Below are 144,179 nucleotides of genomic sequence, written 5' to 3' on the forward strand. Positions count from 1 at the left end.
TGCAGCACATTTTAAAAAAGGAAAAAGGTGGTTGATACTGATTCTTTGCACATGCCTCAGCCACTGGTCCAGGGCTGGGTGGTGATGAATGAAGTCGGTGTGTTTGTAAGCTGGTGGTGTTGTCAGCAGAAGCAGAGGGCTTCTTTAACAGGGAGCCATCATGAGTAGTGCTGCTGTGCACTAGGGAGATGAGGAGTCCCATTCTAGATTCTCAGTTGTGGCCTAATGGTGACAGCTGATGGGTTTGAAAGGACATGCTGAAAATGACAAGCATCTTTTTAACTGATTTGATGTCACCTCCATTTTACCTCTCACCTTGCTTCTCTGTGGAGGGGGAATTCCCCCTTCCTACCTGTAAGCCATCCACTTTATAGTCACCATCACTCTCACCTAGACTGAGGATTGCCAGTGTCTTTAGCATCAAGGTGAGGACCTTAGAGTTCAGGTGGCCTCCTTCTCTATGGCTGAGTTATGGTGGCCCTGAGGAGGTGGTGCTGGAGGACTGAGATATGTTTGGTTGAAGAGTTAGGAGCCCAAATTCACCTGCAGCAGGAAGGTTAATCTCCATAGTTTCCAAATAAAGAGCCAAGCCATTTAGTAGAAGAAAAGGCACAAACAAACATGTGTCCCTAAGAACTTTTAACACACAATAGGAAGTATCAATATTACTTTAATGAAAAAAGAAATCATATTTTGAATAATAACTTTTTTTCATGGCATTTTATGATCTCAAACAGATTTTAAGTTCAGTGTATAAATTAGTCTGATGATTATTTTGGTGACAATTGTATTTTGAATTCTATTTCCCAATAAATTCTATAATTGGAATCTTCAAGTAAAATTTGTTTATATTTGTTTATATTCTAATAAAAGAAAAAAAAACAAGGTAATTTAAGTCTTAATATTAAAATTTTTTAAACATTCAGAAGTCCATTAAAAACTATGCTATTGCAGAGTTAAAATGTGATCATTTCTAAAATAGTCTATATTTTACATAGAAGGGAGTAAAGGAATGATATGGGGAGGCAGGCAGTGGGGGGCCAAATAGGTCTCACCTTTATTATACTTGTCTCTCAGATGGAACCCCAGTGAGGTGGTAGGTTAGAAGAACCAATGAAATACACACTTACTGGGAAGCTTCCCTGCCTGATACTCAAAAGGGTACTTGTGAATTAGGAGGGGAACTGCACTGATTCTCAATATCACTGCAACTGTGATGCTGACTGGAATGAATGGTGATTTCCACATGCTTTCTCTGTGCAAATTGCAATGTTTTATTGCTTAAACTATGTGCCTTATGCAGATATTAGACAAGATAGTACAATAAGAAGAATAAAGAATTCTCCAAGTTAAAGAATGAGCTTTTTTTGTATATGTTGTCGTTTATCTGAGGCCTAAAATATCAAGATGGTTATTTCAATTTACCTATGAACAATTATGTCTATTTTATTTTTCTACTAAACAAAATCAAATACCAGATTAATGTTCTACATTCAGTGGAAATGAAATGTCAGCCTTCTTAAAGTTAAACTGAGTGTCCATGGCTGATCTTGAGTTGTTTTTTAACCCCGCAAATCCTTAAGTGACCACATGAGGGAAACTAGAAAAGTCCTTGGGTCCATAAAAGGGACATATAGAATTCAATATTCTCCCTACAGTTGTAGATTTCAAAAGACTACAAACCCAATGAAAAGGTGTATAAGGACAAATCTTCCAGTTAGTACATGAGATAGAAAAAAATTAAGTCTGAAACCTCATGTCTATAGATGTGCCCTTACATAGATTTTTTAATTCAAATTAGCAATACATAAATGGTCTTAGAATTAAATTACCATGGCCACAGGTTGGTAGCACCAAAAGCTTGTCATAGAATTACAAGATATTCTTACTGAAGGTCTGCCCTCCTCCTTAGCGCAGCATCACAGGGTTCTCACAGATAAAATGCCTCCAAGTATAAGCTCACACTCCAGTATTACAAAACACAAAAGAAAGTGGGAGGGTAGAGAAACCACAAAGGGGAGATTGGAAACTTATTCTGGTAGCAGGAATTTTTCTGTGCTCCTTCCTAGTTTCTCATTTTAGGCTTAATACTCCATCAGTTCTCCTATCTTTCCTGCACCTGGTTTGTTTGTGGGAATTGCTAACAGCTGGCTTGTTGTATCCTCAGTACTTGTTGGCAAGCCTGGTTTTGCCTAAATGGGTCTTCATATCACTAGGACTTGTGCTGATAGACTGAATGCAAAGTTGAACACCTGTCTGGATAACACTACTTTGCAGCACATGATGGTCCTTGATCACCATCAGATGCCAGATGTGACCAGTGGTACTGAGATGCTGTTAAATTGTTACCTGACAGGGGTCTGAAGAGGTCCCTCAGAAGAAGGGGACCTCAACCCAACCCTGATAGGTTCTTTGTTTATACCAGAGAAAAGAATTTCAGGATGTGTCAGAAAGAGTCATAAACAGAAATTATTTATTTGGGAAAGCAAGGAATACACACTTCTGCAGCAGTCCGGCTGGGCACAAATCACGAGCCACTCAAGCAGGAACAAACTTTATTTCCAAACTCCACCAGCGCACTCCCTGGGAACTCTCCCGAACGCCACCCACACCACCTCCTCCAGGAACACACCACACACCAACTGGAACTCCCACCACTGGAACTTCACCAACCAACGTGAACTCTTCAGGAATCCCCACGAGAGCTCAACGGGAACTCCAGGGGAACTCAAAAGTCATCATCTTAATGGCTCGCTGGCATCATCTCTCAACCACTACTTCTGGCAAAAATGCCATGCGTCATCCCAACTCAGCTGTGGCCCTCAACACACTTCCAGGAACAGAGAATGTGGGCCATCTCAGGAATGGACATGCTTTTGGATCTTTTTTCACAGGAGACTTTGTAAACAGTAAATGTGAGAAGTAGGTGGGAGTGGTCCAGCCTGGTGAGCTCAAGGTTCTTAATCATGCAGAACAGGGTGCTTCACTATGATCTAGTTGTCATGATCTTTAAATTGACAATATTTAGTCATAGATAATGTTTAGAACATATTCATATCATAGGTCTCTACATTTTTTTCTCTTGGCTTTATTTAGTCTAAAGAAAATATATTGTGTAACCTAGCAGTGCACATAGGCAGTAGTTATCTGGACATAAAATACTCCAAGATGATAGGAACTTTAAACAAATTTATGTCCAGAGGAAAACAAACTTGGGGAGTTAAGATGATGATGTTCATGGAGCTTCTCATTTAAAGTTACAGTTTAACTCGCTTCCCTGTTCTTTTCCTTTCTACCTACGCTTCTTTCTTTTATCCTATTTCAGAACCACCTCTAACGGCTAAACCTTGAATTGTTGGCCTTTGGTTCATTTGGTTCAAGGAGTAGTCTGTGAAAGAATGTATTACTGTCTTTTTCCTCCTGACTTGTTCCTCTTTGTTGTTCTCAATTTATATACTCATGCTCTGCTGTCTTGGCACATACAGTGATGTTGTTATTGTAGGCATAACAAAAATGTAAAACCTAAGATCCATCTAACATTTTTGGGAGGACAGTACTAGAGATTGAACCCAGGCATGCTTTACTGCCAAACCATAGCCCCCTCGTCCTTTTTATTTTTTTATTTCTTATTAAAGTCTTGTGAAGTTGCTTTCAGTCTCTTAAGTTGCCGAGACTGGCCTGGAACTTGTGATCCTCCTCAGCTTTCTGGCTCGCTAGGGTTATAGGCATGTACCACTATGTCTGGATCATCTAACTAATTTGACATTGTGAAATTGTAAAGTCTGTCCTGAAATCAAGCACATCCTTTGTGCCAATTGTAGATGAAATGGGGCTTATTATAAAACTAAAATAAATTTGTCCTAAACCTGTCACTGTACTTGGGTAATAAAGTTTGTCCCAAAATGACCTCTGTACATGGTGTACTATAACAGACAAATAAACTATGACTCTACATAATGGCAGGAATTCGCTTGTAACCAAGCAACTAAGTCTCTGCCAATCACAGCAATGCAGCTTAGACAATCATGTGATATGGACTAATCTGACCATGTGCATATGGTTAGAAATGCTGACTGCAGCCAATCAGATGATTTCTGTTATGGCACTTTTTTTTTTTCTGGTGGTGAGTGTGATCTGCAGAGGTGGTAGCGTTAATCGTCTTGGGTCCCAAGTACAACCTTGTGCTAGAACCGTTTTTTCTTTTTTTTTTGTCTTTCTTTAGGCAAGCTTTGCCAAATTAAGTTTTCTCAGTTTTTCTTCAAACAATTCCCATCTAGGAACCAGCTGTGAGAACCAGCCTGTGTTCCTTCTGGCATTTGGGAGAACTCAAACACTATTTTCTGACCATCTTTGAGCCATCTGGGAGTAGAGAGCTATAGTACCTAGAAACAAGAAGAGGCTGCCTTTGGAATAACTGCTTTCCCACCACAGGGTCCAAAGTTAGACCACAGCTTGAGAGCCCTGGGGTGGGGAAAGAGAGGGTGACAGCAAGGGTACTACTTGATGAGGTGATCCAGGTGGGAAACTGTGAGGACCAGCCAGAGGAATTACAAGAGCGAGGCCCAGGAAACCCCAGGGAATGCCCATGAAGGAATCCCCTCTGAACGCATGTCTAGTTCAGATAGAATCCTTGTGGGCACAGGGAAGAGCAGCACCCATCAAGTGATATTTTCTTGCTCTTTTACTCCAGGGTAGATGCTGGACTTGATGTGGTCAGAGATAAGATCACTAGGCCTGTCTGTCAAAAGAGGTAGATGTACCAAATGCGAAGGGAGAAGTTATCTGTGGTTTGCTGGACTGGCTCTGCAGGATTCCAGTAAGTCTGGCTGTTCCTGAGAAAGAAACTGTGTTTCAATGCAGTGTCCTGTTTTGACTATGAACCTGGGACTGGCAGAAATTACTGCAACCAGACCTCATTCTGCCCGGAGAGAACTAGTGAATTTTTCCTTATCTGAACATAAGCAGTTAAGCCATGGGGTCCCTAGATTTCACCCAAGGGCTGGAGTAGGTGTGCCTATGCAGTGTGGAGAGAACAAAGTCAGTTTTGAAGAACTCTGTGAGTGCAGCTTGTTCACAGTCAAAATAGCAGTAACTGGGATTACAGAAAACAGTCCTTTAACACCAAAGTAAATTAGTAGAAACATGGTAAATATCATGTTCAAAAAACAATTTGAAATATTACTTGAAAGAATATTCCTTTTTTCTCAGAAATGTAAATCTCTAGTGTGTATTAAACTTTAGCTTTTGTGCTAGAAAGTGAATTGCTTAATTCTGGAAACAATATATCACAATTGTGTGTACTTTATTTAACAAGTGTTGGCAATCATACAGTAAAAATAAAAACAATTATAATATAAAAGTTATCCAGTTAAGTTGGTAATACTAGTAAAATAAAAATTAAAACTGATAATATCAAAATCATCTAGTAGGAATTATGCATTTTAATATTTTAACTTGTTTCCTCTTCATTACAATATTATTAACATTCATTCTCATTTTAGGAAGTGATGTTTGGAGACACTGAGTGACTTGCCTAAGTCATAGACCTAGAATGTGGAAAGTTTCACTCCAGGGACCACAGCATACAAAAGGAACTTGTGCACCTTATGAAGTTTTTCTTGATGTTGGAGATAGGTATGTAAAGTGTTCCTAGCAACAGATTATGGCAGGAATATAGAAGGGTGGTGGGATCGGCTTGCTTGCAAAGTTTCAGTAGGATTCCTGAGCCGAGAGATGTCTGTCTGGTCAAATGGTTGTTGGCATCAAATGGTAGAGATTGTGACAACATGAGGGAGCAGATGGCAGCAATTTCCAGTACTGGACAAAGGCGGGAAGGAAGACCTGTAGACATAATGAGAGTGAATGAGGGTGAGAAAAGCAAATGCACAAAAATGATCAGACTGCAGGGCTGTGCCAGCCATGTTCCCTAGAGAGAGCTTAGCATTTTCTAATCCCTATTCACTGTGGGTGGCACAACATTATTTTATAGATTTCTGGACGTTAGATTCACCTGTGTGGTTTGCGTAACTGTGGTTCCACAGGAGTGAGAAGCATGGGCCATGTGTTTATGGGGAGATGGAGGTTCTGATCAGGATACCCCAGCCCAGGGAGGGGCGCCCTAGCAGACCTCTGAGTAGTCACCTGTTTGGAATATACAGCAATCCATATTGGCCCTGGAAATAATTACAATTGATTGTGTTACAAGAATGGTTATGAATGTGACCAACCTTAGAGAACACGGGGGAAGCCACTGGAACTGTGTGGAGTTGGATGTGTCATACTGTTTACATGGTGTGAAGGACAGAAAGTATAGCTGTGTCTGGGAAAACTTGGAGGAACTTCTTCCTGTGTGAGTTATTTATAAGTAAAAGTGCTTGACATTGTCAACAGCATTGTAGTCTATGAGGGGAATTTTTCCAAGAGATAACAATGTAGAATGCCTCCCTGGACAGGGCTGATGGCAAGAGAAGGGCCAGAAGCTTGTCCCCTCCTGCGTCTGACTGGTCCTTTGACTTTACTGTCTGGGGCACTTGTCCCCTCAGGAGCCTTGTTGTACCTTTTCAAATCTCTCCCACCCAGAATTTGCCACTTGGGTCCATGAGGACCCAGAAGTGCTTGGCCCAGGACCATTTTTGCTTTCACTCTGGAAAGGAGAGTGAAAGGCTCAGAAGAGGCCTGTGGTGATTGTACCCACACCCTGAGGGCTGCTCAGTTCCAGGTACAAGGAGTATCTTGATAGGCATGGAAATAGAACTCATGCCATGTTTTCTGGCTCAGTGGTGCCTCCTGGAGAAGGACTGCCCACCAGGGAATAAATGAGACCCATGGAGCAGTGCCCATTGCTCACTATATGTAGGGCACATCATGGAGCACTATGGAGAAATGGATCCTCATCTCTCTGCTTTGGCAATTTTCTGCTTTCCCAAGTGGACAGGCTGTGAGAAGAGGAAATCTGGACTGGAATCGGAGCGAGGCCCAGAAGGGACCAGTCCTGACCTGTCCCCCTACCCAGGAAACTCCCAAATTTTGAACAGGTCACTTTCCCTTGTGGGAACATATCCTGTCTGATTGCCTTTCCCCCTGGAAATCTATGGGACAAACAAGGACTAGAGCCAGGAGACTTGTTCTTGTGACCCCAGGCTGGCTCCTTGGCCCTTTTAAGTCCCGACTTCTTCCAGGTAACATAACTAGAGCTTATATGTATGTGTAAAGGTCACTAGGCTTCAAGTCATAACCTGAGTGCCCTGGTCTTGGCTTTTCTACCAATTGTCAACTCATCTTTTCTGGAATTCAAGAGACAGTGTTGTACAGGCTTATTAATATACCCTTCAGAAATCTATCATCTCTGCTTGAAGGATTTGCTTCCTTTTGCATTTGTGTCAGAGTTAAAGGGGCTTCTCCAGGCCTGTAGTCTGGGAACCAGGGCAGAGAGAGGCCTAGGGTGGAATGGGGTGAACAACTTAGTCTCTGCTGTCCCCTTCCTCTAAGCTGGTGGTTGGTACTGGGAGGGCATGGGCTTCTTGTCTGTGGCACCACGTCAGATGACCCCATGCCACTCTACCTTCTTCCTTGGCTAAAACATGTAATATTTTTCTCAAACATTTCACTCTGAACTCATCATGCCAAACCACTGGAGAGTTACTGCACAAATAGTTCTGTCCAGAAGGGGACACAGGGCTGTTGACCCCTTCCCTATGACTCAACATGGCATAGACAGAAGCCACTACCTCTAATGAGGAAAAAAAAGTGAATTAGAAAGCAGTAGACATATGAATAGGAAGAAGCCATTAGCACACAAAGAATGTACATGAGACAAAATAGTCATTCTCTGTATGGATTGATTTTTTTTTTTTTCCCCCAGAAAGAAAACTTTTCTTTCTTACCATGTAAACTAAAAAAACATGGTATGTTTGATCAGATAAAACCTTTTTGAAGACAGCATGTTGGTAATGATGGAGGTGACCTGAGATGCCTGCCCTCTTGGCCTAAGCTGGCAGGGACTAGCTGGTGGTACAGGCTCCCTGAGCAGCAAGGCCTGATTGCTCTCCTCCTCTCTGATACATCTGTTATTATTAGGAAGGCTGTGGCCCTTGAGGCTGGCATGGTTACTACAGGCCATATGACTCATCATTCTCTTGATTTGTGTAGGAGGGAACCGTCTGGTGACAAGATTGCCTACCACAAGGGTCTGGGGTTCCGCTTCATGTCAGTTTAACTCTGGTGAACCACCTCCATGCTGATGCCCCATCTTGTCCATCAGGATCCACTGAATAACTGTCATGATGTTCTGGGCTTCGGCCATCTCATTATCCATTCACAGTCTGCTTGTGACTGATCCCTGGATCTGGGCAGTGGCAAGGAATCTTCCTGCCCTCTACCTTTTTTATTAGAGTGTAGTGACTGCAGAAAGTGAGTCTTCCTTTTCTCAATATAGCCTTCTAAAGGGTCTAACGTTTCTCTGGCAGGGAGGGGAGGGACTTCCCTCTTAGGAGGCTCCTCCTTCTCCACCTCTGTCTTCTTGGGACTGGGACTGTTCTTTGATTTCCAGCATTGCCATACCAGAACAGGGATCTCCTGAGGCCACAACTCCACTCTCCTCCCATGGCTCATACCTGCCCTCTATCAAGCCTGGACTGGGCTTGAGGCTGTCCCTTGCATATCTTGTGATAATCTTGCTGTGCTGGGTTCTGCCTGAGAGACTTTAAGTGTAAGGCTGAGAAGGCAGGGGGTCCTCCTGTGTAGCTGGAGGGACCACTGAGGGCTCATGGCCTCAGTGGGATTCCTGTCCTGGACTTGTGCATCTCTGCAGGTGAGGGACCTGGGAGGGGACTCTGCAGGGTGGGAACTGACAATTTTTAAATCACCTTCTCTCCTGGACCTTTCCAAGGAAGTCCTTCTGGGAAACTGGTAACCTTGGCAATAGAGTTGGACCTGGAGTCACAGGGGACCAAGAGAAAGTCTGATTGTGTAAGAGGCAAGGGTGGTCTCTCACCATGTCATGAGTCATGGGATCAAGGGCCTGGAGGTGTGGACTCAACCTGTGTCTCACTCAAGACCTCATAATATTTGTTTCTAGCATCAAGAGAGTTCCCTGATCAAGGAAGGAAAGATTCTGGGAGATGTTCATCTGAGATTGGTGATCCTTGGAGTATGCTAGATTGCTGAGGTTTTTTCCTTCTTTTTTGTGGGTGTTGGACTTTGGGGAAGCATACTTGGCATCAAGACAGGATCCACACACATTTGTGGGGATTATGCCCTCATTGATCTACATCAACTTTCTGCTCAGATGATCTTGCAGGCTTTTTTCCAGAAGTTTCTTGTCACTTCTTAAGTCTCACTTCCCTGGCCTCATCAAGTCACTTCCTGAATCCTCCTTTTCATTTTCCAGAACTTTTACTGAGGTGCCTCTTGAATTCCAGGATAGATCTTCCGGGTCCCTCTCTAGGTCTTGCTCTGGGCCCTTGAGGAATCTTTCAGAGCACCTGGACCTCACCTTCTGCACACCTTTGCTGCTTTCACAAACAAGTTCTGAGGGCCGGGCAGCCAAGAAGGGGCCATGCTTATTTTTGGCCTGGCACCCAGAACTCTTCCTTGGGAATTTGCCCTGAGGCTGTGTCAAGTCCTGGGATGCTTGAAATCTGCAGGGAGGGCCATGCTGGTGTGCATCTGTGATGAACCTCCCTAGACTGTGTTGCTCTGGTCACTCTTGGAGCTTGGTGCTGTTAGAATCCCTAGGAAGGATGGAGGCAGACTTGAGGGTTAGGGAGGGGTGATTGCCCTGGCGATGACTGAGAGCTGATTGGCTGTTGGCTCCCTGAGATTTTTGGTGCAAAGGGAGTAAAACCTTCCTCTGTTTCTGTTGATTCTGCAAGTGCCATTCCACATGGTGATTTTCAGTTGGACTGAGAGGCCATACCTCCTCCTGGGATGTAGAGCAAATTGTTTTCTGTGTCCTTTTTTGAGGTTGAGAAGAAGGTGGTTGGTTTGGGAGAGAAGATGTGAGGTAGGTGTGGTTCTGGACCTGACACACAGGTGGGGGCAGTGTTTGGGTTAAAAATTGAGAGTGCGCTACATTGTTGGGCAAGGGCTGGTTCTGGGAAAGCTGTGGAGATTCTTCAGCCTAAGATTGAACTGGGGAAGAATCAGAGACTTTTGTTAATTGTAACAGCTTTAAATTGTGCAGAGGAAGACCTCTCAGAAACCCAGGCAGTATCCACCAGGAACTCACTGTGCAGAGAGGGCAGGCCCCAGAACAGCTGGCTACATTGATGCTCTAAAGAATCCACCAAGGCCTTGTGGTAAGATAACTGCTGAGAACCAGGAAGCTGTCCTGGTTTTCCTTTTGTGTTCCAGAAGGGGCTTGCAGTGGTGTCTCTCTTGCCCCCCAGTGACTTCAGCATTTGTCCTAGAGAATCCAGGTAGTGGTCTGGGGTCCTTGGTTTGAAAGAGGATCCATTCTTAGTGTTTTCCTTTCACATTTTTGGTTCTGCTCTTTTTGGTGATTAACATCTCCAACAGTTTCTGGACACCAGGGTTGATGAAAGAGAAGCCCCTAACCTCTACTTGCTGGTGTATAGGGTCTCCCTAGAGTGTGGGGTTTGGTATATTTTATAAAATATATGATAATTTGTTTTGAACTATAGTCCCATCATTATGCTATAAAGTACTCAAACTTATTATTTTGTCTATTTGGGTATGCATTGACAAATTATGTTTTTTTTTTTTTGTACCAGAAATTGAACCCAGCCCCCTTAACCACTGAGCCACATCCCCAGCCCTTTTCATTTTTTATTGTTTGTTTGTTTTATTTTGAGGCAGGTTCTCACTGAGATGCTTAGGACTTCCCTAAGTTGCTAAGGCAGGCTTTGGACTTGCAATTCTCCTGTCTCAGCCTCCCAAGCTGCTGGGTTTAAAGATGAGTGCCGCTGTACCTTGTGACAATTAACTTTTTTTTTTAATATAAGAATAGTCAGAAGAAAAAATGCCAAGAGTTTAAGATTTTAAGCCTATTTCTATAATTACGCCACTTAATTTTGATACATTGCTTGATATTTTACAAAATGTGGGGTTCACTGTGGAACTTTGGGACATGCAGTTTGCTTGATCAGGGCCAGATTTTAAGATGTGAACTTGGCATGCAATTTTAAAGGACTTGTGTGAGAGCTACCTCTTACTTTTAGCATTTCCTTTTAGGAAAATATTATAGTTTGCATCTGGAATGTCCCCCAAAGACTCTAGTGATAGATGCTTGGTCCCCAGTTGGTGGCACTATTAGGAGGTAATGGAGTCTTCAGGAAGTTGAGCCCCACTGGAAGTGGGTCATTTGGGGTGTGCCTCTGAAGATTTATTTTTGTCCCTGGTACTTCTCTCTTTCTCTCTCTCTGTTTTCTGACCATGAGGTAAACAGCTTTATTCTGCCATACCTTCTGGCCTTAATGTTCTCCCTCACCAGAGGCCCGGAACCAATGGAGCCCTGTGACTGTGGATGAAAACCTCTGAAGTCAGTAGCCCAAATCTTATCCTTGTCTGTTTTTCTCAGGTATTTTGTCACAGTAACAGAAAGCTGAATAATTCAGAAAAGTAAGTATTTGACATTTTGGATTATTGGATGAGCTGTGAGTGCAGAAATGTGAATTTCTGGATACATCATAAAATTGATTTAAGCAACCACTATGTAATTTTTATGTGCCATACCTCGTTTAGGGAAAAAGGTAGAGACTGCAATGATATTAATTCTTGAAATACTTTTAAAAGACATTATTTCCCTGAATTTTTAATGACTTTGTTTTTCCTATTTTTCCTGATGCTCATAAAAACAAATCTAATTGCTCATTAAATCTTAGGGTAGATGTTGCCAGATAAAGATATAGGAACTGAAGCTTATATGAAAATGGGATGGTATAAAAGAGACCAAAAACAAAAAAGCAAACTAGTTTGGCACAAAGTTCACATATCCAGACTAGATCTAATAATTTTACATCCTTTAAGACCCCCAAACATTGCTAAGCAGAGGGTAAACACAGCAACAGCATTATCCCAAAGTAGTGTGCTGTCATTATACACTATGAGGTAGTGTTGTACTTTGGATATATTAGAGTTGGGATCTGCAATGTCTTACAAAGGCCCATGAGGTAAAGGCTTGGTTCCCAGGGTGGTGCTCTTTGAACCTGCTGTAACACCTGTTAGATATTAGAGCTAGTGGGAAGTCTTCAGGTTATCAGGGGATTTTAAGACCCAATTCTCTGCCTCTCTCTCTTTTCTTCCTGGCTTTGAGACTAGTAGTTTTGCTTGGCCATGCCCTCCTTCTGCAATATGTTGTCCAATACCAGAAACAAACAAAAAAAAAAAAATTGGTCTGATCAATCATGAATTCCAAAACTGTGAGCCAGAATACACCTTTTTCTCTTTATTGTTTAGTTATGTCAGGTATTTACTATAGTGGTGGGAATTTGACTAATACTCTCCGGCACCAATGCTCTTAATGAACTAAAAAAGCTTTGTAGTCTAGATATAATACCAGGTACATAATTCAGCAAAAGGGGCTCTCAAAGTGTGGGAGCTGGGACTGCACTTCCAATTCTGAATGTGTCAAGAGTGATACCCATGCCCATGACCCTCTATTTTCCCCATTCTCCGTCATCTTCTCTAATAACTCTCCCTGCTACTTACATATCTTTTTTCATCCCTAGACTTCACATATGAGGGAAATTGTGGAATACTTGTCTTTCTGTGTCTGGATTATTTTACTTAATATTATGATCTCCATTCCATTTATTTTTCTACGAGAGACATGATTTTATTGTTCTTTATGGCTGGATAATACTCCACTCTGTGTGTGTGTGTGTGTGTGTGTGTGTGTGTGTATGTGTGTGTGTCTGTGTGTATGTGTGTGTATCACATTTTCTTTATTCATTTGTCCATTGACAGACACACCTAGTCTGATTCCAAAACTTTGTGCTGCACTTTACAAGAAACAATAAACTATACGGTAGTATGCTGACTTTAATCCTTTCAAAAAATGCCACAGCTGTATCATAAGTAGTATTATATTTAGTATCCTGAGAACCTTTATCCAGATTTCCAGAGAGCTGTACTAATTTCAGTTCTCACTAGTAGTGTGTGAGTGTTCCATTTCCCCCCATATCTTCACCAGCATTCATTTCTTCTTTTGCATTCTTGATGATTGCCATCTGATTGGGTGAGATGGAATCTCAATGTAGTGTTGAATTGCATTCCCCCGATGGTTAAATATGCTGAATTTTTTTTTTCATATAATTATTGTCCATTTGTGCTTCTTTTGAGAAGTGTCTGTTTAGTTAATTTGCCCATTTATTGATTGGGCTGTTTGATTTTCTTGTGTTAAATTTTTTGCATTCTATATATATTCTGGATATCCATTCCCCAACCCCAGCAGTGGGCAGAGCCTAAGAAGATCAGTGCTGGGAGTCCTACACACTGCTTTCTTGGATCCTGATACTGAACAGCTGGAGGTACCAGGGGCAGGTAACCTAGATGATTGCCCTGAACCATGAGGCCAAAAGGAAAGGGAGGGCCCCCCGCAGGTCTTCTTCTAGCAGGACCCGTGGTTGCAGCTCTAGGAGATGGCAGATGGAGAAGTCTCCAGCGTGGTCCAGTCGGCCCAGGAGAAGGTGGTGGGAAAGACACTTCAGTTCAGGGCACAGTGCCCTGAGTGGTGGGCTCAGTACATCAGCTGTATGACATACAGCTCTCCCTGGTTCATCTACAGCTGGAGCTACACATGAAAGAAGAAAAAGAAGACATCCAGATTAGGTAGTCCTGCATCCATGTGCCAGAAGTGACAATTAAGATCCAGCCCAAAGCACCAGGGGAGGGCCAGGTGGGTGAGACAAATGCAGTATCTGCAACCCTCAAGGATATTTTGAACCACTTTGTGGGTTCCGCCTTTCTGTCGTGGTTCTGAGCACCAAGCCCACAGACATAAAGTAAGCTCAGATTTACAGCACACTTCATCTACTGCTCAAGAATCCTGTCCTCCTAAACCTCATGAACTAAAACCACAGATGAAGAACATCTGCACCTCGCTGCTAAATGATCCTGGTATTTGGGCAGCGTTAACCTTGTGTGCATTGCCCAGCTGAATGATCCTGTTGAGAGGTTTACCAGCACCCTAGCCAAGAATACTACTCACCTCATTTGGGAGGAAGAGTTCACCTTTGAGCAGAACATAAAGTCCAAGGATTCACACCTGCAGATTAGAGAGGACTGGCAGTACTAAGAAGGTCTGTTGGCCCTGATCACTGTGCTCTCAACCTGTTCTAGAAGCAGCCATCCAGGCTGTAGATCTTCTTTCTGATCAGTGGGCCCATGCTCAGCAGATCAACACTGGGCTCTGTCACTGCAGAGTTTTCTTACATTGAACCCAATAAACTGAAATCCTGGCAAATCCCTTCCCCTGTTGCTGCTGCCAAGATAGGAAAGGATTGCATAGTGATGCCGCATGGGATTGTGGTCACTACTGTCACTACAGTGAAGATGAAGCCTTACTATGATGTGGGGAGGGTATCCCGGCTGAGCTCTGAGTCTCCCCTGAAGACACCCATCAAGGTGAAAGTCATCAAGAAGGACATCTTCATCCAGACCATCTTATGCCATGGTGCACTTGTCAGGAAGATGTTCTCTTCTTCAGATATGGAACTGCTGGCATTGAATGGCTTTGGTCAGGTCACTGAAGTTGCCACTCCGCAACTCATTGACTCTTCAAAGCTGAAACTCAAGTCATCATGGAAGAATAACACTATCATCATTTCAACGATCTCCAAGACCTCATTCTCTCAGGTCCACAACACTGCCCCGATGTAGGACTATGCATCCTCTGTAGACAGAATCCACCAGGATGCACATCTGGCCCCCCATATGCAGCTGTGGCCTCTGTTCACTGGTGGAAGACAAGCCAATCCATTCCCAGCTGCCCTTGAGCCCCAGGAGAAGGTACTGAACCCCTAGGACTTGGAGAAGAATCCCCTGGCAGCAACATGTGGTGACCCATTACCACTTGATTGATGGGACGAGCTGTCTGAGAGCTCCCTGAGCATCTCAGAGCTATGCACTACCAAGAATCCTAAAGGAGGAATTTAAAGGTGGGATGCCAGGCTGTTTTTCCTCCAGTGGCACCAGCAGAAATATCCCGGCATGAGCCAGTCACACAGTGACCTCATGTTCCTATAGCAACATGAGGGCACCTGGAAGAAGGGGGCGACCCTCACTTAGCTGCTGAACAAGAAGCTACTTACTGTCCAGGCACTAGGACGAGAGCACCATGAATGCAATGAATAGGGCCCCTGTGGAGCCCTGCCTGCCTCCTTCCCTGCAGCTGGAGTACAGGCACCTAAGACAGCACCCTCACCAGGACAGAGCAGACATTCTGGCCGCTACCATATGCCCACTCCTCCAACATGGTTTTCCCCAACAATCTAGTTTTTGAAAGGGAAAGAACAATCTAAGTCTCCAGCTGGAGGCTTCCTCCAAAGAGAACTGACAAAGCCCAGTTTGCCACCAGAATCTCAGTGGAACCTGCAGCTCCCACCTAAGCATTGAGGTAACAGTTAGGAGAAGAGTTCCTTGCAAGAGAAATACCATGCTCAGCAGTGCCTGGGAGGGAAGCTGGGGATTCAATTTTACCCACCCAGCTCTCTAGCAGCACATGTTTGGGGCCCATGCCTGGACCGTGTCATGGGGAAGTGTGTCCCTCTGGGCTGTCACTATGAACAGAGTGGATGCTAACCTCTCCCTAATTTATTTCTTAGGAGTAAAAAGTACACCTGGCCCTGAGGACAGACCGGATTTTTTTTTTTTTAATTTAACTTTATTTATTTGTTTTTTGTTTGTTTGTATGTGGTGCTGAGGATTGAACCCAGGGCCTCACCTGCCTTAGGCAAGTGATCTACTACTGAGCCATAACCCCAGCCCCAACAGGCAGGAATTTTGATAAAGAAATTACGATAGCAGTTGAAATGCTTTGTCAAATATAGGAAGGCATTTGCCTTTGCCCTTAGCCATAGAACTTGAACAGTTATGCAAACACTAAGTATGTCCTTTGCATATTATACTGAACATTTTCCCATGGTTACTTTGAGCCTACTTTCCAGTGGATATAACATAAATGCTGATATGGTTCTTAAGTCTTCCTCTGCCATGTCTGCAGCTCAGAATGCCAGTGGAACAGCTTATGTGCAGATTTCCTTTCTGTCTGCTGCACTTACTAGACTAGAGTGGGAACCTGACCCAGAAAGTTGTGAGCAATAAGTGATAGGGCATAGAACATGGTAACACCCCCCACCCCCACTACACACACACACTATTTTGCCAAATATTCCCTACAGCCCAAACCAAGTACTTGTAGAACACTAGAAGAAATTATTTTGCATCTCAGGTGCCCATTTTAGGAATGGGAATTTAATAACAAATGGTTCAAACATGGGAAAATCTTTTTATGGGCTCTTCAGATTTCTGCTGTGAATAGTGCTCCTGGCCACATTTTGGAGTGTCCTTGTTTTTGGTTTCCAGTAGGAAAAATGGTAAGCGTGGCACACACTTTCAAAACCCTGTGTACCTAGCAAACTGCTTCCCTCATCAGTATGCCTATACCTTGGGTCATTCAGTTTTCATGTTGCTCTGCTCCTCTTGAATGTATAATGCCAGCAGACATGCTTGTTGAAGGGTGATTGTCACTGGAGTGACATATTTTGACCCTTTAATGAGACTGGTGTTCTTTTAGTAAGATTGGAAAGTCTGGTGTGACCCTGACCTCTGGCAGATGGGCAAGTGGGTGTGCGCCTTCCATTAACCCTTCAACATGTATTTCAGGGGAATAGAGCCATCAAGGAGCAAGGCCCTTTGTGAGAGCCAAAACTGAAGCACTTTTTTTTTTTTTCCTGGTTTTGAGGAAGACATTCAAAAACTACATTGGGATTTCCACTTTCAAATGCACATTTTAAAATTCCTAGGTGTTTCAGAAATTATCAAGTGACTTTTTTTTTGTTTGTTTTTTAAAATTTAGCTTTATTTATTTGTTTGTTGCTTGTTTGTATGTAGTGCTGGGGACTTTTTAACCTTACTTTGTTTTTAAAGATTGCATTTGAATGTTAACCTATTGTAAATTTCCAAATGTATCAATAGCAAATTAGTTCTCCCACCAAAAGAGAGAGAGAGAGAGAGAGAGAGAGAGAGAGAGAGAGAGAGAGAGAGAGAGAGAAAAGAACAAAGAACATATAGCAAAAATACTGTACTGATACAGAATTCCTTGTGCTGATTTTCACTGAATTTTAGGGAAAGTTATTACCAAAAGCCAGTTGATAACATCTCTATACTTAATATTAATAGTAGCAGTAATCAGAATGTATGACCTTCATGGAATAGAAATTTACAAAGAATTCATTTGACTTTGACTCAATCATTCAAGTGGTGGTTTACTATGTTAGAAATGTTTCCAGTCAATGTCAGAGTGCTCTGGAGTGACTGATTCCACCTGTACTCGTAGGCTTGTGTTCCATGGCTCAAACCAGTGTGGCTGTGTGGATTATTACAATATTGAAATACTTCCATACTAGTTGGTGAAGAGTCCTGAATGGGCCCCCTGCTGCCAGCCTGTCCCTGCATCTCATCTGATACTAACTACACTCCCTGTTCTCCTGTCAGCTGAAGCCCTCTGGGTCAACTCCAGCCCTATGGACAGGGAGTACATTCTTATTGGCTGTAGTCTGTGATATTTTCGTGGTTAAGTTTTTAAATATCATCTAGTGTACCTGCTCTTATTTAAATTTTTGACATTTCGGAGTTCATCATAGAGTTTTGTGTTAATTTGGATTTTGGAAAATTGTTCATTTGTTATCTTGACTACTACTTTTTGGCATCCCTTAGAGGTTTTCCACCCCATCTTCATTTTCTTCAATCTGAAATTGACCCATCTGTATCCATTCTGGCATTCAGCTTTCAATTTGTTAGAGCTTTTATGTCATCAAAAGCATTAAAATAATGAGAATGGTTCCAGGTGCTGTTGGACACAGTAACAGACTCACATGAGGGCCCTGTCTTCCAGGGACATGGGGCCGAGGTTGCCATTGAGGAAGGCAGAGTCCACCTTCTCTTCCTCTCTGCAAAAAGGGGTGTGTAGTACTCAGCTTGGGTTGCCATAACAAAGTGCAGTGACAGAGTCGCTTGAACAATAGAAGTTTATTTTCTCACAGTTCTGGAGGTTGTAAGGCTGAGATCCAGATGTCATTAGGATATTTTCTTCTGAGAATTCTCTCCCTGGATTGTGCATACCATCTTCTTCCTATGTCCTCACATGGTCCCCCTTCTTGTGTTTCTTTGTCCTAATCTCCCCTTTCCTTGTGTATGTGTGTGTGTGTGTGTGTACATATATGTACATAAACATATACATATATATGCATATATAATCACATATTAATTACATAAATTAATGGGCTTCACTGTGTCATTTCCATACATGCATGTATCATGAATTGATCTTCTTTTACCCTTGCTCACCCTTTCTTCTCCCTGATACCTATGGTCCTTGTTTCTGGATATCTTTTCTTGGTTTTTTTAGTTTCCACATATGAGAGAAAACATGCAATATTTTCCTTACTGTGGCTAAATTATTTCATTTAGCAAGAAGTGTTTTCTTGCAAATGGCAGGATCCATTTTTTTCTTTGAATAATATTCCATCATTATTTTTACTCTATTTGCTTTATTCATGCATCTGTTGACGGGCACCTCAACTGAGTCCACATCTTACCTATTGTCAATAGTGTCACAATAGACATGGTCATTCAGGTGTCTTTTTTATTTGCTGATTTCATTTCCTTTGAATGAATACAAAGCAGTGGCATACCTGGGTCATATGGTAGTTCTATTTTAATTTTCTGAGATCCATCCCTACTGTTTGACATCCATAGATGTCATACTTATTTACATTCTTACCAACATTCTGTTTACTTCACATCCTCACCGGTGATATTAATATAAAATAACCATTCCAACTGGAATAACCATCTTACTCACCTTGGTAAGACATAATCTCCTTATAGGTTTGATTTGCATCTATGATGGCTAAAGATGTTGAGCATTTTCACATATATTTATTGGCAATTTGCATTTCTTCTTTTGAGAAGTGTATTTAGGTCATTGGTCCATTTTTATTATATGACTTGCTTTTTGGTGTTGTGTTTTTCCTGTATTCATCCTATATCAGACAGATAGCTGGCAAAGACTGTCTCCAATTCTCTTTTGTTTCCTCTTCACTCTGCTGATTGTATTATCTATGCAGAAGTTTTTTTTTTTTTAATTTGATACAGTTAAATTCATTCTCATTCTGATTTTCTGAGCCGTTGGAGTCTTCACTTGGAAATCATTGCTTTTGCCATGATCTTGAAGTGTTTCCTCTATGTTCTCTTTAGTAGTTTCAAAGGATCCTGACATACATTCAGGTCTTTAATCCTGAGATGAGTTTTGTACAAAGTGAGAGGTAGGGATCTAATTTCAGTATTCTACATGGGAACATCCAGTTTTCCCAGCACCATTTGTTGAAGAAGGCTGTTCTTTCTCCAATATTTTGGCATATTTTTTGATAATTGGTTGCAGTTTATATTTATTTCTGGGTTCACTGTTCTGTTCCAGTGGTGTACATGCCTCTTTATATGCCACTAGTATACTGTTTTTGTTACTATGGCTCTCCGATACAATTTGAAATAAGGTATTGTGGTGCTTCTAGCATTGCTCTTTTTTGCTCAAAATTGCTTCATTCTGAATATTTTTTACTTACATATGAATTTTAGAATTATTTTTTTCTAGTTCATTGGAAAATGTCATTGGTATTTTTAGGGGGATTGCAGTGGATTGTATATGTCTTTGGGTAGTATGGCCATTTTAACAATATGAATTCTCTGGATTCATGAACATAGTAGGTGTTTCCAACTTCTAATATGTTCTTCAATATCTCTCTTCAGTATTTTGTAATTTGCATGGTAGAAGCCTTTCACATTCTTAGTTAGATTTATTTTTAGGTGTTTCTTCTTCTTTTTCTTCTTCTCCTCCTTCCCCCTTTTCCCTTCCTCCTTCCCCTCCTCCTTCTTCATTGCTGTAATAAGATTAATAAGATTACTTTCCTGATTATTTTCTCAGAGAACTCATTATTGGTATGTACAAAAGCTACTGATTTTTGCATACTGATATTGAATCCTAATTAAATGAATTTGTTTATCAGTTCTAAAAGTCTTTTTTGGCTTTTTTTTCAATTATCTTGTTACACAAACAGATCATTAGTAAATGAGGATAATTTGACTTCCTGCTTTAATGTTTACTTTCTCTTGCCTAATTTCTTTGGCTAAAATGTCTGGTACTATGTTGAATAAGGTTAGTGAGAGTGAGATCATCTTGTTCCTGATCTTATAGGGAGTGTTTTCAGCTTTTCTCAGTTTAGTATGATGTGTAGCCTTCACTGTGTTGAGACATGATCCTGCTATATGTAGTTTCTTCAGGGTTTTCATCATAAGGAGAATGCTGAATTTTATCAAAGGATTTTTGGCATCAATTGAGATAATCATGTGATTTTTATCCTTGATTTTATTTATTTGCTTTATTACATTTATTGATTTGTGTTTGCTGGACCATTCTTTCATCCTTGGAATGAAAGAAACTTGATCATGTCATGTTATCTTTTTAATCTGTTATTAAATCTAAAAGTGTTTATTAAAGATTTTCATATCTGTGTTTCTCATAGATATTGGCATATCTTTCAGTTTATCTCTAACCACATTTGGTTTTAAAGATTGGGTGCTCCAAGATTTATTGCTTATGCATTTATAATAGTTATATCTTTATGATGAATTATGCCTTCATCAATATATAGTACCTACTTTCCTGATTTTGTTTTAAAGTTTGTTTAAGATTTCCTTTTCTGTTGTGTCCTTTATAGGTTTTCTTAGCAGGGTAATACTGGCTTCGTAGAATGAGTTTGGAAGCTTCCTTTCCCTGTTTTATGAATTAGTTTGAGCAGCATTCGTGTTAGTACTTTTAAAAATTAGGTAAAATTCAGCAATGATTCCATCTGGTCCTAGGATCGTTATTTCTTTTTTCCTTTTTTTAATATTTATTTTTTAGTTGTCATTTGAACTCAAGACCTTCATTTTATTTATTTATTCTTATATAGTGCTGAGAATTGATTCCAGCGACTCACATATGCTAGGCAAGCGCTCTACCATTGAGCCACAACCCCAGATCTCTTTTTTCCTTTTAATCAGAAAAATTTTATTACCGCTTCATTCTCATTACTTGTCATCAATCTAGTTAGGTATTTTATATCCTCTTTGTTGAATTTGGTAATTTATATGTGTACAGAAATGTATATTTTTCCATTTCTTCTGGATTTTCTAGTTTATTTGGCATAGAGTTTTTCAAAATTTTCCTTAATGATCCTTTGAATTTCACTATTATTAAGAATCCTTTTTATGTCTAATTTTACTTCTTTGAGCCTTCTCTTTCTCTTTAACAGTTTAAGGGATTGTCAATATGATTTTTTCAAAGAACCAACTCTTTGTTTTATTGAGGCTTTGTATTATTCTTTTAGCCTTTAATTCATTCATTTCTTCTGTGATCTTTACTATTTCTTTCCTTCCATGGAGTTTGGATTTGGATTTTGTTTTTATAAGAAAATGTTATTGATTTTAGTTCTATTTTTCTGACTTAGGCACCCATTGCTATAAATTTGCACTGCTTTTCCTGTTCTGGTATGTTGTGGTTCCATTTCATTTGATTCAAGGAGTTTAAAAAATTTTCCGATTTTTTTCTATAATCTGCTATTCATTTAATAGTGTTGTTCAATCTACATGTGATTGTGTAATTTCTGCAGTTATTTCTAGTTTCTTTTCATTGTGATCAAATAAAATACAAGAAATTATTTTATTGAAAAACTTCGGTAGGAGTTGCTCCATGGTATAATATATAGTCTACTTTGGAAAACATTTTTTGTGCTGAAGAAAATAATGTGTATTTTGTAACTGTTGGATGGAATAATTTGAAGATTTTGTTAAGTCCTTTAGATCTAAAGTATATTGTAAATCTGAGGTTTCTTTTTTATTTTTTTAAATAGTTGTACACAATACTTTTATTTTGTTTATTTTTATGTGGTGCTGAGGATTGAACCCAGGGCCTCAAACATGCTAGGCAAGTGCTTTACCACTGAGACACAACTCCAGCCCCTTATGTTTCTTTTTTTTGATTTTTTTTTCGGGGGTGTCTGGAAGATGTATTTACTGTGACCTATCTTTCCATTTATCTCTAATCATGTTTGTTTTTTAAAAATTGGTTGCTTCAAGACTTATTGCTTATACATCTATAATAATTATATCTTTGGATTAATTATTCCCTTGGTCAATATATAGTGACCTCCTTTTCTGTTCTGTTTTTATTTTAAAGTCAGTTTTATCAGTTATAAAAGTAGCTACTCCTTTTTGCTTTTGGATTCCCTTTACTTGTAATCATTTTTCATTCTTTCATTAGCACTGTGCACATGAGGTAAATTTCTTGTAGGCAGCATATTGTTAGGTCTTATTTTTTAATCCATTTAGCCAATCTGCATCTTTTATATGGGAAATTTAAAACATTTACATTCAGGGTGATTATCAAAAGGTATGTACTTATTCCTGTAATTTTGCTCCTTTTTTCTTCTGGTAGTTTTGAATGTACCATTTTTTTTTCTTCCGGTCTTATTCATTTTAGGAGTTTACCATATTGATGATATATGATTCTTTACTATTTCTCATTTGCATGTCTACTCTTCTAGTGAGATTCACTTTTTCACATTTGCTGATAATTTTATCTTCCTTCCTCTTCGGAGTATAGTACTCCCTTTTGTATTAGTTTAGCTTTTTATCACTGTGACACAATATCTGAAAAAAACTCTTAAAGGAAGAAAGATTTATTTTACCTCATGGTTACAGAGGTTTCATTCTGGGGTTGGCCAGCTCCATTCCTTTGTGCCTAAGGTGAGGCTGAACATGATGGCAGATGGGTTTGACAGAGGAAAGTTGCTCATCACCTGGCAGTTGGGAAGCAGAGAAAGGGATAGGAAGGGGCTAGTGACAAGATATGTTCCCCAAGGGCCTGCCCCCAAGGACCCACTCCCTTCAACTAGACCCTACTTCTCACAGTTTCCACTGCCTCACCCCAGTAATCCATTCATATTATGAAGCCATCAGTGGATTAATCCACTCAGGACGTCAGAGTCCTCATGATTCAATCATTTCCTAAAAAGCCCCACCTCTGAATACTACTGCGTTGGGATCAAGCAATCAGAGTATGAGCCTTTTGGAAACATTCTGGATCCAAACCATAACAAGTATCTTCAGTGGTGCTGGGTGGTCATTCATTCCCTTAATTTATTCTTATGTAAAGTCTTTCTTTATCTCTCTTGTTTTCTTGAAGACTAACACTGCTGGGTATAGCTGTCATTTTTGACACTCTACTTCTTTATCCAGAGTACTTTCTTTTTTAAAAAAATCACCAGTCAGAATGGTTTATAGTCAATCATGAAGATCTCATTTTACCTTAATTACTTCTTTAAAGGCCCAATTGCCAAATAAAGTCACATTCTGAAGTATTGGTGGTTGAGACCACGTATGAGTTTGGGGGCACATAACTCAACCATAATAGGTAGGTGTGGAGAGTTTGGTTGTTTCTAGTGAGCATCAGGGACCTCAGGCCACCACAGTGTTTATAGCAGCAGGACTCACGGGGCCTGTGGATGAGGGTGGGTGGCATGGCTGGAGAAGCTCTGCCTTTGTTTCCCTAGCAAGTTACAATAAGTGACTTTATACATCAGTCAGTTAGTAAACAGCCCAAGAAAAACCAGTGTCTCTGAGACTTGTCAAGTGGTTGATTGCTTAATAAAAATGAACGATATCATATGCATGGTTAGTAGTCATATATAGACTATAAATCCAAAATCCAAAGTGATTGTGCAGAATAATTATGAATTATGAATCCATGTGACATAACCTAGAAAACAAAACTAGTGTGATGTCACTCCTTGAAGGTAAAATACTGACTTAATTCATCCATAAGGCCAATCTGATGTTTATAGTGATGTTGTGAGAGAAATCAACACTTTAAATATGTGATCAGCTTCGAGACACAGCTAGAAGCTTAAACACACATTGATTCCCATCTTGCTATATTAGGCCACTCCCACCAGCATCAGTCATCCCAAAAGGATGTGATGAAGGCTCAGTGTGTCTTGTCAACACTGTTGAATAAAATGGGGTCATTTTGCATTTTCCCACCTCTTGGCCAAGACAGAATCCAAGGTCATTGAGAGTCCAGGTCTCTGGGGAATGAGAACAGCAAGAATGATGTGATAGGTTTGATGTAAGTAAAATGTGTCCAATTAAAAGTGCTGTCCTCAATTCTGAGATTAATCCACTTAGGATGTCAGAGACCTCATGATTCAATTTTGCATTAAAATTTACTTTTAAGAAATCAAAGTCATAAAATTAGTTTGCAGTTTTTAACTTTCTGTTTTATTTTAAATATTTTTACTTCTTTACTTGGCCAAAGCAAAACAAAAAATTACATCACACCTTGATTTGGGAATTTCAAGTGTTTCTTTTTTTAATTTAGAGGCTCCATAAATGTATAAAGTTGAAGATTGTTCCTGTAAAGCAGCAACTCCTGGGCCCCAGGGCAGCTCCAGGAGCCATGCAGTACAGATACCTTGGGTGGGGAAGAAACTGTTGAAACCTGTGTGTGCATATCAAGCAGAAGGGGCATCCTTGTCTTCTTCATTGTTAGTGAGCAGGTGGTAGGGTGCCTCCCTGATCCTTGACAGTCCAGGTCCCTGTGGATCCTGGGTTCTGCAGTGAAGAGGAGTAACCTCTATGCAGAAGGTCTGAAGAGGGATGTCTAATTATTCCCTCTAAGCAGAGGGTGATGACCCCAGCTGTAGGTGCCCCTCTACAGAACTTGCTGATGACATTGTCTAGTTATATTTGAACAACCCAGAATGGCCTTGTGGCTTAAGAACTTCCCTGCCAAGAACCTAAAGACTATGAAGGGAACAAGCAAGATCCTGATAAAGTCGTGTTCCTTGAAGGAGAACTTTGTCTGCCAGTTGACTAGTAAAGCCAATGGTAAACTAACTACAGCTGCAAGAAATGAGGAACCTGCCCTGAAGGTCATAGCAAAGCCATTAAGAACAGAGGCTTTTATTTGAATTAAATATCAGCAGTCCCTTTTGTATAATGTGCTGTGGTTTATATAATATATACTGTTAACTTTTTGTATCTGCAGTCCTTGTCCATGGATTCAACTAACCTCAAATTAAAAATATTGACAAAGAATAATTTATCTGTATTGAATACATATAGACTTTCCCTCTTGCTGTTATTCCTAAACAATACTGTATAATAACCCTTTCCTGGGGCCCAGAGTCCATGGGAGATGTGAGGTAGCAGGGCACAAGGCCTGCTAGGGCATCTGAAGTTCCACACACTGGAAACACTCCTTCTGTGTACTGGGATGGTGGCACTGGGGCTGGGGAGCATCCTGATTTGGGTTTTCCTGAGGCAGTGACTGAGACTAAATTCTGACTTGTTTGGAGCTACCTTCTCTCTCAGGTGGGATGCTCAAGGTGCACTGGAATATATCTGGAGAGGGGGCCTAACTTCCACATCTAAACTGATTCACCGATAGTGAGCCTGGGGCTGAGGTGATAATGATGGCTCACAGGTATCACTAACCAGACACAGTGACCACCATTTTGCATGATTTAAATAAACTGCCATGTCTTAGCATTCAGGTGTGAATATAAGAGGCTTGCCCTGAATCACATAGTGGTGTGTGGGTGGGGGGTGTTGGGGGGAGGTGCTCAAACCTGCTAGCATGGCTGCTTCTCCAGACTCATTATGGGTTTATGGACCCTCTGGGAATGTGGCCAGAACTCCTGATCCTACAAATGTGCTCATGAGGCCCTTGGCAGGGACTAGTGTTTCCCTACTGATTCTAAATGCAGAAAACAGTTAATCCCCTTTGCTCACCCAGGGAGTAGCTCCTGGGGCAGGTGGTTGTTAGTTGTCCTCTACCTTCCATGGGATAATCCACAGTTACCTGTGGTAAGGACAAACCTTCTATTTGTGGGGAGCACATATACTCTAAAGCTGAGAGATGCCTGATTTTCTACTTAGCAAAGCATGGGAAGTCTCCTCGTGAACAATATTAATTTACAGAAAGAAGTAGACATTTCAGGAGCACCCTTTCATCAGCTTGTTGTTAATACCTTAGCTTGAAAAGCCCCTCATGCAAAGGAAAACTGCAGGGACTCACTCCTGCCCTTGGGAAATGTGGAGTGTGTCATACACACCCAGGGAAGTGCCAGCATTGTGCAGATGTCCTTGGGTGCATCTGATGACAGCAGATGGAAGGGAGAAACTGCTGTTTCACTGGGCTGTGGGGTTGAACTATCCTTTCTTGTAAAGGAAAAAAACATTTTTCAGTAAACTTGAAATCTATGGCACCAATAAAAGAGGAGGAAGTGTGCCTGGCAGATGATCTTTTTAACTAAGAAACATGTCTTACATCTGCATAATTATGTTTATGAGAATTGTTTTTAGAGAACTTGAGCAAACAGTGCATTATGGGAAGGAAATTCTAAGAAAATCATCTTCATTGCACATATAAGGTTAGTAGTGGGTTACTAATATTATTTCAGGAAATATTTTGGAAAAATAGTAAATTGGAATCAAGGGTTGAATCCCATTGGTATTATTAAGTAAAAATAAAGTGCGATAAAATATATTTAGATTATTTACATTTTCCCATTATCATTTTATTCATGAATACTAGTTAGGTTAACAAGATAAAGATATCAGAATATTCACTTTGCTCACATGCATGGTCACCACAGCAACTCAGCAAGTTATAGAAATTTAATATTATTTTGATTAATGATCATAACAGATTCATTTAGGTTCCTTATTAGCGGTTGCCAGATAGAAAACCGTGTATTTGTAAAATTTTTAAGTTTCCTAATTAAACGTTCTATTTGTTCAGCTTTTTATTTTCCATTCATGTTATTTCTTGACTCATTTTCCAAGTCTCATAACCATTGTTATAATCCCATGGAAATTACTTTTCTTCATAGTGGAGATGACACTGAGAAGTGCTGGTGGGTGGTGGGTCCGTCAGCAAAGCCGGGCTCTGCCATTACCCTAACATCAGATGGCTTTCATTGACAAATCAGGTGCCCAGTCCCTTAAGCTCCCCAGACCTCTCCACCCACTCTCTGTCGTTACTCACTAGAGTAAAGCAGGATCCCACAAGTTCAGCCACCTCTGCACAGTGGCCCCTCCAAATCTAGTGAGGACATCACCCTCCTGCCTCCCAAGTCCAGCACCAGGTCAGGCCGACAGGAGTTTTCTGGGCTGCTGTCAGTTTTCTGGGAAGTGACCACTTAGAGTGTCTCTAACTGCTTTCTAAGACAAATCCAGGTCATCTCTGGCCCTAAGTTCCCACTTCCTATGGATTTCATTCTTGCCTTCATCAGTCATTTATGGACATATTCCAAGTGCCTGATTCTGGCAGCCAGCTTCCCATTTCTTTGTACTTTAGGGAAGGGGGTGACAATGAATAAATACAAAAATACTGGGTCAGGCAGGGGGTATGGACTAGGAAGAGCAGACCTGGCCCTCCTGGGAACCATGGAAGATCTTGAGGATGGGCATTGAGAAAGAAGCCCATTGAGAAGGGAAGGAGCCCTGCAGCATTGAGGAGTGATCATTCCAAGCACAGGGAAATCAAGCAGGGTTTCTGTGAAGGAACAGCATCCAGAATGGTTCAGGGAAAACCTCAGCATGGGTGGCGTGCCATGGGGGAGGGTCATGGTGAGAGTGAGGCCACAGAGCCCCAGGGGCCACACCCTGCAGGACTTTGAGGCACTGGGTGAGAACCTGAGGTTGTTCTAACCAGGTGAGTTGCACAGGATTATTTTGAGGCAGATGTAGATCACTTGACTTTCGACAGTTCCCCTACTGAAGCCAGTGGTTATGGTCCCTCATTGTAGTTGCAGCTGGATGGCTGAGGGGTTTGGGCTAATTTTGTATTTTCTGCTCTGCACTATATAATTCATAGTAGCAGAATATTATCTTTTAATTCACAATATATCCCATTTTAACTACAGTGCCTAGTGTGAATTGGTTTCTCAACTTGGGTTATATTTGTGTGGGGGCAGGGAGGAGAGGCGGGGTTGAGGAGAGACTGTACACTTTCTGTTAGTGGAAGCTTCTCTTTTTTCTTCTCTATCACTTTACATTTGTAACTCCATAAATTCATCTCTGTTTGTGTGGATGCCTAGGATATTGTGTGGGTGCTCAGCCCCTGGGAGGTAGATGTGAGTCCAGATGCTTGTTTGCTGGTTCATATCATTCCTAGAGTCCATCTGCTGTAGGTGTTTATTGTGTTTCCAGACTAGTCAACAATCCAGAATTCAGTTCCTGTCTCCAAAGAAATAAAAGGGGGGCCATTTATACATTTGACAAGATAATAACTAATACTGGACAAATAAGATGATGATTTCTCTCACTGAATGTTGGCTGCATTTTATTCGTGTTTAAAATTTGTGATTCTCTAAACTGTGGGTCAAAGTTGAGGATGGTGAACACCTGTAGAGGAAGGAATTTTTCAGGTCTACACTTAGAATCTGCAGTTCTTCTGTTCAGAAGCAATGACATTACAGAGGAACAAAAGTTCCTGAGGATTTTCCTAAGCAGAGAACGTCATCTGGGAGGCCACATTGACAGTGTCTCAGTGTCTCAGGGGTCTGGCCAGTGTCCTTGTGCTTCCAGTTGGCTAAGGAGTTTCACATGAAAGAAAAATGATGTGGGGTTTTCTGTAGAAAATTTCTGTGAAAGGTCTCTGTGTTCAGTCCCTGTGGGGATTCTGAGGTGCCTGTGTGATATCTCTGTGTGGGTCTTTTAAAATCTGTGTAAAGTCTGTATGAGGTCTCTGTGTGAGGAGGACACTCCATGTGGTCAATGTGTTTGTGTGAGATGTCTGTGTACTATCTGTGGGTGGTCTCTATGAGACCGTTGAGGAAATCTGTAGGACATCTCTGTGGAGATGTTTCCCCTTGGTCTGGAACTCTGTGGGAGTTCTATGTGAGAGATCACTGCATGAGGACCATGTGGCAGTGAAAGGTTGTTGTCGGAGACTCTGTGTCTCTGAGGTCTCTCTGAGGTCTCTGTTAGTACAAATCTTTCAGAGGTTCTTTTAGGAAGTCTGTCAAGGGTTCTGTGAGATCTGTGAGGACCCTGAAGTTGGTGCTATATCTGAGGGAAGTCCTTGTGTTACTGTGACTGCTGTGTTAGAGGTTCTGTAGTGGATTCTGTGGCCATCTTTAGGTTGGGTCTGTGAATGGCTATATGCCAGGGGGTCTTACTTGTGTCTGACAGAGGATTCTGTTACATCTCTGTGTGGGGGTCTCACTGTGGGTCTCTGGGATATCTCCTGGTTGTTGGAATTACTGCCCTTTCTAGATGACAAAGCTGACAGAAGCAGAGGGAAACAGGACTTCCTTTCTCATGACTCTGGCTGTCCATCAATTTCGCTATCTGTGGCATTATCCCTTCGCAATACCTGGGGTCCACATCCAGGTCCTCTTCCCAGAGAACCTGCCTCTCTGTGCTTTGAGAGGGCCCAGCAGGGCCAGATTCAAGGATCTAACTCTGTTCTATCCCATTTGGTGCCTGGGTCTTTTCTTGATCCTAGGCCTATTCTGAGGTCTGCTATTTTCAAATAAGGGACAGGACCTGGCTCAGGGTTGGCCTGTAGGGCCTGTTCTCGCACTGGAAAGGACTACCTGGCTTTACCTATGGAGTACTTTCAGACATTAGAGCAGGACCATGCCTGTGTCATCTGCCTTGGTGGCACTTCATGGTACAGGACTCTCCATCACTTAACAGGGCAGAGGGCCCATGAGTGGTGCTGCTGCCTTCCCCAGGTGGGCCATAGCATCAAACATTCTGCAGACATGGTTTCTCTTCTTTGTCCTTTGGGACCTGCCTGCTTTCCCATGTGGAGAGGCTGCAGGAAGAAGAAGCCTGTGTTGGAAGCAGAGTGAGGTCAGGGAAGTCTGCTGGTTGCCCCCACCCAGCTTACTCCTACATTTTGGACAAGTCACTGCCATGATATGACAAGTTCTAACTGAATCACTTTTTCTTCTCTAGTCTCTGGAAAAGCAATTTCTGGAAGCCTAGAGAATCTTGCTTTGTGATTCCAGGCTACTCCTTTTGGACTTTTTAGGTCCCTGCTTTTCCACTGCAGAAGAAGTGCTAGGGCCATGTCTAAAGGTCATCTAACTGGAAGTCACAGCTGGAGTTTCTTAGTTCTGGCTACTCCAATTGATTAACTCATCCGTTCTTTCTCTCCAGCCTGTGTCTTTGCTAAAGGGGCTTCTCCAGGTCTGTGGTCTGGGAGCTAGAGAGGGTGCACAGGGTTGAGGCCAGAGTGAGTCCACAATTTTCGGTCCCTCAGGTTGGTGGCTGGTAATAGGAGTGCAGAGGCTTCCCATAAACCACACCATTTGTGATATCCCCATGTTATTCTCTTTCTTTGGCTCCATTTTAATCCTCCACATCCCATTCTCTGCCCACTCTGCCCCAATGTCAGATGGTTAGTGCATACATATTTGTGCCAACTGGGGGTTAGGGGGTTCAGGGTTAGCAAGTTGCATGTGACACAGCCCTTAGCAGCCAACTTGCTGTTCCCACCCAGACACATACAGATCTACAATTTTCATTCTGGCCACTGCTTTAGAGAATGAGGAAGGCAGGAGCAGAAATAGGTGACATGGCCACTGCATGCAGCCTGAAGAAAAAGGAGCTGGAAAGGCCCATCTCTATGTTAACCTCCATAAGGCAGGGGTTCACAGGGCAGTTTTCCTGTGTTTCCCACCAAGACATCCAGCAGCAAGGACTCTCTGGCCACCTCTGAACTCAGGACCAGGAAAGTATAACTTTCCTGGACATGGGAAGCTACTAAGTTCCATGGTATCCTTGTACCCCAAACTGTATAGCTTCACAAAGATCAGGATTGAGGGAAAGGCTGATTCAGACCTTGGGGTGGGTTTCTCGTGGGGTAGCCCCATTCTTGATGAGTCCCTAAGGCATTCTCTTATTTCTAATGATCAAGTCATGAATTCTTAAGTTGTAATGAGAGGATTGATCTGGCATAAGGGTGCGTACTCAATGCCACTGTCACCTCCCTGCATGTCCACTTCCTTCTAGAATCCAGAGTAATGAAGAACAGATATGACCTCCTTCCCTAGACCCAGCAAGACACGGACAAAAGCCTCTCTGATTAAAAAAAAAAAGCAGTATTATTAAGCCATTGTCACCTCATTATCAAACAGGTTGGGCTCACATGAGGACAGTTTTTCTCAGTATGGTCTGAATTGTGGGAAAAACTTTTTCCCAGCAGGATAGGAGTGGGAAGCATGTTGATGCTGATGAGACAACAAACGTCTCTGAAGAGCACAGTGCCTTGGATAGTGCACACTGTGGCCCGAGATACCTCCCACCCTGGGTCCTCTGCTGGCAGGGGCTGGACAGAGGTGCAGACTCCTTGAGCAGCAAGGCTGGATTGTTATCCTGGTTTCTGATCCACCTGATTGGAGGATGGCTGTGGCCCCTGGGGTGGCCTGGTGACCAGGAGCCATAGCTTTCATCCCTCTCCTTTGCTCCAGGGAGGAGGAACCCCTGGAATAATGCGATTGCCTACCCACAGGGGTCTGTGGTTCCTCTTTCACCATGTTTTTCTTGTGGGAAGAAAGATTATGATGAAACCTCATTTTCTGCTCTATGATCCATTCAACAGTGGTCATGAGTGCCTGGGCTTCCGATGCCCTCTTATTTGTAAGCTGTCGGCTTGTGACTGACCTTTGGCTTTGGGTAGTAGTTGATGGGGTCATGACTTTGGATAGGGAGTTTGCCTGCCTTTTGCCTTTACTGGGGACAGTATTCTGCAGAAAGTTCTTTATTCTGTCCCCAAAGTTCCTCTTTGAAGGAGCCTTGGAGGACTTGTCCCCCACAATGTCTCCTACCTTCATGACTGGGGCAGAGTGGCCCTGAAAGTCTTTCTTCTTATGCTTCTGACCTGGGCCTCACTCTGTCCTCCCTCTTGGCAGTTGGCCTTAACTTATTTCTCCTGCTCTTCCCTGAATCCTGGAGCTCAGGGATCTTGGGTTCCTGTAGGTCTTCGCTGCTGTCTTCACTGGTCAAGAGTCTATACAGCCCCCAAGAAGTTGATGAACTGCTACTGGACATGCTTCGGGAGCTGGACCATCTCTCCTAGGAAGCTAGGATGTCTGTAGCCAGGAGCACCTCAGGGGCACATTCTTGATGAAACATGTCAGTGGCACAGTCTTGTGGGATGACACCTGTAGCCAGTTCTTGAGGCTGGTTCTCTGGCTCAGTCTCTGCTTTCAGGCATGAGTAGTATCTTGGCCCTGGGAAATAGAACTTATAGGAGGGTGTTACTGATCCTCTGAGATTCTAAATTCCCCAGATTAATATGAACATTTGGGAAGTTTTATGGTCTTTCTGATTTCATTGGTGATTCCCCAGTTAGAAGACTCCTCCTCCTCATCCTCTATTTCTCTGACTTCTTCAGCCTTTAAAAATTGGTGTCCTACCTGAAGTAATGACATGCTGTGGCATGAGACTTGTAAGGTCACACCTCCACTCCCCAGGGACTCATGTCTGCCCATTTCTAGGCTTGGACTTGGTTCCAGGCTCTCTTACAGATCCCAGGACAGTACCATTGTGCCAGGTTCTGCCCATGAGAATGTAAGTGTGAGGCTGAGAGGGCAAGCTGCCCTCTTCTGTGGTTGAAGGAGCATCTGAGAGCCCACAGTTCTCACTAGATGGAGTTCTGCTCAAGGACTCAAATGAGGACTCTTCAGGGTGGGAACTGAAGTTTGTGCTACTTCCTTCAGTCCTGGACATTTCTGGGTGGTTTTTCCCATCATGGCCAATAGAGTCAGCCGTGGAGTCACAGGAGGATGAGGAGGGGAGGGCGGGCTGTGGAGGTAGTGAAGCCTCAGAGTTTTTCATCTTCAAGACATTTACATGCTTGAGGACCCTGAGGGGTAGGTCCCACCTGTGCCTCACTCTTAGACTTGTAGCATCTGCCTCCAGCACCTGCTGAGTGCCAGCATCAAGGAGGGAGATTTCCTGGGAGGTGTTCCTGAAGACTTCCCCACCTTTTAAGGATGGTCTATCCCAAGTTATCTTGTGGGTGTTTGAATTTCCAGGTGGGGCAGAGACATGATATGTGCCCAGCCCGGAATGCCAAACACCCTAGGAATCATTCCTTCTTTGATTATCTCTGCCCTCTCTGAATCAGTCTCTTGTATAGGAGGGCTTTTGTTGTCTGGAATTACTGAGTTACAGGAAGACCCACAATTATCCTTTGCCTGATCTGTCCTTGGGATGTTGTCCCAGGACTCGTTCAGATTCAGAAGTGGTTAGATATTGGGTGGTTGTCTGTACTGGTGTAGCATAAACCTCTTCTGAAGGTGTTGCTTCCATTTCTCCTGAAGCTCAAGGCTGAAGAAATTTCCTGGGAGCTTGTTGATGGACTTGTGATCACAGGAGGCCCTATTCTCAGAAGTGATTTTCTGAGACTTCTGGACCAAATAAGGTAAAGCCTCTCTACTTTCTACTTGTATTCTTAAAATGTCGTATTCCAGGTGTTGAAGAGCAGAAGGGGAAAGCAGCTGGGTCTCCTCTTGGCTTGTGGGGCATGGAAATCCACATGTGATATTCAGTGGAACATGGCATTGAAAACTTGGGAGAGATGATGGGAGATGGGCCTGATGGTGGGTCTGAGCCAGTGATGGTGACTGGGAGCAAGACAAGGTTGGAGTCACAGACTGAAATTGAACAAGAGGGTGGAGCAACTGGGAGGAAAAGAGTGGCCCAGGTGCAGCGTGCACCTGCCCTGTAATGTAATCAAGCATTTCATTGAATGCAATGGAGGAAAAGTCTGCCGAGGGCCCAGACATTCTGACAGTAGCCACCAGAGACTTGCTATGCAGAATGGGGAGGCCACAAAAGAGCTGGCTGCATTTCTGCTGTAAATGGTCCCCCCAGGACCTTGGTGTAAAAGAGCTGCTGAGGAAAAGTAAGCATCTCTAGGCTTGCCTTTTGTGTTTCAGAAGGGTCGTGGGATGGTGGTGTCCTGCTCCCTGCCAGGGACTGTACTGTGCTTCCCAGAGAATTCAGGGAGTAGACTGGTTCATCTTTTGTCTTCACATTACAAATTTTCCTTCCTGCTCTCTTCCTGATTGGTATCTCCATCAGTTTCTGGACACCAGGGTTAATGAAAGAAGTCACTTCAGCCTCTACTTGCAAGAATGGGTGGTTTGCCCAGAGTGAGTCCTCTGGTGGGTGGGAAGCATGATCTCTCTTGGATTCACTGTGTGGGGAGCGGGAGAGGCCACAGACTTTGGCAGTCATCTGCCACTAAGAGAGGGATGAGATGAGACAGGTGGAGAGAATATGGCCTGAGACTGCTGGGAAAGGAGATGGCAATGGGACAGGAGAAGGCAATGGCACAGGAGATGGCGATCGGATAGGAGAAGGCAACCAATAGTTGTTGGGTGGAGATAGCTCTGTGGCTTGGTTCCCAGTGAGCGTATCATTGAGTCACACTGAGGAGTCAGGTTGGGGTCTGGCAGAAATACACAATGGGCCATGGGATCAGGAGGGATAAGATGGGGGAGAGGAAAGTCCACGTGGCTCAGGTGAACATTGTTCTAGAGGAATCACAGACTCTGGTGACTGAGAGGCATTCAGGGTTGAGTGTGACTGAACAGAAACTGAGGAAGTCATTAGGTCTGCTGAAGGAAGTAGAGGCCAGGAACAAAGGGTGCTTGCTCAAAGAAGTCAGGGAAGCCAAAGGGAAGAAGGCAGTGGCCAAATCATCCTCCCCAGGCAGTACATGATTGGTGGACTCCAGCTGACTCTGTTTTCACATCTCATCTGGGTCATCTCCTTTTAAGAGCTGGTGAAAGCTGCTGCCATCATGGAGCTTCCCTAGGTGGCTGCAAGAGATAGAGGCTCAGGCTGTAGCCTGAGCAGATGAGGCCAGGAGGTATAGGAGCTGGGGCAGGGGTGGGCACCTGTGGTCGTGGCCCCTCGCTACCCCACACCCTGAGTTTTCAAAGCTCTTGCTCTCCCATATTCAGAGCTTTAGTCAGATCCTGCCCCAACCAAGGCTGCCCCCTACCCCATGAGAGCTTTGTGTTGTTGGATCTTATCACAGGCAGCAGTAGGAAGGACACAGGGACTAGTGGAAAGTGACTCACCTTTGTAGAAGTGAAAGCAAATCTTCAGTCTCTTCCAGCAATCACTATAACCTAAAAATGGAGGCTGGGTTGTTGTGGAGAAGGGAGGGTAAGTGGAATGTCCATGTGAGGCAGACTGGGAGAGTAGACTCTGGAGGGCCAGCGCCAGTGTTCAAGGCCACATGACAGGTGACAGGGATAGCAAGGCACATGCAGGGGCAGCACTTTGTCATTAACTTAAACTTCCACTATCCCCTGTTGTACTCCCTATGGGGAGAAAGTTTGGGCCATCTCAGAGATGAATCACCCTTGGAGACATGAGAGCCTGTTCACATTTTGTCCAGGAAGTCCCACCACCATATCCAAATGAAGCTGAGGGGACAAATGGCAGTCCGTGTATATAATATATCAAGGAGCTTGATATCAAAGCAGAGACCCTGCACCTGATAGAAGAAAAAGTTGGCTCCGATCTACATATTGTGGGGTCAGGATCCAAATTCCTTAATAGGACGCCCATAGCCCAAGAGTTAATAACAAGAATAAACAAATGGGACTTACTTAAACTAAAAAGTTTTTTCTCAGCAAGAGAAACAATAAAAGAAGTAAATAGGGAGCCTACATCCTGGGAACAAATCTTTACTCCTCACACTTCAGATAGAGCCCTAATTTCCAGAATATACAAAGAACTCAAAAAATTAAACAATAAGACAACAAATAACCCAATCAACAAATGGGCCAAGGACCTGAACAGACACTTCTCAGAAGAAGACATACAGTCAATTAATAAGTACCTGAAAAAATGCTCACCTTCTCTAGCAGTCAGAGAAATGCAAATCAAAACCACCCTAAGATACCATCTCACTCCAGTAAGATTGGCAGCCATTAGGAAGTCAAACAACAATAAGTGCTGGCGAGGATGTGGGGAAAAGGGTACACTTGTACATTGCTGGTGGGACTGCAAAAGGGTGCAGCCAATATGGAAAGCAGTATGGAGATTCCTGGGAAAGCTGGGAATGGAACCACCATTTGACCCAGCTATCGCCCTCCTCGGACTATTCCCTGAGGACCTTAAAAGAGCATGCTATAGGGATACTGCCACATCCATGTTCATAGCAGCACAATTCACAATAGCCAGACTGTGGAACCAACCCAGATGCCCTTCAATAGATGAATGGATAAAAAAAATGTGGCATCTATACACAATGGAGTATTATGCAGCAATAAAAAATGACAAAATCATTGAATTTTCAGGGAAGTGGATGGCATTAGAGCAGATTATACTAAGTGAAGCTAGTCAATCCTTAAAAAACAAATGCCAAATGTCTTCTTTGATTTAAGGAGAGCAACTAAGAACTGAACAGAGGAAAAGAGCATGAGGAAAATATTAACATTAAACTGAGACGAGTGATAGGAGGGAAAGGGAGAGAGGAGGGAAAGGGAGAGAGAAGTGAAAGTGCATGGAAACGGAAGGACACCCTCATTTCTATACGAAATCACATATACAAGGTTGTGAGGGGAAAGGGGGGGAAGGGAGAGAATGGAACAACAACAGATGAGATAGAGAGGGAAGATGAGAGGGGAGGGGAGGGGGGATAGTAGGGGATAGGAAAGTCAGCAGAATACAACAGTCACTAATATGGCATTATGTAAGCATTGTGAATGTGTAACTGATATGATTCTGCAATCTGTATTTGGGGTAAAAATGGAAATGCATAACTCATTTAAATCAAATGTATGGAAGATGAAAAAATAAAAAAAAAATAAAGGAAAAAAAATATATATATATATCTGTCCCATCTGGAACATGGGGGCTTGTTGGAAAGAAAAGGAAATCAAATGGTCTTTCTCCCTCCTCTTCCCATGTTCATTTCCAGTGTTTCTCCACCTGTTGCTAAGGTAACCTGCCCCAGGAATTGTTCCTCCCTGTAGGGAGTTGTAGAAGTTGTTAATTGATGCCTCCTGGGCTGTTGCCTTCCTGCCTGGATCACTCCACCATTGAGTCCACCTCTGGGTCATGTATGCAGGATTGGAGAGGAGAGGCAAGATAAGGGAAAAGGAAGTCATGAGAACAGAGGAATTCTAAAATATAAAATGAACAGGAACCCCACTTGTTTTTAAACGCAGGTCTGGGACCCCTTTTCTGCAGAGAAGTCTAAATAAAACTTGCTTTCTATGCCTACCTTGGCATTTCTCGGGTGTTCAGTTTTCACCCATAGGAAAACAACTAGGCCATGATGGATTCTCCTCACTGGCAGGATCACAGACAGCATGGCTCTGATACTACCCATACCACCCTACTGGACATCACCCATCCCTGGCCCACTGTAGCTTCATTCTGGGCACAGAACCTGAGAAGTGTCTCTGATTTGATGATTTCCTTCCCAGGATTCTCCCTCTCAGGTCTGTACAAGTGACTTCCTCTGGAACGTGGCTCTGGTCTCTTGGGAACAGGGGAGAGCAAGTCACCTCTGGAGTGGAAGGGCAAGGCCTTACCTTTCAAATTGCCACTCTTCTTCCTGTTCTTGCTTTGTCCCTTCTTCACCTTTGAGTGCTGGCAAACAAGAAAGAAAAAGAGACTAGGGCCTAGTTTTCCCTTCTGCTCTCCTAGACCAGCTGCAAACACTGCATGTTTCTGAGCAGCTTAACTTTCTACAGTTAGCTAGTGGAGACCCTTTTATTCAGAGACATTTTAAAAGTGGCAAAATTCTTTATTTTTCTTATTTGGAAAACAAAAAGGGTTTTCTATATAAACTACCCCATGCATGTCCTCAGTCACTGATCCTTGGCTCAGGAACAGACTCATTTCTTCTCAGCTGCCAGGCAGGTTTGTGCTCCCTGAGGCCAGAGGTGTCTCCAGCCATGATGGAGGCCCTCAGGGCTCCGCACAGCCTTCATATGAACCCAAGGAGGAGGAAAGGCTTGCTCCACAGACACCCTCCAGGAGAAGATGAGAGATGGAGCAGTGCAGGGCCTGAACTTCTCCAGAGGTTCCCAACTCTCTCAGGAGTGCAAACCTCAACCACTGAGTCATAGTGTGTGCTTCACTCTGGGACCTGCAGCTCACCACATGTATGGACTGAGAGCTTCAGATAGGAGAAGCCTTAGTGCACACTCTCTCCCTGCCCTGGCCTGCCTGTCCCAGAGTGATGTTCTGTTCTGTCCTGAGATTTTTTTTTTTAACTGTTCCTACTTATTTTGAAAAAAATCAAAAGAAGAGTAGACAAAAGAGAATGTGGCTTTTCTGAGGTTTTTCTTACCTTCCTGAGTTTTCCCTTTTTCCTTGGTGGTGGCAAGAATGGATTACCCTGCAGGGCAATAAGAGGAGAAAGAGCCCCAGTCCACACACTGGGCAAAGGATCATATCCATTGCCCAGGTGGTGAAGCTGAAGTTCAGCCATGTGGCACTAACGCTGTTCAGAGGAAAGAGAGGATATTCCATCATCTAAATCGCACTGTTCTGTTTGGACAAATGAGTCCTGAGAGTATGCTTTAGCAATGGGGAGTCTTACTCAGGCCTGTGTCACAGGGCTGTGCCCTCTCATCAAAAAGGGATCCTGACAGCAGGGGAGGGACAGGGAGTGGAGGCAGCACTACACCCCTGCCCACCCTCCAGCCCAGCATGTCCTCCACACTCAGCCTTCTAGATCCTTCCTTCCAACTCCACCTGCTCACCCTGCCACAGGTGACCTTGTTTCTGCCTAGTACACAGACATGACCTGCTTCTTTGTAGATCTGTTTAGCTCCATAGATATCACACTTTTGGAAATTTGGATCATTTCTGTAATTGTTATTTCACAGGGAACTTTACTTTCAGGTTCCCCATCTCTGCAGCCGGCTTCCCACACAATAGTTCCTTGCCTTGCATCAACTCAGACACAGAACTGAGATCTTTTCTATACTTATTTAGTTTTGTGAATTTTGAGTAAAAATATCTTCATGATTTTCTTCTAGTTAATTTTATTACCTTCAGCTAGAGAGTCTTGGAACAACAACAACAAATAACTAAATTAAATATACCATTATTAAAAATTCAGAAGGAGAGGTATAGAAAATAAAAAAATCCAAAGAATTTTTGGATGTTTCTAGTATATTTGATTCCAAAATCAATGTTTAATGGCAGAAGATATTTCTGAGAATTTCTGTAGAGACACAGATACACACAAACAGATGCAAAATCAAGTATTTATGTGTGATATGCATACCAAATATGCATCTGTGATGTGAGTAGTGATGGATTTTTTTTTTGATTTTACAAAGAGGAAACATTGAATCCAGAGGTCTGTGTTTTATCACATATTTGGTAAGTTTCTAGTCCTTATCTCACAAGGAGTTTTTCTTCCCCCTTCTCCCTCTTTTCTTTCTAAGTCTCTCCTTTTACATGTAGTGGTAGCAGTGCTGATGGAAATGTCCAGGTCATGCAGATGGAAGGATCTCTGCTCTATGCTGTTGTGTTGCCTCTGCCCCTTTACTGTACACAGGTTGGCTATACTGATGTGAGTCTGTTTCCAGATAATATTTGCTAATACTTCATGCATGTTTTCTTATCTTCTTTCATGACAGATTCTGTAGATTTCTTGTAATCTTTGTCTGATTTTGTTATTACATTAGTGCTAGTCTGATACAATGAGTTAGAAAGTAGCTCCTTTGCTTTTATCTTCTGGGAGAGATTTTAGAGAATTGATATAATTTATTTCTTAAATATTCATTAGGATTCACCAGGAACCTATCTTGATCTGGTGGGATGGCCTTATTGGTTCTGTGTCTTTGATAAGCTACAGTTCTATTCAGATTGATCATTTCTTTTTGTGTTAAATCTAGCATATTTGTCCTGCAAGAAATCAGTACATTTTATGTAGTATCTTGAATTTAAGAACATTGAGTTGTTTGTGGTATTCTTTTACTACTTTTTTAATGTCTGTGGAATCTGTATTGATGCCACCCTTTTAGTTTTTGATCTTCCTCATTTATATCTTTTTTTCCTTGAATATATTGTCTAGAGGCTCATTGATTATACTGATTTTAATTGACAAGTAATCACACATACTTATAGGGCACAATGGGCCAAATGTAATGTTTTGATATAGTATGTCAGGTCAATTAATATTTCCTACCCATTGCTTCACATACTTATTACCTTTTTCTAAGAAAGTTTAAACTCTACTTTTTAGCAATTTTGAAATACACAATATTAAATATAGTCCCTATATTAATCAGTTTTTCTCTGAACCTGACAAGAAAAACTTAGAGGAAGAAAAGTTTATTTTGGGTTCTGCCATCTCCTTCACTGGGCCCAGGGTGAGGTAGAACATCATGGTGCAAGAGCATGGCAGAGGAAAGCTGTTCAGCTCATGGCAGGCAAGAAGTATAGAGGACCAGGTGTGTTGGTACATACCTGTAATCCCAGAGGCTCCAGAGGCTGAGTCAGGAGGGCAGAAGGATTGCAAGTTCAAAGTCAGCCTCAGCAACATAGCAGGGCCCTAAGCTATTTAGAGAGACCCTGTGTCAAAATAAACATAAAAGGAGGATTAGGATGTAGCTGAGTGGTTATGCACCCAGGGTTCAATCTCTGGTCCAAATAAATAAATAAAAGGGAGGGAGGGAGGAGAGAGAGGGGTGGGGAAGGAGGGAGGGAGGGAGAGGGAGAGAGAATGAGAAGACTTGTTGATTTTTCAATTTGTTTACCTTTTTTTTTAGTATGTTATGAGGACAGAGTGTTGATTTCTAAGATCCTTACATGATGGAGAACTCAAAAGAGGATATCCCTAACCTGATTCGTGCATTGTTTATTCCATCTTCCACTATGGCCCTGACCATCTTAGGCACATCTGGCCCATATGAGGGAATTGTAGTAGACAGCTACACTGATGACCCCCCAGTGAATCACATCTCCCAGTAAATGCCCACACCCTGTGTGGTTCCTTGTGGCAGTGACTTCAGGCTTGGCCATATGATTTGCTTTGGGAAATGGGCCTTTATTGAGTTAATGTAGGAGAGGCTAGAAAAGAGCTTACATGTTGGGCTTCCTTTCTTAGAAACTGCTTTTGTTTGTGGAAGCTCATTCTGACCCCATGGAGAATGAGTGGTCCTCAGGTCCAATTAATTACACACTCATATTGACATTACTTGTGACTCTGAAAGTTGGTAAACTTTCTACCCTATGGGAAAGGTTTTGCTTTAAAATTTCTTGATTCTGATTTTACTTTATAAAATACCATCTGAAGTGTAGGCAGCTAGTGCTTATATGGAATAGGAAAAAAGCATCATAAAAAGTCTAGGGGTGGGGCAGAAAAGGTAGTTCAGAGAAAATGACAATTACTGTTTTTATAAAAGAAAGGAATTAACTTCTGAAACTCACTGAATGCAACCATCTTAAATACTATCAAATTAATATTAAATATTTTTTCTTGAGCTCTTTGAAAGCATATCATAATTGGGGTTTTATTGTAAAATGTACATAAAATAAAAACTAACAGTGAGTGCTGTCTCATAGAAAGCATAAAAGGGGAACAGGAAAAAAAAAAAAGAATTTTATCACTGTGTTGTGCTCTATAGGCTGTAGGAAGGCTCTGGCAGAGGTGGGAGTAACTGTAGGCCATGTCTTCATTCCCAACAGTTCAGGATTCAAATGTGAATTCAATTTTGAAACACTGTGCTAATATCTCCCTGCTGTACTTACTAAAGCAACTTGGGTTCCAGCAAAAGCAGTGTGATCATTCAAACTGGGGCTCTGGGTCTTCTTCAGTACATGGTACTTGCTGCTTCTTGCTGTTTTTTTTTTTTTTTTTTTTCTGAATGAGGAAGACCCATCGTGGATATTTGTTTGGGTATTCCTCCTGAAATTTGGTCACTACTGAGAAGGTTTTGGTGGAGTTTTGAAAAAGATACTTACCAGCTCTAAGAACTATTAAATGGATATCTAATGACTTCATGAACAGACTCATGATTACCACTTTAAATCTCAAGTTTCACTCTGGAAGTTTGGATTTTCAGTCCAATGAAGGTATTGGACAGACGCAGAGGAAACCCACAGGCCCCCCACCCAGGCACCAGCCAGCAGACCTCCCAAGTGGTTTCTACTCTGCTCACACCCATCACTCATAAACAGCACATTCAATCCCCAGCAGCAGCAGCAGCAGCAAAGAACTGGTAGCCCAAAACTTTCCCAATGAGACAAGAGTTTCTGGCAGCAGCCCAGACAGCACTGACAAGTGGAGATCACAAAGCTCAGATTGTTGAGGGGGGATGTGTGCTTCCTCATCTGAAATAAGCCAACAGTTCTCAGGTGGTACACAGAGAGAAGCTGTCACAGGTTCCACAGGAAGCCAGAGCTGGGAGGGACTGTCCCGTCGGTGACAGCAGAGTTCTATTCTAGACCAGAAACCAGGAGTGAAGGTGGTCAGGGCAAGGCTTCTGCCAAGGCCTCATACATCCAGGCCTCTCACTCTCAAGTATGTGCACTGGGCCTTGTAACCTGGAGGGCCTTTGCTAAGTGGCCAGACCTGATCCGAGAGTAGGCCTTGAACCTGCACCCAGGGGAGACTGTGGTGGTTGTGAAGGCCCTGGGAAGGGTAATGCTGGTGGAGCAGCTTGGGGTTAGCGTGGTCTGATGATTGCTTGGTTCTTGGCCCCAGTGAGGCTGTGGGCCTGGACTGTGTCCCCCGTGGTCAGTCAATGCCACCTGGGGGAGATTGCTATGGCCCAACATTGTCCCTCACTTTGGTGGGCCATAGCAGCAGAGCAGGGGAGGGGTTGAGAGGACCTTAGTGGAGCCCTGTGGATGGTGGCAGCTGTATCCTACAGGCACTACATCCTTTGGGCACACCCCTGCTGGAGATGATTGGGCCCCATGGCAAGCTGGGGCGAGAATTACTTTGTAAGCTATAACTGGGGCAGGGGCTGGCTCAGTGGTGAGGTGCTCACCTGGCATGCACAAAGCCCTGAATTCCATCCCTAGTTCCTTCCCCTGTAAAAAGCTGGAATCACCCTGGGCAAACCAGAGGAAGACTATGGCTTGCATTTTCCTTCCCAAGGCAGGAGGTCGGATTCACGCCCAGGTCACTCCTTGTATATCCCTGGCCTTGTTCTGGTCTTCTATCTCCGCCTTCCGCAAACCTTCTTTTTCCCCAGGCTTCACCAGTGTTTTGGACTCCCTCGTCTCCTTCTATTCAGTCATCAGCAGCTTTGGACAGTAAGTGACCACATCCTTCCTTCTCTGTTCCTCTGGGAGGGACCAGCCAAAGAACCCCTTTCCCCACCTGGGTGCTTTGCCCACGTTGGACTCCTTTCTCATTCTCCCTGTCACAGTCTACTTGGCCTCCTGACTACCCCTGGTCAGTTGTGACTAAGTCTGCAGTGTGGTGGAGGTGGGGCTCATGCCTGCCCCTTAGGATGGCATCTGAGCTTCCTGCGCTGTGCTTAGTGCTGGAAAGTTCCCAGCACATGCAGGTTCTCCAAGCACGGTGATGCCTAAGTTAATTCCCCAAAGTGGAGGTAGGAGGACTGAGGCTCTGCCCTGATGAGTTGGCCTTGGGACCAAGCCTAGACCCCTCAGGCTGTCCTTGAGAGTGGCAAGTGGAGGGAAGTGGTACCTAGCCAGCACCTGAGTGGGGCAGAAGACAAAACAGGGTGCCTCAAGAGCACTCAGGCTTTCTGGTGTGTTCTTGGTAATAGAAGCCAGGTGGTTTGAGCACAGCTCTCCCTCACTTCCTCCCCCAGCCTAGGCACCCTGGGAAGATCAGTCTCTGCCTGCAGATGGAGGCCTCCCCTTCCCCTTCAGGGCTTCCAGGGATCAACATGTCTATCTGTTCACTTGCAAGACAGCCATGAATGTCCAGTTGGGGTGTGCACCCCAGCAGGGGGGCTGGTGACTGGAGTGCACACCCCCCATATTTCCCTGTGTCCCTGAAGGCATGGGGAGGAGGGAGGCAGCCCACAGTTGAAGGGGTGTCCTGCTTAGCAGGCCACAGAGTCTGCTGCTGTGCATGGCTCTCTCTGTCTCTGTGGTTGTGCTGGTGCAGGGTGTCAGAGCTTGTTCCCCACCCTCTTGGGGGAGGCTGCGTGGCCTTCTAGCCAGGACCCTGGCCCCTGAGTGATGCCCACTCCCCACCCCAGGTGCGCTGGTGCTTTTGTCACTGGACTACATGACCTTGCTTTTCTACCACATCCCCAAGGCTCTGCTGGCTGCTGTCATCACCATGGCTGTGGCCCCCCTATTTGATACCAAGATCTTCGGGACACTCTGGCATGTTAAGAATATATATATGGGCCAGATGGCGATGGCCACATCTGTCATCCCAGCCACTTGAAAGGCTCTGGCAAGTAGGAGAGCAGCTGGGCAAATTTAGCAGGATCCTCTCTCAAAGTAGAAAGGGCTGGGGTGTGGCTCAGTGAGAGAGCCCTTGCCTAGGCTGTGTGAGACCCTGGGTTACAATTCCCAGTGCTGAAAAGAAAAAATATGTGCTGATCCAAAAGCTGAGAACACTGTAGCACTGTGTTTGCAAAGCCTGAGGGCACCCTTAACCACTCATTCCCACAGATCTGTTCTGTTTTGCTTCCTGAAGAAGTGTAAGAACTTATGCAGATTATGAGGCTTTCTTCCCGTGGCCCCAGGGAGTCACCAAATGAAAGTGGTGGCTATTTTATTGTGTCCCAGGGCTTCCCTGCACATTTTATCTTTAGAGTAGCCTTGGAACGTGTTGACATTCTGTGTGCAATATAAGGCTCTCCTGAGGGAAACTGAGGCTTGTGAAACATTTCTGAGTCACATATGTTGGGGGGACTCTGGGACTGCAGTTTGCCCTCAGGACACTTCCTCAGAGAAGGAGACCTGCAAGTCTGGGGGTTTGTGGTCCCCACATACCCATCTCCTGGGTCCCTTGAATGTCCCCTTGACAGCCCTGCTGCTTCCCTCCCTCCAAGGTCACTTGACGGAAGGCCCAGGAGGGTCCTGCCTGAACCTCAGGCACAAAGAGGTCTTCCTCTGTCTAACACCTGTGTACCAGCAGTGGCCTGTGGCTGTTGCCCCTGAGGCTCCAGAATAGAAGCCTCTGGCTGCTTTGTGTCCATGACCACCATTGTCCCACATGTGAGGATCAGAAGGCTGTCCTGCTGAATGTAGGGTGCATCAGGCTCAGGTGGTAGCACAGAGCCTGGGAGCAGAGGCGACTCTCAGCAGACTTTTCCCAGGGTTGGACCTGATACCATTCTGCATCATGTTGCTGCTGTGCTTCTGGGAGGTACAGTACAGCATCCTGGCTGGAACTCTGGTGTCCTCACTCATCCTCCTGCACTCTGTAGTCAGGCACAAGAGCCAGGTGTGGGTCAAGGATGGGCACTCAATGGTGGGAATCCTTGGCCAGGCTGTCCTGATGTCTGAGTTCATGGGGCACCTGTAGTTACATCCTCTTGTTGTACACCACAGCAGTCTCCACAGTCTCGCACCTCCAGCACCTGCTCACATCTCCAACACACACACACACACAGATACACACACAGACATGTGCATGCATGTGTGGACACACAGTAGAGTCCCTCTGCCTAACCTCCACGGCAGGAAAGCATCCTTCCATGCTCTGCAACTGCCTATGGCTAAACAATCTGGAGGTGACACCAGGACCTTTAAGACACTCAGGAGAGGAGCAAAGTAACATCTCAAGCATGTTTGGGATCAGATCCAATCATTCTACGAGCACTGGAGAGGGCAAGGAGAAGACCAAGGTTTCCCATGATATGTCCCCAGGGCAGGCAGTGGAATGGGTTGGACTGAAGACTGCAGTCTGACTTGTTAGGAAGTATTTGACACAGTTCCATTTTGGAACAAATTTTCCATCTTAGAACAAGTCACCCCAGGACACTCTGATTCAGCCTGACCTAAACCCAGGCAGTACACCATCATCACACAGGGAAGGGAATCCTTATCCTGGGACTGGAATCCTGAGAAACACCTGGTTCAACAAGGAGCAGTGGCCACCTCAAAGAATGAATGTGACACCATAGGATCTTTCCCTGACAACCCCTAGCAATGGCCTAACTACAGAAATTCCTCCACTCCCTTGCTGCCCTATAACTTCCCTAGGCTGTAAGCAGAACATGGGTTCCAGCCTCTGCAGGTGAATCCCCACCCCCACCTCCAACCTCTGCCACAGATTTGTCCTGAATAAACCTGTGTCACTGTTGAGCCACCTCTCCTTTCTCTATATTACTCTCTTTTGGTTCTTTCCTTAGAGGTCTAAGCCAAGAAGGACCTCTTCTAGCACACTGAGAGCTGCAGAGACATGGACCGTGGCTGCCACTGAGGAAAAACCTAAACCTCTCTGCCTCACTTACTCCTGATTGACCTAAAAATCTGCCTTTGTAGATCCTGAGGCTGGGCGATAACTCATCAGTCACCCATCAGCACTGCTGCAGTTGACTCCTGTGACACATGGCTCATAAGAGCAGTTGCTTAGGCTTTCCTTCAGAGACCCAAAGGCCACTTTTGCAGTAAACACTGGCCCTTGTGCTTGTAGGTGTCTTAGGAGTGATGGGAACAGGATGAACAGGCATATCTGCCTTCATATTGTGTCTGTCCCCTTTGCTGCCTTAGTCTTCGGGTCAGATTTTGCTCAGCACTGCATACAGACACGTTGATGGTTGAGAAATGTTTTGTTCAGGACTATAATACAGTGCCAACTTGACCTAGACTTGCCTGACTTCTCTCCACCCCCTTCAAAGCTAAACACGCCTACCAGCCATCACAACTAGAAACATCAGAAAAGAGGAAAAAGAAATGTTACCCCTGTTCCTGGAAGATCTGCACCTGTTCCCAGAAAGGACACGATCATGTCCTTTATTTGACTCTTGAATCTTGTCCTGCATCTGTAACCCCTAGAACTGAGAAGCTTAGAAGCAAAGCTCTCTCTTTTCCATTCTTGGCCACTGAAAAAAGCCTTTCTTTCCCCCACAAAGCACATCTCTTGGACATTTGTTTTTTTGTGGGATGAGCATCCAGGCCTGGGTTGGGGAACAAGACCAGTGGCTTGGCAGGGGTGGCCACAATGGATGGGTTCCCCTCTGTTCAGGCTTCTCCTCAAATAGATCTTCCAAGGCCCTTTGTGAATATTTTGTCTTTCTGAGAGGAGCAGATACTTGGGCACGCCACAGCACCCAGGTTGCCATCTTTTTTTTTTGTTTCTTTTTCTTTTTTTGCAGAGAGAGTACTGGGGATTGAACCCAGGGGTGTTTTACCACTGAACCACATCCCAGCCATATATATATATATATATATATATGTATATTTATGTATATATATACCTTTTTTTTTTGGAGACACGGTTTCACTAAGTAGCCTCGGGCTTTGCTAAATTGCTGAGGCTGTCCTGGAACTTGCAATCCTCCTGCTCAGCCTCCCAAGTTGCTGGTATAACAGGAATGGGCCACTGCACCTGCTTTGGATCACCACCTTTTTAGGGCAAGGCTGTAGGTGAAGCCACCTGAAGCCATTGACCATGTCCTCCAGCTCCCATCCTCCTCCTGCTGTACACTCACCTCTGGTCCAGGTTCAGCCCTGCAAAAGAAACTGTTCCTTCCATGATCCATGTAGGTCTGCCTTCTCCATCTTGTTTTCTAATTCTATTAGGCCATACATTACAGTTCACCTCACGTACATGTATACATCATGTACATGTTTTGTCACTAAATTGGGAATTCAGAGTTACATTATAGGTAGGATGGTGATCCCCATTTTTCTTTCTGAGGTTAGACTTAAATTAGTTGATTGATACTAGGGGTTAAACCTAGAAACGCTTTACCTGAGCCATATCCACAGCACTTTTTATTTTTTGTTTTGAGACAGGATCTCACTAGGCCTGGCCTGGAACTTTTGACTTTCTGCTTCAGCCTCCTCTGTTGCTGGGATAACAGGAATGGGCCACTGCCTGTGTCACATGTCTGTACTCTCACTGGTGTTCTGAAGTTAGATGGAGGGAGGAGTCCTGGTTTCCTTTAGGCCCTGGGCCTCTGGCTGCTACCTCCGCTGTGGTCTTGGTCACTGTCCAAGGTGCTGGGTGCCCTTGGCTGGGGACCCACATGCTTCCGGGTCCTCCCAAAGGTTCTCTTGGTCCCCTGTGGAGGGAAGCTGCTTTGGTGAACCTGTGCCCTACGGAAATCAGGGTCCCCTCCATGACCTGTACTGGTGCACAGTGGCAGGAGAGGCTTCCTGGGAAGGAGCAGTGATATGGAAGGGTGCCGGTCCCTGGGGGAGCTTTGCACTGGGAAGAGGGAGGAGGGGCGGTGCGCCTCAGGTGAAGTGGCCAGCGGACAAAAGAGCGCTGGCAGGGCAGCACATCTCCCTGTGCTGCAGGTGCACTAGATCCTGCTGGGCAGGATGCAGAGATACCCCAGTGCGGGTTTTAAGGGTTCCAGGTGTCCCTGTGGCGTGGATTCCCTCCCTGGGTACCGGCTCCCACTGGGTAGGGTTCAGGGATGGATATGAGTTTTCTGGGCGCGAGGGACCTCCAGAGACCTCCAAAGACCCTGATGCAGGGTGCAGGTGCGGGTTCGCAAGGCATAGGTCTCCATGGTTAGGTTGGGGCGGCGCCCAGCTGGCTCTTCCTGCTGGTTCCAAGTTTTCGGTTTCTCCTTGGGATACTGTCCCGCACCACACCCCCCTGGGCGGCGGGCTGCAGGCCTTTCTTGGGTCCCGGGTGATGTCCCTGAAGGGCAGGCCTTTCACCCCTGACCTGCCCCAGCGGGGAGCATGCAGCAGCCTCTCCAGCTGTGCTGCAGGAATGAAAAGGCTTCTGAGAGAGCGCTTAGAGCAGCAGGCAGCCAGAAGGCCAATCTGGGGCCTGTGGCCCCGCCCCAGCGGTCTTCTGCTTCTCCTGTAACAACTATAGTAACTTTTAGGAGAAAGGTGCAGTGTCCACCCCCCACCCCATCCCACCCCCACACACCCCAGCCAATTTCCAGGGCAGGGTGGCCTCTTTGAGCAGTGCAGACCAGACCACAGGTCAGCCATTCTTGTCCCTGCCTGCTTTTCCTTGATGGTGGCTAGGGGCGGGGCCAAGCCTTGAGTTTTGCCCCTGGCCAGTGACTGGCAGAAGGACTGGTGGGAAAGAAAGGAAGCTGAGCAGGGAGTGTTGAGAATCTAGGGCGCTCACTCTGCCTTTTGGCCCTTGGTACAGACTTAAAACAAGAGAGTGCTTTGGAGAGGTGTCCCAAGCCCTACTCTGGAAGTTCTCTTCTGTAGGCTAGTGGAGCACTCCATTGGACAACCTCAGACAGTGACCAGCCAAGACACACTGCTCCAAAATGTGACCTGACAGATACATACCTCACCCCCCCCCAATACACTTCGGCATATCTGTGACTGGTTATTCTTAGAAACCTGGATACCAGGAGTAGTTCTGACAGCTGTCCTTCTGTAAAAGAAATTGCCCCCAGTGAAGGAAATCTGCATTAGTAAAGAGGGCTGCTCCCAGACAGCTTCAATTACCTGGGAAACTGCATAATGACACCATCTCCATTCATCTCATGGTTCTACCCTGGCCCTCTTTTTTTTAAAATTGCATATTATAACCTTTTCTCTATTTTTATGATGATGATGATGATGATGATGATGATGATGATGATGATGTGCTGGGGATTGAACCCAGGGCCTTGTGCATGTGAGGCAAGCACTCTACCAACTGAGCTATATCCCCAGCCATCTGGCCCTCTTTTAACCATGTCCACCCCCAGTAGTCCCCAAGCTCTGTCCTTTCCTGTAGCTCTGGTGTTGTGTAAGGCCAACTGACCCTTCTTTAACTCATATTTTGTGTGTAGGTATGTAATCAAATATGCATAATTATCCTCCTGTTAATCTGTCTGATGTTGATTTAATTCATAGCTCACTCAGCTAAAGAACCTAGAAGGGTGGAGGGAAGCCGTGTTTTGCTCTTCTACAGTGGAAAGGAGCCTAGGGGAGCAGAGAGGGAATCATTGAAGGTGTTTGAGTGAGGAACTTCCAGACCTTGGTGGTATTTGATTCAGGGGACTGTGTGGAGGGGTGGGGGCATGATGGGAACTGGGGCTGGGCTGTAGCAGGTGAACTTTGGGAGAGGGGCAGGGGCTGCAGCAGAAGTCTGCATGCAGCTGGTAGGTACCTCCAGCTGGTGAGGTGCCACAGCTGCAGCCACTGCTTCTGCAGCTTTTTAATGCAGGACCAGCAGAAGTGGGTGGTGGATAGGTGGCTGTGCCTTGGGATTCATGGGTTAGGCCAGAGTTAAGGCCTGCCATCTTGACCTTGGCTTGGAGTGACCTTGACCCTTTCCCTAGTTGAATGCCACCTGGTTAAGGATAAGAGTGGGCCTCCATAGATGGCAGTGTCCCCCAGTTATTGGGAACCCTGACCTCAGCCTGTTAGCCCTGGGCCCCAGCCTATTAGCAGGAGGCACTGCTCAGCCAGAGGTGACCATGGCCACTAGCACCTCTCTAATGCTGTAAGCTGTCCCTGTAAGACTCACCTAACTCTCATCTGTGCTTAGGGCTACCTGTGGGGCAGCTGTCTTCTCCCCTCTCTCAGGGTGAGATACTAAGGTCCCCGGGCAGGAAGTGGCACCTGGCTCCAGGCTTGCTTTCCAAGCAGCTCTGCAGGCTGCCTGGGGGTCATCTATGTTAGGCCAAGGTTCTTCCCTGGCTGCAGGTCTACCTGAGTCTCCTGCCCACCTCCCCCAAGTTCTCAGTGGTTGTATGGGAAGGTGGCCTGGCCTGTGGTTTGAGCTGCAGTCTTAGCCTCCCTGGGTGGTTGCAGAGACAGAGGGGGGCTTCTGGATGGAGCGGGATCCAGGGTAGAGTGGAACTTGGGATGGAGCAGTGGCCTTGAGCAGCCACAGGAGACACACTGCTGCTAGATTTCCATTGGCCAATGAACTTCCTGGCTACAGCAATCTCATTTTCTCAGAAAACGAATCTGAAATGGGACTGTGGTCACTTGACAGGAGGCACAGTTGTAGCTGTTGCCTTGGGAAATCTTGCTTCTACTTTCAGACCTGCATGGGAAGGGACACTGGGCTAGAGGATCCCCCAGCCAGAGACACGTCTCCTGCAAGGCGGCACCTAAGTTCTGCAGCCAGTGTGGAAAGAGGCTGCCTCCTGCAGCCCAAGGACCAGGCAAGTCCCAAGGGGCACTGGAGTCAAGTGGGGAATGGGGGCATCTGTGCCTTCCAGGCAGATGCCAGCAGGGCCAGCTTGCAGCCTCAGGGAGGCCTGACCCTCCCCTCACAGAACTCTTCCCAGGGGGCACTTTCCTCAAGCAGTTTTGTGAGGTTCTTTGCTGGAGTCACCTGTCCTGCTTCAAGTTTCCAGTCTCTTTTCTTTGAGAGAACTGAGTTTAGTCCCCCTTGGGATGAGAAGCCTCTGGCTGAGCTGAAAGGCTCTGGACACTCCAGAGGATATCTAGGGAGGTGTCTGAGGCTGCTGGAGGGGCAGGGCTCTGTAGGTTTGGAATGCCCTGGGAGGCGTCCCTGCAGCCTGCCCAGGCTGTCAGTGGAGGGACAGGAGGGGACCAGCTGTCAGATGGGCCTTCCCTGCTGATGGCCGGAATAGAGCAAGTGCCTCCCCTGCCCCTGTCCTGCTGCCCTAAAGCCCATGGGGCACAGAGCTCCCAGAGGTCAGCACTGCTTTCCCTCAGCCCCAAGAATGCCCTGAGCATCTGGGACTTGTGGATCCTTGGGATGAGGCAGTAGCCATGAGCAGCCATAGGGCCTGTAGATTGTTTGTAAAGATGGAGTTGTGGAATGGTGGAGCCACCTGCCAGGGCTCCCCACCCCTGGGTACCAGGAGAACATCTGCCAGTTGGCGCCTTGGGAGAGGAGGGTTTGCAGTCTCAGGGGTTTAAAAAAGCCAAGCTGCTAAGCTGTGATGTGCCCAGCATTGTGCTAAACACGGCATTATCATAAATCCCTGTCCTTCAGATGCTGAGAGTGAAGCACAGAGAGGTTAAGTAACTTGCCCACAGCCTCACAGCTAGCAAAAAGAGACAGGATTTTGAACCCTCTGGAACCCAAGTGCAGGTTGAACTGTGGTTGAGGTCTTGCTGGTCTTGTTTGAGGGAGAAAAGGGGTACTGGTCTGAGTGATGAGCAGTGCCAGACTGTTTTCACAGGCTTGCTGTGGGGCCAGCATTAAAATTAATTATGGGACAAGACAGGGTGGTCCCTGACAGAGGCCACGTAGGGCAGATGGGGCAAACACAGCACCCTGAGGGAAGTGGTGACCCAGGGTTCATCCTGCTGCAGGGCCTCCTGAAAGGCCACTGCCCTATGCCCCTGTTTTCATTATTGGTGAGGAGCTGGGATGGGCCCAGAACCACTTGCCAGCAGAATCTGAATAAAGGGGAATCTGCCTGAGAACAAGGATGTGTGGCCTTTTTACCAAAAACTGCTGATTCTTCTCATCCTGGGGGCAGGAATCAAAGGAGAAGCAGCAAAGGGCAAATCTCTAGCCTTGGCCCTGAGCCTGAAGATGGGATGTTTACACTTCAAAGGGGAGTAGTTGGATTCCTAGGGATAGTTATTTACAATCCAAAAGGCAAAAGGTAGGGGTGTGTTAATCAGGTTTCTTGGAGATGCCTGACTGGAAAGGGTCAGAAACTCTCCCTTTCTAGGCACTACTTCTCATCTCAGTGTTTTTATAGTTTATTTTATATCCAGACCTGGGTTTGTCATCCATTACACTACCAGGGGCTGCCTTCAGGGGATGCCCATCCCTGCAGGTAGGGAGAGAGGGCAGAGTGGGCTGGCACTTCACCTAAATCAGAGCCTGGCAGGGGTGCCAGCCCTGGCTTCCTCTATTCTGTTTACTGGAATAGAAACTGAAACAGGAACTGGGGGCTTGGCTCCTCAACAGCGGAAGGCCACTCCTTTCAGCCACTTGGAGGTTCTTCAGGTGGTTCCATTTGCTGCAGGACCAGGGTAGGAATCCCAGGAATTCAGGAGCCAGCCAGGCCATGGGATGCTCTGCCAGGAACCCAGTCCTGGAGGTCACCAAGCTGTCAGTCAGTAAATGTGAAACCCAGTCACACCAGGTGGAAGAAATTCTGTCTGCAGTGCACACTCCTCTTCTAGCACCCTCCCTCCCTCCCTCTCTCCTGTACCTCTCTGATTTTTTTCTTAAGTTATTCATATTTTAATATTGGAAATATTCATCCCTTGCTATTTTTTGAATAAGGGAATGTATTTACAAATATTTTAACTTGCTTTGATAGAGTTTTAACTGCTGAGCTAAGACAAAAGGACTGTGTTACCTTTTTATCTTAGTCACAGCTTTAAGACCTATTAAATGATATCCTGGAACGGTATGCCTTACTTGCCTTACTTGTAGGTCATTTATTTTATTTTAAGTAATTAATTTATTTGTGGTACTGGGGATTGAACCCATTCTACCACTAAGCACGTCCTCATCCCTTATTATTTCTTATTTTGAGATATGGCCTTGCTAATTTGCTGATGCTGGCCTTGAACTTGGCCATCCTCCTGCCTCAGCCTCCTGAGAAGCTATGAGTACATACTTGTATATCTAAAAGGAAAGGGACTGGTATTGTTTTCTCATTTCCCAATGACTTAAATGAGCTCTCTGGACTCCTGGTTGGTAGGATTCTTGAGAAGATCTTGTTAGAATCCTACTTGACTGTGAGCCTGAAGCTCCATCAAGCTGTCTGCAAGATCACCAAATGCCTGAGGTTTTATGAGATTCCTGCCTTTTCTGCTGAGGTCATTTGCAGAGTCATCAGACTTAGACCTCCAGTGGTGAGTGGGATTTATGGACGAAATGTCATGCCCAGGAGAGGTCCTGGATTCTATGTAGCCTGATTTAGAAGGGAATGTGGGGGTTCTGGGATGGCTGGATGAGACAGAGTGGTATAGTCAGTTGTCAGGTATTCATTTGGCATCTCCTACATGCTGGTATCCATTGTATGCAAACTACACACTTCGCCCCTGGCCTCGCCAAGAAGATGACCCCTCCATTTTCCTAGATTCTATTATTCACAGAAAACTAGAGCCCATTTACCCCCCCCCAAAACACATGTCTGTGCCTTGTCTTCCCTGCCAGACTCTTCCCTTCATGTAGCAACACACCATGGCAGCAGAGCCCATGTCCTGCTGCCCTGCTCAGGCCCCTGTGCCCCTCAGTATGCAGTCATCCTCGCCCTCATACCCAGAGGGAACCTCACTCTGATTCCTGCCACTGGAGCTCGGGTGCCCCTGGCCTTCACACTCTGTTCTCTCACCCGTGTCTCAGGGCAGCGTCCCTGCAGCTGCATCAGGAGCTTTGCATTGCTGAGCAGCTTTTCCATTGTGGGTCCTGAACTTCTGCTGTGGGTAGTCGAGAGTGGTGTCTCAGGGCAATTCTTTTTTTAACGTTTTTGCACATCAAAACTGTAATGTTACAGATGGAGATGGTCAAGTCTACATTTTCACCTTATTCTTTCAGCCCTTTCTTCTTTAATATACCACAGACACACTCTAAGAATGATTTTTTTCCCCCCAGTACCAGGGTTGAAACCCAGGGATGTTTAATCACTGAGCCATATCCCCAGCCTTTTTTTTTTTTTTTTTTGTATTTCATTTAAAGACAGTGTCTTGCTGAGTTTCTTAGGGCCTTGCTAAGTTTCAGAGGCTGGCTTTGAATTTGGAATCCTCCTACCTCATCCTTCAGGGATTATAGGTGCTAAGAATGAATTTCACTGATAAGGTGTCTGCTTTCTCCCAAGTGGTACTATTTCATCTATCCCAGATTGGTGCCAGTTCCCAATAGATGGTGCTTGAGAAGTTTGTCAGTTATTTAGGGTTTACTTTTTTGCAGAAAGAAGTGTCCTCATTGTTTTTTGGGGTCCCAGATCTGTGGTCACAAATACTCTACCTGTTCTGCAAAAACAAAATTTTGCTCTGCTAAAATTGACCAAAGCAAAAACATGCCTGGGCATGTGGTAGCCTCTTGTCAGGTGGTCAGCAGCTGGGTAACTGCCATGAGGGTCAAAGCACAGTTCAGGGCTCTGCTGTTTGTCTTCAGGGTTGTTCCTGCAATTCATTTATTGACTACCTCTGTTCAATCCTGGATGACACCAGGATGTGTAAAGAAATAATAATAAAGAGGAGACACAGAGACAAGGTGCAGAGGCAGAGAAGGTGGCAAAGTGGACTTTTCCCCAGCAGACACGTTTATTCATACCAATAAGTCACATTAGGTCATTAGTACCATAACTACATTATTGTTTAGCATATCAGTAAGGTTGCTTATTCTGCAGTTACATTTTACAGTTGTAATATGCAATGTCAGGAGCTATGTGCAGCTCTCAAGAAAGTCCATTGTCTGATGTTACTGTAAGATGGGAAGATCCAGGAGCACCAGAGCTTGGTGAAACATTGTAGTTATCAAGCAAATTCCTTTATTCCCAGGAGTTATGTGCCTAAGATTAAGGTTGAAGCTGATAAGACTGTAGCTTGGAGGGCATTACCATAGCAACCGGGCATCCTGTGCCTTTGCACAGAAACTTTCCTAGGCAACAAGCATGTCATAGCCATGAAGTCATCATGGACCCCAATCCCAAACACAGAACCTCCACAAGGATGGGTCAGTATATAGCTGGGGCTGCTTTTGGATTTGGAATGTCTGAGGCTTAGCACTAGGGAAATGCCCTGCTGGGGTGTCCAGATTGTTCTGGAAGGTATTCAAGGACATCATACAAGGGCACCCTGTTTCATTTTCCTTTGAGAAACCTCAGTGCTGTCCTGCCCTGCTCTAACCTGTGCCCTGTGCTCTGGTCACCTGCCTGGAGCCCGAGTCCCTTCTCCTGTTGTTGGTATGCCTCCTGGGCTCTTTGAGTTTCTCCACCTTGGCACTTACTATGGCAGAGAACCATGCTCTTCCTGCTGTCTGAATGGGTCATCTCTTCCACTCTAGTTGGTTCCTTACAGCAGGAATGGCATCTGCCATCCACCTTGTCACTTTGCCAAGATGGAGGCCCCAGGGTGGTTCTGTGAGCCTCGATGGGGGAAGGAGTCAACAGACCCAGGTTTTATGGAGCTCTGTAAGAGCACACACTGTGCAGCCTTCAGGGCCTCTGGAGTTGCATGTGCTCCATGGCAGGTACCTCTGGAGTGCAAAGAGAGAGAGGACTTGGGAGTGTTGGATCACCTGAAAGGGGGTAGTTCTATTGGTGTGGTGGTAGAGGTGAGGAGGAGACAGACAGTAGCTGTCCCTGCAGAGTGCCCTGGGGAGAGAACTGGGCTGGCATCCCTAGAGTGGGTGCTGGGAGTTTGCATGACCTACTGGTTCAGGGTTCTCTGGAAGCTCTTTGCTCATGGGTGCATTCTTCTCACTCAATCTGGAGAAAGCACAGGGCTCTTGTGTGTACCCCCGCTACTGGAAGCTCTTGGTGAGGCAGAGTCAGCTTGGAGATCTGTAACACCCATACCTTCTCCCCTCCTCTCCCATGTTGCCCCTTTCATGGGAGCCAAGGGTACTGGGGAAATGACAGTGCTTGTGTCAGTGGGCTTCCAACAAGCATGGAGCTAGGAGGTGGCTCAGGTGTGGGGAGCAGCAGAGTAGAGCTGGTAAAACTTCTCTCATTTGCCCACAGGATGTTGCAGAGGACCTGGGAGCCGTAGCCCAGAAGGGCTTCCTGACAGTTTTCCTCCAGGGTGTCCTGGCCACCACAAGATCCTGGCTGTGCACAGTGTTAGCAAAGAGAATGTTCCAGAAGGGTTCCACTATCCTTTTCACCTACCCCGAGGAGATCCAGGTGAGTTTTGCCTGAGGTTGCAGAGCCTCTTCAGGCAACAGAGTGGGGAGTCACACAGTTGTGTCCTGTCACCAATCACCAGACCAACAATGCCTTGGCCTGGAGGCCTGGGCTTATCCTGAACCTTGCCTCAGGCCCTGGCCCCTACTCTGAGGAAGGAACATTCCTCCTTTACCTGGCAGAGGGTCAGTGGCTCTATGGTACAGTGTGATGGGGTGCAGTCACGCTGAGGCAGAGTTGCCAGGAGGACCTTCAGGCTCTGCTTCAGGTCTGAGGCTGCAAGCCAGCTGTGTGGTACTGGAAACAGAAGGTCAATATGACAGGAAGCACCTTTAGCTGGCAGCTGAGTGAAGCCATTTGATAGAGTGGACTCCTCCTCCAAAACCTAGGACATGGGGAAGATTCCACAATAGTCACCCCAGTGCTGGAGAAGACAGCTGAGAGCCAGTGGGATCCAGGAGCCTGAGTCCCTAGAGGGCTGCAGGGGAGGAGGTAGAGTGGGAGGTCCTGCCCACCCCAGGCCTGCTGTCCAGCCTGGCTGCCTTTTCCTTGTCCTGGAAGTGGAAGGTTGTCCCCCTTGAGCCACAGTCTTCCAGGGAGACTCTGGAACCTGCTTGTGTCTTCACACAGAGTTGGTGGCAAGACTCATTGTGATGTTAGGCAGGGGTACCCCAACTGTATGGACAAGGGTGGCTGCAGGCTAGAGGGTTGTTCTTTTTAATGAAGGAAAAAAATCCTCTCCAAACAGACTGAAATCCCAGGAAAACACAATTGGATTATTAAATATTATTCCAGGATTCTAAGTGGTATAATCCCCAGGTGTTAAGCATGAGTGACGGGTAGCTGTGAAGTCACTGTCAAGAAATATTTTTTTTTGGTACCAGGGATTGAACTCAGTGTCACTCAACCCCTGAGCCATATCCTCAGCCCTATTTTGTATTTTATTTAGAGACAGGGTCTCACTGAGTGCTTAGCATCTAGCCATTGCTGAGGCTGGCTTTGAACTCATGATCCTTCTGTCTAAGCCTCCTCAGCTACTGAGATAACAGGCATGTGTCACTGTGCCCAGCCAGAAAGAATGATTCTAAGTGCAGTAGTAATGATAAAAAAATGAAATTAATTAAACATCTACTCTGAGGTGATTGCTGCTGTTATTCCTGTTTTACAAGTAAATTTACCAAGATCTGGGGAGATGGATGTGCTGTTGGTATTGTTGGAAGTCAGGAAAATGGAGATAGGGAGTAAGAGGGACAAGAGCTCTGTGGTATGGAAGGAGCTAGAGATAGCAGTAGGAACTCATGATTTTAGATAGTTGCCAGCTCTGTCCATCAAAAGTCCTATGGCAAAGGCACCCTGGGACCATGAGCACCTACAGAAATAATGACGCCTTAGGACCCGAGCACACCCACATCCCATCATGCCTTTTCTTCCTTCCTTCCTTCCTTCCTTCCTTCCTTCCTTCCTACCTACCTACTGGGGACTGACCCAGGAGCACTTTATCACTGAGCTACACTGGTGGTGGCTGGTGGAAATAAACTTTCCCAGACCTTTTTATTTTTTATTTTGAGGCAGAGTCTTGCTAAGTTGCCCAGGATGGCCTGGAACTTGTGACCCTTCTGCCTCAGCTTCCTGAGTAGCTGGAATTTCAGGCGTGTTCTATCCCACATGGCCCAATCATGTCTTCTAACTCCTGTTTCCCACCACACAGTGCTGTTCCTGGAAGAAGAACCACCTCCATGAGTCAGTGCGAGATGCACAAGGGGGCCAAGAGCTCCTTGTGCTGGAACGTCAGGAAATGCTGAGGCTGCAGGCATGTGGTGATCCACACTCCTCCTCAGATGGCCAAGAGGACTCCATGTGAAGTCTGTGGTTGACATGGTGGTCTGTCATTGCTAGCTTTTCACTTTTGACAACTGAGTTGTGGTCATGTTTATGATGGCAGAAATGGGGTTTAAGAGAACATAGAAATTATCTGGGCTATCTCTGCAGCATTTTTTCAAGTCTAAAGTTATTCCAAATTTTTAAGAAAACTGTTAAAGATGCTCACATTAGCTGAATCTGGAACAATTTGATTATTATTTTTTGAATATTTATTTTTCATTTGTAGTTGGACACAATACCTTAATTTTATTTGTTTATTTTTATGTGGTGGTGAGGATCAAACCCAGGGCCTTGCACATGATAGGTGAGCACTCCACTGCTGAGCCACAACCCCAGCCCCATAAAAGGCAAAGTGATAGGAATGGATTAAAATTCATTGATAAACATACTTACAGAAAAAAAAAGAGAAAAAAGGAACTTTTCTATTCTTCTATTGAAGAATGGAGTTAAGAAATGTAGAAGAAATAATTGCAATAGAAAACTGTCACTCTGTAACCAAGGTATAGTACCTGATGCAGGCAGGTATCACTCAGGAATCCTGAGCTCAGTGGGGGTGCCAGGAGGTCACAGGATTTCAAGTGTCCCATTGCAGAAGCATTTATGGATGAAGAAAGATGACTTTCACAGTGAAGAAATCTGGCAGATAAGCCTTAACCAAGGACCGACCTCTTGGTCAGCCCTGGTGGCACCAACAGGTTTCATGGGCCACTTGGTCAGGCTCAAGGTGTTTGGCTAGGCACCTGTGGAAAGTGCAGATGAGTACACTGAGTACATTTTTATGTGGCTTGGCTTAGTAGTGTCCCAACCAAACCATTGTAATCATTGGAAAACTGTGAGCCAACTGGATCAAGAGACAGTCTGCAGAATGACCTGAACTTTCAAAATTGTCAGTATCAGAAAAGATAAGGCCAGGGAACTTCTTTAGAAAAGAGACATGACCAGTAAATGCATTTTGTGTCCCAAGGTAGACCCTGGATCTAGATATCAGGTGGACATATGGAGGCATGTGGCTAGGGGCACCTGCTCTAGGCTCCTGTTCTCATGGTTTGTGGATAGGATGCCTACCTGGGCTTGGAGACGTGTTAGGATGCTGCCTTCAGGTGCTTTAGCAAAGTGCTTCTTCTTTTTTTCTTTTTTTTTCTATACTGGGAATTTGACCCAGGGGCACTCAACTACTGAGCCACATCCCCAACCCTTTTCTTTATTTTTTATTTAGAGACGGTCATACTGAATTGCTTAGGGCCTCACTAAGTTGCTGAGGCTGGCTTTGGACTCAAGCTCCCCCTGCCTCAGCCTCCTGAGTAACTGGGACCACAGGTGCCCCCATGCCTTGTTGTTGCTGTCTTTTCTCTAGGCTATCTCTGTGGTGTTTACTTGTCCCTGTGGTTGTCACTTAACATGTGGGTTTTGCAGGTCTGGCGGTGGCTGGTGGAAATAAACTTTCCTGCAGAGTATGACTGGAAGGAGTCGCTGCTGGGGGACATGGAAGGGAGGCTCAAGAAGGTACCAGACATGGAGGACACCATCAACATGGTGATGAGCCCAGACTGCTGGCAGCACCTGGGGCTACAAGCAGAGAATAGCATGTACAGGCCCTGGGATCCACCCAAGCTTTGCATTTCTGTTTCTGATCAGGGCTTTGCAGTTTGACCTCAGAAACATTTCAGAGTTCTAGTGTGACGTTCTTGAAAAGAGTCAGGGAATGGGATTGTGCTCTTACTGGGGCCCAAGACATACGTGTCATCAAGCCCTCCATGTATAGGTGCTCCAAGGGACCTGCTGGTGGCAGGAGCCTTATTAAACACAGTGACATGGAGGAAATAAACAAACAAAAAATGCCCTTCATTTTGAATGAAGGTCTGTGACCCAGAAAAGTTGGTTTCTCCATGAATATTTTATATGGATCTGATTAAATGGATGTTTTTAGAAAGACAAAAGAAAGGAAAAATGGCTCTTTTTCAAAATTTGCATGTTTTTACAAGCTGCTATTCTGGTTGCTTTTTTTGCAATATGAGAAGAGACTAACTTGGTTTCATCTTTAATCTTCTAGTGAGGGGCAGGGAGGACATGCTTAGTGTAGGGCAGGGAGGAGGGGAGTCAGAACAATCAGGCACTTATACCCCACCCACCTCCGTGTTTGCAGGAGAGACCCCTTTCCCAGATCTCTGCCTTCTATGGTCCTCACTGGGATGCTGCTGGCCTCAAGGACAGTGTGGCCAAGAGCTTTGAGAAGTGTCTCATCGAAGCTGTGAGCTCTGCCTGCCAGGTGACTAATCTCTTCTTGGGAAACATGCTTGGGTTCACAGATGCTTGCTGACATGGACAGCTCCAGGCCTTAAGTCCCTGCCAGTTCCAAGGCCTGTGCTGACCAGGATTGGGTCCTTGGTGCCCCCTCCCTGGATTGGGCCTCATGCTGCAATCCAGTGCTCTCTACCCACTCCTTGACATGCAACTTGGCTTCCTGCTGCAAAACCCTGTGCAAAACCACAGCCACACTCAACAAGCCATCGTGCAGCTGATCTGGTGGACTGTGCCTCCAGTTGCCATTGTGATCGTTGCCACTGGTTTGTTTGTGGTCTGTTAACTCTTGCCCAACAGATATGCAGGAAATGACCCCAAAGGCTGACAAAACATCTATGGAAGGAAGCTTCTGAAGTTAAATAGACTCCATCCTTGTTGGGGTAGAACACTTGCCCAGCATGGCCCTGGGTTCTATTCCCAACACTGCAGAAAAAGAGGGGAAAGATTCTGTCGTTTCACTTAGCTTTTTTTCTGCAAAGTGGGAGGATGTTCTTCCCCGGCACATTCCCCACACAGTACCCAGAGGCTCCCAGGGTCCTTCTGTATTTCCTGCTGGATACTTCATGTCCTGCACACTGCTGGCCAGTGGAGTTGTGAGAAGCAGAGCTCACTTTTTCTAGGGAAACAGGCTCTAGTCTTTTTACATAACTAATACTTCTAAGGCTTTCATTTGTTCTTTTCTCAGTGCTTTAGTAACATGGTAGCCACATCTCCTGTCACTCACCCTTGGAAGCCAAACTTGGGGGGAGTGGTGTGTTTCAGGTGTGGGTGCTACCAGCTCAGTCTACTTGGCAACATTCTCATGAGCTCAGAAAGAAAATGCAGCCCTTCAGCTGCGGAGTCTGCCCTCCACCATGCTGGCCCCAAGCCCCTCCCCAGCAGCACCTAATCTTCCTTCCTCCTCCACAGACTACTCAGGTGTCTCAGCAATGAAGTCACACAGGCTGTGGCCTTGGGTGCCTGGCTTCGTTGAGCATGTGTTCAAGGTCATTCACTCTGGAGCACCTGTCAGTACTTTGTCCCTTTTCATGACTGCATGTTGCTCATCATATGGCCTCAGGGGGCTTTTATGTTCCATTTGTCCTGTGGTGGACATCCAGGCTCTCCCTGATAGCTGTTATCAGTCTGCTGCTGTGAACCTCCACACATGGGTTTGTGTGGATGTGCTGTTCACACTCTACGCCTATGGTGAAATGGCTGGATCACTTGGTACCTGTGTGATTGAAGGACTATCTGGCCCATTCCCACAGTGGCTGAACCATTTCCATATCAGCTGCCAGCCTAGGAGGGACCTGACTTCTCCACACCCCCATAGCCTGTGCTCTCAGACCTGTGACTGTGCAGTTTGGGGGTGTGGAGTGGTTTCTCTGGTGACTTTGATAGCTATGACCTCAGGTACCTTCTCATATGTTTTTTGGCTATTTCTGTTTTCTATATCTTTGGACAAATGTCTACTAGAAAGAAATGGCAGTGGAGACATGGACAGATGTGAGGTGAACCCTCATAGCTGCGGTCAACAGACTTTTTGACAAGAGTGCCAAGATCACTCAAGGGGTGAAGTACAGTGCCTTCCTCAAATGGTTAATTGGGCTCTATGTCTTTCTTTCATTGTGGCTTATGAGAGTTCTTTGGATAATAAGGTGCAAATCTCTGGTCAGATATGTGATCTGCCAGCATTTTCTCCCATTCTCTGTATTGTTTTCACTCTTGGTGTTTTCTTTAGAAGCACAGAAGTTTTTAATTTCTTTTTCTCTCTCTCTTTTTTGTAGTAGTAGGGATTGAAACCAGGGGTGCTCTAACACTGAGCTACATCTCTAGCCCTTTTTATTTTTTATTTTGTGAAACAGTCTCACAAAGTTGCCCTTAAACTTGCAATATTCCTGCCTCAACTTCCTGAGTACCTGAGATTACAGGTGTGCCCCACCAATCCTGGGAAGGTTTTTACTTTTGGAAAAATTCAATGTGTCTTTTTTTTTTTTTCTCTTGTTGCTAGTAATTTTGACATCTTGTGCTAAATCCTGGGTCATGAAGATTTATCTGTGTCTTCCTCTAAAAGGTTTTTATTTTGTTTTTGGCACTGAGTGTTAACCTAGGACTATATGCTAATAAGTGCTCTGTCATAGAGCAACCCCCTCTGAAAGCTCTAGAGTGTTAGCTCTTAACATTAGTTTCTTTTTCTATGTGGTATGAGGTAAGGGTCCAGATACAGTCTCTTGCATGTGGAGATCCATCTGTTCCAGACCATTTGAGGAAGGCACTGTACTTCACCCCTTGAGTGATCTTGGCACTCTTGTCAAAAAGTCTGTTGGCCACAGCTGTGAGGGTTCACCTCACATCTGTCCATGTCTCCACTGCCATTTCTTTCCAGTAGGTCGTAAAATCAAGAAGCATGAATTCTCCTGATTTGTTCTCCTCTTTTTGTATTGTTTGCTATTCTGGATTTCTTGGGATTCCATATGAATTTTAGAATCATTTTGTCAGTTTTTGCAAGGAAAGTAGCTGTGATTTTGACAGGGATGGCTTTGAATCCGTAAGTCATTTTGGGGAGTGTTGACCTCTTAACAATGTCACATCTCATGGCTTCTGAACCTGGAATGTCTCCCCATTTATTTTGGTCTTTAAGTTTTTTCAACAGTAGTTTGCAGTTTGCAAGTGGTGAGGTCTGCATTTCTTTTATGAAATTTAGTCCTAAGTACTTTATTCCTTTGCTATTGTAACAAATTATTTTTTCAGGGCTGGGGTTGTGGCACAGTGGTAGAGCACCTGCCTAGCACTTGTGAGGCACTGGGTTTGATCCTCAGCACCACATAAAAATTAAATAAAATAAAGGTATTGTGTCCATCTACAACTAAAAAAAAATTTTAAGATAGAGAGAGAGAGTGAGAGAGAGAGAGAGAGAGAATTTTTTTTGATATTTATTTTTTAGTATTCGGCGGACACAACATCTTTGTTTGTATGTGGTGCTGAGGTTCGAACCCGGGCCGCACGCATGCCAGGCTAGTGCGCTACTGCTTGAGCCACATCTCCAGCCCCAAAAATATTTTACAAAATTGTTTTCTCAAATATGTTTTTGGATTGTTTATCACTAGCACTTGGAACAGGGCAGCACCTCGTCTCTGTGGCCTACAGCTTTGCAGGCTCATTTCTTTTCTCTAGCGGGGTATCCGTGGGAGAGTATCTTCTTGGAAGTTTTGACATAGATGACCATGTTATCTGCCTGTAAGTTAGTACTTCCTTTACAATCCCAATACTTTTTTTTTTTCTTTTCCTTACCTAATTGCCCTGGATAGCAACACTGGCACTGTGAAAGGAGTGAAATTGGCTATCCTGGTCTTGTTCTTGGAGTTTTGCCTGATACTTCTTCTGTATCTATTACAATGGTTGTGTCACTTTTTCTATCAGTATGATGTATTCATGTTTTTGTGTCTGCGTGTGTGGACTGGAGATGGAACCCAGGGGTGCTTTATCACTGAGCCACATTGCCAGCTCTTTTTGTTTTTCATTTTGAGACAGAGCCTCACTAAGTTGCTGAATCTAGCCTCCAACTTGTGATCCTCCTGCCTCAGCCTAGTGAGCTGCTGGGATTACAGGCATGTGCCCCTACACCAGGCCTATTAACTGATTTTTGATGTAAAAACATGGTTTTATTCCTGGGATAAATCTTACTTCCCTATGGTCTATAACTTTTTATTCATTGCTAATTAATGTTTTCTTTTATCCTGTTAAGTGTCAAAAGTACCTGTTATTAGTTCATCCTGTGTTTTTTATTGATCACTGAAACTTTTTCATTTTTTTACAAAAATGTGAATGCAAAGAAGAAAACTGTTTTGTTTCTTGGTGAATCATCAGAAGGAGAATTGGAGTGTCTGTGGTGTTTGAGGGCAGTTTGTGATGTAGTAAAGTTTTCCTCATCTTGTTTTTGGCATTTTTCATGACAGGCAAGTCTAAGAGAAATACAGAAGCTGACAATGAGCTGGGAGGGTGTGTGACTTGGGGTTGTAGGGGTGTGTTTGTGCATGTGTATGCATCTTCAAACCTCTGGCACCTCACATAAGGAGCCAGGCCAGGACAATGGAAATTCCCTAGGAAATATTTAGTATTTTATGTTTCTTTTCTTTTTGCAATATGGGGGATGAAACCCAGGGCCTCCAATACACCAAGCTACCAGGGGGTAGCCCAACCTCTCTTCTGTATTATTATTTTTTTTTTGAGGCACTATAAAACTAGCTTCAGTAGATTTATGAAATGCTCTTGGGTGCTAACTTGTGTCATTAAAAGACAAATCAGTAAAATCTTCTCAACTCTCTCTTTTAATTCATTTTCTTTTAGTCTCAGATCAGTGTACTGGAGGGAGTCTCTTGTCATCATTTGCAGAAATTTGGCAGCCTTGTGTCTGCTGTGATCACCAAGTCCTGGCCCAGGAACAACAGGGAGTCTGTGGAAGGCCTGGATGGGATTCTTGAACACCTGCTCACGGGGCCTGATGTGAAGCAGCTCTTCAAGTTGTACGGTGCGTGTAGGACTGGTTAGAGTTTCTGTCCTTCCTTGGGCAAATGAAGAGGCAAGGTAGTTGACCTGGTCCTCAGCCTGCATGTGCTGAGGTTTGGTAAAAGCAGGATGCATGGAGGTGCCCAGGCAGGTGTTAGGCATAAAGAGCTTCTAACACTAGAACCATTGTCTGCTGAGTGCCTGCTGAAAATGTGTTCCTGGGGGGACACACGGTCCTTGAAGCAACCTCTCTGAAAGTCCCCAAGCCCCTTGATTTCCAGATGAGGGAATGGAAGTACCCAGGGCACATTGCTTAACCAGGGTGTTGGAGACTCACTGTGTCCAAGATAACAAATGATTAGAAATCAGTCCAAGCCCAGCTTGACTCCTTGTGAAGCTCATGTGTCACATTTTGAGACCAATATTGATAACTAACACAACATGAAGTGACTCTTCAGCCATCACCTTCCCAAGTGTCGTGTGTTGCCCTGGAAATGATGGTGCAGGTTTATGTGTAAATTGCTAGATTCAGATCCTGTAGTGGGAAAGCACTTGTGTGGCAATAAAAACCCAGGGCCAATGATTGTCTCAGCCAAACCAGCTGCTCTGTTCTACACCAGATCATAGGCAGGAGTAGTGTGTGGTTCTGAAGGTGGCTGCTGTGTTCACGGGCCACAGCAGCCTGCTGGGGAAGAGTTCACTGTCACACTCCACAGCATGCATTTAAGGCTCCTCCTTGTCTTTTCCTGGCTTCATGGTTTCCTTCCTTTTATCACTGAGAAAAGTCCCCATGTCTGGATGTGCCTGGGTTGGTCCATTCTCCCACTGAAGGTCATCTCAGCTGCACTCTGTGTAGGGGTGATGCTGGGGATGAACCAGGGATTCATGCCTGCTAGCCTAACACACTACCATCAAGCTGCACCCCAGCCTCCTGTTATCTTTGTTTTGTTTTGTTTTGTTTTTTTAAAGAGAGAGAGATAATTTTTTTAATATGTATTTTTTAGTTTGGGGTGGACACAATATCTTTATTTTATTTTTATGTGGTGCTGAGGATCGAACCCAGCGCCCTGTGCATGCCAGGCGAGTGTGCTACCCATGGAGCCACATCCCCAGCCCCTTATCTTTGTTTTTTATGGTAAAAATAAACTTGGTCATCTCATAATACTATATGAACCTCATATTACTGTGAGATAAATAGTCTGGCAGTTAAACTAGTCATGTTTTAAAATATTGTCCTCTAGTTGCTCCAAAAGCTCATGTTCCAGGTTTTGATCTGCAGACAAGATAGGCAGAGCATGAAGCTGCAGCATGGATCTGCCTCCTTCCTGGGTGCTGTGCAGATGCTTCCCTGCACCCGTGGAGTGGCCTCTGATATGAGCTTGTCCTGTTGCAGTTTATTTTCCTACTACTGCAGGGATTCTCAAGACAGATGTGCCGGGTTTCTGTACTTGTGACTAAAAGGCTCAGGGATCACTCCAGTTGAACTGGGCTGACTGGGGTACACCAAATAAAATAAAAGAGACACAAATACCTTTTTGTTTGGGGTCGCAGTGACGGCTCCTCTGACTTTAAGGGTCTGCAGGAAGAGAGAGAGAGCGAGAGCACATGCTGACCCCTTTTATTGAGGAGAAGCTATTCAAATGAGGCAAGGGGTCAGGTTTCAGGGGGCTGAGTCTATCTTTATGATGTCTGTTGTCAGCATGTTGACTGACATCTGAGTAGGCCACATCCAAGGGCATAGTAAGAGAAGGGGACACACACAGGCACTTCCATGAAAGATTCTATCCTAAACAGGGCAAGGGGTTATATTACAAAGGAACAGGTGAGCATAACTTCACCCATGGTGCTGTAGCAAGACACATCTATGCACAAGGCACTGTCCCTCAAACCCAAGAAGGATGGGGAAAGCTTTGCCACATTTCTGTGACTGAGTGCATCAGCACCCAGCCACGGAGTATGACTCAGTCACGTGCAAGGTTGGTCTCCCACAAGGTGAATTTCCAAGAATATCATATGTAGTTCAAGAAATACGTTCACTGTAGCATGGGCTCAGGACTTCAACCCTGAGCACTGTGGTTCTCCTGGCTGTCTTTGGCCATTGGAAGGGTCTCCTCCTCCCATACAGGAGATGCATTAGGTTAAGACCTGAACCTCATAGGTACAGGCATAGCTGAGTGAGGCATCAGCGCATTTGGAAACACCACTGACTGCTGCCTGCGCCTGTGGGCATGGGGCTGGTGAGAGGTTCTAATGGCAAGGAGAGGGGAGGGCCGCATGCTCATTGTGCTCGTTATCTTCTCAGGGACAGATGACAAACTCTTAGCCAACATCACAGAGGATGCCAAGAGGTTGATGGCTGCTGCCAGCTCTGTCTTCACAGAGGTTGCTGGTGATGTCCTGAATGGGTCCATATTGGTCAAACGGTTGGAGCTGATCCTGAAGCACAAAAGTCAGTTTCTGGACCTGTGGCAGTTAGGTGAGCTGAGGCCAGGCTGGTAAGAAGCCTATGTTCACATGTGTGCTGGCTGTCCTCCTCTCTACCACCAAGTGGGGGCCTCCTTGTCCTTCTGATGGTGACTGTGGGGCACTCCCAGGGAGAGAAAGGGATATCGTGAAGTTTGTTTCCTTTGGCTGACTTTGTCATTATTTTCCAGAGACAGAAAGTTCTTCATTCCAAGAAAAAAATTGTGACATGGAAGAGACACTGGACTGGAGGATGGGCGAAGTCATGTTTCTGATGAGAGAGAAGAGACAGGTGGACAGCCTCCTAAGGCTGTGTGGGAAGGTGAAGCATCTCATCCAAGGTACTGCTCCCGCAGTTGCGCAAGGAACCCTTGAGAGCTGTCACGGAGATGAAGCAGGCCACAAATAGAGGGGCCTTATTTTTCAGGGAGAAGCTTTTAAAAAACATTCTTGACCCAGTTTTCAATGCATTTGCCCAGGGAAGCAGCTTCCCCTTGTACATTCTTGTTTGTGTGCCTCTACACCCGTCGATGTCCCCAATTTCCCAGTGTCAATGTCCTATGCTGGCTTCCCAAGGAGGGGAGGTGTAGATCTTTCTCCAGTCTGGGCCCTGAACATGAGGCTGCTTGCTGCTCTGTCACTCCCAGTGGTGTCCTGAGTTACTGGTACCTTCTTCAGGGTAGGGCCTTCGCCATGGTGTGAACATAGGATTCATAGGCGAGCCGTGTGGTGGACCATGGCCACTCCATGGTTCTGGCACAAAGTTTCTGTAGCTGGTAGAATTGCATTTCTTGCCTTGGTACTTCCTTTTCCCCTTTTTCATTGTGTTTATTTCAAATTCAGCCCCAAACTGAACCAGCTATCTGAGTGGATGTCTCTGAAGCGTCTCCCAGGACAGAGGGCTTATTTTCCTAGCGGGGAGTTGGCCCTTAATCTCCTCTGTCTCCCAGGGTTGCCTTGGCCTCTGGGCTGGTAGGGCAGGTCCTGCATCTCTGGCCTGTGCTTGACTCCTGTTTGACAGAGGGTGGCATCTACTGCTTGCTGGGACTGGGACACAGGAGGCCAGATACAGAACTATGCCCCTGCTATAGGTTGATCATTGGGCCAGGGGCAGAATTTCCTTCAGAGTGCTGCCTGAGTGCTGCATTGGGATGTCAGATGCATTCTTGCTACTGATCCTCTATATGGAGCTTGTTGTCCTTCTCTGGATGCTCTTGAGAACTGTCGGGCCCTAGTGTTCTGAAGTTGACATTAATCTGAGCCTGGCCTTGGGTATCTTTTCCATCTCTAGGATGGGGCACTGGCAGGTCTCAGCCAGAGATATAGTCTTAGAGCTCTAGGGTGTTCTCCTGAATTGGTTAATTATGCTTTCCCTGTTGCAGGGTGCACATCAGCAGCTGCTGGGCCTCCTGGCATGGTTGCCTGACTCCCATGACATCTCTCCTGCTTGGGCTTCACTTCCTGAGCCTTCTCTTCAATCTCCTCCTGTAACCTGGGCATTGAATTCTTCATTTCAGCTCTTATATATAGTTAATTTGAAGGCACTCCCTTTTTTCTTTTCTTTTTTGGCACTGGAGTCGAACTCAGGGGCACTAGAACACTGAGCTACATCCCAGCCCTATTTTTGTATTTTATTTAGAGACATGGTCTCACTGAGTTGCTTATTATTTTTCTTTTGCTGAGGCTGGCTTTGAACTCGTGATCCTACTACCTCAGCTTTGCCAGCCACTGGGATTACAGGTGTGTACCATCATGCCCAAAACTTTTTTTTTTAAAGATTTTTTTTTTAGTTGTAGATGGACAAAATACCTTTATTTATTTATCTTTATGTGGTGCTGAGGATAGAACCCAGTGCCTCACATGTGCTAGGTGCGTGCTCTACCACTGAGCCACAATCCCAGCCCCTCCCTTTTCTCTTGAAATATTCATTTATATACTATGTTCTTGTAGTTCATGGTTGCAGCATGTTTTCCCATTTTTTCCCGTTTCATCCAAGTTGCTTTTATCTGTTGGCTTGCTTTCTTTCTTTCCTTTTTTGCATGTTGGGGATGGATGCTAGGCTTTTTAAAATTTTTTATTTATTTATTTTTTTAATGGCACTGAGGATTGAACGCATGCTAGGCAAGCATTCTACCACTGAGCTACACAATCCCTATTGGCTTTTTGGGATATATTTCCCACATTAAAACTTCTTCTGTTCTGATTGGAGATTTTCGTTTGTCTGTATGAAGACAGTCCCCACAGGTGGATGGACAGGCAAAGGGCTTCTGGGCTGTGACTTGTTGGGCTCTGTGGCTGCCCTTAAATTGACCTAGTCCTTGAGGCTTCTCTTGTGAGCTGGTCATATTTGCACCCCCTGCCTGCTGCCAGATTTCTGGAGCCAAGAGGGAGAAGAGGAGAGTGAGCCTTACTTTTATTCCAGTTTTCCTGCCCTGGTGACTGTGTCATCCTCTTTGTCCTTAGATTGAATACTCCCTGTCCTCTGTAGCTGCCCAAGACAGGTGTGTGTCTAGAAGTAGACTCCAGGCCAGAGAGCCCTGCAGTTGGTCCTTCTTGCCCCTTGATAAGGGGCGGGCAGCCCCCATCTGCCTCCATGGTGGAGGTGGACTCTCACCAACTGTTTCTTAAACAGACTTTGAACCCAATTCCAGTTCCCTCTCTGCCTCCTCCAGTCTAGGGTGACCTTAACATCTAGTGTCCTTGAGTGCCAGAAACTTGTGCTGGGCCTGGCTGAACTCACCTCTGCTTTGTCCTTAGGGTCTCTGTTCTCAGGCCCCAAGTGTTATTTGCCACTGGTGTGTCCATCTTTCTACTTCTAGGTTGTGTTGTTATTGGGCTTCTTTTCTACTGTCCTTGTTCCTGCTGGTTTTGATGTTTTAAAAGCATTTTCTAATCTGTCACTGGAATGGGATTTGGGAGGAAGATGGATTTGTGTTTCCAACTGTTCTATCCACACAAGAGTTTCCAGTCTGTTTTTTATCATGAAAACTGATGAACAATCCTGTGGCAGGGTGGAGGGGAGGAGGGATGAATTCTTCTTAAGAAAAAAAAAATCCCATAAGTAATATTAATTTGTGTTTTCTCAAAGAAGTTATTAGAAATACTAGGAAAGTAAAATAAGATGCTACCGTGTCTAGCAGTTTAACTTCCATGTTTCCTTGTGGTTTCCAAAGTGGATTTTGGAGAGACTGAAGCAAGACACTCAGAAGACCTGAACTGCAAAAGACTGAATGAAGCCATGAGGGTGAGACAGCCAGTGTCCTCAGCCTGCAAGCTGATGACTCACTACAACCTGGACCGTGAGGTCCAAAGAATGGCTGCAAGGATAGACTTGCTGATGGACAGCCACATCTTCCAGATCTTCTGGGAAGAAGCTTCAGAGTCATTAAGCCATCCCCAAGGAGAATCTGAAAGACAAACCCTTGCGCTTTTAGAGGCCTATGAGTACTTGTACTCGCCTTGTTACCAGAGGTTCATGAAACTGTTTCAGGATCTGAAGTCAGGAGAGATCACCTTTGGAGAAATTAATGTCTTCTTCAAGGACTTTGTAGATAAATACAATGACCTGACTTTAGACCTCCAGATCATGTGTGAAGTAGACCCCCAGGCCCAGAGGGGCTGGATCTCAGAGTGTGTTGAACAGATCAAGGAGTACTATAGCCTGCACCAGGCAATCAGCTCGGCCAAGGTCATCTTGCAGTTCAAAAAGGATTTTGGATTGACTGGTGACTTCAGTGTTATTTACACTTTAATAAACTTTGTAAGTTATTTTCTGGGAACTCCTGGGAGGTAGGGGTCTACCTCAGACTCCTTAGAAGCCCCAGGTTTTCTGGGAAAATCAGTGAGGCAGCCCCCTCCGTGGACTTTCATCTGGGCTGCACTAAGTCTGGAACATTCCAAGCCCTGGGTTTGTACCTTTGCTTGAGACAGTGTGACTGTTCCTTAGCTAGTTTTCTCGGGTCTATATGAGAACCAAAAATTCAGGGTAGAAAAACCAACCCCTTTCCAGAGGAATCTCATCTCTTTAGGTTATGAAAGCTCAAAGGGAAATATTTTGTCATCTGTCCAGATACCTCTCCTAGTTGCAGTGGGAATGCCAAATGGTACATTGCTCCTGTTGTGCAATTGCTCCAATGGTACATTGCTCAGGCCTGAATCTCTTCCTGTTTCTTAGTCTCACATTTCTAAGGTGTGTGGATTTTCAGTAGAGGCAGGTATGTTAATGCTTAAAATTTAACACGTAGTGTGGAATTGTCTATACCTAGACTTGAACCCTTCGGTAAGTCTATGAGTAACTCACCCCAGAGAAGCTAACAACATGGACCTGGCTGGGCTGCTGTGAGTAGCAGGTTTCAAAGTCTATGAAAGCTTCCTCACAGGACCTGGGTACTGGGGACAGTAGCAACTGCAGCTTAGCAAGGAGGGCTGTGGAGGTCATGCTATCTTTGGTTCAAGAATGTGTCAGGCTCTGCTATAGCAGCTGCTTGTCGAGGCATACTGGAGGGCAGGTGTGGGTGGTTGCTGGAACAGCCCATAGCAGAGCTTCATCTTGCAGATTGATGATTTCAAGGCCACCCACCATGAGAGACTGAACCAGATTAGCCCTCAGCTCATCCAGGCCAAGAAGCTGTTGCAGGACATCAGTGAGTCCCGCCGCCAGTGTCTGGAGGAGCTGACCCTGCAGAAGGAGCTGGTCAGCTGGCTACACGACGAGCTGAGAGGTATGGTGGGAGCTCAGCTTCAGGTGTTTGCCAAATGGGGTTCCTGACCTTAAGGATGTCCTGCCTCAATCATTTGCATGTGTTGGGTTGCGGGGGCAGTGTCTGCTTCGAGGCCCACAGTGGAGTTTGCATCAGGACAGCTTTTCAGACTTCTGGTTAAAACTGTTTTCCTTTGTTGCTCTTTCCATTTGTGGACACTGGCATCATTTTCATAAGCATCCTGACTCCTTTTTCTCCTTCAAGCTCATTCTGCCAGAGGCCTAGGCATGCTCTTGCCCTCAGAGGGGTGTTGCTGCTGTAAGCTTGTGTAACCTGTATACTTCTCTTCCAGCCTAGGGCTGGGCAGCCTATGTGGTTGTGTGAACTAGATAGAGCCTGTGTGGTTGTGTAGACTAGATAGAGGCAGGGGAGGAGAGGTAAGAAAGAAAGTTCAAGGAGGTGGAGCGGGGACAGCACTCACACACCACCTCCTGCTGGCCACTGAGGCGTCACTGGCTCCAGCTCTCATCCAGAGCTTTGCTGCTTCCACCTTGTACTCCTGAGTCTGCTTTGACTTACATTCTTTGATTAGTAATTAACCCTAGGGGAATTATCTCAGTTTTTTAAATAATTGATTGCCCATTATTATTATTATTTTTTTTATTAGTTGCTCAAAACATTACAATGATCTTGACATATCACACATTTGATTCAAATTATTTACCAATGGAACGTGTTTTTGTTTAGGTGATAATGTTTGTAGATTAAAGGAAATAAGGTACACACAAGCCTAGACCAGTGCCTGGGACATTGTTTGGTAAACATTAGATGCTGGTCAGTGGTGTCATCATATGCTGCAAAAGAAAATGTGTCCTGGTGTCCTAACGGAAGGCAGGAAGTGCCACACAAGCTAGGTGTTTACTTAGTGTCTATCGATGGCCTCACGAAGGATCTTGCCCCAGGTGAGAGTTGTGCAGCATCATGGAGTGGTCCTGTGCTGACTCCCTCTCTGCCCCAGGCATCACCGAGCTCAAGGTATTTGTGGACCTGGCCTCCATCTCAGCTGGAGAATGCGACATTGACGTGGACCGGGTGGCCTGCTTCCATGTTGCTGTGCAGGGCTATGCGTCCCTGCTGTATAAGCTGGACAAGAAGGCAGACTTCAGAAAGTTCATGGAAATTTTAAGAGAACTCTGGAAGGCTCTGCAAAATGACCCCCATCTGCCCAGTAAGCTGGTGAGTTTTGTTCCTGATTCCAAGGTGTGGAGGTCTTGCAGCCTTGGGAAGCAGCTGTGCTTTGAGGGCACGTGGGCATGGAGGCGTGTAGGCAGCCATTTAAACTGATGTTTAAAACCAGATTTTCTTCACTATGGAAATGCTTTATTTGTCTTGGGTTGGAAGAGAACTACAGAGCTGCATGTCAAGAGCAGTCACCACCCTACAGGACAAGTGTGGAAAGAGCACAGTAAGACGCGTGTGAAAGGGTGTGCAGCAGTTTTCTCTGAATTTAGTAACTGTCCTTTTATTTAGTTACTTTTTGGTATTTTTCACAATTGATGTTGATTAATTTTTTTATCAGAAAAATAAAACATTTAAGTAAATTACCTGTAACCAGCGTCTGAGTAAACTTACACTCATAACTTACCCAATGAGAAGAGATGTCCAGAGGCCTACACCAGCCTTGGGACAGTCCCGTATGTGGTTGGAGGGTGGGGAGATGGACAGAGAGAGCAGTTTTGCAGTTTTTCTGCTAGAAGCTCATTTTCTGTTGCGATTTTTTCTGTTCTTCTGGTCATGCTCAGGGACCAATGCAGGACATTAAGAATTTAGGGCTCCTGTTCAGTCAACCATCTCTCCTCAAAGGGCCTTTCTTCTGGGAACCCAGGAGGATGGTGGCCTGCCACCAGAGAGCACGGCCTGTGGCTATCTTACCAATCAACCATAAGTGCAGGCCAAGTGCATTCCAAGTGTCAGCTAGAAACCTGGCACCAGTGCAGCCACAATGAGTGGTCAGGGTCCTGAGGAACAGGCAGAGTCTTGAGGGAACAGGCAGGGGTACCTGAGGCAGCCTCAGGCAAGAAGTTATGCCTGGAGCCCTAGAGGAGGGTGGCTGGAATTTGCCCAGCAAGGGCAGAGGCAGGAGGAGGACATCCAGGAAGATAGTCATTTGAACCCTGGCCCATGTTCTCTGCTTTTGTTCCAACAGCGAGATTCTGCTAGGAACTTGGAGTGGCTGAAGACAGTGAAGAAAAGCCATGGGTCCATTGAGCAGTCATCTCTGTCTCTGGCCACAGCAATCAATAGCAGAGGCATCTATGAGATCAGGGCATCCACAAGCTACCACAAGGTGAGCCCTCCCAGATTTCAGGTGCACTGTTGGTGGCACGCACTGGTCTGATGCAGAGTGAGCGTTTTAGCCACCAGAAAATGGCTTCTAATCACGTTTTGCCTCCCAGATCTCCCCAGATGCCATCCTGCACCTGATCCTCCCTGGGGGTCACAGTGGCCTGGAGCCAGAGCGCTCCTACACTTTAGAAGAGCTGAAGGATCTTTTAAACAAGCTGATGCTGATGTCTGGCAAGAAAGACCACAAGAATATGGAAGTGGAGAGGTTTTCTCAGGTGAGCAGGTGCCCTGTTGCCTCAGGCTGGGCATGCTCACTGCCCTGCTTCCTGCAAAGGGGAAGGGGCAGGGGTTGGCTTCTGGTGGACAGAGTGGCTCCAGAGAGTGGAGCTTGTGGGTCTGCAGGGTGCACCTTGCCTGCAGCGGCTCATGCAAGCCTTCTTGAACCTGTACTCTGCGGGAAACATGCTGTTCTGGACCTGGACTGCCGAGGTCTACTGCTGCCCCAGGAATGGCATCTCCATCTGCATGGACTTCCACTTGGAGTTGGTAATCCAGTTGACAGAGAGTGGGGACGTCACCCAGCTCCTGGAAGCCCTCTGCAGGCAGATGGAGCACTTCCTGGAAGACTGGAAGGAGCTGGTGAGCAGAAAGCGCAGGGAGCACTTCTACCTCAACTTCTACACGGCCGAGCAGCTGGTCCTCCTGAGCACTGAGCTCAGGAAGCAGAGTCCCAGCGAAGCTGCCCTCATGATGCTGTCCTTCATCAAAGTCAACTGCACCTCAGCTGATGTCTTAAAAGCCACCAAGGGGTTCAGTGAGGCTCCCAGACACCACGTGAGGACAGTGATGGAAAAATTACCTCCATTGCAATCCGCTGAGATCAGCCTGGTGACCAAGCTGAGGGCCATCATGGAACAGTCCCTGGAGACCATGAGTGTCTTTCTGCCTGGCTGCCTGAACCTGGAGGCCCTGGGCCATTGTCTGGCTCGCCTGGCCAGGATGAGCGGGCCTCCTGTGGAACGGTCTCTCCCCATGGGCTTGCAGGCTGGCCAGCCCAACATGGTCTTGTGTGGCCATTCTGAGGTGCTATTGGCTACCTTGGCCATCTACATGCAGGCCCCAGGTCAGCCCCTGCCCACTTTCGATGAGGTGCTACTCTGCACCCCAGGGACCACATTTGAGGAGGTTGCCCTGTTCTTGCACTGATGCCTGGCCCCGGTTTCCCAGGGGCACAAGGGCTACAGCCTGCTGTTTGCGGATCAGCTGAGCTACGAGGTGGCCAGCCAGGCAGAGGCCCTCTTCTGCAGCCTGTGCACACAGTGTCCCCGGGAGGACTACCAGCTGGTGGTGGTCTGCGTCGCGGCACAGGAATGCTGCTACCTGCCCTCAGCCTTCAGCCAGTACAAAGTCCACCTCATCCCCCAGGCACCCCTCCATGCCATCCAGGACTACCTGGCACATCACTACCAGGTCCCAGCACAGACCCTGTCGGTGGCAGCTGGGGTGGCAAGGCAGTCTCTCAGGGCTTCCCAATGACCCCTGCCTCTGCAGCAGTGGGCACCTCAGATGACACCCTCTGCAGGTGGGAAAGTGAGTCTCAGGAGGGTCTGACTCCCTGCAGTCAGTGCTTCCTCTAGAAGGGGCCCCCTTTCCACCCAGGTTGTAGTTTCTGAGAGCCCAGCTCCTCCTGGCATGGACTTCTCTGCAGGTCACTTTTTTCTTGTGTAAACTCTTGACCTCTTCTGGGTCACATTGGTGTGATCAGAGGAGGCACAGCTGCTCTGGCTCCAGGAGAAGAGTGCTTTGCACCCTCCCTTCAGTCACTGTCATGTGTCCTTAATAAGAGGTGGTGACTTCCATTTTGTTGATTTCATCCCATGAGCATCACTGTGCCCTATCAGGACAAAACCTGCCCTCCCCTCCCTGCTCAGGACATACCTCTGCTTTTACTTTATTATACTTCCACTGCTGTCATCATGGAGAATGCCACGATGCTGAGTGGGTGACAGCTAGGGACTCTGGCTTCATGGTGCAATTATGCTCTAATCTGATGTTCCATTGCATCAGTTTTGATTTTTACATAGAGAAGTAACTGTTTTTTTTTTTTTTTTTTTTTTAATGGGGATTTACCTCAGGGGTGCCCTATCACTGAGCCATATCCTCAGCCTTTTTTATTTTTTATTTTGAGACATGATCTCACTAAGTTGTTTAGGGCCTCACTAAGTTGCTGAGGCTGGCCTTGAATTTGCAATCTTCCTGCCTCAGCCTCCCAAGCTCCTGGGATTACAAGTGTATGCCACTGCTCTTGCCTAAGAAGTAACTTCTAATCTCTCTGGATTCTGTTCCTCTTGGTCCATGGGCTTGGGATCTCATTTCCTTATTTTAACATTACAGGGAAATCTCTCTATGTGAAGAGATTGCATGAAAAACTGAAAAAGAAGTTAAATAGTGAAAAGGTGCCTTTAAAGATTGTTCGGTTGACTGACACTCAGGTGGATGAAGGCTGCATCCTGGGCTCCCTCCTATCTTTCTGGGATGCTCAGTTTCGGAAAACACCTATGATATTCCACTTTGATGTGACTGCTTCGGTAAGTGCCTATGTGGCAGCTGAATGGCCACATCAGAAGGTGTAATTCCAAGGACCCTACTTGCTTCTCCCTGTATGAAGAGTCCCTTCTTTTTACACCTACCTGTGGTCAGTACCCTTCTCTTTAGGAACAAGACAGGAGGGTCCTGGGGGTTGGAAGAAATGGTTGGCGTTTGTGTATTTTCAACCCATGCTTCTCTGTCTTTAGGTACAGACTGGAACTTCGGTTTTTCTTTTCAAACTCCTCATTTTACAATACCTAATGGATATAAGTGGGAAAATGTGGCTTCGGAACCCATGCCATTTATATATCATTGAAATCCTAGTAGGAAATTCAGTACTGCCAAAGAGGTCTTCAAAGCTGGTAAGCACACAGGGCATTTGCAGGTGATCACAGCACACCTTTGCTGCTGTGGCCTATGGCCTGAGTTGACACATCTTAATTGTTTCCCACTTTCATGTTAAGGGAGCAGCGAGTATGTGTAAGGTGAAATGCATGCTTAGACTTAGATCTTAATGATGTCTGGAATGAGAATGCTCTCGTATTTATTGATTGGCAGCGTCTTGCATTTTCTGGATCTGTCAGATCCATGCTATGTCTGGGTTGAGTCTCACCTGTGCTGAGTATTCAGGAGATTTCTCTGTTGATGGCCATTGTCTCTTTTACTGCCAGTGAAGATAGAAGGGCGACTTTGCACATAGAAAGCCATTAGCTGGTGGGAGTTCTATGGTCGCACATGTGTTCGTGCTTGGAGGAGAGATCACGCCACAGGAGACTGGGTTGGAAATGGATTCCTGGTTAATAATACAGCTACTATAGTTGAGCTTCTTTAATACCCTAAGGTGCAGATGCCAGCCTCTGTGAATGAGAGGCTGCAGAATGCAAACAATCACTGTGTATTTAAGTGATTGTTTTCATAAAGGCCAATCCTGAGGAGATCGCGTGGAGGGTTAATATACATCTTTCAGGAAATCAAGTTCTAACTTATATTTATGTCTCTCCTTTGCAGAATTCACATGCCCCCCAGTTTAGTTTTCTTGACATCTTCCCCAGAGTCACCTGCAGACCTCCCAAAGAAGTGATAGCCATGGAGCTGAGCCCTGAGAGAAGCTTCAGAGAGCCTGGAATGGATGAGAGAGAATTCTGCAGTACCACTTTCCAAAGACCTTACCAATATTTGAAAAGATTCCATCAAAAACAAAACCTAGACACATTTCAATACCAAGCAGGCTCTGTTGAAGGTACCCTAGGGGAGTGCATCCAGCACCTCCTCATATATTGTGGGGTCATCAACCCCTCCTGGTCAGAGCTCCAGAACTTTGCTCGGTTCCTCAACTGTCAGCTCAAGGACTGTGAGGCCTGTATGTTCTGTAATCCAGGCTTTACTGGATTTACACTACCAGGCTTCAAGAATTTTGTGGTCACCTTCATGATCTTCATGGCAAGAGACTTTGCCACACCAACGCTTCATATCTCTGACCAGAGCCCAGGGAAGCACATGGTCACCATGGATGGGGTTGATGAGGAAGAGCTCACCCCTTTCACTCTCTGAAGGAGGTGGGAATCAGAGCCTCACCCATATGTGTTCTTCAATGGTGACCACGAAACCATGACATTCATAGGCTTCCATCTTCGGCCCAATGAGAATGGCAGCGTTGATGCCATCAACCATATCAATGGGGAGATAATTGGGAAAGATGTCAGGACAAAAGAACTATACAAGGGGCTGTTGCTTCAGAGGGTGCCCTTTAATGTTGACTTTGATAATCTGCCCGGACATAAGAAACTCTTGAGACTCTGCCAATCACTAGGAATTCCTCAGGCCCTTGATCCCGATTAAACATATGAGCTTACAACAGACAACATGCTCAAGATTCTGGCCATTGAGATGCGATTCCGCTGTGGGATCCCAGTTATCATCCTGGGAGAAACAGGCTGTGGGAAAACCAGGCTCATTAAATTCCTTTGTGATCTGTGGCGTGCTGGTACCCAGGCTGAGACCATGAAGTTGGTCAAGGTTCATGGAGGAACAACCACAGCCATGATCCACTCCAAAGTCTTGGAGGCTGAGAAAACTGCCTTATATAATAAAGACCAACACCAGCTGGACACCATCTTGTTCTTTGATGAAGCCAACACAACAGAAGCCATAAGCTGTATTAAGGAAGTCTTGTGTGACCAGACCGTGGATGGCAAGCCCCTGGAGAAGGACTCAGGCTTGCACATAATAGCTGTCTGCAACCCTTACAGGAAGCACTCCCAGGAGACCATCTGCTGTTTGGAGTCAGCTGGTTTGGGGTACAGCGTCAGTGCAGAGGAGACAGCAGATAGGCTGGGCTCTATTCCCCTCAGGCAGCTGGTGTACCGTGTTCATGCCCTGCCCCTGAGCATGATTCCTCTGGTGTGGGACTTTGGGCAACTGAATGACACTACTGAAAAGCTCTACATCCAGCAGATTGTGCAGAGACTGGTGGACCATGTCAGGATCAGTGAGGACGAGACTCATGTGATCACGGAAGTGCTCTCTGTCTCTCAGAGGTTCATGAGGAACACTGAAAGTGAGTACAGTTTCGTCATCCTCCGGGATGTGGAGCGCTGTGTGAAGGTGTTCACATGGTTTCATGGCCGCAGCGAGATGCTGTTGGTGAAGCTGAACACCTTTCTCTGTGAGACCAGAGTCAGCAAAAATAACTTCAGGAGAGACCCCGTCCTCTGGTCCCTGGTGATGGCTGTGGGGGTCTGTTACCATGCCTCCCTAAAGGAGAAGGAGTCCTACCGCAGAGCCATTTGCAGGTATTTTCCAGAACCATATGACAACAGTGGGGTCATCCTGGACGAGATCACGCATGCACAGGATCTTTTCCTGAGTGGGGTGCCTGTGAGGAAAACCATAGCCAAGAACTTGGCTCTGAAGGAAAACGTCTTCATGATGATCATCTGCATTGAGCTGAAGATACCCCTATTCCTTGTGGGAAAGCCTGGCACCTCCAAATCTCTTTCCAAGACCATAGTTGCAGATGCCATGCAGGGCCAGGCCGCGCACTCCGCTCTCTTCCGCAGCCTGAAGCAGCGGTGTCGTTCCAGTGTAGCCCCCACTGCACCCCACAGGGCATCATAAACACTTTCAAGCAGTGTGCTCGCTTCCAGCAGGGGAAAGACCTGCAGCAGTACGTGTCTGTGGTGGTGTTGGATGAGGTCGGCTTGGCAGAAGATTCCCCAAAAATGCCCCTGAAGGCTCTGCACTCACTGTTGGAAGATGGGTGCATTGAAGGTGATCCTGCCCCCCACCAGAAAGTCGGCTTCATAGGTATTTTCAACTGGGCTCTCGACCCTGCCAAGATGAACCGGGGCATCTTTGTGTCCCGCGACAGCCCCAGCGAGAAGGAGCTCATAGAGAGTGCCAGAGGGATCTGCTCTTCAGACAGCCTGGTGCAGGACAGGGTTCGAGGGTACTTCGCTCCTTTTGCCAAGGCCTATGAAACAGTGTGCAGCAGGCAGAACAAGGAATTCTTTGGGCTTCGCGACTACTATAGCCTCATCAAGATGGTCTTCGCCACCGCCAGAGCATCTAACATGAAGCCTTCTCCACAGGATATTGCACAGGCAGTCCTTCGGAACTTCAGTGGCAAAGATGACATCCCTGCTTTGGACATCTTCATGGCCAGTTTACCTGAGGCTGGGTGTGTGGAAGAGGTCAGCACCCTGAGGCTCATCAAGCAGAACATTTGTGGGAGTATGCAGAACATATTCCCAGCAGTAGGGGAACCGGAAGAAGCTGAATCCCGCTACTTGCTCATTCTGACCCAAAACTATGTGGCCCTGCAGATTCTGCAGCAGTTATTCTTCAGTGAGGACCAGCAGCCCGAGATCATCTTTGGTTCCAGTTTTCCCTGGGACCAGGAGTACACCCAGATCTGCAGAAACATCAACCGGGTGAAGATCTGCATGGAGACTGGCAAGATCGTGGTGCTGCTGAACCTGCAGAACCTCTATGAGAGCCTGTACGATGCACTCAACCAGTACTACGTCTACCTCAGGGGCCAGAAGTACGTGGACCTCGGGCTCGGCACCCATCACGTCAAGTGTCCGGTCCACCCTGACTTCCGTGTGATTGTCATTGAGGAGAAAAATGTGGTGTACGAGCAGTTCCCCGTGGCCCTCATTAACTGGCTGGAGAAGCACTACCTGGACCTCAGCTTGGTGCTGCAGAGGTGGCAGAAGAGCATTGTGCAGGAGCTCATGCAGTGGGCAGAGCAGTTTGCTGACGTGAAGGCCCATCAGTTCCTGGCTGGGCACAAGTACAGCCCTGCTGACGTCTTCATCGGCTACCACTCTGACGCCTGTGCCTCTGTGGTACTGCAGGCTGTGGAGAGGCAGGGCCCTGGGGACCTGACACAGGAGCTGTATCATAGAGTATCTGAGGAGGCCAAGCTGATCCTGCTGGACTGTGCCACACCAGATGCTGTGGTGCGGCTGAGCACCTCCACACTAGGTTCATTTGCTGCACAGACCCTGTCCCAGGAATACTGGAACAAGCAGTAGCACCACTCCTTTGCAGATTTCCTCCAGGCCCAACTTCACAATGTGGACCTGGAGCGCCACGCCATCTTCACAGAGGTGACTGCCCACATAGCCTTTCCTTTTTACTTTCTCCCAAGAGCCCTTGCTCTCTGGTGCCAGAAGGTCTCAACTCCATTTAAGGCACTGTTCAGAAGGAAAACCAGTATGTCCCCTCCATGTTAGGCAAAACGAGGATAAGTCCATTTTTGTCTCTCTCACCTGTTTGTGAGCAGAGCTCTTTTCTGACAGCAGCACTGGGCACAATGTTCACTTCCCAGAGTGCTGGGCCCACCCGGGTTATAAGTGATTGGCCTGCTTCTCATTCTTGGACAGCTTCTCATAATGGACGAGGTTGGTTCTCCTTAAAAGACACTGGCCCGCTGTGAGGGCTGGCTGTGTATGTGTCAGAGGCAGAGGGATCCTTGGGGCACAGGTGTTGAGTCTGAATTTGCATCTGTGCAGGAGACCAGGAAGGGACTGCTGACAGAGCTTGAAATTCAAGCTGTGAGTGCTGGGTTGTGGGGATGGGATAGGTGGAGAGACATGTGGAGGGCCTTGTGGATAGCCTTGAGCTTGGTCTTGACTGCACAGAGAGGAGCTATGAATGAAAGTGTACGTAGACATGCCCCAATGACTGGGTGATGGAAAGACAGTGGAGTAAGAGAGTGACATTGAGAGGATAGATCTGTCAGGAAGTTCTGGCATGGTGCAAACTGCAAATGGTTAGCTGGCAGCATGGGTGGGCTGATCATCAATTCCATGGAGGGTGGCAGGAGGTGGAGGACAGCCTTCCTGAGATCACTGTAGCTTTGTGCTATCATCATGGAGTTCCCAGGAAGGAACGATGGGTTTGGGAGCCAGTGGTGACATCTGTTTTGAATAGGTTTGGATGTCTGCTGTGTGGTTGGATGTAGGAATAGGAAGCTTGTCAGTAAGGACAGGCCCAGAGAAGGGGACGAGATCCAGGTGGAGTGACACATGCCTATAATCCCAGTGGCTTGGGAGGCTGAGGCAAGAGGATTGAGAGTTCAAAGCCAGCCTCAGCAACTTATGGAGGCCCTAAGTAACTTAGCAAGTCCATGTCTCTAAATAAAAACTAAAAGGAAGGGTTGGGTTATTGCTTAGTGGTTAGACACCCCTGCACTATATCCCTGGTACAAAAAAAAATGGGGTCTGGAGAGCTTATGTGCCTGGTGATGTCTGGGTTTGCACTATGGGGTGTGGTCCATGGCAGAGAATGGAGAATTACTGAGGGGAGGGAGTGGCTAACTCCTGATAGCATGAAATAAGATTACAAGAAGAAATGGCATTGTTCTGAGCCCTAAAGGATCAGGAGGCTCCCAGGTAGGGAAAAAAGCAAGAAGAGAGACATTGACCTCTCAGGAGGAGATCAAAGCATCTTTTAGTCAGGGCAAGTCTTCTCTCGGCCATCTGTTGACCCTGGAGGTTCTGCTTGCCTCAGCCACTCCTTGTATATAAAAACTGCTCTGGGTTGGGCTTCTTTCTGTCTGAGTGCCCACTGGCCCTGGGTTCTGACCTGGTGCTCTGTGCTCTTACTTAAATTCAGCTGATTGCTTGTGTGCCCATTTTGTAGGTCACCACCTTCTCCAGACTGCTGACGAACTGTGACTGTGAAGCTCTAGGGGCAGAGGTGAAGGGCTTGGCCCGTAAGCCTGTGATCCTGTCACTGCAGCAGTTTGACACTGAGTACTCATTCCTCAAGGAAGTCCGGAGAGGTGCCCTGCCTGCCCATCACCTTTGGCCCCTGCCCTGGGAACGTGGTATCGCATGCCAGGGTGTGGTAACCACTTGTAAGGAACTCTGAGTACTATGGAGGCTCATTGCTCAGCCTCCTGGTATGCCCCTCTGGCCCCAGTTGTAAGACAGCTGTGTCCGTCTGTCTCCTGAGCACTGTGTGGCCCTTTTCTTCTCCATTGGATTGCATCCTCACCTTGTGGAGGGAGACCCCACCTGGATGCTGGGTTCTGCATGGCCTGTGTTTCCCTTCACTTTGTGGAGTGTTATGATCCATGTTTTTGTTTTGTTTTTTTGCTTGTGCTGGGGATTGAACCCAGGGCTGCTCTACCACTGAGCCACATCCCCAGCCCTAATTTTTATTATTATTAATTCTGAGATAGGGTCTGGCTGTGTTGCTGAGGCTAGCCTGGAACTGGTGACCCTCCTACCTTAGCCTCCTGAACTGTGGCTGCCCATGTTTAGGACAGAGGACTCACTTGGGTGATTCTCTTTTCCTTTCAGAAGCAGCTTAATGAAGACAGACAGACATAAAATCCTCATTGTCCAGATGGATTTTGATGATGGCACTCACAGTGCTCAGCTCATTGCATCAGCTAAGTATGTTCTCAGTAGTTTTCTAGGAAAACATAGGAAGCCAAAATCTCCCTAGGACATCCTGAAGAATTTTTTCCATGAAAACAGTGTGGAAATAAGAATGACTCTCCCTACCAGCTCCTGACATGGGCTAGAGTAGCTAGAGAGTAAAGGATGAAGGAAAAGGCCAGTAATGGCACAGAAATTGTGAAATGCTAGACCTATCAATAATGGAATTTTTGTAGTGTTTAGGAAAATGTGTTAAAGCTGTGTGTGTAGTCATTTACAGTCCTTTTTTGATCATTTTGATTTTGAATCACATAATTAAAATTAAAGTTCAGTCTGGGATGTAGCTTGGTGGTACAGCACTTGCCTAGCATGTCTGAGGCCCTAGTTTGATCCCCAGTACTGCCTAAAAAAAAAGAAAAGAACTTATAAGTTTAAGGGCAGTAAGACTATATAAATAAATTAATATTTATTGAACATTTTTGTGGTGTTCATAAATCTGTTGCTTTCATAATTGCTGTGTTCTGTTACCTCATGTAATTAAGAGTGACTTCTGCCCCTTTAAAGCACTGGGAGCCTAGTACAAGTTAAGGCCCAGCCAGATCCTATAGGGAGGTGGTCTGCGGCCACTGGGTGTGCAAGGGCCACCGTACCACACTGTACTTTCTCAAAATGGGAAGGCCAGTAAGCCCCAACCTCTGGCATGTGGGTGCCCTAAGACCTGCAGGGCGGGTGGGGATTCTGATCATCAGTGAGAGGTAGGAAGTGATCCTGCCAATTGGAAGCCACCCTTCTCCTCTTGTGAGAGATGTGGTGGCCCCTGGAATTGTGTGGAATATGGTAAAGCCCCAACAGCTCCTGGGACATGGCAGCCATCTCACACCTTAGCTTTTGCTCCATTGCTTGCTTTGTTTTGATTTTTGTTTTCTCAATAGGTATTCTGCTATTAATGAAATCAACAAAATACAAGGAACTCAGGGCTGCGTCTTCTTCTATTTCATCACAAAACTGTCCCGGATGAGGAACAGAGCATTCTACATGGGATTCCATGGAGGTAGGGCCGAAAGATGAGTGACTATCTTTAAGTATGTCTGAGCTGCCTCTTGGGGTCCCATGCTGCAGCTAGGTCAGACACCAACCCCATCTGTCTCTGGGCTTCTCTGGGCTCACTGTTCACAGCCATCGCTCTGGGACTTGCTGCTGCTGTGTCAGCATGGCCTGGTCTACCTCAGGAGTGCATGGGACACACTCCTGCTCCCACTCTTCATTATACAAATGACTCAGAGATCTTCCCCTTTCACACCAGCCCTAGTGCTGACTCCTTTGCCTGCTCCTGGGAAAGTACTGTGTTCAAATCAGCCCATCCCTTTTTTTGTGGAAGGTCACCGGTTGGCTTATGTAAGACAATTGGTATTTTGGAAAGAGGGAAACAAGTTTAATAATTTTATAGATGGAAAGTCAAACTGTCAGCACCTTGCAGCACTTTCTAATTATGGGACAGTAAGTACGGTAAGATGAACGTAAAGAACTGTGAACAGGATCCATGGAGACTTTGCATGACATATAAATCAGCCTCAACACCCATGTTGATGGTGAGTGTGCTGATGTGATGTAGGGGGTCTGATGGGTTTTGGTGTGTTCGGGGATGTAGGCTTTGAGGTACCAATCATCACTCTGACAGTAGTGTGACTGAGCATCTGGACAGAGGTGTGCCCCTACTCATGACACACAAGAAGAAAGCAGAAAGATGTGAGAAGACTTGGTGGCTTTGTTCTCCACAGGGCTGTGGCAGTCTGTGCACATTGATGACCTCCGAAGGTCCACAGTCATGGCTGCTGATGTGACTAAGCTGCAGAGTGTCACCATCAGCCAGCTGTTCATGCCAGGAGGCAGCCCAAAGTGTGAGTTGCAAGGTGACAGACTGCAGAGGTGGGGGCCGAAAGGCAGGTGAAAGGTGCCAAGTTAGGCAGCCTCCTGTGAAGCTGGAGTCAGGGCTGCCACATTTGAGTCACCTGTGAGTCTTGGCACCTGCCCGCAGCAGGAACTCAGAATGTGGCACTGAACTGCCTGGCTCATGGTCAACATAACCAGAGCCTTGGGAAGGCCAAGGAGCAGCATCTAGTGTATCAGCTGGTGTGCTGTGGGTCATGTGCCAGCCCTCAGCCCAGGCTGTGGGGCACCTGACTAGTGGATGATGGATGTCCCTTCAACTGGAGCTGCCACTGAAGCTTGGGACAGGAAATCCTGGTGAGGCTCAGCCTAGGCACAGACCTGATACTACCCACCCCCTTCCTTCTCCAAGTGGTGACTTGATTGTGTTCCCTTCATTTGCAGTGAAAGGCAACCAGGAGGAGGTGATGGAGGCAGAGACCAGCAAGTCAGGGGAGGTGGCAGAAATGGAAATGGAAAAGGAAGTTTCTGAGGAGATGGAATCGGATACTGCGGACCTGCGGGGCAGTGAAGTGAGTTCTCCTCTGTTCCCCTGTTGGCTGCAGGTGGCTTATCTGGAGAAGCACAGGCAGCTGTGCCAGCGTCAAACTGAGTCTTGCCTTCTCTTTATGCTGGAAGTGTAGGGGACAAGATCTGCCTTTCCCTTCTTTATGAAGGCTCTTAGTTAGCTCTAGGAGCTGTCCCTCAACTACTGGCCAAATTCAAGATGTCAGCCATCACCTTGCCAGTGGTCCTCTGGGGGTTGGGCAGGACACAGGGATCAGCCGGGTGAGGTCAGTAGGTCAGCTTCACCATGGAGATTGGTCACTGTTGATTTGGGCAGGTGGACACCACGCCACCTTCTCATGTGGGTATCGTAGCTTTCACCCACCCTGGACATGGCAGCAGCAGACGATGTGCTGTCTCCCTTGGTAGGCACAGGTCCTGGACACCACCAGACTGCTGAGGAGCTGTGTGCAAAGTGCCGTGGGGATGCTCAGGGACCAGGAGAGCTGCCTGCGCAACATGAGGAGAGTCACCATCCTCCTCAGCCTCTTGAGCAGGGATAGTGTGTGCAGTGGTATGAGTCATGTCCCTGCTTCTCATCCTAGTCCAGCAAGCCCTTCCTGAGCAGTGGGAATCAGTTGGCTGAGTATGGAGAGCTGCCCTTCTAGGTTTCTGTGGCTTGGCAGATGCAGCTGGCATAGCGGGAATCTCAGGACATCTCATGAATTCTGCTCTAGAGGTGGCCTGGCCAGAGGACTTGTAGCTTCCCTCTGCGGGAGAACTGGTCAAGCAGCACAGCAGAGCCTCCAATTTGGTGCCCACAGGTGGACCAAATTATGTCCTTTCTGCCTTTTCACAGCCGCGTTCTTGCGGATATCTAAGATGCACCTCCCCTTCCTTCTAAAGAAGCAAGAAGAGAACCAGCTCTACAGTCTGAAGGAGTTGGTGGGGCGAGAGGCTGCGAACCAGGATGCGCTCCAGGAGGCCGGCACCTTCAGCTACTGCAAGCAGTGGGCAGTGCAGGGACCTACTATACCATCCCAGGGGAAGGAGCACACCAGGTGTTTCTTTCTCCACCTGTGCGAGGGGCAGAGCTATGTTTTTGCTCCAAGAGCCCAAAACAGACCTGGATGGTGGGCATGTGTGGGTTATTGGCCATGCAGGTGGTGGTCCTAGGGTGTTTATTGGCCACCTGGATGTTGGTCTTGGTGGATTGTTGGCCACCTGAATGGTGGTCATGGGGATGGTTGGCTTCCTTTCTCTGATTTTGTGTCCTTTACTTTTTTCATAATAGAAAACTTTAAAAAAAATTGTTCTCAGGATGTTTGCCAGCATGTCATAAACCAAAGCCAGGTTTGCCATTCAAGGTTATTGAAATTGAGATGGTTATGTGCAGAGAAGTAACAGAAATTATCTTCCCATCCCTACAGCTTGAAGTAACAGCAAGTACAAAAATAGGACCCAGGAGTGTCATTTATTATCTGTAATCATTTATTATCCTGTAATACCATGACCCTTTTCTTCAGACTTGAGACAACCTTTGAGGAGCCTGTGCTATGGCGACTGGAGGGTTGCTCAGGGTCTGAGATGGAGGGTCTGAGGGTCTGAAACCACCTGTTGGCAGGATGATCTTAGGCCACTGAGGTTCTCCAGGTCCCTCCAGCTCTACCCTTTTGACCCCCTGGCTCCAGGCCTGCTGTACCACGTGGCCCACAGGGGGAATGTTGGCGAAGGCAGAGTCCTGGGAGGCCAGGGCCCATGGGTGCTGGCTTCCTCACCACAGGAAGTTTTCTGTTTCAAGTTCGCTCTGCAGTGCTCCTTGACTTCTTTCCTAGTTACATTGTCTGAAGGAAGTTTGTGAGCCCAGAAACTGAACATGCTTTTGTCTCCCTGAATGGTCTGTCTCCCTTTCCTAGCACATGTCCAAGCCATGTCCCATCGCCCCTTTGCCACTGTTGCTCTGGTCTTGCTGGGTTTGCCAGCCTCCCTTTTCACTGCCCCATGGTCTCCACAGCACCCGAGACCAGTTTCTTCCCCGTGGTCACCAGCAACACCCAAGAACAACTGGACCTGTTTGCATGGTACCCTCAGTGCTCATTTCTGAGGCTGGCAGGATGTCATGACACTTCACCAGCACTGTGTGTCCGGGACTTAATGTCACATACCCTTGGGGCTAGATAGCCAGCCTCCTTGGAGTCCTTTAGGCCAGGAGTCCTCTGGTTTTTAGTTCATCATGTTATGCAGCCTGTTGCCTTCTTTTTTTTTTTTTTTTTTTTTTTGATTCTCAAGTTGTTTTAAATTTGGTCTCTTGGAGACCCTCTGTGGTGACTGTTACTCTGGAGCACTTTTCAGGGCTCTCAGCTGCTTCAGCCCAGGGCCCCTTTCACCGCCTCCCCCACATCCATTGTGTGTGTTCTAGTCTGGGGTCTTAAGTCAAGGTCATTGTCCTTGCCTAATGGATTTTTTTTTTTTCTCAGTAGATGTTTTTAAGTTATCTCTAGAATCCTGTGTACTATATATCCAGAAAAAAAATTCCCTACAAAGGGCTTCACTTTTTTCCCCCAAAACAAATATTTAGTAATTCTTGTCTTTTATCATGAGTAAAAAATATATCATTTTAGCATGAACGTGAGATGTAGTTAATTCAACCAATTAAGCACTGTCAGTCTAAAGTACTCAGGGTTAGTTACAGAAACACCTATAAGAAAAGCCGAATTCTAGATAAACATGTTTTCTTATTTAACTTTGTATCAAATTTAGTTTGATCTCTTCATCTTTATTATATTTTATCTATAGCTACTTTTTTTTCCTTAAAATATTCATTTAATTTTTTTTAGTGAAGTTGGTCCTTATTTGATTTGTTTATAGAACCTAGTAGGCTTGTTCTGAAAAAAAATTATATAAAAATGCAGCAAATATTTCTTCACCTTTTCAAGGCACTAGTTACTGTTATTAGATGTAGAATTAAGTTCTATCCAGTCCTGCTAACTAATCTTAAGACAATTGCATTTGTGAATCTCTTGTACTTAAAAGTGATAGAAACTTCAGTTTGCAGCCCTGGCTTGTAAGCTAGATGACTTGTTGACACAGAGGAAGGAGGTGTCAAGAACAGCACTGGCTGTGATTCTGAGCCACTGTCCCCTATCCCCTGTCCCACTCTGCTGCAGGCATACCCTTTGGAAGCGAGTCCAAGGCACAGTCACGCCTCTGCTGGCCAGCATGATCTCTCTCATCGACAGAGATGGCAACCTCGAGCTTCTGATCAGACCAGACTCACCAGCCTGGGCCCGGGACCTGTGGATGTATCTTTTTAGTAACACTAAGTTGCTGAACATTCCGCTTGTGATGAATAACATAAGGTGAATGAAAATCCACACGTCACCCTCAGTAGCTCTCCTGGGCTTGAGAATGTAGGCTCTGTTTTCCAAGGAACGTTTCGCCAGCTCCTTCTACATCCTAGAGGCCATGGCGTGCTGCAGGCCTTTGTTCCATCTCCTCTCTCCCTATTTTCTTCTCTCAGGGCACCTGTGATAGCTCAGAAAGCTGGGTTAGACTCTGTGTGCAGTGGGGACACTGCCCTTTGGAAAGAATATGTCCTTAATCATGCTCATGTTCCATTATGCATGATCTCTCTCATCGACAGAGATGGCAACCTCGAGCTTCTGATCAGACCAGACTCAGTATCCCTGTTTTGTGTGGGGCCTTCCCAAGTTTCCTGTTCAGATTGCAGGGACTTCAGTTCTGGAATGTAGGCCAATAAGGTGCAAGGGAGGGACAGGCGCAGGCACTGGAGACCTGGTTCTGCCTGAGGCTTTGGGCCCCTCCTAGGCCCTGCATAGGTGGCCTGCTTTCATTCTATCTATAAACAGGGGTTATGAGGTAGCCCACCAGTTCTTGTTCAGCAGGAGTCCTGGCCATAAAAGGAGACAGCAACTGTCTATGCAGCCTTGTTTTATTTTGATGTGGTGCAGGGGATGGAACCCAGGGCTTTACACATGCCAGGCAAGCATTCTACCATGGAGCCACCTCTGGCCCATAGCACCTTCACCTCTCATTCACCTCACCTCACTGCAGATCCAAGAGTGAGATGTCCTCCATCGTGGTGCAGAACTATATGAGCCTTCCCGAGGGTGCTTGCAACAGTGTCCCCTTCAGCTGGAGAATCAGGGACTATGTGGAAGAGCTCTGGGTCCAGGCCCAGTACATCATAGATGTAAAAGGTGAGACCTGCTCAAGATGGGCCCAATGCAGCCCTGGTGAAGCAGCCTTTATCCACAAAGACACTGACTGACCATCAGTGGGCAGACAGCAGCCAGCACCTGGTAAATTCTGGGACTTGTAGTTTTCACACTTTGCATGTGGAATAGGCTCAAGTTCATGTCCTGCCTTCATTTTGAAATTTCTGCTGAAGGAGTGAGAGTCATCAGGAGGTCAGAAGCCTGTAAGTCACACCATCAAGTGAGCCTTTGAGGTGATTTAGTAGTGTACTGACCAGCAGGCTGGTGAACTGGAGCATGTTCCAGCAGGGACGGGGCTTGCTACCTGCTGCAAGTTGACCATTCCTGTCCTGAGGCTCAAACCCAGGAAAGGTCCCCTTTAAGCTTTCTCAGCAAATTCTAGCAATGAAAGTGTGTCCCCTTCTTCCATGCTAAACCGTTCATCCATCCTGAGTCACACAAGCTAGAGAGTGTGTGCTTTGCTGTCACTTGCTGGGGGCTGAGTTTGACCATAGTCATTCCAGAAAAGCCAGTGGTAGGGCTATTTTTGGAAGTCATCTTTCATGTACACATGAACTCATCTTTTCAACATTTACTTAGAGAACCAGTATGTTCAAAGTGAACTTGTTTTCCTGGGTCTGTATTCTGCTGCATATCCTAAACCAATGTGAAGCAGTCTGTTCCCTGCTGAGAGGGTGTTTCTTCATCTGGGGCAATGCCCTACCCAACCCTGCTGGTCCAGCAGAGTGTGCAGCTGGGAGCCAACTCCCCATCTGCTGGAAGGCAAATCTCCCTGGTTGGCATAGTCTCTGTCCCCAGCCCTGATGAATAGCCCACTCAGTCCTGATTCCCTAGGAACCCGGGGTTACTAGAGCCCATTACACTGAACAGTTGTGCAGCACAAAACTCAGATTCCCTCAGATATTTTTTCTTGTTGGGGCTAGCATGGCCTAAATTGAATGTTGATCCTGCCTTTTTTTCTGTGTCCCCTAGTCTATACATCCACCACTCTCTAGTCCCATAAGGCAACCAATATCACTTTGTCTCTGAGTCACCCACAGGGGCTGCTCTAGCCTATGGCTCTCCTTCCTGGGGAGCAAGCTTCTCTCAGCTTGTGGCTTCAATTGTCTCAAGACACTCTGGCTTCCTCCCTGCAGGATGGTCAGATAAGTTAGTAGAAATCTTCCAGCAGACTCCCCTGGGCATGTTTCTTGCCAAGCTCCCTGGAGAGCAGCAGCAGGAGCTGGTTCAGTGCTACTTGAGGGACTTCTTGCTCTTCACCATGAGAGTGTCCACCTGGGAGGAGCTGAAGGTAGGTATCCACTCAAGGTCATGTGTGGAAATTGCATGGTCTGGACTGGGGGCAAACATGGGAACTCAGCTTTTGAGAGCTAGTGCTACCATGTAGGTTCATCTGTGCTACCATGTAGGTTCATCTGCACTTGTCAAGTGCCAGGCATTCATTAGAACAGAATGAAGCCATGCAGAACACTAGGCTGAGAATGTCCCCTGAGCTTCTCAGAACACAGGGCCAATCCTCATCACTCCCCAAGGCCTCCAGGAATGCACATTCTAGTAACTTGAGAAGCTTTCCAGATTCCTTGTATCACCCCTCTTGAAATTGTTGAGTTTCTCTTGACAAAATTAAGATAAATATGTAACTGATCTCTTAAGGTAAGAATAATAAGTGAAATTCAGTGGAAAGATTAATAGGTTTTGTTTTTGGTGCTGGGGAGAAAACCTAGAGCCTCAGTCCCATCAGGCAAGTGCTGACTGCAGAGCCAGAGCCCAGCCCAAGATGGAAACTCAGCTGCCTGGTAGTCACATGCAGAACAGAAAAAGAAGATGGAGAATATGAGAGAATATACTCTAGCCAGCATGACGAAAGGTTAGCGAGGAGTTTGCGGAGAAGGAGTAGAATATACTCTTATTTTTAAAATGGGTAGAAGTCACAAGCAGGTACACAGGGTGTAATTGTGCAAGTTTCTAGAAAGCTTTGCTCACATGCTTAGCCCTACCAGTGACTCAAGAGAACATATAGAGTCTCTAGATGCCAGTTGTACCTGCTTATCTGGCAAAACTGAGTTTTCAAAAAGAAGGGAGGGCTTACAGGCTTCCTGGGCAGATGCTGAGCAGTGGTCACATGGCAGGGTGATTGGAGAGCCTGCCCCCACCCCACCGCTACTCATCAGAGGCCAGGTAGGTGCTCACAGCAAGGTTTTCCTGCTTTTTGTCTGATTATGAAGAATTAGAAACAATTTAAATGTCCAATAAATGAAGAAGGGACAAATTATAGTATGTCCATTTTAAAATGATTGTTTGCAACCATTGAAAAACAATGTTTGCACAGATAATGAGTGATAGAGGATTCTCATAATCTAATCTTGAGTGGAAAAAAATCAGGAACACAGTGATCTTGATTTGAGGATGATTCTGAGGAAAGGCACAGCTCGGAAAATGGCTAGAGGCTCTACTGAAAAGCAATTGAAAGATAGGAAGTCTGGGTTGTAATTCTCTTTTTTGTGATTTTTGAATAGTTCTGATTTCCCACAGGAAAACATCTCTTTATAATTTAAAAATTCATACTGAAAACCTTTCAAAACCCCAGTTTCTGCAGATGGCGCTGTGGTGCTGTGTCCGTGAGCTGCGAGCAGCCTCAGAGAGGCCCGAGGAAGGGCTCTACCTGCCGTGGGTGCACCTGGCCTATCAACATTTCAAGACCCGGCTGCACAACTTCTCCAGAATCTTGACCATCCACCCACAGATTCTACAGAGCCTCACTGAAGTTGTACAGAAGCACGACATGGCTGGCAGTGAGATGGTACAGCCCCCCTCGGGAGGCGCCTGTCCCCAGGAGCACAAGGAGAGACCCTTTAGGGGCCTGGGAGTCAGCATAGCCCAGAGGTGTTGGGAAGAGCTGGCTAGTGCTTCCTGTCAAGACCCAAAGGAGCAGGTTATGAGCCTGGAATGCAAGGACACACTCTGCCAGGACCTCTGGTCTAAGGGGCCCTGTGGGGTCATGTGACCACTCTCCTCTTCCCACTAGATGTGTTGGCTGCAATGGCCTGTGCTGAAATGCTGATAAGAGACACCCTGAAGCCGAGTCCCCAGGCCTGGCTGCAGCTGGTGAAGAAGCTGTCCATACCACTGGAGCTTGTCGGCTCGGATGGGTACTTTCGAGGCAGTGGGAGCATAGCCAGAGCTGTCACTGCGGAGGTCAGGTGAGACCCAGAGCCCGGCTCTCCCTGGCATGCTCGGCCTGTGATCATCAGTGGACTCCAGGTCCTGGCACACCTGGCAGCAGGGTGAGCAGGTGCTCCTGCCATGGGAAGGGCTCTTTGTGCACTCACTCTGCGCTTGATGAACCCTGTCAAGTGCCCGGCATCTCGTTAGATGCTTGAGAAAGAGGTTAACCACATGCAGGGAGGCCATGGTGCCCCAGAGCCACAGAAAGGCAGGTTATTCAGCTGCACCTGGAGAACCACTGTGGTGGCAAGGAGCCATTAGAATGGACAGGGGCAGGCAGTGCAAGCAGAGGGGCAGGCCTTCAGGGTGGGGAGGGTCCCAACCTGTGCTATGCTGTGAGGGTCAAGAGGAACTCACTGTGTGCAGGATTATGAGAGAGTGAGCACAGTGGCTGAGCATGCTGAGATAGCAAAGTGAGACCCAAAGTCCTGCCTGCATGGAGAGGCGGGGGAGTGCTGAGGGCAGGGCTGGTGGATAATCCCTCCTGTCAGCTCACCTTCCCGTGTTGCCTTACACCTGCCTTCTCATCCCCTCCTCCTGTCTCAGAGTTCTCTGTTGGAGCTGAGTGTGTAATACCCTCTTTTGACAGAACCCAGTGGAGTCGTGTTTTCTCCATTGCACTCTTTGTGGAACACGTGCTCCTGGGGACCGGGAGCCAGATTCCTGAGCTGGGTCAGCTGGTGACCAAGTACGTCTTCTCACTAGACAAGGTGAGCACTGGGCATGTCTCTTGGTGGGATGCAGAGACATGTGTTGTTCATGAGTTTGCCCTGCCTGATTGCTGTATCGTGGCATGTCACTTAGGGATAATAATGACTATGTAGAACGGGACTTTTGCAGGAAACTTGCTTGTGGATGCTTTGCAAGAGCTGCAGAGTTAGGCTCCACCCACCTCCAAGCTGACCTAGAGCAGGCCAGCATCCTAGCCCTCAGGGACAAAGTCACCACCACCCTGAGCAGGGTGAAAGTGATGCAGGAGAATGCCACTGCAGTGGGGGACTTCAAAATACACGCAATTCATTGGACCACGGGAATAGAAAACCACTGAGCCTTTGCTCCCAACACCAGATAAAGCCAATGATAGCACAACCAGTGCCCCTCAGAGAAAGCCACCATCTCTGTGGCCAGGCTGTCTGGCAACAATGGTCACTCAGCACAATCAGATTCCCGCCTCTTTCACCCCATGACCTGGGCTAGGGTAACTGTTGTGTGATCTCATCCTGTGGTTGGAATGCCATTGACCTCCAGAGTGCCCACTGTCAGGGTGTCTGAGAAAGGCCATTGTAGACAGGTATGCAGCCTTTGAAATGCAGGCAGGCACACAGGAAATTGATTGGCATACCCAGACTTGACCAGAACGTCAGAGGCCTTGTGACTGTTGTGATTGCTGTGAACTTTGGTGTTCACCAACTTATTTGAGGCCTGCTTTTACTTCTTTTGGATGTATAACTAGAAGGGGACTCACAGTGTTAATTTATTAAATTTCTCTGTCTCTCTTTTTTTTTTTGTCCTGGTGATGGAATGCAGGGGTGCTCTACCACTGAGCTACATCTCAGCCTCTTTTTAAATTTTGAGTGAGGATTTGGCTAAATTGCTGAGACTTGCCTTGAACATGTGATCCTCCTGCCTCAGGCTTCTTTATCGCTGAGTATGTGCCACCTTGCCTAGTTCAGAGTTTTTTGTTTTGTTTTGTTTTAAAAATGAAGAATTTTAATAAAATTTAATAATGAAGAAGTTTGTTTTTAATAATGAAGAATAATGTTTTAATAATGAAGAGCTTTTTTAGAGTACTTTTATTTATTCCTTTATTTTATTGTGGTGCTCTGGATAGAACCCAGAGCCTCACACATTCTAGGCAAGTGCTCTACCACTAAGCTACTACCCCAGCCCTCAGAGGGTTTAGATATTCATTGCCATAATAGCTAGTGATGCTGAGCTCCTTTTCTTGTGCTTCTCAGGTATTTATGTATCTTTGGAGAAATGTCTTCAGTCCTTTATCCATTGCTGAGTTGGTTTGTTAATTAACAAATCAAATTTATCAGGATAATAAACACACATCATTTCCAAGTTTGATCAATCCTGGGAATTCAAGGATGGCTAAAAAATATCTATGGATGTCATCAGTTATATAAGCTAAAAAATAGACTCTAAATAATAGTTTCAAAAGGTAAAGAGAGCATTTGACAAAATGTATGATTTAGAAAAAATATACCCTCTGCAAAGTAGCAATAGGGAACTATTCTTACTTGTATAATGCCCTTATAGAACATCAGTACTAACACTGATACCACGGGTTACCAGTGACAAGTTTTGCTTCCTTACATGGTGAAGTTTGAACATTAGAGAAACATGCAGAGGCAAGCATATAAAGCATATTTAAAAATGGGTAACATAGACTTCTCCCAGAAGAGAGAAGGGGGCCATAGCCGGTATCCTGATATCCCAAGAAGTGAGGGTGTTCTGCCTTTTTATATGTTCTAGGCTTCCTTTGTTCTCCTGTTCTCTTCTCCTTTATCTCTCTCCTTCCTGTGTAGGTGACTAGGCCCAGAAGATGCTTGGTGGGATGGCCAAAAGGTGAAAAGCAGATGGGCTGGAGGGGTCAAAGTGGAGTGATCTGGGCAGGAAGGGGTCTTAATTAAAACTCCCTATAGGGAGGGACAATCCCTGGGACAGGTTACCTTAGCAACATGTTGGAGCAGGGGCAGGTTATCTTGATGAGGGTGGAGGAAGTGTTCTGAAGGAATTAACATTTCAATCCTTCCATTCTCTGAATTGACCCATCAGCCTGTCTAATTCTGGCTTCAATATCATGCCTGACCACAAACTCTCAGAAACAGCCATTAAATCATTAAATTCACTATCCTGCATTGCTGAAGATGTGCATTTCTAAATGAGTATCCTGGAGACACTTTGATTTATTTTGTGGTCCTCAGGTGGAACTCTGGGCCTCATTCATGCCAGGAAAGGGCTGCACCACCCAGCTGCTTCCCAGCCCAACTTCTTGTTTTTACTGAAGTAGACATACACTAGACTGTTAGTACAGCACTCTTTAGAATCGTGAAAACCCAACTACACACTAAATATCCATTACTGGAAAGAGGTATCTGAAATATTCATGGGAGCTGCCATACAGTGGTTAATGCCAGTGATCTGCAGCTGATCTCCCAACCAGGAACTCACAGAATTGGGCCTGCAGTGGGGCCTCCCAGGCCACAGGGTTTAAAGGGCAGAATGGCACAGGACAATGGCAGGATGTTTACACAGGCACACAAGACCTCAGAGAAACTTAGGAATGTGGTTACCTGGGAGCGGAGGGGGGACACTTATTTAGAAAGGGCTGCCTGTGCTGCCACAACTGCATCTATGTGTTGTTACTTTAAAATATGATATAACCAGGGGTGGCAGTACATACCTGTAGCCCAGCTCCTCAGGAGGCTGAGGCAGGAAGATGGCTTAAGTCCAGGAGTTTGAGAGCAGCTTGGACAACATAGCAAGACCCCATCTCTAAATAAGTAAATAAATAAAATAAGATCTAAAGCCAATATTACAAAAATGCTGAGGTCTCTCAGAGCTTAATGGTGTGTAGCAATGGTCATTACATTATTATCATTTAAAGTTTGAAATTAATCAAGAGAAGGGAAGGGGCAGACCTGAAAAGAAAAGGAAGGAAGAGGAAAAATTTAGACACTGGGAATTTGGCTATTCTCTTTTAAAAGCAGCAGAGCCACAAAGAGATAAAAGGATGGGAAACTGCTAAGAATCCCTGACGCCTTGGGCTGCCCCAAGGCACAGCTGACCCCTGCCCCTCCTCAATGGGTGCCACCCCTCACCAGGCCTTTATCCTCCAGTGTGTTCAAGAGAACTCTGACCTCAAGACCCACAGGCCCTTTGTGGCTGTGATGACCATTCTCTGTGAGTGCAAGGAGCAAGCCAGCAAGAGCCTGGCCAGGTGAGAGAGGGTCTGGGCTCCAGGCGAGAGGGATTGCTGCCCCTGGGGTGCTGGCATCTGCCTTGGAGCCCATCACCTGCTTGGATTTCAGGTTTGGAGTGCAGCCATGCCTCATTTGCCTGGGAGATGCTCAAGATCCTGTGTGACTGCCCTGTGGCCATGTGTACTGCTTGCCTTGGATCAAGATCTGGCTCGTCTCCAGGCAAATGACCTGCCCCTACTGTTTAACTGTCCTGCCAGAGGAGTTCTCTATGACAGTTTCCCAAAAGCACAGGTAAAACACTTTTCTCTTTAAAAGTCGTCCTCTTTTTTCTGTCCTTTTTTCTCAAATATAATATTCAGAAATTCAATTTCTATTAACCTCCATCTGATAAAAGCCTGGCTTCAGAGAACTCTCTGAAGTGAGACTCCCATTTGGGTACCTCAGAATTCCTCTCCCCAAGACACACATGTCCTGCAACATTTTGAGACAGCAAAATTCAGAAACTAATAAATGAAGCCCTTGAAAGAGACCCAAGAAACTTAGATACAGCTTTTCTGTCCTCCTTTTCATCTGAGTGGTGTGTGCAGGGGTGGACTCCAGGCCTTGTGCAGGCTAGGCAAGCAAGCCCTCTACCATCAAGCCACACACCTGCTCTTGCCCAGTGTTTGGGAGGTGCGGGAAGAGAGCTGTTGTGCTGTGGGCTTCAGACCATGGTCGTGCTCCATCACTGGTTGCTTTGCCTTCTCTTTCCTCCCAGTAAAGGGGTTCTGTGACAGGCTTTGTCTGGTTCTATGATGGAGGCGTTCCTGAAAGAGACGTGTGTAGAAACTGTCTGCAGTTTTGAAGACAAGCTATATCGACAGAAGTAGACACTTGCATCTGTTGATGTAAAATGATTTGCTGTCTGAATCTCAAATCATTCTGCATGCAGGGATTTGGGAACACTCTCTGAATCCTCTGACTGGGGTTCTCACTGTTTCCTCAGGGTGGCCATTGGGAAACACGCCCAGTTCCAGCAGATGTGCAACAGTTTCTTCATGGATCTGGTTTCTACCAAGTGCTTCAAAGACAGTACCCCTCCTCAGAAGAGTGTGATTGATGAGCTGCTGTCTCTACTCTTTGTGCGGAAGGAGCTTTTGAGGCATGCTCCCCAACGTGAGTTACTTTTTTCCTTCAAACCTTGATTCAGTTCCTCTCTGTTTTGTGCCATGGTATGAGCAGTAGCACCTTTTTCTTTCTGGCTAAGGATACCGGGAACACACCAAGTCTCTCTCGCCCTTTGATGATGCTGTGGATAAGACTCCTGTCATCTGCACCGTGGTGCTGAAGCTGCTCCTGAAGTACAGGTGGGAGCGGCTCCCTGAAGGCACACTTGTCTGAGGCCTCAGCTTCTCTGGGCTGGACTGTGCTTGGTCTTTGTGCTGCCAAATATCCTAGCTCATGATCTGGGAAAGTTTCTTCAGTGCGAGGAAACCTGGTCTCTGTTGATTATGTTTAGACCCTGAACCCTGTGTGCATGTGAGTTGGGCATTGCCAGGGTCTGGTAAAAGTAAGAAGACAGAGTTCTGGGAAGGACCCTTGGTGTGGTGAAACATGCAGAACCCATGCATTAGGAATGGTGGTTCTGACCCTCGCTTCATGGCCACCCCAGGGTGTGATTTTCAGGGTGGTAACTCAGACTGTACCTTACCCTCGGTGTCCTCCAGGTCAAGATTCCACAGCACGTGGACTATGTGTTTTCTCAGTTAGACACGCGGTCAGTGATGTTCACGCATGGTGTTCTCTGGCTGATCCTGTGTGTTCATTGTGCTTCAATTCTCAGCGTGCTGGCAGAGACCCTTTGGTGGGGAGGGGGTCCCAGACCTCAGAGTTTTTAAAAATAATCCTGAGACAGTAATTTGCCTATTCAACATGTCCATATTTGCAGTAACTTTGCCAAAGCTTCTTTGCATGAAGGAAATTGCAAACATAGTCATGGTCATCTTCTCCACTGTGTATATGTAGTTTTTCAAATGCCAGTTTCACATATGAGCCTTACTAAATCTCAACCCCTGAGGTTTCGATTTTTTAAAAATATTTCTTAGTTATGGTTGAATGCATATCTTTATTTTGTTTGTTTACTTTTATGTGGTGCTGAAGATGGAACCCAGTGCTTCAAACCTGAGGAGAAAGTGCTCCATCACTGAGCTAAAACCTCAGCCTGAGGCTGTGATTTTTAATGTTGTGTAGAAGCAGGAAATAGATCCAAAACAATGCATACCAGAGGACAGTGGTTATCTCAAAGAATTCCACTCCTAAATGTCTCCAGATAAGAATTGGCTGCTTTTCTCAGGCCTTGCCGTTTTGCCTGAACCAGTGACCACCAGACCACAGATCTCTGGTGATGTTGATGAATGTAGGTAGGTATCTACAACAACAGGTTGTAAACTAAAAAGATGCCAACATCTCAAGATATGCTTTATTCAGCAAACCAAAGCTTTTCCAAATGACCAATGCCTAATGTCACAGAATCAAAAAATGATGCAGTGGCTGGATATGCAGCTCAGTGGTAGAGCTTTTGACTAGCACACAGTGAGGCCCTTGGTTCAATCCATAGCACTGGGAAAAATTCATAACAGAGTAGTCTACGGGATGGTAATATAGTTGATGATGAAAATAACTGACATGGTATCAAGTCCCATAACCACCCTTCAGAAATGATCACTTTTCAAGTATTGGTACAGTATTGAGAAAGAATAACCCCAAATATATATTAGGACTATTAAAAAATTCTTCCTTTTCCAACTACATCATGTGTGAGGCCAGATTTTCTTTATACGCTTCAATGTAGCATCAGAAGCAGATGTAGGAAGTCAGCTGACTTCTGTTAAACAAGGCTTCCAAGAATTATAGGACTATAAAAAGGACACACTTCTAAACATCATTAACACATGTGGGTTTATTCTTTTTATCTTAAATGAATTGATAAATATTCTTGAAACTTTTTAGTTTTAATTTCTAATACCATAAACATTGATAGATTTGACCCACATGAACAAAAAGTTTCTTGCAGTTTTCAATAAAATTTAAGCCTGTAAAAGAGCCCTAAACCAAAATGTTGAGAACACATGAACTGCAATATGCAATTTCATATTCCTCCAAGAGTGTGCAAGCATTTTAAATAAAAAGCTGTTAAACCTATATACCTGCATATGTATGTATTATACCTTTATACTCACACAGAGAAATAGATGGATAATAGATTAATAGATGCGGTTTTGTGTAGGGTGATCCTGACATCACCAGGAATAATATTTCTCTTTTCACAGCTTCCAAGCAGTGAAGGATTACATCCAAGCCTATTTGTCCCTGTTAGAGAAAAAAGCGTTCATCACTGAAGATAAGACCGAACTCTACATTCTCTTCATCAACTGCCTAGAAGTAAGCCGGCTGCCTCTTAAAACCATCTGAACCATATGGTTTAGGCAGTGGCAGAGTTTCTGAAAACTGACAGATTGCAGCTTTATTCAGTATAATTAACAGATGCTTCTTTTCCGTGTGGAAAAAGAAAGATGTTTCAAAGACGTTGCCCTGCTCTTAGATGTCACACACACAGTCAGGAGCCACTTGGTGATGTTTCCTTCACTTCATGTGTGATGGTGGTCTTGTGAGATCCTTACCTAGTATCTGAAACTGTCTGATGTTTACACAACATTGAAAGTCCCTAAGGATGCATTCTTGCAGGTGTCCCTGTTTTTAAGCAGTATGTGACTACATTGTCAGTCGCATGCGTGTAGTGCAAAGCGAAGACTCCACAGCCTGGAGGATTATACATCAGGGTTAGCAATGTCATCCCCAGCTGGCGAGATCATGAATCCTTTTTAATGTCTTCATATTTTTATTTCCAAATTTCAAGATTATACACATTTTTTTCTCATAGGTTTGCTTTTTCAGTTGTTTTCTATAACCAAAAATTTATACTCAGACCTATAGTAATGATTTTTATTTTCCCTTGAATTCTCACTGGCAATTTTAGAAGATTGGGGAGTTGCCTGTTATAAAGTATAGTATCCTTTTCTTTCTTGTTTTCTGTTCCTCAGGATTCAATTCAGGAGAAGACCAGTGCTTACTCCACAAGGAGTGAACTCGACTGCCTGAGGGAGGAAGGCCATTTCCTACAGACCTGTTCCTCAGGGAGACAAGGCCAAGGACCTGCCACTGCGGCATCTGTAGAGTACCTGCAGGAGCTGGCCAGGACTCGCCTGTGTCTTGACAGAGCTTCTGACCTCTTGGAGTTTCAGGAGGGATCAGGCAGGTCTTTTCTACCTTGGAGAAGTTAGCTACAGTTTCAGAAGGACAGGAACTGTCCTTAGGGTCTTGCTGGACCTTACCATGGTCCCCTCTTCTGGGTGTTTTTTACTGAGTTCCCCAGAAGCAGGCACTCAGTCCCCAGGCACTAACCAGCTTTCTCCTTGCACTCTCAGAGCTGGCTGAGGAACAGCAGTGCTACCTGCGCCATGTCCAGCAGTTCTGCACCCAGGCAGGGAACGACTGGTACGGCATGTACCTGGTCCGGAGGCTCGCGTGCCTGCGTGGGATGGAATTTGTGAAAAGCCTCTCCAGGGAAGGCCATTGGTGCCAGTGGGTGTTTCCCAAGGGAGTCATTGCACAGCAGGTGAGATTCAGGTCCCTGGCAGAGTGGGCAAGCTATGGGTACTACTCCTCACCCTCCCAGCCCTTACAACAGGCAGGACACAGGCAGGCATCTGGTCCTTGGTCTCTGCTTCAGGGTGGGCTTAGGCCACTTGCTATAGGGCAAAGGTAGGCATGGATACATGTGTGTGCACACTTGTGTGTGTTTCTGGTTCATTGTTTATCTAGGCTTCACTTCAGGGAAAGTGAAAGAGTATTTTTTTTTTTAAATATTTGCTTCCAGTAAATTAAAAGGTGACCTCTTGCAGGCTGTGTCTTGTGCTCTGTGCCAGGCAGAGGTGGGTAGAATTGAGAGACAAGTGTAATGAGTTTGGCTTTCAGGCTTCTCTGTTCCCAGTGCTCAAAAATTTGAAAATTTTTACTGTCCTAGGATTAAAAAATATGGCACTGCAGCTCTTGGCATCTTTAATATGACCAACTGGGACTCAAAGATGACATGTTTTTTGTCACCTCGTTTGGGGTGGTGCCATGTGTAGAGAAAGCAAGAAGCTCCAGGGTCAGCCTCCCTCCTCCCTGGGCTCTCCAACCCTGTGGAAGCCATGCTCCTGAAGACGCCCAGGACTGTCATGCCTGGACCCTACAGGGAGTCCCAGCTGAGCTCCCTCCAGCCTCCAGTGGTGTCTGCTGTCTTTCTTAGCCTATGGAGATGGGCCTTGCAGAACACCTCAACCCACTCCACCATGACTAACCCTTTGAGCTGCAGAAAGACCACACGGGCCAGATGGACCAATACCTGGTGCATGGGGACAAGTACAAGGCACTTCGTGACGCAGTGGGCAAAGCCATGCTCGAGTGCAAGGTCTCTGGCCTCGAGGATGCTCTTATGGTAGGATGGGCTCAAAGATTCTCCCTGATGCAGGTCGCCCCCGACCTTAGTTATGTCAAAGGATGCAGATGTGGTGGAGAGGGCCTCTGAACAGCTTCTAGAGTGACACTATATGCCAGGAGGCAGATGCCCATGGTCTCACTGGTAAGTGAAAGATGTCAGGACAATTAGCAAAATCCATAGCTGTATGGATTCACAATCCACATATATGCTTATGTGTCTATTTTGATGTTGATACAGGGATTTAGGATTCTAATCTTTTAAAAATATTTTAGCTGTAGATGGACACAATACCTTTATTTTATTTATTTATTTACTTTTTATGCAGTCCTAAGGATCAAACCCAGTGCCTCACACGTGCTAGGCAAGAGCTCTAACACTGAGCTACAACCCCAGCCCCAGGATTCTAATCTTTAAATTGTTCTGGTCTTGCTTCCTTTTTGAGTCCCTGTTTATCTGGGCCTTATGCTGGAAAGAAGAAATAGAAAAACTTCTCAGGAAACATTTCCAAGACCAGTGAAGTAGTTGGAGGAGAACAGGTGCTGACTTCTGTTTCTCCATCATGACTGCCTGGCCCTTGTGCACTGAGGTTAACCTGAGCATGTCTCATGAACTCATAGCCACAGTCATGTGCGTGGAGGGCCATGGTGCGTGGCCCATGGAAGGTTGCTCCAGGTAGCGCTGTGTAGCTTCTGAGTGCTCGCTCCACGCTCCACCCACAGGCCTGCAGGAGCCCCGGAGCTCAACAGGCCGTCTACCTGCTGCTGTTCCGAGAAGTGGCTGCTCTCCACTGCTCCCACAACTTGAACCTTCATCCTAAGCCAGAGGTGAGTGACACATTGGGGCTTGAGTTTAGTCTCATGATTAGGAGGGACTTTCTGAGCACAGTAGAAGTCATAAACTTTTATTTCCTATCAGGATAATAGAGGGTGTACCCTTGTTATGTGGAAGAACTATTTTCTGTTAACCCTAAATCTTACAGTCTCAGGAACATTACCTAATGTTTATCAAAACAGAGTGTTGAGATCTGCACTCAGGAATGAGGTTGCTGTGTTTTTATATGAAAATTCTCTTTTCTGAAGAATTTCTCCTCCATTAGTAATCCTTTAAATATATTTACCTTGATATTTGATGTGCACTCAGTATTGAAATATGTGACTTTCAAAGAGAAAACCCTAAGTTCACACAGTATTCTTCTTTGACATATCCTAACATGAAAAACATCTTTCATGCCATCAATGCGAGGCTGTGAGCAGGTTCGTTGAGGACAGCAAGATCCTGTCTCCTCCAGGGGTTAGGCCTTTCGCAGCATCCCTCGTGGCCAACACTCTGCCCTTGCTGAGCGTGGGCCCTGGTGCTGACAGTCTTGAAGGAACAGTGACAGAAATGGCTGTTCACACTGTGGCTGTCCTTCTGTGTGGACAGAGCAAAGTCTTGGTGCCCCTGAGGAACTTGGCCTTCTCCCCAGCCAGCATGGTGGTAAGCTGCATGATGATGACTTTGGTTTCACAGTGAAACTTCAGGGTTTTTCATGTTGAGACCTGGCCTGTGACTGTGGGAACTCTCCGACTTGTCCATCTTCTAGATTCTCTGCCCTGTTGCCCCACTTGATCCTTCAGCACAGTGCTGGTGAAAACATGCCCTACCCTTTGCCAGTTCACACAGAGCTGTTGTTCATCCTCTGTAAACAGCTCTCGAGCTGAGAAGAAATTTTGTCACTCTGTCCCTCTTCCTGGGTTGCAGCTGCAGCCCACAGGCTCACTCAGCAGGGCCACTTCTGCTCTTGGTCTTTCAGAATGCTTTTCTTCCAATGATGCCTGAAGACCTGCTGGCTCAAGCCCAGAAGTGGGAGGGTCTGGAAGGCATCCACTGGTATAGTGAGTATCGGTGTAAGAGGAAGGGTCTCACTCCTCTCAGCTTGGAAGGTCAGCCTGTGGCCATGCCAGACATGAGGTTGTACTTGGCTTCACAAGGTTCTGCTGTGAAGGCCCATGTCACCTGCCTCCTCCTGGTGGTTCAAGGGCCACAGTCTTGGCTGGCTAGATGACCAAATCATTTCCCTGCATAGTCATGGGACAAGACCCTTTGGAATGCACTGTTGCTCGGCAGAACATGCCATTTAGAATAAGGGGGACCTGGGGACCATGCTGAGGCTCATTCAAAGGCTAGTCACAATCCAGGGGTTTTTGACCCAGAGAAAGCTTCCTGTAGTCTGGACCTGGGAGACAGCCATATAACCTCTGACTTTATGTGAGTTATGCTGTTGCCTTGAGTAAATAACCTTCTAAAACTATTTTTTAAGTTGTTCTAAATCATTCTCTTGCCATAAAAGGAAAAATCCAAGAGAATATAAAAGTATAAAACACTATCCCCCCCGCCACTAAGTTACCCCTGGTGTGTGTATGGAATCTAACCTCTCTCTGAAAGCTAAATGCAGACATTTTTCACTGATGACATGTGTTCACTGAGCTCCAGTTTACTTGACATGTCAAGTAAACTTAGCTGATGGCATGGCTCAAGGCTTCTGGTGAGATCATGAGGACATGGGCTGTGTGTCCTGTTGGTCAGGGCTAGAGAGGAGGGCAGTAACTTCCCCTTCCCACATAGGTCATTTGGTGGAGACTCACTAGCTAACATGTGTCCTATTGTTCTTTGAACAGCTTGTCCCTATGGTCATCCGTGTTCTGTAGGAGAGGTGAGCCATGGTGTTTGGGGGAGGCTCAAAATGTGCATTTCCCATCTGGGAGGGGAAGGAGGGCCTAGGGAATGAGGGAGACATAGGTGTACTCTGAGGGCTACTCAGGGTGTTCCAACTGAGTGTCTAAATGGCACTGTGAACATGATTCTTTCCTGCAGAACTGTCTGTGCATTGTAGGATATTTAGCAGCATGCCTAGCCTCAGCTCACTGGGTGTAGCAGCACCCCCTAGCCCAGTGTGATGCCCAAGAATGTCTGCAGGCACTGCCCAAGTCTCCTGGGATGCCATGGTGCTGCTGGCTGGGAGCCCTACCTCCCTCCCTGGCCCTGCAGCAGGGCTCAGCCACACAGACCCTCAGCTGGTTCACTAGTCAGAGAGGAATGTGGACTAGAGACCAAAGGACAGGAGAGGACAGGAAAGACTTACGGGTGATGAGCCCTGGGAGACAAGCACATGCTGCTCATCTGGGACTCCAGGGCATCTCCCGGGCTGCTCTATCTGCACTTGCTGAGCAACATGCTGCTGCTGGACTAGACTTATGTGTGCTGCTCCCTAAAGTGAACAGGATGCTCCTTGATGTGACTTCCCTTCCTGACTCCCACTTGCTTCCTTGTCTGAGGAGTGAAATAAGAAGAGATTCCAGGGCCCCTCTTATCACTGAGTTCTGTGGTCTGAGCACTGCAGCTGTTGGGGCCTGCTGTGGCTGTGATTCATAGCATGTAGTGGGGTGCCATTTAACTTGGAAACCTGGGCCCATTAGTGGTGGCAAATCTTATGGTTGGGTTTTTTTGGTTTTGTCCAGTGGATGTGAGGAGGTCTGCTTAGAAGTTATTAACACCATCATTCCTGGTGTTAGATAACGATGCTCTAGAGGCTGGCATGCTAGACAGGGATGGAGAAGGTGGTGAATAGGAGAAAGGAAGATGGGGCTATACACACTAGTCACTCTACTTGGGAGTAAAAAACTTTATTTTTGGAAAGTGAAGCCACATTTGCCCATGAACAGTATATGTGGTTAAGTGCCCACCCTCTCCCCAGGGCTCCTTCTCCTCCCTAACACACACATGCACCAGATGCAGTCTGTGGCACACACCACCTCCTATGCAGGGTGGCTTCTGCACATGTACCAATGCTGGATGCAGTGCTGACTGTGTGTCCTACCTATGTCCCAGTGTGGCAAGCCGATGTAGCAGAGCTTCTGTGTTGACTGTGGTGCTAAAATAGGAGGTATCAACCATAGACCTCATGCTGGCTTCCAAAGTATCAGGTATGTGGACTCAGCTTCCATCCCTTGGAGCCTGAGGCTCTGGGCTGTCCATTCCAGCAGATGAATCATATGAATTATAGGATCACTAACACCACTGTTCTACATCTGGTCTGTGTCATGTTGGGGATCCACATCAAGCACATCTGTAGTCATGTAGTGCTGAAGCTTTTTGGGTTTTTTGCTTTGTTTTATTTTTGTGGTACTGGGGATGGAACCCGAGGCCTCACATATCCTAGGCAAGAGCTCTGCCATTGAGTTGCACCCCTTCCCTGTTTTGTTTTTTTTAATTTGAGAAAAGTGAAAGAACATGTAATCAGTGTTTTTTAGAAACTTTTTTAGATGTAGATGGATAGAGTGTCTTTATTTTATTTTTTCTTTTTTTCACATATAGAGCACAATTTTTCATATCTCTGGCTGTACACAAAGTAGAGCCCCATCCTTCGTGTCTTCATACATGTACTATTTTATTTATTTTTATGCGGTACTAAGGATTGAACCTAGTGCCTTACATGTGCTAGGCAAGCACTCGGCCACTGAGCTCCAGCTCGGACCCTGTAATCAGTCATATTAACTACAGCCATTCCTCCATATCTGTGGAGACTTGTTTCCGGGACATTTTTCTCCATAGATACTCAGGTCCAGATGTTCAGTTCCTTTATATGTCATGGCAAAGTATTTGCTTGTGGCCTACAAATATCCTCCTATAAACCATTTTTTTTTTAATGGTACTGGGGACTGAGCCTAAGGTTCTTAAGCACTGAGCCACAACACCAGCCCTTTTTATATTTTATTTAAAGACAGGGTCTTGCTAAGTTGCATAGAATCTCACTAAGATGCTGAGGCTGGGTTTGAACTTGTGAACCTCCTACCTCAGCCTCCCAAGGCACTGGAATTACAGGTGTGCACCACTGTACTTGGCCTCTGTAGATAACAGTTCTACTTCTTACTTCCAGATTGCAATCCATTTTATTTATTTATTTATTATATTATTGCAGTGGTTAACAACTGGGGTGACTTTTTTCCCCCAAGGGAAAATGAGAATATGTCATTTTCTTGGTTCACAGTCCAGTTCTTGCTGTTTTTATGTGGTGGGTAGAGATCACGAATGCTGCCTAACATGATACAATGTACAACATAGGCCTCCACAACATGAAATCATGCAACCCCAAATGCAAATAGAACCATTGTTGAGAAACCTCCTTTTTTTGTAATGGCTTTATTGTTGAATAAAAGCAATATGAACATACATTCCTACCTTATTTCTCTTCTTAGGAGAGAAAGTTCAAGTGACAAACAAATTTGTGGGGTACTATCACCCCCTTTTGTCTTTTGTAAAATAGTTGAATAGTTGGTATATGCTGAAACATCATTAGCCTTAAATTATAAAATATAAATGAGTACTGTCAAAGAAGCTAAATAATGAGAAACAACATGAGTGTTTTCTTTATATGAGCAGTGGCAAAAATGAAACAAGAACAAGTATAACATGGTTTGCCAAAGTTGAGGGGTATGAGTTACATCCATTTGCCACAGTTGATGTGCCTATAAACCATGGGGATTTACCCAAGTGGGTGAAGCTGAAATGTGAATCATACACTGTGGGCAAGAGTGAACAATTTGCTGAGCTTCCTGTCATATAATATGATTTTTGTGTGTGGATTAGAAGCATTCTGATTATGTGAGGAGTGAGAAGCTTGAGTACAGTCATATGGAGACATTTGTACATGGGCCACTATAAGTTTATCAGGCTTAGCATTATCTGATGTTAAAGACCTGGAAGTTTAGAATGAGCTCTAGTATGACCAATAAAACAAAGATATTGATGCACTTGAACTGTTTATTGTAAAGTATGGAATAAATGGAAACAGAAGACACAGGGAAGAATTGATGTTGCAGATCAAATTTGAAGGTCGTCTTCTGGCAGAATTCTTTCCTGTGAGATGTCAGTCTGTTCTCTTCAGTTTTGAACTGATTGGATGACACCTTGCCACAATGGAAGGTAATCTGTTTTAATCAAAGTCCACTGACTGTATATATGAATTCCCACCCCATGCCCAAAACAAAAACTTTCACAGTAACATTTAACTGGTGTTTGGCCCAAACTGCTGGGTATTTGTGCCTAGCCAAATCAGTACATGGAATTAACTATTACAGTAACATTGAATAATCTTCCTTATAGAATCCAGCATTTCCCAGGGTGGACAAGCAGAAAATTAAGTTTGGCTGAAACAATTTTTAGAGAAGTTCAGGAAAGACAGTTATGATATGTGCCTGAGAAGCAGAGAACCCACTGATAAACTGAACTACTACCACTTGTAGTTGGCTCTCTCTTCCACCCTCTCATGAAATGTGCTTACCCCTCCCAAAGAGATAACAACCAAAGTGTTCATTCACTGCCAGAATGTAGTCAGAATCCCATATCTCTGTATGATTCACACCAGTCCACATGTGAGACCCAGTTTGACCTTGCTTAAGTCACAGCTGTGAATTCGAAATACCAGCATGCAGTGTTAGGCATATGCATCCTGATGTAGGAAGTATAGAATGAAATATGTGTTGTGATTTGGATCTTAAATATCCACGAAAGGTCTATAAATATTTCCTTATCAGCCTCTGGCAATATTGAGAGGTGATGAAACAGTAGGTGGTGGGTCCTGCTGGAAGGAGGTTTCATGGTTGTGGACATGCCCTTGAGGAAGATATTGGGACCCTGGCCTCATGCTGTCTACTTCCCAGCTGCCATGAGGTGAGCAGCATTACTCCAATATGTGATCTCTGCCATGATGTTCTGCCTCCAGGGAGTCTCCAGAACCATGAAGCTGACCAAGTATACATAGAAAGAAATCTTTGAAATGTTCAGTCAAAATAAAGTTTTCTTCCTTGTAATTGGTTTACCTTACATATGCTTTCAAAGCCACAGAAAGATGACTAATGTAATGAGGTAGATTAAAGATCAAAATGCCTGCTCTATAACACTCCTTACATATTGCAGAGCAGATAATTTAATGCTGTCTTTTATGCAGTGGAGATTATTACTCAATTTGACAAGAGTTCTTTCACATTATTGTTTATCTCAATTTTTGTAGGGCTCTTGGGTCTTTTCTCTGAGAAAACTTTCTGTTGTCATCTTGGATTTTTCTTTTTAAGTTTTTTTTCTGTAGATGCCTATTGACATGATTTGTTTGTTTGTTTGATTTACACTTATGGCTCAAACCCAGGGCCTCACACATCCTAGACAAGCACCCTGGCACTGAGGTACAACCCCAGCCCCTTGGCCTTTTCTTAAGTAGACATTGAACAATATGCCATTATCTTTCTTAAAGTAATTAGGATTCTCATCCAGAGTCTTGCATCTAGATAATTGGGAATACAAGTGTTGTTTTAAGTCTCAAAAATATTTGAACCCAGACTGGGCACTATTTTGATAAATATTTTCTCACAAACAATTTTCTTAATTCCTACAATTATTCCTTAATCACTCTCCTTGATTCCATGGCATGCCCATGGTAACCAGAAATAAATTCCACCCCAGAAAGCCACTATTCTATTGAGCATATCATTCATGATACAGCCAGTAAACAATATTCACCCTTGTAATTTGAATTAGAACACATATATGTGTATAGTAGACATATGAATCTATACATACATATGTATATATGTATGTGTGGTATCATATGTGAAGTACAGATAACACTGAAAGTGTAAATGAGAACCACAAGATGTAATAGAGCTTTGTTTCATGGAACAAGGGAAAGTAAATAAGGAAGAATTGTCAATATACAGAAGAGGGCCCTGAGGCCTAGATTCAGAAGTAAGCACAAAGTGCACTGCTGCAAGAAAATGTGGCCTTCTCCAGGTAGATGTAGGCTGATGTGGTGATGTGCAGAGGGGACATTATTTGGAAGAACTGAAGAACTCTCACATGAGTAAACCTGCGTGAACACATGTTTGGGCTGCTTACAGAGGAAGTTGTTCTCTTAGTGCCCTTTCTGCATGTTGCTCACCCACTAAGCATTAAAACCTACATATCCTGGTATTTATGGGGCAGGAAGGAAATTCAGAATTAGCATCAGGAGAGAAGAGGTTCTCAAACATCTTAGGCTTCTTTGGATTAATTTAGATGCAATCACAAATAGGCAGAGTACAACTAGCTCCCTTAGTATTAGCAGTTCTGTGGTTGGAGTACCAGTGGCTCTCAGATTGTAGCATTAGCAGAACTCCCCATATGTTCCTGGAACCCTGAGACAGCAACTCTCTATCATGGAAAGCCATCACCAAAATGCTTCAAAACTTCATACATCTTTAGACCTCTTGAATTCAGTAAAGAGAGAAAAGTATTTATGTACTGTTTTATGATATCTTAATGTGTCATTTCCGTATTACACCATGTGAAATGCAACACTAGACAACCTTTCTCACACTGCACATTGTCTTTAGAATTCATGGAAATGCAGGGTTGTGAGTTGAAGTTTCAGCTCAGAGGTGTGTAGAGCACTCACCTAGCATGTATGAGGCACTGGGTTTGATCCTCAGTACCACATGAAAATAAAATGAAGATATTGTGTCCATCTGTAATTAAAAAATAAATATTCTAAAAAATGCATGTAGCTAGTCAGAAATTGTTTTGCACTTGGGAATTCCATTGGTTCAACTTCACTTTTTTCCTGAATAAAAAATATTTATTGTCTTTATTAATTGGAAGGAGAACCAATACTATTGGTCAAGTTTATGCTAATTGGGGTTTGGAAAAGTTGTGCAGTGGGCATCCCCACTGTGGGCAGGATTTGTTGCAGAAGGATAGCAGATCGGCTTGCCTCAGCTCACTTTGGTTTTGGCCTGTCAGGCTCAGGTTTTCCTGAGGCAGGGGTAGAAGAGTCAAGGTCAATCAGATGGACTTATCAGAGGTTTGAGAGGCATTAGAAAAAATGGTACCAGTGTCAAGAAAGAAATTAATTTTCCGTTCCTTGACAGTCAAGGTCATCCTGGGCTCCTGTACAGAAATAAAACAGTCTGAATAGTTGGAACATATGAAGGATTCCCCAGGACCCATCATTCCTATTGTTGGACTGTTTGAAGTGAGGGATTTGTCCACTGGTCCTAGCCTGTGTGCGTATTCTAACCACCTGTGATCCACTTCAGTGACAGGTTAGGGTTGGCATCGCTTTGTTTCATGGGCAGTCTTTCTTGTAATGTCCCTCTTGGCCACAGTTCTAGCCAGCAATGGTGGGAGCAATACCACTCTGGGGACCTTGTCTACTGGATTTAGCCATCTGTAGGGCTGTCATAAGGGCAGTTGCCTTTCTTTTGTTCTCTCTCTCTCTCTCTCTCTCTCTCTCTCTCTCTCTCTCTCTCTCTTTCTCTCTCTCTCTCCTCTCTCTCTCCTCATCTTCTTCCTCCTCCTCCTCTGGGTCATGATTTTAAAACACCCAAGTGGCATTTTTTAAGAGACTATCTAAAGTGTTGTCTCCCTTTTGCAGTTGATTTTGTAATTTTTTCCTAATGATTGAGTTATGAATTTGTTTTTTAGGTTGTTATGCTGGGGAAACAGGGGACATTGTGGTATATTTAATTAATGCTTCCCTGAGATTTTCTAAAATGTTTGTGGAAGTTTCTGCATTCTCCAGATTGTTTGAAATAATTTGGAGATTTAGTATGGGTTTTCCTAAAGTCCTGTACCACACAATCCTGAAAGTACTTTCCCTTCCATTGCCCCATGTGACCATCTGCATCCCATTTTTGATCCTCCTAGAGAACTGCCTATTGCTTTGTTGGCTATGTTTCTTCTGAGTCCATTTCAGTTAGAAGGAGAAGGCCTCCTGGGACTTGCACTATATATCATTCATCCCCAGAGGATTCAGCCACCCATAAAGCATCCTAGTGTTCAGTGCTAGAGAGAATTTGGTTCATTAACATCATTATCTTTCCAAGGTAGGTCAAAGTTTGGTTAATGCCATGAAATATCTCCGTATATTTATCAAGGTCATCCTGGAATCTTTCTAAGTCACTCTTAATTTGTCTCAAGTCTTGCAGAGAAAAGTGACCTGTATTATAATGAGTCTTTTGGGACTCTTTCCTATGACTTGTAGGTATAGGAAGGAGCTGAAGTGCATTCCTCCTGATTTTCTATTTCCTCAGGATGTTGAGGCTCTGTTAGCAAAACCTGAGTAAGGAGGGTGTAAGTGTTTAGAAAAAGGCTTTTCAGTATTTAATCCTTCTCTAAGAAAAACTGCTTTCCATTTTAGCCTTTCCTGATATATTTGCAATCATACTCATACTTAGAGCCAGTAAAGTTCTATTCTATTTGCTGAAAATATTGGTGCTAATATAGCTTGAGAATCTTTGGATTGCATTTTTTTTAGTGTAGCCAAGAGTGAAGAATCTAATTTACATTGGTTGCATAATTTTGGGTTGTGTCTCCAGGAAGAAAAAAAAAAAAGCTTGTTATGTATAGGGTACCTGTGGCCACTTTTTTCTCCCTTTTACAATATATGTTTAAGTGTAAACTGGATTACAGTTTATACTTGCCTCAGGAGGCTATTTTTCCACATCCTCCAGGTGGTATTCAGGCCAAGCTTGGGCTCAGAAAAATACCAGACACTTCTTTAGGGTCTGAGTGTCAAAGAAATACCAATGTTTCAAAATACTTCTTTAGGAGTTGGGTGCCAGGTGGAGTATAACCCATCTAAAAGACAAAGGGGGCAGAAGACCTCCTTTGGCATCCCTCCATTGTCATATTGAGGTATCCCTCAGTGCCATGTGGACCTGAAAGCCATGGATGACCACCCTTTGAATCCTGCTAGGTGGAGTAGTTGCTCTTAGCACCAAAAAGTACTATGATCCTCAAGACATGAGTGACCACATTCTGAGGCCTTCATAACATATTAGTTGTGCTGACCAACGCATTATTCAAAAGTCCTTTCCTGTGTCATTTCCCTCTTAAAAGGAGTGATCTTCGGTTTTTCTGTACTGTTTTGCCATGCATTGTGGAAGCAGTATAAACAGAGTTACATGTCCTTGAGGAACCTAGTTATTATGCTAAAAGAGAGCCATGTCCCTCTAGGTTAAGTGCCCTAAAGTAGATTCTAGTCTTTCCTAATATATTTGTGATCATACTCATTCTTAGGGCCCTTAAAGTCCTGTTGTATTAGCACAAACATTAAATCTAATATGGTTTAAGAGACTTTGAATTGTGGATTGTCATGCTGTGTCTCCTTCTTCCTGGGTTCTGAGCACCAGAATCCCCTCCATGCTGTGGGGAAAAAAAAAGTTTTTTGGCTCTCTCCCCTGGTGGAGGCAAAGTTCCTAATCTGAAGTCTAGACTAGGAGAGGGATGAACTGGCAGGGTTCTTCTCTGAACAGGCAGGGTTTGGAAACCCAGAGAATGGGACCTTGCTCCTGAGTGAAGCTCACCAGAGACAGCATGGGATTTGGGTCCTAACAGGTGCACTAAGTATTGAAAATTCCTCAAAACTTCATTCATGTGTTCCATTGAAACAATTGGGGTTTAAATGAGTATAAGAAATCAGAGTCTACATGATGTTTACAGCGCATGTGTGAGAGAGACACAGAAAGGAAAAGAAGGGAAGAAAACAGGAGCAATAGACAATGTGGCTCACCCTCTGGGGATTAGTGTCTTACTGTTTTTCAAAGACCTTGGATCAGACTAAGACATTGTGTTAGGATCCAAGATACACCAGGTAAGGGACCCCTTCCCACCATTGAGTCCAGTCAGTCTTAAAGTGGAAAAAAAGAAAACACTTAATGGATCCATTGATCTGTTGTATTCCTCAGAGAGAGGTTGAAGCTGAGCTTGACCAACATTCCTACTTTAGTGACAAAAGATATTGAACAAGCCTCCTCCAGTAAGTCTGACACTTGTGGCTTTAGACTAGCAGGTGCTCTACTGAATTTTAGATGGGTGACAGACATTAATTATTTTTGAAAGAGACAGTTATTTCTAAAAGGAGTATAGAACTCCAGAAATGAAGGAGACAGTTTGTTGTTCCATTTCAGTCACCCTCCATAGAAGCCCCAATTTGGGCACAGAAAGAAGAATCTTGATTTTCTACCCCTGTCAGCAGGTGAAACTGGGTTTTTTTCTGCTTCCGCTGGCAGGTTAAGACTGTGTGAAGTGCAGTTTTCTGCAGCTAAGAATTTGTGCTCCTCTCAAAGGTGGGTTATACACTTCTATGTAAATGCAGAACCCAGTGGCTCGCCATCAATTCCTTTTCCTGGGATCTTTCTTGCAAATTCAAAGAATGAACTCTGCAGACCAGGAAGAGTGAGTGTAACAGTAGGATTTATTGAAGAACATATATCAAACTCCTGCAGTGCAAGAGGGGACCTGATAGCTGGCTTTCTCTGACCAAGTGTGCTAGTCTAGGGGTTTATATTGCCCTTGCATCACTGTGATGTGTCCAAGCTGATGCTGGTAAGGCTCTGGAAAAAGACAAATGCTATTGGTCCCAATTTATGCTAACTAGCATTTGGAAAAGCACTAACACTATTAGTTAGCCCCAATCTCACTCTGTATTTCCTCACTTTCATTTACTGTATGCTTTGGGAAAAAAGAATTTGAGTCATTGAATTGTGCATGCTTAGTGGTGTTTCAGGAACTTCAGGGCCTGTATACAGTGTGCTTCTGCAGTGGCCATCACCCATGTGTGTAGGTGGGGATCTTGCAGGGTGATGGATCAGCTTGCCCCAGCTCACCTCAGTTCTTGAATGATGCTCCAACTTACGTGGTCCATCACTCCCCTGTTTTCTAAAATTGTTATCAGTGATCTCTAGGATGCCTGTCTGGCTTGCCATCTGGGGAGTAATGACAACAGGCAGAATGTATCTTGATTGTGTTGTTAGCTGAAGTTTCAAAGGGTGCCATGACTTCTTTCCCTAGAAACCAAGCCTTGTCCACCTATGCAGGAAGCCTTTTGTCATGCTGAATATTTGTTCAGCCTGGATATCTAGCCTCTTCCACAGGATCAGAAATAAGCTATCTAAGTAAAATGCCATCCACTTTGCCAATCCTAGAAAATTCAATGATGGTTTAAAAGACTGCAGACTCCAAACATCTCTCTTACATGAGACAGAAGAGAAAGGGCCAACACTTTCCAAGAGGCATTTAAAGAAAACTTTGGGGGCTTGGGTTGTGGCACAGTGATAAAATACTTGCCTAGCATGTGTGAGGTCCAGAGTTCAATAACCTGTACCACCAAAAATACAAAAAGGAAAAAAAAACATTGGTTTCCCTGTCTTTGACATTCATGACTGACCCAATTATGTCACTGTGACCTAGAATTATATTTGGTCAAAGTATATTTGAGATCACTCCATCCTTCAATCTCTTTCAATGATACCACCATTTTGAATCTCGTTAGCTGTTTTTGGTCTCCTGTATGAGGAGCCTCTTCCTACCCATACCTCAGGGAAGTCCCATGGTTTCCTGGAAGGATACTGTGTGTGCTTGAGCCCACCTTTTTTTTTCTTTTTAAGTAAATGAGCTTCCTTCCCAATCTCCTTATGCAAAAAGTTCCTGTAACACTTACCCTTGTGGTGCAGCATAACTCCTAGTGAGGCCTCAAATACATTGTTATATTCAACCTATGCATGCCTTTTATCTCAAGTAGAGCAGGTAGAGCTGATTTTACTAATAACTGGTTACAGGAAAGGCTGCTGGCACTGAAAGCAGACCTGGAAGGTCACCCTGAGGACAGTTATGAAAGAGAATGACAGAGAGCAATGGAGAGCTGCTAAGAGCTACTAGGTCTGGTTGTTGAAAGAGTTCCAGGGAACTCTCAGTAGCTACTCGCTCCTCCTGTCAGGAACACAATGGCAGAGCTTCTCTCACTGGACACTGAGGGCCACTGTCATTCACTCTTAGGGCTGTGAATGCTAAGATCTGGGATATGTTGGCCCTGGAAACTCAGAACGGATAATATTAAGGGAGGTGCACTTTTCCTATTTGTGGTTGCTCTCCAGATGGATGTTTGAATCCTCAGCCAATTGGTAACACAGATGGTTATGGGACACAGTTCATAAAGGGATGTACAGAGAAGGCCCCTTAAATTAATTGAGGCTATGTAAACAACATAATGACTGGTTTTCTGTTGATCTTTTGTTCTGTTTTTCTTCCAGCATCAGTGGAAGGTGCAGGCTAAATATGGAGGCAAGGGCTTGGCCCTGCATCTGTGCACCCTGAGGAATGGAATCTGCAGATACCTCCTCCTTTCAGTCCTCACCCCACAGAGTAGCACAGACACCACAGCAGAAGGCAGCAGCCATGAGAACATTTCTCTATTAAATACTTTTTCTTCACTCTTGACAGTCAACTCCCTCCATGTATAGCTTTGCCCCAGGTATGCACCTCTCTCCTTCTCCCTTCCCAGTTCCCACCTTTGGCCTTCGTCCTACATTCCCAGTGCCCTCTCCTTGCCCTCCCTTTCCTGAGGACTAGCAGGATCAGTTCTGAATGACAAGGATCTTTGCCCATTGTGTTGCAGGATGTAGTGAAGGTGAGATCTCACCAAGACCCTGCCTGAGAGGTTGGCTCACCCGATACCTATCCTACTGTCTTCAATGCCTCTTCTTCTTTCTCTGGGGTCTGATGACTGACATTCCTCTCAGATGCTGGGCAATAGGAATCAGCCCCAGAGCCATATGTTTCTTTCCAGAGAACTGGAGATGAGACCCAGAGTAGGGTGTCTTTCCTGCATGCATTGGGTGTCAATCTGTAGTTCACTTCATAGATTGGCATCAGGAGAGGGATAGAGATGAGGACTCTTCTTTTGGGCAGAGGAGCCTGTAGTGCTCAGTTTCCAGGGATGAAGGGGTCTTTGTGAAGTCCTGGGTCTGGGACAGTTGCAGCACAGCAGAAGGTGCTGGGAAGCCAGGAGGATGTTCGGGGTATGGAGGGTCATGGTTGTCCTCACTAAACACCTCTGCTTTCTCATGTGGCTCCTGTAGGAGAAGTTCTGCTGGGACCCACTGCCCTTCACTGGCCCAGGCTTAGAGAAGAGATTCTGTGGTCCAGGGAAGAGTTGAGGACTGGATGGGACCCATTGAGGAAGATTCACAACAGTGCAGGAAGATACCAGTGTGCTTTCATTATCGGACCTAGGGTTATGTGACACCTGGTGGGCCAGATCTCCATATAGGACTCATGTTCAGTGCTATCACTATGTCCCTCTATACGTTGGCTGGCAGCTGATTTAGAAGCACTTTAGTCAGGGTACAACATAACTTTCAGGCACCTACACTGATCATTTCTACTTTGAGGGCAATAGTTGCATTTTCACCAGCTACAGAACAGAAATGGCCCATGCTCAGTCTGTATTGGGTATGAGGGTAGACAGAGGGACTTGTGGGATGTGTAAAAATGAATGGGAGGTATCACCTGTCTTGGTGTCAGACTGAAGTTCTGATGGCCATTCTGCTGGGTGAGTGCTTCCTCCTGGTCCAGCTCTTTGGTTAGGGTTAAGATATCCATATGTAGTCCTATGAAAAGCAACACTTCCAAGAAATGGGGATGTGGAAATTGAAGCCTGCACCTGGAGAAGAAGAAATTGTGTGTGGCCTTGGTAGGAAGGGTCCCCAAGCCCAAGACACCTCTGGGACTTGTAGGAAGCATGGATGGTATCTTCTGGTTCACACCGTGGAGTTGCTAAATCAAGACCATGAGCTACCCCACCCAACAGACAAACAGTGCTGAGAATGTAAAGAATAAAACATAATTCCATGAGTCCAGGCTGACATTCCCAAAGTCTTGTAGACACCTGGATTCCCAGCCCAGCCCACCTTGGTGAAAAAGTCCTCTTGGAGCACAGCTCATCAGTCTAGGGCAGGAGATTTAGATCTTGATACAAATTGTCCCCTTTTAGATGTCACTCCATTTCATTCTCTTCCAAGTTTCCCATGGACTTCGCTATGGCCAAATGTGGGCCTATCTACATGGTGAAGTTGGGAAACCCCACCAGATGTTCATGATGTCCATCTATACAGTTATGACTTCAAGTGTGATCTAGTCAGGAACTTTGGTCTCTGGATACCTGCAGTATTAGACTTCTGGTGGGTGAGCCTCAGGGCCAGTCTTTCTGGAGGTTCACACTAGGACAGAGGGTAAGAGGGTGATGCATACATGGTTGTTCTAGCTGTACTCCATCCATTCAGTGAAAGAAAGTGTTTAAGGGATCTACTCTGGTCCAGGATGGCCCTGCACATTCTGACATCAGGAACCATTAGAGGAGACTCCTGCACCAGTGGGACAATGTATGTCATGACATTTTGAGATACCCATATTCGATATACTTGGGCCACATGGACTCATGTCCTAGGCAGAGGGTGTGTTGACTCTATACATAGGCAGGGGGAGAGAAGATAGCACCTTGGACTAGGCTATATCCACTTCAAATCCAAGGGCATCTGGAATCCCAAATGCTCAGGGGCTGTTCCACTGGCAAGAGAAGTGCCCTATTCTGAAAAAATGTTCACATGTGTGCTATCACACCCCATTATCACCTTTTTTTTTAATCATAAATTTTTATGGGAATGTGTTTAGCTCTCTCTTGCTGCACAATCTCAAAGACTGGAGAATGTGGAAGATTGATCCTCTATGGGATTGGATGTGTCTGACACTGGAATCTATCATCAACTAAAGCTTTGGGTCCTCTATCTCTTCAGCCTCAAAATCCACAAACCTGACAGGTAAGCAAGACAGGATTATTTAAAAAAAAAGATTTCTTATTGGAAAACTCAAGCTGTAGCTTCATAGCAATGAGGAGCTGGTAGCAGGCCTGGGGAGTAGTGCTCAGACCATGGGATGGGCTGGTCCCAGGAGGGATTATTTCCCAATGCAGAAACCATTCTGAGTGCTCCTGACATCACTTAGCACCTGAAGAGAACCATGTGGTCCTTAGTGAACCAGGCACATTCCTTTAAGATCCTCCCACACTTATTCCAGGCTTCTCATGTACCTGCCCTGAACCACGCAGAAAAGCCAAGCATCAGCATCTGGTCAAAGATATGATTCATGGAAGACAACTCTCTCTCTATTAATGGTAGGGTTAGGACTATATACCAAGAACCCAAGACTCAGGAGAGGTCATGTGAAAGTCCAAGCTGTGCTGAAAGTAGTGGAACACCTGGGTTCCCACCCGAACCCACCTTCCAAAGAGGGCTGTATTTCATTTGTTTGAATAGTGAGAATTACATGAATTATGATGCCAGAGGTGTGTGCTTGGGGCATCTGAGACACTGGCATTCCCTGATCATGTTTCTTGAACTCTAAATCTTTCTGAAACATCAGGGTGTTATTGTGGCATTGTTCATGAGCAGGGGTGATCCATATGCTAGAAGATGGTTTATTTTCCAGGTGGTTGGCCAACCCCAAGGTAGTGAAACTTGTACCCTGTGAACAGACCTCACTGATGGTGGACACCCCCTGAGCTTGCCTGGTTACTGCCCTACACCCTAACCCTGAACATCCAGGCAGTGGTGGAACTAAGAACATTGAGGCCAGAGCTTCTGGAACTATTAGAGAGTGTCTAGCACTCCAGGTAGAGGGAAGTAATGCTTGGAGATGTAAGCGATCAGTGGTTTTCTCTGTGGTAGCAGATGCCCTTCCTGGCTGGGTGAGAAGCTCCAACAGAGCCAGCTGTTCAACCCATGTTCCCTAGAACTTAGGCCTAGCCCCAGATATCTGACACACTTTTCTGCCCTTTCATAGATCATCTGATCAAAGGTATGCATTGACATTCCTGAAGAGCCCTCCACAATCCCTCCTCCAGATTCATGGTAGGCTCCAGTCCAGATAGGGGCCAAAGCACTGGCCTGGGTTCATCAGGATCAGTCACAATCCACAACCCACACTTCACTGCAAGTTGACCTGACCCAACACAGGCCTTGCCTTTGCCTCTTCTGTTCAGTCACTTTGACCACCCCATGTGGGCTCCCTGCATCCAGGACATGCTCTATATACTAGAGAGAACATCAAGTACTATACTGGAATCTGATTTCTCTTGAGTTCTTGATGCTTTTGTGTATTGTGACCTGAAAGTTTTGGCCTGCAGAGTGCATGAGTGAATGCCCTAACCTCCATGAGATGGTGGCTTCAGTGGCTTTAAGATTTTAATGATGTCATCAGGGTAGATTTCCTATGATAGTACTAGTGCCCTTCTAGAAAAAGGAAGGGATGCTAAAGCTCTCTTAGCCCTAGGAGGTCACAGGCAAGGTAGCCATTTTCTCAAGCCTGGAGGGGAAAACTCACTGGACATTAAATCTCACACCATCTTTCTGGGGTTTCCCAAATTCAGAACTGTGAGAGATGAATGCCTGTGGTTTCAACTTTCCATTCTCTAGCAGTACATATGGCAGCCTTATTTGAGTGAGAGAGAGTACAGAGTGCCCTGGGAGCAGGGTTAAAGCCTGAGACAATGATGTACATGTCCACGGAGGATTCAAATGGAATGAGTACTCACTCATGTATTCTGCACCACCTCAATATCCTAAACAGAAATTCCTCGGAACAATGTGGTTGGGTGTCCAGAGAGATCTATACTGGTGCCTCCCCCCGTATCTCCGACACTAGCTGTGATGTTGTCTGCCATGAACAATCAGATCAATGCAAGAAGGTGAAAATACTGAGTGAGGGACAATCATATGGAGTCAGAGAACCAATTCTAAATCCTGGCTCACATTACTTCCAGGAACCTCCTGTGACCTTACATCCCCTGAGTGATGGTGATGCTCATTGAGCACCAAGATTGCTGCACTCACAGGATTGATGGGCACCTGAGATAAGGCCCATTTCCTCCCCTGGTGTGATGAACTGGGTTGGGAATGTAGGTCTCTCAGCTTATCCCTTCACCCTCAGGATGTTCCCTCTAGTTTCCCTACATCCCAGCCTCCTTTCTCCATGCCACAATTTTCCATCCATCCCCACTCTCCAGCATCACTCAGTAGAGGAGAACGAAGCTGTCTTCAGAAACACTATTTCCAGGCTTACTTCTAGAAACCTGATTAATGTCAGAGGGGCCTGAAGGCTCAAAAGCAGGTCTCTATCCAACTGAGACAGGAGGGCTCAAAGTTGTCAATAGGTACTTGATAAAAATTTGTGACCCTGATTCTGATGGCATGGAACCTGGGCCCTATGAAGAACCATGGATTTTTATTGCACATGACAGACCACAAACGACTTCACTTCCAATCACTTTTGTGCATGTCTGAAGTCACCCCATTTCTTCATCTCACAAATGGCACTAAAATTTGGGCTCCTTGCTATTTAAGTATTCTCCTTGGTAAACTTCCACATTTTGTTGATTGGCAAACCATGTGATGTTTAGCCTTCTTTTTTTTTTTCATTGATTTGTAGGAGAACTTGATTACATTACATTTGGGCCAGTCACACCCAGTATTGGTCAGGCTGGGGTCGGGGTGGGGCCAATACTACAAATGGGAGGGTCAGAGCACTGCATGAGTCGGGGGTAGGTCTGTCTTGGGATGAAGTCAGGACTTGAAGCCTGCTGGGTCCCCAGTGAGTTGCGGTCAGAACTGTAGGGGGGAGAGGTATAAAGGTCGGCCTTGTCTTCTCATCAGGAAGCCTACACAGGAAGACCACAGCCATACTGGGGATCAGTTGAATAATATTGTTCATCATCAGTCTTGAGTGGAGAAAGAAGCTGTCTAGGAAAAAATTGTTTCCAGGCTTATTTCTAGAATTTATTTAATTGCACAGGGGCTTGAAGGCTCAAAAGCAGCTCTCCATCGAAATGAGACAGAAGGGCCCAATGTTCTCAATATATTGATAAAAAATTGTGCCCCTGTATGTGATGGCCTTGGCTGCCACAAATGCCTCACAGTCACTCAGAGTGTTTTGCTTCCATAGCAGGTCCTCCCCAGATGACTCCAATCTGCAGTGCTCAACAGGACTCAACCCTTTGGGACCCTTCAATGGTCCTTAGTGTGGAGTGCAAGAAGCCCCTGCCCTAACCATGCCTAAGCAGAAATACTATGGGTATCTTTGAAGGACACTGTGCATGCCTGAGTTCACCTTTTAAATCAAAAGCAGTGGAGAACTGCAAGAACTGCTAGGTGCAGTTGTCAGATGATCTCCAGGGAACTGATGGAAGTGGCTGATCCCATGAAGGCAACATGGCAGTTTCGATCACTAGGAGCTGAGGGTCCCTGACATTCAATCTCAGAACTAGTAACACTAAGATCTGAGAGCCACCAGTTCCTCCTCAGACCTCAGAACTGTTAATACCAAGGGAGATGTGCTTTGCCTCATTGTTAGTTCTCTTCATAGCAGGCCCTCAGATGATTGGTAAGGGAGATGTTAACAGCCAAAGATCATGGAGGGATACACAGAGAAGATCCCCTAAACCAAGAGAGGCATTTCCCATAGGGTGATGAGTTGGATTTTGGAATCTTGTCTGTTTTCTCCCAGGATTATGGGGAGGACTCATCTAAATCTGGAAACAAGACCCAATAGATGGACACGTGTGCACCCTGGGCCCTAGCAACCCCAGTTATCACCTCTCAGTTCTCACTGCATGGAGGTGCACAGAAAACATGGCAGAAGGCAGAAGCTGGAGATTTTTTTTTTCCTACCAAAGTGCCTTTATTCCCAGTTACAGTCAAACAAGGTACAGCTTCCCACCCAGGATTGAACATTGTGACCCTCCCCTCTCAGTACCTCCCCCTACCCTCTTTCTACATTTACTATACCCTCCCACTCCCTTCATTTTTCTGAGAACCCACAGGAACTGTCCTATGTGATGAAAAACCTTTGGACCTTCCAAAACAGAATGAAGCAAGGTGAGATCTTGCCTGAGGGGCAGACACCCCAGAGGCCACTGGTCAACACGACTGTCCTCACGGCCTCTTCTTCTTTAGGTTGCCTGATGATGTGCACTTCCTCTTCAGAGGCTGTGAGGTTTTAGCCAGCTCCAGATCCACATCTTGCCCTCCAGTGACCTGGAGGGGAGGCCCAGCGCAGGGTGTGTTTTTCATGAAGCATGTGTGTCCAGTGAGAGCACTCTTCATGGACATGGCACCTGGAGGAGGGTGGGAGCTGAGGTGTCCTCCCTGGGGAGGTGGGGCCTGGATTGCTTGATCTCCTGAGCACAGGAGATCAAGGAGATCAAGATCTATTGGAGGGGCCTGGCTCTGGGACAGTTCCCAGGGCAGCAGGCGGTGCTGGGAGATAAGGAGGAAATCCAGGCTTTGGAAGTCCTCGTCCACACTGCAGCCATTGGCTGTCTCATGTGGCCGCCCAGAAGAAGTGGCTTTTCTGGGACCCACTACACTTTTGTTCCCCAGGTTTAAGGAGGAGGATCTGTGGTTTGGGGGAGGATGGTTGGAGTGAATGGTCCCCAATGAAGAAGACCTGTGACAGCCTTGGAGGATAGCAGTGTCCTCTGAAACCAGCAACTCTGGCTCGATGGTCCTGCTCCTCTTCATGACCTGGGAAGCCACCTATGTGGACCAGTCCTCCATGCTGGCCCCTTGATCAGTGTGATGTTTCCGCTTCTCTGCACCTTGTTTTGCAGCTGCCTCGGAAGCTCTTGGGTCCTGTTGGGACATATCATGACCTTGAGGCACCTGCAAAAGTGCTTCTTCACAAGCTGAAGGAGGATATGGGCACTGGCCAACTCTTCTTCATGCATGAAATGGGCCACAGGGATCAGGACAATCATATTTCAGTGGGAAGTGGATCTGTTACTCATCTTGGTCTCATAAAAACACACTGAGTGTCTGCTGGCCACACTCCTTGGCTTCCTTTCTGCTTGATATCCTGAACCCTTTCATGGCTCTCATGTCTCCTTCCTTTTTTTTTCCATCCTACATCCTGTATCCTGGAACAGACTCACTCAGGGAGCCATCACAGACAGGATAATGATAACATCCTGTGGGCCACATGAGTAAGGTCCTGTGCCTTCCTCATCTACCTGCTATCCCTTGCTCCCCTCTCCACCTGTGGTAACTCCCTTTCCTGTATACTTGTGTCCCTTTGTCTCGTAGTCTGCCATGTATTGCTCTGTGCCCTGGTGTCTGTTCTGAAACCCTGGTAAACCTCATGTCTCTATCTCCTTGTTCTACCTGGTGCCCTTTTCTTCTTGTCTACCTCTTGTTTCTTCCCAACCCCTGTTATTCCTGGTGTCCCTGCACTTCTTTATCAGGTGTCCCTGCCTCTCTCCTGTATCACCTACCCCTGGTCTACTGGGAGACCTTCCTTCTGCTTTCTACCTGGAAAGTAGTGAGTCCTTCCTGCTGCTCCAGTTCTTTTGTTAGGGCCAAGATATTTATATATGGTTTGGAGGAAAGCATTTCTTGCAGGAAGTGAGGATGAATTATATTCTCTGCCTGGGATAAGAAGGAAGAGAGTGTGAGTGACCTTGGGAGGAAATGGCCCCAAGTCAGGAGGACTTCTAGGAGAAAGAGGAAGCAATAATAATCCCATGCTCATTTGCACCATGGGGTTGTTATATCCCAAGTACCAGCTACACCCACGTATGAGCGCACACGTGTGCATGCACATTCTCTCTCTCTCTCTCTCTCTCTCTCTCTCTCTCTCTCTCTCACACACACACACACACACACACACAAAATAAATCTGAGATTCTAAGCCAGGAAACTCAATTCCATGAGTGCCAAAACCTTGTATACACCAAGATTGTAGGCCCAGCTCACCTTGTTGACAAAGTTCTCATCAACATAGCTCATGAGACTTGGATCTGGGTATAAATCATCCTGTTGCTCTAGTCCTTCCTCTCCCAAGTTTGCAGCAAGCTCTTCTGTAGAAAAGTAGGAGGGCTCCCACGTGGCAAAGTTTGTAGGCCCGAATAGCTCATCCATGATGTCCATGTACTCTTGAATGGCTTCAGGTGGGATCTCCTCAGGCGCCTTGTTCTCAGGCCCTTTGGTCTTGGCCACCTTGTTCTTGCATGCCTTGGACTTGCGTGCCTTTGTCTCAGGCACCTTGGTCTCTGGTGCCTTGGTTTTGGCCGCTAATGAGCGGGCAGACCATACCTTAGTGTTGGTCTTTCTGGAGGTGCACACTAGGACAGGGAGGACCAGAGTGGTGTGTGAGTGAGGATTCCATGTTCATCCCAAACACTTGGTAGTAGACAGGGTTCAGGCGTTCAGGGGACCTAACCTGGTATGCCATGCATGAGGACAACCTGACCCAGGAACCGAGGGATATAATAGTGCACCAGATGCAACATCTAGGAGAGTCAAGTGGGAGGACATTTGTAGTGACTGGTATTGCATGCACTCTACCCTACCGGGACCCAAGTCCCAGGCAGATCTTGTGTTGTTTCTTTGGATAGAAAAGGAGAGAAAGGAGATCTGTACTTGGCCCAGTCAATACACAGTTCATAGCTGGGTGGCAGGGACCTCAGGTGTTAGGGGCTTTTTTTCTTGTAAGAGTGAATCTCCAATACTGAAGGAAAAGTTCTTATTTGGGACAACAACTTGCCTTGGCCTTTTTCACTGTTTGGACACTATCATGGACTACTGTGTGAATGTGGGTACCCTACCTGGCTGTTGGACAGCCTCAGGGACTGGAGGCCTTGGAAGTTCCAGCCTCGGAGTTGCAGGAGGAGGTCAGCACTGGAAGACCCCTGACAACTGCATCCTCGGATCCTCCATCTCCTCTGCAGCCTCAAACTCCATGAACCTTGATGGGATTTGGGTAAGGCAGGCACAGGCTGAGCTGAGAATCAGGTTAGCCATACCAGGCAGGTGCTGGTGTGGGATTCTAGGCTATAGAGTATTCTAAGCTACAAGTCAGGAGCTAGTGGCAGGAATGTGGAGTTGCGTCCTGGAGTAGGTCCGGCCAGCGACAGGAAGGAGCTGCTACAGAGGAAGAACTACAGTTCTCGTGAAACACTACATCAACTAGCACCTTAAGGGAATCAGATCTGAGGGACCCAGGCAGGGCCCCTAGCTGATCCTTGTTCTGGCTCTCTCCTGTTTCTGCCAGGAGGAACCACATCATCAGTTTAGTTGTAGAAACTGGTCAGGGATGTGATTTATATCAGGGAACACCAGAGGTCCTGACCCAATTCAGGGGTACTGAGGTTGGGACCTTGGGCCCTGAAAGGATCACCTGGGAGACCAAATTACAGGCAGGGTCATGTGGAATTGAAAGCTAAGCTGAGAACATTGGGTTTCTTCCAAGGAGGGTGGGTTCTTCCCTTCCCTTGTTAGAAAGGCTGGGATTACATAGAGCAAAGGCAGTAAGGACCAGAGACATGTCCTGGGGGCACCTGAGGTGGTGGCTGGCCCTGACAATGCACTCCCCACCACCACCCTCTTCTGGAACATCAGGTTGAAGTAGTGGCCACTTTGATGAGTTATAATGGACCTCACTCTAGAAAGAGGTACCAGTTCCCAGGCAGGTGGCCCGAGTGAATCTAGTGCAACTTTTCCCCTCTGCAGAGCCAGCAAAGCAGCAGCAGACCCTCTGGCTGGGCTGGTACCTCCTCCCCATCCTGACCCTGAACCTCAAGGCAGAGTTGGAATCAAGAGTATGGAGCCTGGAGTTTCTGGGATTGTTGCCGAGAGAATGCCCAGGCCTCAAGCTAGAAGGAGCCACTATTTGGAGAGCTAGATGCCTCGGAGCCAAAACATAGGTAGGTGACAGTCTGTACCAGACCTTGCTGTGTAAACCATGATCCCCCATCAGTAGGCTCTGGGCCTTGAAAACTGGCTCACTTTTCTGCAGTCTCATAGAAGACCATCCGATCAAAGTTGCTGGTGCACTGCCATTCCTGCAAACCCTTCCTCAGGCCCTCTTCCATGGTCATGGTGGGCTCTCGTCGGGACAGAGACCGAAGCACTGGGCTGGAATTCATCAGGATCAGTGTCCACAAGGTCACCCTCCTTTATCAGTAGACCAACAACACAATTTCCTACCTTTGTTTTATTTGCCCCATGTTGTTCAACTCATTGGGACTCCAGGATACTTATACAAAACTTTAACACCAGGGCTGCATTGACCAGCATGATTGTGATTGGATTCCTTAAATATCATTGAGGTGTACTATGTGATGAATGTTTTTATCCTCCAACATTCCCCTGTTGAAGCCCTAACCCCCAATGGAATGGTATCTGGACACTGCATTTAGTGCTTAGAAGGTTAGATGAGATCCTGAGGGTGGCGCCTCTTGAGGCGCATTAGTGTTCTTCTGGGAGAAGGAGGAGACACTGTGAGGACACAGGTGAGCCAGCTGTCTTTTCAAGCAAGGAGAAGAGAGAGCAATCATGGGATTTTAGGTCAGTTGCCCTTTACCTGGGAATCCTGACTAAAGAACTGTGAGGAAGGAATGCCTTTTTGTTTTTTCACAAATTTTCCATAGCATCATGGTGGCCCAGGCTGACTGAAGACAGGGCACAGAATGGCCTGGGAGCAGTTACAAACTGGGGCAAAGTTGAACATGCCCATGCAGTATCCAAAGACAGCTTCCCCTCGAGTGTGACATCACCAGAGGGTCCTGCTCAGGAGTTCATGACAATGTGTATGGGTAGCCATAGATTTCTGTGTTGGAGCCAGCACCACTAAACCCACTTGTGGCTGGGATGTCCCTTGTGCTGAGAACAATCAGGTCTATGGTGGAAGGTGAAATGACTGGGGGAGGCATGGAGTCAGACAGCCAACTTCGATTCCTGGCCCACATTACCCCCAGGAACCTCCTCTGACCTTGAGTCCTCCATGTGATGGTGATGATCATTGGAGACAAAGATTGCCTGCACTCACAGGGCTGTGATAGGCACCGGACATAAGGCACGTTTCATTCCCTGGTCTCAGCTTGTCCCCTCACCCTCAGGACCTTTCGTCCAGTTCCCCTACATCCCAGCCTCCCCTTTCCAACCCATGCTTTTCCTCCTGACAGAACTCAAGGGGGACCCTGAGGAGAACACTCACATGAGGAAGCAGGAAAGTGCTTCCACATCAGGAGTCTGAGGAAGGTGCCTGCGGACCAGGGTCTTGAAGCGCTGCCAGCGCCGGAAGTTCTCATACACGCTGGGAGGTCTGCTGGAATCATCTAGTGGCACTGCAGCTGGGAAGGTGGGTAGTGTGCCCTCCCCGTACACTGTACCTGGCCATTGGCGTGCATTCATTGGGAACATGATGGGGGCCATCTAGGCAAATGGTCGTGGTGCTGGAGGGCGAAGGCCCAGGTGCCAGTGGATCCCATAGTTTTGAATCCCTCCACTGTCTGAGGCAGGTACAGTGGTCCTCAGGGCAGAAGGTGCTGTGAGGAATGGAGCAGGATGCTCCACACCCCCACAGAAGGCCCCTGGGGCCCTCCAGTTGAGGGGTGTCTGAGTGTGGATAATGTTCTGAATATGAGGAGGCCCCACTGGCCTCAGTTGTGGCCCATGTTTTCCAAAGGTGGACAGCCCTGGCACATATGACTGTCCAGGGTAAGTGGACAGCACTAGAGGGTTACCCTGGGAGATAGGTGCAGTCACCCTTGGTGCCAGGGGCAACTCCCAGAATGGCTGGTGTGTTGGCACAGGGGCAGCTGGAAGAAAGGGTAGGCCCCTGAATGCAGACATGTGGGCACCAGGATTGAAGTTCATGCCTGGTCTCCGTGATGCAGATGCTGTGGAGGCAAAGCAAAGCGGAGAATGGGGGAGGGAAAATGACAGCAGGATTGAGGGCCCCCAGTTTCTTACTCAGTGGAAATCTGCGAACAAATGCTCACAGCTCAGGGCCCTTGGGCAGGGAAATTGTGCAGTTTGCAAATGTCCCTGAGTGAATTTCATGCTCCGTTCCTTTAGTCATAGTTCTACCCAGAGAAATCTCATTTTCAGTACACCAGGATTCCCAGTTGACCATGACACCTCAGCTTTTTCTGATTCTGAGAGGCCCCTTGTGGATCCTTTGCAGACACTCCATTGGCCTCCTAGGTGACTCCCTAGAAATGGATCAACTTGACTCTATTCAGTGGCACCATGCTCCTCCTCATTCTCACCAACAGGAAAGGGACCTTCTCCAGGGCAGATGCAGGGACTTTAGGGTCACTTGTGAAGGTGACAGGTTCTAAACCTATTCCCCCATCATCTCCTCAGCCTTCCTTTTGCTAATACTCCTTATATACCCCTCCACTTTATTCCTAGGCATCCACACACAAACAAGAAACACCTGATTTAGATCTCTGCCTAGCTAGAGGCTGAGGAATTCTGTAGTTCACCCAGGAGCACATCCTGCCCAGCATGTGGGTGCTTCTCCCAGCACTTCCCACACCAAACACTAATGGGGGACAGATCCTGGCCATCTGTGATCCTAGTGCTCACTGGTTGCTGCCATAATGCAGGGAGCTCCTTTCCCAGGGAAGAGGTCTATGTGATAGACACGGAGTCCTGGAGATCCTCTCCTGGGCTGACCAGCAAAGGTTACTGAGGTTTATGAAGTTGATGGAATGGTGAGGATTGGGGTTTTCCAGAGGTTTTCACAGACACTGGTCATTTTTTTATTGGGCCTGGGAATTAGAGCCATTCTGATGTCCTTTTCCTTTGCACTCCTAATAATGGGAAGGAAAGTGTCCCAGAGACTCAGGCCTGCACCAGCTGCTACCTGTAGCAAGGTTGTTGGGAGCACATTCCTGTTCACCAGGACATTATGCTGAGTGAGGTCAAAGAATGGGAGGTGTACCACACTTCAACACTTGCATGTATCAATCAGGACAGCTGCCTAAGTTCCAATGACAATATGAGTAGAGCCCCTTCCTAACTGTGTGCTATTCTCCTTCCTGTCTTCAAAAGAACCCAGTCATCTTCAAACGTGATCCTGGAAAATGAAGAACACCCGACATGTGCTCCCTTATCATGGAGTACCAACCAAACCATGAATATAAACAAAAGTCTTCTGTGTTGTCTTGAAAACAATGAGCTGAGGCTACACACACAGAGTGTGAAAGTGATAACGATTCAGAAGATCCCCCAGAGGCCCAAATCTATGTTGGCTAAGGTTTCCTGGGTTCCCTGCCCTTCTGGAATCAATGACACCTGCTGTCTGAATGGAAGGAGAAGTTTTCCTGGGTAGGAAGTCTGTGAGGGACCCTGGACTATGGCAGTTGGAGTGCCCTGCAGCCTCACCCACAGAGACTATATCGCACTGCATCTGTGGTCATTGAGATCCCCATTGGGCAGTTTTCTAGCTAAGAACACTTCTTACCCCTGCCCACTTATGATCTGAGACTCCCAGTCAGTCCCCTCAGAATGATATCCCAGGCATCTTCCATGTGTCTGAAGAATGGACACAGGGCTCAGCATCTTGACTCCAGGAAGGCCTCACTGGGACCCCATCTGTGACTGCCTAAAAAACCATGCAGTGACCTGTGTCCATTCTACAAGGAATCAATCCCGTGGCCTCTCTCCTTTCTGCTGACCCAGTGTACTTCCCCGGATTAGTCTGGACCTGGGTCTTAGGAGCCCTCCTCCCCATGAGCAGTATCAGTCTTCCCAGGGCTTCCTGGGCCATGTCAAGTGTATTGTCTAAGGCTCTTTCCTTCCCTTACTTCTGTTCAATCAGTTGACCACAGGGTAAGTGCTCCATTCTTACTCCCAAGGGTTTTTGGAGTGACTGCCCTCAGATAACAGACCCCTGACTGTCCAGGCTCACCTCCTTCTGAAGGCCAGGCAGGACACCTGACACAGTGTCTCACAGTATCCACAGTGGGAAACGTCAGTACAGGACCCAGAGAGTGACCTGTCTGTAACAGATGCTCAGGGTTCAACTGAGCCAAGCTGGCCAAAGTTTAAATGTAAACCACAGTGGAATGTTGGATCCAGACATTCTGCAGGGGGGGAGGGGCCAAGGACAGCTGGCCTGGGTGGAGGGGGGGGCTGGGCAGACATTCCAGGAAGAGCTCTAATAGGTATAGAAGAACTTTGAGTTCCCTTCAGGCAATTCAGGGGTGACACAAGTGGTGTGTGCCTCTGGGTCATTTTGAAGTAGTTTCTAAAATCCACAGGAGAGGGGTGTGTCAGGTGACCCTCTCTTTCAACAACCAAATTGTCTTTGCTTCCAATGATAGGCAGGACCAGTGAACCATGGCTCTCATGAGCCACCAAATCACCGGTATACACAGTCAATACTCTAAAAAACTGTGGGGTATGGATTGTGTTTTATGTATAAAGTGTTTTTTTCTTGTTGTTTTTGTTGGTGATGATTTTTTTTTCTCCCATCCCTGGCTTGCAAAACACACAGTTTGGTGTTCATGAAATATTAACACCTTATTATAAGTCTTTTCAATAAATGGCAGGAGGGGGGCAAACCATGATATTCAGGCACGAAAAAGAAGCTTCTTTCATTCTTTCTTCCCTTGTTATTTCTTTTGAAGCAGTGATATAAAATATGCAGTGCAGAAAAACTCTGTTCTCATTCCACAGTTTTTTAAAAATTTTTTAAAAAATAATCATACACTGTAATGAATGCTGGAGACCAGATTTTCAAAGCAAATTTTATTTGCTAAACCAAGGTCGAATTCAGGGCCTTGTATACTCTTGGTCAGTGCTTTGCCACTGAGCTTCAGCCCTTACCCATGCAATCAGTTTGCACTGCTTCAAACTGCTAGACCACAGGTGCTCATATGATAACACTAGTCAAATTCAATTTGTGCAAACTGGCCATGGGAAGGAGCACAGGGTAGAGAGCTTCCTTAGCTTCCAAGGACTGCAGCAGGGTGGTCTCTACTGTAGGCATGAGCAGTTTGTAACTGTGAAGATCACTTTGTCATTTCAGGTGCTCCCACTGAAAGAAGGACCAGCCCAGACGCTCTTTATGGGGAGCCTTCTTGCCGGAGACACCTTGCAGGCTTCCCTACCCATTTCTTCCTCCTGCAGGGCCACGGGTGTCCCTCTCGCATCCCTCGCGCCTGAGCATATGCTTGGATGGAAGGGTGCGCGCACAGGCTGCCATGCAAAGGCTCCAACGTCCATTGGGGCTCCTGCTGGGAAAGGCACAGGCGCGAGCACAGACAGGGGGTTCCCAACTGCCAGCTGGGCTCCCATGGCGGCGTCCAGACTCGGTCCCACAAGCCTCTAGGTACTGAACCAGCAAACCTCTTCCGTTCCCACTGTGTCCCTGCCCGTTCCTCTGGCCCCTGCGCCTCGCCAGGCAGCCCAGCCCGGCCTTGCCTCCCCAGGGATGCAGGCCACTCGCAGCAGGCCTGGCAGTGAGGGGTGAGGTGGTCAGTGTGGCGCCCACTTGGAAGCATCCTCCATCCATGTCCCTTGCAGCCTGTGTGAAACCCGGCTCCAGGGCACCTGTTTGGTGCCTGAGAAGCGCGGTCCTGGTCAGCAGGTCTGAGGCTCCTGTAGGTGTCTGACAAAGTGGTGACTGTCATCTTCTTGTTCCACCTGAAACCTGTGAATGTTGGGGACACTGTCACCTGGCATCCGGGTTGTTAGCTGAAGGACGCTCATTTCCCTGTCCTTAGCAACTTTGCAGAAGGGAACACACTGAGCCAAGTGTGCTGAGTCTGCTGTAGTCACCCTGTGATTGACGGGCCATCGTAGGTGGGCTGTTGGGGGGCTCGTCTGGACAGAGCACCTAAATGATGATGGGAGAACCGGGTGACCACAAGTCGTGTGCAATAAAGAGAGTCATGTTGTCTTATTAATTTGTGGTGCTTGTGTATGGCGGCAGTGAAGTTGATGATATGGTCTCACGTATGCATTGCTGGGCTGTTGGGGGCCCCTGTGGATATTTCTGGGTGCCAGGAAGTTTTCCTTCCGTTTTGATAGGCGTGAGATCATGGGGTGGTTATTTGGGTGAGAACATGAGACACTGCGCTGGTCCTGGAGGGTTAGTAGGGGTTCAGAGGGCTTTGGTTGTTTTCACTGTTTCTTTGATGGCGTGGTGGGGTCCCTAATGTGTTGATGTGCATTCGTAATTTGGATCTTGCTCTGTTTCGACTGCCTGATGAGAATGTGGTATGTGTTCAGAAGTGTGGGTCAGATGAAGTGGTGATGGTCATCTTCTTGTTCTGTGTGGATATCGGAGATCAAGGGAAAGTCAGCTCTGGTTTTTGTAATATTTAACTTGTGGTGGTCTTGTATATATATAGTTTTCCCACGAACACACCCTGGGGAGTTTGGATACATATGTGTTTGCATATGGGCTATGTTAAGGAAGGCATTTGGGTAGTTTCTCTGCACTTGCAATGTGATTATTATAGTTGGGAAATGGAGGAGGGATATTTGTACATTCTGGACATCATGTTTTGGTACAAGGGATTTTGAATAAATTTTATTTTCATTACCCATGCACATGTACTTGAGTGTGTGAAGGCTGGTCGGTTACCAATTTTGTGGAGCAGTCGGATGAATATATTCATTGTGTGGTGTGCAGATGGCAGGTTTCTGCATTTTGCAAGACAGAGTTATTTCTTCATATTTGGGAGTATGTGAGCTTGTATATGAAGATGAGATACCTATGGAGAGTTACTTGTGTATTGAGTTTGTATTAACTACCCCACCTCAGGTGTGTGTGTGTGTGTGTGTGTGTATTTGTCTTGAAGTATTAGCAATAGTTGTGAATAGGAAATTTATTTAGGTGTCTGTTAGTAGATGCATTTAAGGGACATGGCAATTGATGTCTGCTTCGTGGGGCCATATATGTATGAAGTAGATGAGACCCCCGATAGTGGAAGGTAATCTGTTTTAATCAAAGTCCACTGAGTGGATATACGAATTCCCACCCCAAGCCCAAAACAAAAACTTTCACAGTAACATTTAACTGGTGTTTGGTCCAAACTGCTGGGTATTTGTGCCTAGCCAAATCAGTACATGGAATTAACTATTACAGTAACATTGAATAATCTTTTTTATAGAATCCAGCATGTCCCAGGGTGGACAAGCAGAAAATTAAGTTTGGCTGAAACAATTTTCAGAGAAGTTCAAGAAAGACAGTTATGATATGTGCCTGAGAAGCAGAGAACCCACTGATAAACTGAACTACTACCACTTGTAGTTGGCTCTCTCTTCCACCCTCTCATGAAATGTGCTTACCCCTCCCAAAGAGATAACAACCAAAGTGTTCATTCACTGCCAGAATGTAGTCAGAATCCCATATCTCTGTATGATTCACACCAGTCCACATGTGAGACCCAGTTTGACCTTGCTTAAGTCACAGCTGTGAATTCGAAATACCAGCATGCAGTGTTAGGCATATGCATCCTGATGTAGGAAGTATAGAATGAAATATGTGTTGTGATTTGGATCTTAAATATCCACGAAAGGTCTATAAATATTTCCTTATCAGCCTCTGGCAATATTGAGAGGTGATGAAACAGTAGGTGGTGGGTCCTGCTGGAAGGAGGTTTCATGGTTGTGGACATGCCCTTGAGGAAGATATTGGGACCCTGGCCTCATGCTGTCTACTTCCCAGCTGCCATGAGGTGAGCAGCATTACTCCAATATGTGATCTCTGCCATGATGTTCTGCCTCCAGGGAGTCTCCAGAACCATGAAGCTGACCAAGTTACATAGAAAGAAATCTTTGAAATGTTCAGTCAAAATAAAGTTTTCTTCCTTGTAATTGGTTTACCTTACATATGCTTTCAAAGCCACAGAAAGATGACTAATGTAATGAGGTAGATTAAAGATCAAAATGCCTGCTCTATAACACTCCTTACATATTGCAGAGCAGATAATTTAATGTCATCTTTTATGGAGTGGAGTTTATTACTCAATTTGACAAGAGTTCTTTCACATTATTGTTTATCTCAATTTTTGTAGGGCTCTTGGGTCTTTTGTCTGAGAAAACTTTCTGTTGTCATTTTGGATTTTCCTTTTTTTAAGTTTTTTTTTTTTCCCTGTAGATGCCGATGGACATGATTTGTTTGTTTGTATGTTTGTTTGATTTACCCTTAAGGCTCAATCCCAGGGCCTCACACATCCTAGACATGCACCCTGGCACTGAGCTATAACCCCAGCCCCCTGGCCTTAAGTACACATTGAACAAAATGCCCTTTTCTTTCTTAGAGTAATTAGGTTTCTCATCCAGAGTCTTGCATCTAGATAATTGGGAATACAAGTGTTGTTTTAAGTCTCAAAGATGTTTGAACCCAGACTGGGCACTATTTTGATAAATATTTTCTCACAAACAATTTTCTTAATTCCTACAGTTATTCCTTAATCACTCTCCCTGATTCCATGGCATGCCCATGGTAACCAGAAATAAATTCCACCCCAGAAAGCCACTATTCTATTGAGCATATCATTCATGATACAGCCAGTAAACAATATTCACCCTTGTAATTTGAATTAGAACACATAAATGTGTATAAGTAGACATATGAATCTATGCTTACATGTGTATATATGTATGTGTGGTATCATATGTGAAGTACAGATAACACTGAAAGTGTAAATGAGAACCACAAGATGTAATAGAGCTTTGTTTCAAGAAACAAGGGAAAGTAAATAAGGAAGAATTGTCAATATACAGAAGAGGGCCCTGAGGCCTAGATTCAGAAGTAAGCACAAAGTGCACTGCTGCAAGAAAATGTGGCCTTCTCCAGGTAGATGTAGGCTGATGTGGTGATGTGCAGAGGGGACATTATTTGGAAGAACTGAAGAACTCTCACATGAGTAAACCTACATGAACACATGTTTGGGCTGCTTACAGAGGAAGTTGTTCTCTTAGTGCCCTTTCTGCATGTTGCTCATCCACTAAGCATTAAAACCTACATATCCTGGTATTTATGGGGCAGGAAGGAAATTCAGAATTAGCATCAAGAGAGAAGAGGTTCTCAAACATCTTAGGCTTCTTTGGATTAATTTAGATGCAATCACAAATAGGCAGAGTACAACTAGCTCCCTTAGTATTAGCAGTTCTGTGGTTGGAGTACCAGTGGCTCTCAGATTGTAGCATTAGCAGAACTCCCATATGTTCCTGGAACCCTGAGACAGCAACTCTCTATCATGGAAAGCCATCACCAAAATGCTTCAAAACTTCATACATCTTTAAACCTCTTGAATTCAGTAAAGAGAGAAAAGTATTTATGCACTGTTTTATGATATCTTAATGTGTCATTTCCGTATTACACCATGTGAAATGCAACACTAGACAACCTTTCTCACACTGCACATTGTCTTTAGAATTCATGGAAATGCAGGGTTGTGAGTTGAAGTTTCAGCTCAGAGGTGTGTAGAGCACTCACCTAGCATGCATGAGGCACTGGGTTTGATCCTCAGTACCACATGAAAATAAAATGAAGATATTGTGTCCATCTGTAATTAAAAAATAAATATTCTAAAAAATGCATGTAGCTAGTCAGAAATTGTTTTGCACTTGGGAATTCCATTGGTTCAACTTCACTTTTTTCCTGAGTAAAAAATATTTATTGTCTTTATTAATTGGAAGGAGAACCAATACTATTGGTCAAGTTTATGCTAATTGGGGTTTGGAAAAGTTGTGCAGTGGGCATCCCCACTGTGGGCAGGATTTGTTGCAGAAGGATAGCAGATCGGCATGCCTCAGCTCACTTTGGTTTTGGCCTGTCAGGCTCAGGTCTTCCTGAGGCAGGGGTAGAAGAGTCAAGGTCTATTAGATGGACTTATCAGAGGTTTGAGAGGCATTAGAAAAAATGGTACCAGTGTCAAGAAAGATATTAATTTTCCGTTCCTTGACAGTCAAGGTCATCCTGGGCTCCTGTACAGAAATAAAACAGTCTGAATAGTTGGAACCTATGAAGGATTCCCCAGAACCCATCATTCCTATTGTTGCACTGTTTGAAGTGAGGGATTTGTCTACTGGTCCTAGCCTGTGTGCGTATTCTAACCACCTGTGATCTACCTCAGTGACAGGTTAGGGTGTTTGTGGCATCGCTTTGTTTCATGGGCAGTCTTTCTTGTAATGTCCCTCTTGGCCACAGTTCTAGCCAGCAATGGTGGGAGCAATACCACTCTGGGGACCTTGTCTACTGGATTTAGCCATCTGTAGGGCTGTCATAAAGGCAGTTGCCTTTCTTTTGTTCTCTCTCTCTCTCTCTCTCTCTCTCTCTCTCTCTCTCTCTCTCTCTCTCTCTCTCTCCTCTCTCTCTCCTCATCTTCTTTCTCCTCCTCCTCTGGGTCATGATTGTAGAACACCCAAGTGGCATTTTTTAAGAGACTATCTAAAGTGTTGTCTCCCTTTTGCAGTTGATTTTGTAATTTTTTCTTAATGATTGAGTTATGAATTTGTTTTTTAGGTTGTTATGCTGGGGAAACAGGGGACATTGTGGTATATTTAATTAATGCTTCCCTGAGTTTTTCTAAAATGTTTGTGGAAGTTTCTGCATTCTCCAGATTGTTTGAAATAATTTGGAGATTTAGTATGGGTTTTCCTAAAGTCCTGTACCACACAATCCTGAAAGTACTTTCCCTTCCATTGCCCCATGTGACCATCTGCATCCCATTTTTGATCCTCCTAGAGAACTGCCTATTGCTTTGTTGGCTATGTTTCTTCTGAGTCCATTTTAGTTTGAAGGAGAAGGCCTCCTGGGACTTGCACTATCTATCATTCATCCCCAGAGGATTCAGCCACCCATAAAGCATCCTAGTGTTCAGGGCTAGAGAGAATTTGGTTCATTAACATCATTATGTCTTTCCAAGGTAGGTCAAAGTTTGGTTAATGCCATGAAATATCTGTATATTTATCAAGGTCATCCTGGAATCTTTCTAAGTCACTCTTTATTTGTCTCAAGTCTTGCAGAGAAAAGTGACCTGTATTATTAATAATGAGTCTTTTGGGACTCTTTCCTATGACTTGTAGGTATAGGAAGAAGCTGAAGTGCATTCCTCCTGATTTTCTATTTCCTCAGGATGTTGGGGCTCTGTTGGCAAAACCTGAGAAAGGAGGGCATAAGTGCTTAGAAAAAGACTTTTCTGTATTTGATCCTTCTCTAAGAGAAACTGCTTTCCATTTTTGCCTTTCCTGATATATTTGTTATCATACTCATACTTAGAGCCAGTAAAGTTCTATTCTATTTCCTGAAAATATTGGTCCTAATATAGCTTGAGAATCTTTGGATTGCATTTTTTTAGTGTAGCCAAGAGTGAAGAATCTAATTTACATTGGTTGCATAATTTTGGGTTGTGTCTCCAGGGGAAAAAAAAAAAGCTTGTTATGTATAGGGTACCCGGCCATTTTTTTCTCCCTTTTACAATTTATGTTTAAGTGTAAAGTGGATTACAGTTTATACTTGCCTCAGGAGGCTATTTTTCCACATCCTCCAGGTGGTATTAAGGCCAAGCTTGGGCTCAGAAAAATACCAGACACTTCTTTAGGGTCTGAATGTCAAAGAAATACCAATGTTTCAAAATACTTCTTCAAGGAATCGGGTGCCAGGTGGAGTGTAACCCATCTAAAAGACAAAGGGGAAGAAGACATCCTTTGGCATCCCTCCAATGTCATATTGAGGTATCCCTCAGTGTCATGTGGACCTAAAAGCCATGGATGACCACCCTTTGAATCCTGCTAGGTGGAGTAGTTGCTCTTAGCACCACAAAGTACTATGATCCTCAAGACATGAATGACCACATTCTGAGGCCTTCATAACATATTAGTTGTGCTGACCAATGCATTATTCAAAAATCCTTTCCTGTGTCATTTCCCTCTTAAAAGGAGTGATATTCTGTTTTACTGTACTGTTTTGCCATGTATTGTAGAGGCTGTATAAACAGAGTTACATATCCTTGATGAACTTAGTTATTATGCTAAAAGAGGGCCATGTTTCTCTAGGTCATGTGCCCTAAAGAAGATTCTAGTCTTTCCTAATATATTTGATATCATACTTATTCTTAGGGCCACCAGTGTCCTGTTTGATTACCAAAAACATTAAATCTAATATGGTTTAAGAGACTTTGAATTGCGGATTGACATGCTGTGTCTCCTTCTTCCTGGGTTCTGAGCACCAGAATCCCCTCCATGTTGTGGGGGAAAAAAAAAAACATTAAAACATTTCTTGGCTCTCTCCCATGGTGGAGGCAAAGTTCCTAATCTGAAGTCTAGACTAAGAGAGGGATGAACTGTCAGGGTTCTTCTCTGAACTGGCAGGGTTTGGAAACCCAGAGAATGGGACCTTGCTCCTGAGTGAAGCTCACCAGAGACAGCATGGGATTTGGGTCCTAACAGGTTCACTAAGGATTGAAAATTCCTCAAAACCTCATTCATGTGTTCTATTGAAACAATTGGGGTTTAAATGAGTATAAGAAATCAGAATCTACATGATGTTTACAGCACATGTGTGAGAGAGACACAGAAGGGAAAAGAAGGGAAGAAAACAGGAGCAATAGACAATGTGGCTCACTCTCTGGTGATTAGTGTCTTACTGTTTTTCAAAGATTTTGGATCAGACTAAGACATTGTGTTAGAATCCAAGATACACCAGGTAAGGGACCCCTTGCCACCATTGAGTCCAGTCAGTCTGAAAGTGGAAAAAAGAAGCAAACACTTAATGGATCCATTGACCTGTTGTATTCCTCAGAGAGAGTTTGAAGCTAAGCTTGACCAACATTCCTACTTTAGTGACAAAAGAGATTGAAAATCCTCCTCCAGTAAGTCTGACACTTGTGGCTTTAGACTGAATCTGCACTATTGAATTTTAGGTGGGTGACAGGCATTAATTATTTTTGAAAGAGAGAGTTATTTCTAAAAGGAGTAAAGAACTGCAGAAAATAAGGAGATATTTTGTTACTCCATTTCAGTCACTCCATAGAAGCCCCAATTTGGGCACAGAAAGATGAAACTAAATTCTCTACCCCTGTTAGCAGGGGAAACTGGGGGTTTTCCGCTTCTGCTGGCAGGTAAGTCTGTGTCAAGTGTAGATTTCCGCAGCTAAGAAGTGGTGCTTTTCTCAAAGGTGGATTATATCCTTCTATTTAATGCAGAACCCAGTGGCTTGCCATCAATTCCTTTTCCTGGGATCTTTCTTGCAAATTCAAAGAATGAACTCTGCAGACCAGGAAGAGTGAGTGTAACAGTAGGATTTATTGAAGAACAGGTATAGAACTCTTGCAGTGCAAGAGGAGACCTGATAGCTAGCTTTCTCTGACCAAGTGTGCTAGTCTAGGGGTTTATATTGCCCTTGTGTTAGTTTGATGTGTCCAAGCTTATTCTGGTTAGGCTGTGGAAACTTACAAATGCTATTGGTCCCAATTTATTCTAACTAGCGTTTAGAAAAGCACTAGCACTATTAGTTAGCCTCAATCTCACTCTGGATTTCCTCACTTTCATTTTCTGTATCCTTTTTGAAGATAGAATTTGAGTCATTGCATGCTTAGTGGTGTTTCAGGAACTTCAGGGCCTGTGTACAGTGTGCTTCTGCAGTGGCCATCACCCATGTGTGCAGGTGGGGATCTTGCAGGGTGATGGATCCACTTTCCCCAGCTCACCTCATTGCTTGACTGATGCCCCAACTTACATGGTCCATAACTCCCCTGTTTGCTGTGACCTGTAGGATAACAGTCTGGCTTATCATCTGGGGAGTAATGACAACAGGCAGAATGTATCTTGATTGTGTTGTTAGCTACAGTTTCAAAGGGTGCCATGACTTCTTTCCCCAGAAGCCAAGCCTTGTCCACCTATGCAGGAAGCCCTTTGTCATGCTGAATATTTGTTCAGCTTGGCTATCTAGCCTTTTTCAGAGGATCAGAAAAGAGGTATCTAAGTAAAATGCCATCCCCGTGGCCAATTCTAGAAAATGCTATGATGATTTAGAAGACTGAAGGTCCAAACATCTCTCTTACATGAGATGGAAAAGAAAGGGCCAACACTTTCCAAGAGGCATTTAAAGAAAACTTTGGGGGCTTGGGTTGTGGTTCATTGATAAAATGCTTGCCTAGCATGTGTGAGGTCCAGAGTTCAATAACCTGTACCACCAAAAAAACAAAAAGGAAAGAAAAAGAATTGGTTTCCCTGTCTTTGACATCCATGGCTGACCCAATTATGTCACAGTGACCTAGAATTATCTTTGGTTACAGGTATATTTGAGATGACTCCATCCTTCAGTCTCTTTCAATGATACCACCATTTTGAATCTCCTTAGCTGTTGTTTGTCTACTGTATGCAGAGCCTCTTCCTACCCAAACCTCAGGGAAGTCCCATGGTTTCCTGGAAGAATACTGTGTGTGCTTGAGCCCACCTTTTTTTTTTCTTTTTAAGAAAATGAGTTTCCTTCCCAATATCCTTATGCAAAAAGTGCCTGTATCACTTACCCTTGTGGTGCAGCATAACTCCTACTGAGGCCTCAAGTACATTGTTATATTCAACCAATGCATGCCTTTTATCTCAAGTAGCGCAGGTAGAGCTGATTTTACTAAGAACTGGTTACAGGAAAGGCTGCTGGCACTGAAAGCAGACCTGGAAAGTCACCCTGAGGACAGTTATGAAAGAGAATGACAGAGAGCAATGGAGAGCTGCTAAAAGCTACTAGGTCTGGCTGTTGAAAGAGTTCCAGGGATCTCTCAGTAGCTACTCGCTCCTTCTGTGAGGAACACAGTGGCAGAGCTGTTCAAACTGGACACTGAGGGTCACTGTCATTCACTCTTAGGGCTGTGAATGCTAAGATCTTAGATATGTTGTCCCTGGAAACTCAGAACGGATAATATTAAGGGAGGTGCACTTTTCCTATTTGTGGTTGCTCTCCAGATGGATGTTTGAATCCTCAGCTAATTGATAACAGAGATGGTTATGGGATACAGTTCATGAAGGGATGTACAGAGAAGGCCCCTTAAATTAACTGAGGCTATGTAAACAACATAATGACTGGGTTTCTGTTAAGCTTTTGTTCTGTTTTTCTTCCAGCATCAGTGGAAGGTGCAGGCTAAATATGGAGGCAAGGGCTTGGCCCTGCATCTGTGCACCCTGAGGAATGGAATCTGCAGATACCTCCTCCTTTCAGTCCTCACCCCACAGAGTAGCACAGACACCACAGCAGAAGGCAGCAGCCATGAGAACATTTCTCTACTAAATGCTTTTTCTTCACTCTTGACAGTCAACTCCCGCCATGTATAGCTTTGCCCCAGGTATGCACCTCTCTCCTTCTCCATTCCCAGTTCCCACC

At 45.7% G+C, this 144,179-nt stretch overlaps 1 non-coding gene and 2 pseudogenes across 2 annotated transcripts; 2 read left to right on the forward strand and 1 right to left on the reverse strand.

The window, feature by feature from the left end:
- Positions 1–11,244: 11,244 nt before the first annotated feature.
- LOC143387887 (C2 domain-containing protein 2 pseudogene) lies at positions 11,245–32,380 on the forward strand (annotated as a pseudogene).
- A 17,604-nt stretch (positions 32,381–49,984) lies between these two features.
- Trnav-cac (transfer RNA valine (anticodon CAC)) lies at positions 49,985–50,059 on the reverse strand. Its single transcript has one exon. It is a non-coding gene; the product is annotated as a tRNA-Val (tRNA).
- A 6,637-nt stretch (positions 50,060–56,696) lies between these two features.
- Positions 56,697–108,109, forward strand: LOC143387886 (E3 ubiquitin-protein ligase RNF213-like; annotated as a pseudogene). The gene is made up of 42 exons (XR_013154901.1): positions 56,697–56,771; positions 56,976–57,137; positions 58,846–58,947; positions 60,432–60,551; positions 61,162–61,284; positions 65,649–65,829; positions 68,110–68,283; positions 68,462–68,611; positions 71,444–72,030; positions 72,826–72,991; positions 73,989–74,206; positions 75,177–75,317; positions 75,427–75,591; positions 75,719–76,848; positions 77,709–77,904; positions 78,112–78,267; positions 78,914–82,521; positions 84,059–84,207; positions 84,724–84,819; positions 85,737–85,855; positions 86,583–86,702; positions 87,136–87,263; positions 87,667–87,811; positions 88,097–88,247; positions 90,405–90,596; positions 91,312–91,457; positions 92,612–92,766; positions 94,063–94,276; positions 94,495–94,675; positions 95,290–95,410; positions 98,549–98,649; positions 98,741–98,923; positions 99,618–99,787; positions 99,879–99,978; positions 101,941–102,052; positions 102,712–102,922; positions 103,096–103,286; positions 104,028–104,977; positions 105,442–105,629; positions 105,946–106,027; positions 106,811–106,845; positions 108,021–108,109. The product of XR_013154901.1 is annotated as an E3 ubiquitin-protein ligase RNF213-like (transcript).
- The last annotated feature ends 36,070 nt before the right edge of the window (positions 108,110–144,179 follow it).

This window comes from Callospermophilus lateralis, unplaced genomic scaffold (assembly GCF_048772815.1).
Source record: "Callospermophilus lateralis isolate mCalLat2 unplaced genomic scaffold, mCalLat2.hap1 Scaffold_143, whole genome shotgun sequence".
Taxonomy (NCBI): Eukaryota; Metazoa; Chordata; class Mammalia; order Rodentia; family Sciuridae; genus Callospermophilus; species Callospermophilus lateralis.